Here is a 144,179-nt window from a genome sequence, read left to right as displayed (position 1 = left end):
CTCACTGAGACTCAATGGACTATGGAAAGTTGAAAGTAAGTCCTCTGATAGGAGTCTTCTCTTGGTAGGGTGGTAGGGTTAAGCTAATTCCTAGTAAACCAAAAGCCCTGGCTTCAGCTGTCACAATCCTAGACAAACAGTCTAGATGCAGATGAAATCAATGAGGAACTACCTTCTCTTCTTTTCCAGTCCATTTCTAAATAAACTTATCTTCTGATTCAGTTCCGATCTCCCAGCCTCAATTACCTGGTTAGGAAAACATGATTTCTTTGGGCTAGAATTGTTACTAAATGCTACTGTGAGGATAGGATTAGTACCTTTGAGTGGAAAGGGTAATAAGCAAGAAAGATTTCTCTTCTCTCTAAAAAAATCTATTGCAAATCAGCACTAGATTAGAACATGACAAATTTTGTGATAATAAATTCCTCTTTTAAAAAATAGAAATGCATCTAGGAAATATTAAAGATTAATCAAGAAAATCAGTTATTCATACATTCATATGAATTATTATGATCAGGTGGCTTTTTGCCTAAAGTGAAACTAGTTGCTACTACAGGAATTGGAAGGATGATGGGATAAAGGAAAGATAGAGCCAATAATCTTAGGACATGAAATACTGAAAGTATTGGTGGGAAACTCCAGGAAGCAAGAGGATCATCAAGAGCTTGTGGACGGAAAATGGGAGGGTTTCAAAAATAAATTACTCGGTTTAGAGTTTTACCTTGGTCTATTTCTTCTGTAAGTCATTTGGTTAACAAGTATTTATTAGGTGTTCTATTATGTGTCAGGTACTATGAAAAGTGGTTGGGAAACAAAGAAGGGCAAAGATTGTCCTTAGTTTCTAATGGGAAGATTGAATGGGGTTATCTAGTAAATAACCAGCTAATACACAATTTATACAGACTAGATGAAAGGAAAACTCAGAGAAGAATGTTAACAAACATGAGGAAGTATTGAGGAGTTGGTTGTAAGCATTCAAAAAAAGAATGCTTCAGAAAAAAATGGACTACATAAATGAACCATTGCACTAACCTGGAAGAGGCTCAAATAGTCTCGTGTTGAAGCCTCTGATGAAATTGAGCACTATTTCAAATATCATGGATGAGGAGGATATATTTGGGGGTAGGAGCTTCCCTTCTCAAAGTATTGCATTTAAAATTATATATTTTTAAGCTTCCCCATTATTTTAGAGGGTACCACCATATTCTCAGTCACCAAGGTTTCAAATTTCAGTATTATTATCATTGACTCCTCCTATCTCTTACAATCCACTTTTAATTTATTGCCAAGTCCTATCAATCTTACCTTCAAAACATGTCATATATGATACTTTCTCTCCTCTGATACTGGCACCACCCTGGTGCAGGACCTCATCACCTCCTCCCTGGACAGTTGTATCACACTGCTGGTTAGTCTCCCTACCATATATCTCTCCCCATTCAAGTCCATTCTCTGCTCAACCACCAAAATTATCTTTCTGAAATGCAGATCTGATCATGTTATATTCCTATTAAGGAAACTCTAGTAGCTTCCTAATATATCTCCATGATCAAATAGGAAATTCCCATAACCTGGTTTTCCTTTACCTTTCCAATCTTCTTGTTCCCCCTATGTACTTTGTGATCCAGTGACATTGGCCTCTTTGCTATTTCTTGAATAAGACACACCATATCCTTGACAAGACATTTTCACCAGCTGGCCAGTGAGTATTCCTCCTCCTCATCTCTGCCTTCTGGCTCTTCTGGTTTGCTTTGAGTCCCAGCTAAAGAGTCCCACTTAACATGGGAAACAATTTATTCTTTCTTTGTCTCCTCTCCCCTTCTCTCTCTCTCTCTCTCTCTCTCTCTCTCTCTCTCTCTCTCTCTCTCTCTCTCTCTGAATATATATATGTATATACATATATATAGGGTATTTTACATTTTCTTCTATTTTTTTTTCATTTTTTTGATTTTGTTTGACTGATTCTTGAAATCTCATCAATACATTAATTTCCCTTTGTTCAATTCTAATTTTTAGTGAATTATTTTCTTCAGTTAGCTTTTTTGTCCCTTTTTGAATTTGGCCACTTGAACTTTTATATGAAGTGTTTTGTTCATTGCATTTTTTTTTCCTTTCACAGATTTTGTTTTTAATGAATTGGTTTCTTTTTCATATCTATTTTGTAAGGAGTTATATTCTTTTCCCATTTCATCAGGTCTAATTTTTTTAAGGGAGTTTTCTTCAGATAATTTCTGGCTTTCCTTTTCCATACCCTCTTATAAAGATCTCATTTCCTTTCCCCATTTTCCTTCTAACTCTCTTTTAAGATCATTTTTTAATTCTTCCAAGAAAGCTTTGTGAGATGGGGACCAACTCACATCACCCTTTGGGGTTTCATCTGATGTTGATTTGCCTTTAGGATCCTCAGGGTTTGAGATCTGTTGTTTTTCTCCATAAAAGATGTCTATGGTGGCAGCTAGGTGGCATAGTGGATATAGATTCAGTCCTGAAGTCAGGAGGACCTGAGTTCAAATCTGGCCTCAGACACTTAATACTTCTTGTGCTGTGTGACCTTGGGCAAGTCACTTGACCCCAATTGCCTCAGGCAAAAAAGAAATGTCTATGGTCAGAGCTTTTTTGCTCATTTTTTAAGGATTAAGGTCTGCTCTTAAGGCAAAGGGGTGACAGACTCTTTAGTTTGCCCCGAGGCAGGTCTGCTGACTTAATTCTAGGACTGGGTAAGCCAGATTCTGGAATTCAGTGGCTTACAATTAGCCTTTTGTATTTGCTTTTGGGTGTCTTACAGGTAATCTGCTTAACCACTAGCTTGCAACCAGGACAGAGTAGTTTAAGAGCTTCACAGTAGACCTGGTGTGTGGATGCAGCACCTCCCTGGCTCACTATCCTGGCTCCCATTTCTGGTTCCCGATGTTTCTGTCTAGGCTTGGCAGCCTCTCCCCCTGCTGGATAGAAATAGACATTTTCTGAAGTTCTTTCACAGTATCTTCTTCTAGAAATTTGTTGTACTCCAAATATTTGTGATTTCTGTCACTCCAAAACCAGTCTAGAGGCTTAATCTGCTGTTAATTTGAGGGAAGCTCAGATGAGGTCACATAGACACTGCTCTCCACCATCTTGCCTTTGCCCCTCAATAATATTTGTTAAAAGGAAAAAAGCATTTAAATGCTTTGTATGTGTTAGGTGCTCTGCTAAGTGCTTTATAAATGCCTCATTTTTATTTTTTTTTACCACTACCTGATAAATTAGGTGCTTTTATTATCCTTATGTTATAGTTAAATAGATTGAGATAGACAACTATATATCTAGCTAGAAAGTAGCTAAAGCTATGTTTTAGCTCTTGACTTCTTTCAGGATACTTCTCTATTTAGAGGGGCACCTCATTTTATCTTGAGATTGTGGGTATCTTACTTCATCCCTCTGATTGGCTAAGATGACAGGAAAAGATAATGATAAATGTTATTGGGGATGTGTTAAAACTGGGACATGAATGCATTGCTAGTAGAGTTGTGAAATGATCCAAATATTCTGGAGAACATTCTGGAACTACATCCAAAGGGATATCACACTATGCATACCCGTATCCAGCAGGGTCTCTACTGAACCTGTATCCCAAAAAGATCATAAAGGAGGGAAAGCAACCTACATGTCCAAAAATGTTTGTAGCAGCCCTTTTTGTAGTGGCAAGAAATTGGAAACTGAGTGGGTGCCCATCAATTGGAGAATGGCTGAATAAATTGTGGCATATGGATGTTATATAATATTATTGTTTTATAAGAAATAATCAGTAGTGATTTCAGAAGGGCCTGGAGAGACTTACATGAACTGATGCTGAAGTGAATAGAACCAAGAGAACATGATACACAGCAACAAAATTATGTGATGATCAACTGTGATGGACTTGGCTCTTTTCTGCACTGTGATGATTCAAGATAATTCTAATAGACTGGATATGGAAAATGCCATTCAGAGAGATAACTATGGAGATTGAATGTGGATTGGGGCGCAGTATTTTTACCTTTTTTGTTCATTTTTTTTGCTTTTTCTTTCTCATTTTTAAAAAAAATAAAACATGACAAATATGGAAATATGTTTAAAAGGTACCTTATATAAAAGATATATATTTTATATATATATATGTTTACCTTTATCAGATGATTTGCTGTCTTCAGGAGAAGGGCGATAATGGAGGAAGAAGAAAATTTGAAACATAAAATCTTACAAAAATGAATGTTGAAAAGTATATGTGCATTTGGAAAAATAAAATACTATTGGAAGACAAAAAAGAAAAGAAAGAATCATTATAACTATATGTTTTAATCTTAAAAAAATTTTTTTTGTTGAGCTCTAAAAAAAAGGCAGATTGCTTGATTAATTGACTGACTGTAAGTGACTTTATTTTTTTTTTTTTTTCATTGCTAGAAAATTATATCATTCACTTTGAGCTTAGGGATAAACATTTTTATCTTTAAACTTATATGGTCTCAGGACTTTAATTTTCTCTGGCTTCTATAATTGTTACCAATCCTATCACTGGATCAAAGGTATGGACTATGACCTGTATCAAAAGGTATGAACTTTTAAGTGACTTATGGGGCTGTGATAAGTGAGTTTTTGTATTGTCTTGTTGGATCAATCTTCTTGTGGCTTCCATGCCACTTGCTGGCCCGTCTTTCCATCAGTGCCTCTCTCTGTTCTGACTTTGGTACCATATCTCACCCCACCCCTCTTCCATTATCTCTTAATTTGTTGTCTTCTCCACTAGAATATAAGATTCTTGAGAGCAGGAAGTGTCTTCTTTACTTGTATTTGTCTCCTAGGTATTTTAGCACAAAGAACTGGGAAAAGATAAAATTGCAATTTATGATGAGGTAAAATAGGCACCAGGAGCAGTAAATGTTAAATGGTTTCAGGGGAGCAATTGATTGTAGAAAGAATATTATATAAAAATGGCATAATAGAAATTCAGTTCATAACATGGAACAACTATGACATGTATTACAGGTACAAAGAAGTGCAATTTATTAACACAGAGAAATTAGCAAAGAAATGGGTTTTAACAATTAATAAAAAGAAAAACGTTATGAGACGATGGGGTAAGGGAGGGAGAAGAGGAGAGGAGAAGATACCTTGGAGCTGGGAGCTATGGCAAGCTAATCCTGAAAAAGGTCTAATGAAGAGTTAGAGCATGAGATGATCTTTTAGAGAGGAAATTAACCTCAGGGGTTTGAAGTGGCTTTCTAATTGAATGCAATAAGGCAGGGTTTCTAGAGACCTCCACCTGGGGTGGGATTGTATAGAAAGTCTACTTGAACAAAAAACCTATTTAAGAATAAAAGGCTCACTGAAAGATTCCCTCCCCTGCTTGCCCCAGAGAATATTGTAATCCTAACAGTGTCCCTAGATTTTTCTTCCTAAACCCAGGACCTATCTAAGCTAGCCAGGAACACATCACTGGTATAGCTTTTCTGAGTGTATGTGTGTGTGTGTGTGTGTGTGTGTGTGTGTGTGTGTGTGTGTGTGTGTTTCTCTTTTCTTTCTCTCTTCCTTTCTCAAGGTAACAAATACTTCTATGCTTTATTTTTCAAAGTAGAACAGAAAAAGTGGATTATCCATCAATTAATTGTGCTTAGGATGTTCAATAGGATTCATTTATGTGTTCTGGACCTGTTTTTTTTTTTTTTTTTTTTTTTTTTTTCTTTATGTGAGAAATTATTCCATTGGACTTTGGAGGGGTGGAGTCAAAATTCTTATACAACTGCAGAAATAGGTATCCTATGAAATAGGAACCTTTGAAGTCATTATTTGTCTCTTTTTGTACCTGAAACGCAAGTCCCTTATTTGGAAGTAGTTTAGTCCTTCCCCTGATTCCCTATTGACTGAGTACTATTCTCTGTGAAGAGTCTAATTCTCCCACATGAGTCTAAGTCTCCTACTCATTTTCTTTACATCTGCCCCACCACTTGTAAGTGGTTCTCCACCTCTAATTACATTACTACAGTGTTTCTTATTCTAAATCTCCTCCTCTGATCACATTCTCTTTCCTTTTCAAGTCTGAATCTCCAGCCCTTGATTACATTCTCTTTTTATTTTTTTTATTTCCTTATTTCATGTCCTAGCCGCCATTTCTTAGGTTTCAATTTTATCTTTAGTTTAATTTCTTTATATTTCTATAATTCAGTTTTCATAACTCTGTGGAAAGTAAACTCCATCCACTTACATTTATGTGTTCATTTATGCCTTGTTCAATTTCTTTTTCTGATTTTGAAGTTAAATAACACATTACTTGTTCTGCTAATGTATTTTATATTTTTGAAAATATTCATATATTCCATTTAAGTCATTAGTATTGTTGGCACCTAATCAGAAAATAGTTTCTGATAGTTTTCTTTATTTAATCTTTAATTGTCATGAATTATCCTTTTTTGATAGTTTGGGTTTTTTCTTTAAATCAAACTAGAAGTTTTTCTAAAAAAATCAAATCTTACGTTTGTTTAAATTTTTAAAAACTTTAATCTCCTTAATAGTTATTTGTTTTAGTATTATTAGTAATTATTTTAATAAATAAGTAATCTTTAACTTAATCTCTTTGATTTTATCTTTTTATTTTTAGTTTCTTATTTAATTGGGTTTTTTGATTTGTTTAAAAAAAACTTTTTTTAATGTTTCATGCCTAATTCATTAATCTTTTTTTTTTTTTTTTTTTTTTTTTTTTTTTTTGCTGTGGCAATTAGGGTTAATTGACTTGCCCAGGGTCACACAGCCAGGACACATTAAGTGTGTGAGGCTGGATTTGAACTTAAGACCTCCTGATTTCAGGAATAGTGCTCTATTTACTTTGCCACCTTGCTGCCCATCATTAATCTATTTTCTATCTTTTCTTGAAACAAGTGTTGACAGAGAAATTTTTTATGACATCTTTTGTTTTATATATTTAGATTTACCATTATATTACTTCTTTCCCTTCCAAAAAACTATTATTTAAAATAATAATTTTTTTTAAAAAAGGAAAAAGGGAGGGGAAGTTGCACAGCACTAACTTTAGAAATAGATTAAAATAATAGTTCTCATTCATGGTTCTTCACTTTTGCTATAAAATGGAGGGAGCTATCTTTTTCTATTTCTATGTGAAACCAGGTTTGTTTAATATAATTTCATCAAGCTAAGTGAAGTGAATAGACCAGAAGATGATTGTACAGCAAGATTATATGATGATCAATTCTGATGGACATAGCTCTTTTCAAGATAATTCAAACAAGTCCCAGTGGTCTTGGGTTGGAGAGAGCTATCTGCACCTAGAGAGAGTATTTTCACTCTTGTTGTTGTTGTTTGCTTGCATTTTGTTTTCTTTCTCATTTTTCCCATTTTGATTTGATTTTTCTTGTGCAGCATGATAATTATAGAGATATGTATAGAAGAATTGCATATGTTTAACATATTGGATTACTTGCTGTCTAGGGGAGGAGGTGGGGGAAAGGAGGGGAAAAATGTAGAAGACAAGATTTTGTAAGGGTGAATGTTGAAAATTATGCATGTTTTGAAAATAAAAAACTTTAATAATAAAAAGGTCAAATCCAAAAAAAAAAAAGAGAGAAAAACATATAATTTAATCAATTCAGTTTTGATTGTTTTGTTGTTCTTTGCTTTTATATTGTTGTAGTTATTGTCTGTGTTCTATTCTGGTTTTGTTTATTCTGTTTTTCATCAATTGTTATACAAACATTCCCATGCTTCTCGCTATTCCTTCATATTAATTATTTCTTGCAGCAGAGCAATATTCTGTTACATTTATGTGTCAAAGATTGTTATCTATTTCTGAACTGATATCTGATGCATCTACTTCATTTACAATTTTCTTATACTACAAAAATGCTACAAGTATTTTGTTTTATATGAAACTTTTCTTTTTGCTATTTATATGTCTAGTTGTACAATTTTGGTGTCAGAGAGTCAACGTTTTAATCACTCTCTTCACATCATTTAGAATTGATTTCTAGAATGCTTGCACCAATTCACAATTCTACCAGTAATGCATCAGCATGCCTAAATTTCCATAACCCCACTAACATTGACTATTTTCATCTTTTATCATTTCTGCCAATTTAGTAATTGTGAGGTGAATCTTCAGTGTTGTTTTAATTTTAATTTTTCTTATTCTTAGTAACTTAGAACATTCTTTCATATGATGGTTAATAGTTTGAAATTGAGAGAAATAATTATTAAATAACCAAATATTGAGGAGCTCCAGGATTTTTTCCATTCTTCATTTGGAGATTAGGTCAAAGTTTAGTTCTCTAAAGGTCAGGGTAGATGATGAAGGGAATCTTGGAATTGTTACTCAACTGAACCAGAGAACCTTAAAAAGAATTTAAAGTGAGTTCCTGCCTATTGTGTTCCATTTATTCAGGTCTAAGCAAAAGGGGACTCCCTTTTGTCTAGAGTACCTGGGTAGGGGTAGTCTGGATAAGAAATAAGTATCTTTGCCCAAGTTTTCAGAGATGATCATTATACCAAGGAGGTAACACCATCACCTGCAAGTGAATTGGATTTAAGTGAGGGTAGGCTATGAAAAGTTATTAGCTGCAAACAAGATTAGAAGGGAAGTAACAAATTGGGAAAATATTTTTACAGTTAAAGGTTCTGATAAAGGCCTCATTTCCAAAATATATAGAGAATTGACTCTAATTTATAAGAAATCAAGCCATTCTCCAATTGATAAATAGTCAAAGGATATGAACAGACAATTTTCAACTATTTCCACTCATATGAAAGAGTGTTCCAAATCACTATAGATCAGAGAAATGCAAATTAAGACAACTCTGAAATACTACTACACACCTGTCAGATTGGCTAAGATGACAGGAAAAAATAATGATGAATGTTGGAGGGGATGTGGGAAAACTGGGACACTGATGGTGTTGGGACACAGTTGGTGGAGTTGTGAAAGAATCCACATTTTTGTAACTATGCCCCAAAAGTTATCAAACTGTGCATACCTTTTGATCCAGCAGTGCTACTACTAGGCTTATATCCCAAAGAAATACTAAAGAAGGGAAAGGGATCTGTATGTGCCAAAATGTTTGTGGCAGCCCTTTTTGTAGTGGCTAGAAACTGGAAACGGAGTGGATGCCCATCAGTTGGAGAATGGTCAGGTAAATTATGGTATATGAATGTTATGGAACATTATTACTCTGTAAGAAATGACCAGCAAGAGGAATGCCGAGAGTCTTGGAGAGACTTACATGAACTGATGCTGAGTGAAATGAGCAGAACCAGGAGATCATTATACATGGAAACAATGATACTGTATGAAGATGTATTCTGATTGAAGTGGATATCTTCAACATAGAGAAGATCTAATTCAGTTCCAGTTGATCAATGATGGACAGAATCAGCTACACCCAGAGAAGGAACACTGGGAATTGAGTGTAAACTGTTTGCACTATTGTCTTTCTATCCAGGTTACTTTTACCTTCTGAATCCAATTCTTACTGTGCAACAAGAAATTCGGTTTTACACACAGATATTGTATCTAGGATATATTGTAACACATTTATTATATATGGGATTGCCTGTCATCTAGGGGATGGGATAGAGAGAGGGAGGGGAAAATTCAGAAAAGAAATGAGTACGAGGGCTAATGTTGTAAAAAAATTTATGTACTGTCAAAAAAATTATAATTATAAAATTAATAATAATAAAAAAAAGAAAAGTTATTAGCCTTACTTTCTCCTCCAATGCAGTCTTAAGTCCAATGGCACAATATAGGTCAAGAATACTGGAGATGGTCCCGAATGAAGTGGGACACCTTTGCCTTTTTTTTTTTTTTTAACACTTTTTTATGATATAATTTCCTTTCCACCTCTAGTTTCTAAAAGAAATTGTATATATGTTCTTTACATATTTTTTTTTGGCAGAAGTATAGTTCTCAAGATTTCTTTTACCTTTTTAGAAATCTCTTGAGTTCTGTATTTGAAGATCAAACATTTTATGTAGGTCTGGTTTTTTCATCAAGAATAGATGGAATTCATTTATTTCGTTAAATGTCCATCTTCTTCCCTGGAAAAGGATGCTCATTTTTGCTGGGTATGGCTGAATACCAAGTTCCTTTGCCTTTTGGAATATCATGTTCCAGGCCCTTCGTTCTTTTAATGTGGACGTTGCTAGATCCTGGGTTATCCTTATTGTGGCTCCTCCATATATGAATTGCTTTTTTCTAGCAGCTTCCAATATTTTTTCCTTTGTCTGATAGTTCTTGAACTTGGCCAACATATTTCTTGGCGTTTTGATTTTAGGGTCCCTTTCAGTAGGTGATCGATGAATTTTTTCAATGTCTATTTTACCCTCTGTTTCCAAAATGTCTAGGCAGTTCTCTTTGATAATTTCCTCGAAAATAGTGTTCAAGCTCTTTTTTTCCTCACATTTTTCAGGGAGTCTGATTATTCTCAAATTGTCTCTTCTGGATCTGTTTTCCAGGTCTGTTGTCTTTCTAATAAGGTACTTGACATTCTTTTCAATTGTTTCATTTCTCTGGTTTTGCTTGACTCCCTCTTGGTTTCTCCTTGAGTCATTCATTTCTATTTGTTCGAGTCTAATTTTCAATGATGTATTTTCTTCACTCACTTTTTTTATATCTTTTTGTAATTGTCCAATTGTGTTTTTAAGTGAGTTTTTTTCTTCTATGGAATATTTTTCCATTTTATCCATTTTATTTTTTAGAGAGCTGATTTCTTTATCCAGCTCACTAATCCTGTTTTCCTTGGAGTTGTTTACCTTTTCTAATTCACTAATCCTGTTTTCCTTGGAGTTGTTTACCTTTTCTAATTCACTAATTTTGTTTCTCAATGATTTGATCTCTTTATCCACTCTGGATAACTTCTCCAGGCTCTCTTTCCAAGTTTCCCTTTCCTTTTCCCATTTCTCTTCTAGCTCTCTTGTGAGAGCCTTTTTGATTTCCTCTATGAGATTCTTTTGTATTGAGGAGCAGCTCATATCCCCCTTAGGGGATTCCTCTGGGGACAGTCTGTTTTTAGTCTCCTCAGTATTTGAAGTCTGCTCTCTCTCCATACAGAAGCTGTCAATGGTTAGAGCCCTTTTGAATTTTTTGTTCATTTTGTCAAGAGCGGAATTGAAGAAAATAAATTGACAAGAGAAACAATAGGTCTGTTTTGGGGGGGATGGGGCTGGATGGTGTTAATGGGCTTCCTCTACAGACTGGGGGTAGGGAGCAGAGAGCCACTAACAGGACATCGATGGCTGCACTGAGTCTACGCTCTGAGGCTCTGAGAACTCGGAGTCACTCCAGGTGGGGGTTGGGGGTGGCCGGGTTCTGAGAGACGCTAGCTTTCCAGGGTTTTAATCTTCACCTCCAGTGTTTACACCCTCTTGCTGCTCCTGGCTTGCTGCCAAGACAGAGTATCTGCACTGGGGTAAAAGTCTTTTTGCAGGAACGGCAGAGATCGTACCCCTCCCCCCTCCGGTCTGAGCTGTGTGAGCTGCCTGTCTCACTCTTGCTGCCTGCCCTCAGTCTGCGCCCAGTCTGTTCGACCCTCCCCAAGCAAACACAGACCTTCTCTGGCGAATTTCAAGGATGTCTTCTGTTGGTGATTATTTGTGGGTTTCTTTTCTGGTCAAGCATTAACTCTGAGGCTTGTCATGAAGTAAGTCCTGAGAGAAAACACAGAGCTCAAGCAGCTGTCTGCCTCCACACCGCCATCTTGGCCGGAAGTCCACCTTTGCCTTTTTAAACTAAAATTTTTAACAGATTTGACTGAGATAGTGTCTGAACAAGTGATTAAGATTAGGTAAGAAATTGAGGCAGAGATATCTTTTACCTAGTCAAAAGACTTTATTTATGTGTGTATACACACACACACACACACACACACACACACACATATATATATATATATATATATATATATATATATATATATATATATATGCACACATATGTATCTCCCAATCTGGGAGGGGAAGATTCACAATTTCTGGCCAAAATAGAAACAATTGCTATTTATCTTCACAGTGACTCAATGAGGGCCCTATGATCAAGTGGGGCTGGCTTGGTCTGGGACCTATGGTTGGTCAGTCAGTGACAGCAGAGAGATTTGGCTTTGAGGCATGATCCTGTTGGAAAACTTCAAGATTTTTTGTGAAGTTTTAATGATCAAAATTTGCATTCTTTTGGGCAGAGCACCTACAGATATGGGTATGATAATTTATGTGGATATAGGGAAGAGAAGGGCAGGAAGAAAGAAATGAAAAGAAAACAAGGAGTTTGGGCTTTTTTATTAATTATCTGTTAACATGATTAATAATAGGATTATCCAGAAATTATGTCTCTTGGACTTTTTATGTCACAAAATTCTTTTGAGAATTATTTGTTCATATTCTTTAGCTAGTTCTCTATTGGGAAATGGCTTTTGTTCTATGTTTTATTTAGTTGTCTCTGTATCTGGGATTTCATACCTTTTTCAGAAATATTAGATTTTTTTCTAGTTAATATCTTTTGTCATGGTTGCATTAGTTTTGTTCGTGTTAAAGCTTTTTAATTTCATGTATCAAAATTATATTTTAAAAAAATATTTTGTGATTTATTTGGCTAAGACTTCCCCTATTTCTCCCCTCTTCCTCAAACCATGCCTGTAAAGCTATATGACCTGCTTCTTCTGTACTTTTATAATGGTATGATCTTTGATATATGGGTCATATATCCATTTTTACTATTTTGTAGTAGATGGTATAAAATTTTGTTTTAAACCTTATTTCTGTTGGACTGTTCTCTAATTTAATAATGCTGGTTAAATTGGCATTTCTTTCCTAGATAATTTATATTTTCAAGTTTAGATTGTTTATATTATTCTTGAGTTTTCCTTTTTAAGTCTTTTTTAAAAATCTACTTGTTATTTTTTTAAACTACCAAATGGTTTGATTAATATATTCACTGTTTATAGTGTGAGAAAACACCCCTGTAAGGAATCACTAAATATAAGAATAAAAAGCAAGTATATTCCTTCTCCTCACAGATATTTTGACAGCTAAAAAAAAAAGCTAATAATTGTGATTATCAAAGAGAAAGAAATTAAAGGCACAATGAAAGGAAAGTATAAGACAAAGACCTCCCTATTTGTTGTTATGTGTCATTTATTTATTTAAAATAATATTTTATTTTTTCCTTACTTATATGTAAAGACAATTTTTAACATTCATTTAAAATTAATAAATTAAAATCTACATTTTCACTCTCCTTTCTTCCCCTCCACCCTTCTGGTCAGACATGTTCAATCATGGAAAACAATTCCTTATTAGTGTTAGGACAAAAGACACAGGACCAGAAGTCATGAAAACATACGGAAAGTGAAAAATAGTATGCTTTGATTTGCATTCAGATACTATGATTCTTTCTCTGGCAGGAGATAGCATTTTTCATCATAAGTCCTTTGGAATTGTCTTTTTTCATTATACTTCTGAGATTAAGTCATTCACAGTTAATCATCATACACTTGCTGTTACTGTGTACAATATCTTCTGGTTCTGCTCACTTCACTTTGCATCAGTTCATACAAGTCTTTTCAGATTTTTCTGAAGTCAGCCTGCTCGCTATTTCTTATGCATGGTAATAGTCTTTTACAATCATATACCACAGCTTACTCAGCCATTTCCCAATTGATGGGCATCCCCTTAGTTTCCAGTTCTTTGCCACTACAAAAAGCTGCTATAAATATTTTTATACAAATACATTTGTCTTCCTCCCTCCCTTCCTTCCTCCTTGCTTTCCTTTTCCCTTCCCTCCTCTGTTTCTTTCTTTCCTTCCTTTCTCCCTCCCTCCTTTCCATTCTTCCATTCTTCCTTCCTTCTTTCCTTCTTCCCTTCCTTCCTACTTCCTCCCACCATCTTTGGGATATGGACTTAGTAATAGTTATTGTTGTTTGTCCTTTTCTCAAAGAGTACCATGATATTAGTGAAGTGATGCCATGACATGCAAGTAAACTGGATTTAAGTGAGAGAGTAAAGGGCATGCATAGGTTTTATAGCCTTTTGAACATAGTTCCAAATCGCTCTCCAGAACCATGAAGAATGGTTGAATCAGTTCACATCTCCTCTATCAGTGTCCTAATTTTCCCACAATCCCTTCAGCATTTATTAATTTTCTTTTCTGTCATATTAACCAATCTGATAGGCTTGAGGTGGTACTTCAGAGTTGTTTCAATTTACATCTCATCAGTAGTGATTCAGTCTTTTTATATATTCAGTTTTAATTTCTGTTTTATCAGTTTATCAATTGGCAAATGATTTGTATTCTTATTAATTTGAATCAGTTCTCTTCAAATTTGAGAAATAAGGTCTTTTTTTCAGGAACACTTGCTATAAAAATTGTCATTTTTTAACTTTCCTTCAAGGTTGCATTGGTTTTATTTGTGCAACCCCTTTTTAATTTAATACAATCAAAATCATCCATTTTATATCTAGTAATACTTTATCTTTTGTTTAGTCTATTATAACTTATTTTATAAACTCTTAGGGAATCAGCAAAAAAACTACTTTATAGCTATAAGTTATAGGCCATAAAGTTAACCCACAAAAATCAATAGTGTTTTCTATATAGTAATAATAAAACCCAAGAAACAATTATAGAAATGAAATCCTATTAAAAATAACTATGAAATAAAAAAAGAAAAAAATAACTATGAAATGAATACACTATCTGGAAATCAACCTACTAAAACATAATTGCCAAATGAAGAATACCATATAAGTGGAGGAATAATCAATTCTCATGACTATGCTCTACTAATATAATAAAAATTAAAATACTACCAAAGTTAATTTACAGATTTAGTACTATATCAGATTACCAAAGGGATACTTTATAGAAACATATGCAACAATAAATTTTATTTGGAGAAACAAAAAATGTAGAATTTGAAGGAAATTACAAAAGGAGAAACAACACAGCCAGACCTCAGATTATATAAAGCATCAATTTTGAAAACCATTTGGTTGGTACTACTTTAAAAATTAGTCACTTTTTAAAAATTATTGTCTCTGGAATGTTTAAACAATTAACATCTTCACTGAGAGGATATCACAGTTTGATAATTTTCAAGTTTAAAAGTTCTTACAGAGTTCTATCTTGTGAATTCAGCTTTAGTAACTTCATCTCTAAACTTCCTTTGGTGTTTTCTTTAGGTTAGGGGTTGGTTTGTTTATTTTCAATTAACATACACATGTAGATTGTACTCTACAGATGGAGAACAGATGTTCTCTGAACTCCCAAAAAAAACATTCTCAGAAGAATAAAATTTACTGATTAAAATTATTTTAATTCTATAAAGAAAAGCTTTACATAACTTTGTTTTTTAGTATGTACATAGAATGGACAGCAAACACAAACATCTTGAGATAAGAAGAATAAAAAAGAGATTTACATCCAAATATGTGAACTTCTGTTGCATACTATTTTTAAAAAGTGTATATTATATTTAACAGGATAGTAATAAAACTATCTAGTTTGGTCTTCCATGTAAATTTTTTTTTGGTTTGCTTCAGTGTCTTTTTAATTTATTGATTTTTTTTCTTTCATTTTATTGAATGTCATGGATGCCCACTAATTTTGTTCTTCTATCCCCTTGAAATAAGTTAAGTATAATCAAGCAAAACAAATCAACATTTTGGTCATGACTGCAAATATATCATTCTTCACTTCTAAAATGTTGCCTGTCTCCCCAAGGGACTTCATGTAGTTCTATGTGTTCTATTTCATCAGTATTCTAGGGTCATGATTGATCACTGTATTTATCAGAGTTTTAAAGTCTTTCAAAAATGTTTTCCTTTATTTTAATGTAGTTACTGTTTTACCATTAGTTTATATCCAAGTTGTGTCCAAATCTGTCTTCAGAGTGTACCAATATTAAAAGATAATTGTGTAATGATAACAAAGACCATGTTTTTAAAATTAATCCATTTGCGATACATGTGTTCACATTTTATCTAAATGCAGTTTGTGGGGGAGGCAAATATAGCTATCTCTGTAAGCCTCCCTATCTCTCTAGGGGAGAGACTTTGATTTCTGCCTAGGGATGAGCAAAGAAGGTGATAAGTTGGAATACCCTGTTCTTTGAGAAGACGTACTAGATTAGAATATATTTATCAACTTCCTTAAATTTTGCTATAACAGAGGCTGATTTTTAAGTTCAAAAGCAACAATATTGCTAGTATCCCTTGTTGCCATCCTTTAAAGGGGAAAAATACATTACGTTTATACTTATAGGTTTTTTTGCCTTCTCACTAAATGCTGATGAATGACTAGTGATTAAACTCATTTATCCAAGTAGATGGAAAACAGAAAATTTCTGCAGATTAGAATATACACAAAAATGCACAAGAGCGATCAAGCTTTTTAGATGGCAGTGAGCTTTCATCTCAGCCAAGAAAGATGTCCTAATCTCACCAAAAGGGAAATTTCCTGAAGTCTCTCAGGAAACAAGCTAAAAATCAGGAATTTGTTGAAGCATTGACTCTCTTCTATGTGAGTGTAGAAGTCTTTCTATTATTGCTTTTCCTTAGATTTGGTCTAGAGGAGAGATGGAATGATGTATAGTTCTTTCTTGAAACAGAATTGAAGAATGTTTCTCTTCTCCAAAGTTCTCAAGCCCATATTTTTGAATCTTTATTTGAGATCTTATTTAAAATACTTCAGGCTTGCTTATCACCTGGTTACATAGATGCAATTATTCAGTAGCCATTAACATTCTTCACCCAAATTGCATATAAATAAATAGCATAGCTCTGACCATGTCACTTCCCTCTGGAGTAATGGTTCTTTATTTTTGTGTCATGGAGATACCTTTGGCCATCAGGTGAAGACCACGGACTCTTTCTTAGAATGTTTTTAAATGCATAAAATAAAATACAAAGGATTGCAAAGAAAACAAATCATATTGAAATGCAGTTATCCAAATGTATCTATGTGTGGCAGATTGTGTTAAATAACTTGCCCAGGATCACACAGACAACAATGTTAACTCACAGGGTCAACAAGTATTAACCATCTGAGATCACATTTGAGCTTGGCTCCTCCTGACTCCAGGGCCAGTGATCTGTGCAATGTCCCATCTAGCTGCCCTTCTCCAAACTGAGAAGAAAAAGATCCCTACCCAAATGACCAAGGTAATGGACTTGAGGTTAAGAGCCCTAAAATAGAGGAACTCCAGGGCTTCTAGTGCTCCTATGATGCAGTTATAAACCCCTGCCAGCAACTGAAGCTCCTTGCAGTTTAGTTCTACCTTTCTTTCCTGACTAATTTCTTATTACCCTGTCTCACACTGTCTAGCTTCAGTAAAGCTGGCTTATCTGCTGTGCCCCATACAGATAGATCATAACTTTGCAGTGGCTATCCCTAGTGTCTGAAATTGCACTTCACCTCTGCCTCTTGACATCCCAAACTCGAGTCTATAATCAGTTCATTCTTCCCCTACATGAGGCCTTTCCTATGTTTTCCTAATTTCTAGCCTGTTCCCTTTTTCACTTATCTAGTATAAAGTTACCTTGAGGACAGGAACTGTTTCCTTTATCTTTGTATCCCCAGTACCTCATAATGAGGCACTTAAATGCTTATCACATTGAATTGAAAATAAAATGACACTCACATGGAATATTTTTGAGGTAAAAGAAAAGACATGACTATGAGAGGTTATAATTAATCTCTCAACATGTGTAAATTTTGTTAAGAGAGTGTCAGTGTCAAAGAGAAGGTCTAACTCAGTTCCAGTTGATCAATGATGGACAGAAGCAGCTACACCCAGAAAAGGAACACTGGGAAATGAATGGAAACGTTAGTATTTTTTGTTTTTCTTCCCAGGTTGTTTTTATCTTCTGAATCCAATTCTTCCTGTGCAACAAGAAATTAGGTTCTACACACATATATTGTATCAAGGATATACTATAACATATTTAACATGTATAAGAATGCTTGCTATCTAGGGGAAGGGGCGGAGGAAGGGAAGGGAAAAAAAATGAAACAGAAGTGAGTGCAAGGAATAATGTTGTAAAAAATTACCCAGGCATATGTTCTGTTAATAAAAAAGTTATAATTTAAAAAAGAGAGAGAAATTGTCAGTGTTAGAATTAAAAATTCACCCTGGAGAATTTTTCCCTCTGAATATTGTCTTAAGTATTGAGAATGTAAACAGGTTCTTCCAGATGGGGCTTATGTAGATAGTAATGAAGAAATTTTCAGGGATCATCTTCTGACCCAAATGGTCAGTCAATAATCTACCCTACATAGCAGATTTAATGAAGAAAGTACTTCTAGTTTTTGGTCTTTGGGGCAGCAATTGCTAGGGCTTGAATATAACAGGAACTCTGAACTGTACCTTGTTTGGTAGGAAAAAAAGAAATTATTTGGAATTATTTTGCCTTTGACTAGCTGACTTGCTCCTAACACAAGAGCAGAAAAGCAAAACAAAATATTTTAAAACTCTATTAATGTAAGCCTAGAGTTACCATAGGTAAGATGCATTACCTATTTAAGTTTCTCAGTTTCCTCAATTAGAATGTTAGACTAATATTAGATTTCTAAAGACCCTTTCTAAACATTCACATGCTATCTTTCTTAAAATATTTGAAGACTTAAGCACATTTTTAAAGGTTATACATCCCAATTTCTTTTATATAGGTTTTCTTTTCTAATACTTTTAATATCTTAATATCACTTGCTTGGATACTTTCCAACTTCTCCACACCCTTAGGATTTCAAAGCTCAACAACAGCTGTTCTAGAAAATATTTATCATAAAGCACTGCTAGTTGAATCAGTTTGCTTCTTGTGATTTCCATTATGTTATTCAAATAGAGATGAACTAGAAAGTTATCTCAAGGATCTTTGCCTCAATTATTCATTTTATCAACTTTTTACCAGTACTTCAGATGTAATTCCAACCATAGGAGATTCCATTTTAAAATAAAGTGAAATTAATATTGTACATTGTATAAATTCATTTGAGACACAACTGTACTGTAAACATATGACAATAACTCCTTTACCATTTATTTGAGAAATTTTTTATTTATGACAGAATGTAGTCTTAGGAACACCTCAAAGGAGGCTGTCCCTAGATGATTTGATACTGTTGGGGGAATTTTCCTTTGCTTCTATTTGAAGGGTTTAAGGAAATTTTTTTTTTAAAGGTAAGAGGATCCAGGGATCATGACTTTTCCACTTCACTCTTATGTATTACCCTACTCCACATTATTTTTCCTAGTATAACACTTTCAGCCTATTTAATCTTTTATTTCATTATGGAAGAATCTGAGAGCACATAATAGAGAGGTAGAGAGAAGGGAATTGATCAAGATGCTCCTGAGCAATTTATAGCTCAACCTAATTGACCTAATTTTTTAAAAAGCCAAATAAAAATTTCATGTGGGGGTGTGGGCTGCTAACCATGGATTCCAAAGGATTGGCTCTGTTGGAGCTTTAAAAAAATCTCAAAATACACTATCTAAGGGTCAGCAGCTTTGAGTAGAGTTGACATTTGTAAATCAGTCTAGAAGACTAATCACCTGTGGAGGAAGAACAGCTCTTGGGAAGGAAGGGTTTGCTTTTTGCTTTTCCCCTTGGATCTTTATGTGAAGCTAAAAAAGCAAACTTTTTCTTTTCTACTTGATCTTCTTCTTTCAGCCATTACACTTGACATTTGAGCTTCTTACCCATTAGGGGACAGACCCAGGAGAAAGATGAGTCAGATAACAGTTTTGAGTAAGACTCCTGGCAGTAGAGAAGAGAGAAAGCTATGGACTCAAGAAAACTAAACTCTGGTAATTGGGGCTCAAGCTGAAGACAGAAGTAGGCCCAGAGAACCCAACACAAATACCATATTCAGCCAGGCCAGAGAGTATGAAGATGTCAGGAAAAGAAACATAAAAGACTTTGAAGTACTGTAGATGTGAGTTGCCTTATATACATATTCCCTACATGTGTATCAGTATACTCAAATTCAACTCATTTGTATGGCATGATATCATCTGATATTATGGTTCTCATCAAGAATGAAAAACCAACAATAATAACAGTATAATAATTTATGCAATGGATTTTTTGGATTGTCAGGTTCATTCTTTTTGTGCATCAGTCAGGCCAAATGTCTGAATGATCACTAAATTCCTGAGGATTACTAAAAAAGAACCCCCCCCCCCAAAAAAAAAAACCCAAAACAAAAAACAACCTTCTCCTATGAGGTTTTGTAATGATAGTCAATGGCTTGATGTAAACAATTCAATGTCTTCTACAAATATGAAAGTCTGGCGGGACTTCACCATTCATAGATATTCCTTTTTCACCATAAACTTTGTGCTATCTCTTCTCTATCACAGTGACAAACACCTTCAGGGAACATACATCAGCTTGTTTTATGATTCATCTGATGCTTATTACAGGTAGTGTCATTTCTGTTCAATATTTTAAGGAATTTTGAATGGAAGACATCTTGTTGAAAGAGAGCTTCTAATAAGTTGGCATTGTTCCACTGGATCAAGTACTTTTTTATGATCAACAAAACTATAAGCTCAATGGGATTTTTTATATAGTTCTCAATTTTGAAGCGGTTAAGATATGGTCCATTGTTGAATACCATTTTGGGGGGGTGTAGATTTTTTTTTACTTTATTTTTAAAAATTAATTTTATAACTTTTTTTGACAGTACATATGCAGGGGTAATTTTTTACAACATTATCCCTTGTACTCCCTTCTGTTCTGAATTTTCTCCTCCTTCCCTCCACCCCCTCCCCCAGATGGCAGGCAGTCCCATACATGTTATAGTATATCCTAAATATAGTATATGTGTGCAGAACTGATTTTTTTTCTTGTTGTTGCAAAGGAAGAATTGATTCAGAAGGTAAAAATAACCTGGTAAGAAAAACAAAAATGCAAACAGTTTACACTCATTTCCCAGTGTTTCTTCTCTGGGTGTAGCTGTGAATACCATTTTTTAAAGTTGCTTCTTTCCTCCTAATATTTTTAGTGAGCATGCTTTGATTTGTATATAAATGTCTCTCACAGATTTTTTATAGGTGGAATGGGCTTATGGGTTAGTAACTTTTGATTTTCTTTTGGCTACTTAAAAAATCCAACCTATGTCTTTTTTTTTTTTTTTTTTTTTTCTCCATTGTACTTGAGTTGCTGCCCAGTTCCCCAGTTCTTTTGGAATGTAAAAGACTTGCCTATGTCATCCTAAGGACTAGAATATTTTCCTGAATGCCAGGTCCTGGAACTTGATCCCAGCTAACTAGTCCTGAAATTTTTTGATGTTGACTGCTTCTCCCCAACTTTGCTCTTATTCCAGTACCATTCTTTTTGGCTGTTTCTGACCAAGCCCTGATTCATCACAGGCTCTGACCTGTTTTTATTACCCATCTACTTTTTGGTGAGAGAAGGTTTTGTGGCAACAATGCAGGTTTTAAGTAATTTTTCTGATTGAATTGACTCATTGAATTTTAGAGTTGCAAGATACTTTTAATTCAAGTCTGGCACTTTTAATTTTAGTCATGGCGGAAGGTAGGCCTAAGTAGGGTAAAAACTTGTCCAGTGCCTCTTGGTGATAAAAGGTAGAACTGGGATTAGAACCCTGGCATCCCAGAAGGTTCAGTATTTCATTAGCTTTTCTCATCAAGAGTAGGTATAGAGTAGAAGGAGGAAAAATATATAAATTTGAGAGTGATTTAAATAGGAACATGTAAGAGCTAGTTTCTCTTTTAAAGCTTCTTACTCTGCATGAACTTTTTTTTATTACTGTCATTATTCAGTAGTCTCTAGGGAATAGTCTCTTCAAGATATTGTCATTGGGAGCACACTTCTCTTCTTTCTTCCACCCCTTCTTTCCTATCAGTGCATATCAATTAGTTTCAGAGTTAAATTATATTAGTTTTTTTTGTTATTTTTATTTTTAAATTTTCAACAATACTTTATTTTTAAAATATGTAAAGATAGTTTTCAACATTCATTTTTGTAAGAATTTGTATTTCAAATTTTTCTCCTCCTCTCTCTTTTCTCCTCCCACCCCAAGACAGCAAATAATTTGATATAGGTTAAATATGTACTATAAAATTATAATATGTTGTTGAGGGCTTCAGATATAAGAATTTAGAAATTAACATCAATTCCCCTTCTTAGATTTTCAAACACCATACATGATGTCTGATTGTAATTCAAGGTAGATTTTGAAGTACATCAAGGTAGATGTTTTGAAGTTCAAGTGAGGAAGACAATATTGGTGTTGTCTGAAGTGACCAAAAATATTTCTTTTAGGATGTAGGCTTTGAACTATCCCCTAAAAGATAGATAGCATCTTTTAATAATGAAAAGACATTAAAAATACAAGAATTGAACATACAATTGTTTGTCTTTTGGGAATATGTGAGAAGCTTTTATGGGCAGGTAGGTGGTATAGTGGATAAAAGCTCCATCCAAGCCTGAATCAAGGAAGAACTGAGTTTAAATATGGCCTCAGACACTTACTAGATATGTGATTTTAGTACTTAGTACTGTTTGTCTCAGTTTCCTCATCTATAAAATGAGCTGGAGAAGGAGATGGCAAACCATTTCAGTATCTTCACCAAGAAAACTCCAAATATAGTTCTGAAGAGTCTGCCATTATTGAGTAGTGACAAAGAGAAACTTTTATGAGGTTCCACACTTGTTTCCTGGAACCATTGTGTTTTAGGCCACTATTTTAGAGAAGCAGTATAGTATAGTAATGGAAAGAACTTTTAGATTTGGATTCAGGAAAAAATGTAGGTTTAATTCCCACCTTCAAGGATGAGTAGCTTTATGACTAGGGAATAAGTTCTAACCTCTGACTGACCCTTCATTTCTTCAAGTCTAAAACAAAGATAATAACATAGTACCATCCTTAGAGAATTGTTGAGAGAATCCAATGAGAGAATGTATTTAAGGTGTCATAAGCTTTTTCAAACCTGTCTGCTATTATTCTCTTATTTGTTGGGCCTGCTGCCTTCTGCCCCCGAGGTTTTGCCTCCCTTCTGGAGAAGCATTCTGCTCCTTAGAGCTTTCTTTGCCCTAACTTTGTTTCTCTTTCAATTGACAAAGTCCTCTGGAGGTTTATCAGCCACACCTGGGTCCTTAGAGAAACATCATACCTTTTTTCCCACCATGCAATTTTTCATCCTCTCAGGTGCAACTCATCTTCACCCTTTGTTGCCCATTAGCTTCCACAACTTAAAAGCAATTGTTCTATTTAGAAGCATAGACTCACAGAATCTTAGAGCTTTAAGAGCTCTTATATCATCTCCTTTTGGAAGCCAAAATTCCTGCAATCATATCCCAAGCAAGCTATTATATTGTTGCAGCATAAAGACTTCTAATGATAGACTTGTCTTCCCATTATGTTTTGTGGCAATTCTAATTAAGAAGTTCTTCTTTTTTTTATTATTAAGTCTATCTCATTGTAATTTCCATTTATTGTTCTAAGATCTTAGATATGTGGACTATATTCTGTCCTTGCCTCCTAGTCCTACTTTTGGATGTAGGACTAGAGATATGGATATACTGGGAATCTTGCAATATACTAGAGAGAGCTCTTGGCATTGTGTTGTCTTGTAATCCATAAGGGATAGTAAGGGGACTTATGTCAATCAGATTGAATTTCTAGAGATGTTTAGAATGGAGAAGAAAAGATTTGGTGACAATTGTTAAACACTTGAAGAATTGCCTGTCTCCTGTAAGGACTTACTACCTAGTTTGTTTTTGTTTTTTTTTTCCCAAGGATGCATGATTTGGCTTCTAGATAAGGAAAGGGGACATTTTTTGATACCATCTTAGTTTGCTTAATTTTTTTTTTTGCAATTAAAAACAACAAATAAAATGACTACTGAATACCAATTAGAATAGAAAGAGGATTGTACACAAATTGTAGAAAATACTGCAAAAATACTTAAGTATGTATTAAGTTCAATATGTTATTTTCTTTTTTTATTATAGCTTTTTATTTACAAGATATATGAATGGGTATTTTTTCAGCATTGACCCTTGCCAAACCTTCTATTCCAACTTTTTCCCTCCTTCCCCCACTGCCTCCCCGAAATGGCAGGTAGACCAATACATATTAAATATTCAATGTGTTATTTTCAAAGTCTTCTTGGATGTTAGTTTTCTACTGACTTTCTTTCTGTTCTCTTTTCCACATTAAGAAATATGTCAATAATCTTTTTTCCTTTTTTTTTGTCTTCTATTTTTGGTAACTGTAAAGGGGTAGAACTGAGCAATGCACTTGGATGATGAAGCACGTGAGACTAATTGCCAATTGGACGGTTCCCTATTAACTTGTTTAAGGTTGACCCTCCCCAGCTGTTCTGTGCTGACTTGATTGGTGAGACAAAGAGAGGGAAGTGACTTGTGTGGGAGGAGTAAGAAAAACTTGGGTTGTGGAACTCACGCTCACTTGCACTCGTGACCTGGCGTTGGAGGCGACGGTAAAGATCTAGAATAAAGACGTTTAGTGATCCTGACTCCTGCTGATTTCTGGAAAGATAGAGTTCCAGCAGGTAACCATGTTTTTGACTCTTTACTTTTTAATCCCTTTTAAATAGAAAGAAAAACAAAACACTTATATCAAATATACTTATTCAATCAAAATAAATCTGTATGTTGACCATGTCCAAAATTGTATGTTTCATTCTGAGCCTAGAATTCATCAACAGTCTGTGGAGAGGAAAGGAGCTTGCATAATTCATCATTGACACTCCAAAGTATAGCTGATCATTGCATTGATCAGAGTTCTTAAGTCTTAATTATTTTGTTTTTACCAATGTTATTGTCATTGTATATATTTCCTTCCATTTCTATTCATTTTACTTTGCATCAGTTAATATAAGCATTCCCAAATTTGTCTGAAAACATTCAAAATTTCACAAGAAATTTCTACTTTCACTAAAATGTATACTCCTTGACTCAAGTAATATTTCTTCTCCTTCCTTCCTTCCTTCCTTCCTTCCTTCCTTCCTTCCTTCCTTCCTTCCTTCCTTCCTTCCTTCCTTCCTTCCTTCCTTCCTTCCTTCCTTCCTTCCTTCCTTCCTTCCTTCCTTCCTTCCTTCCTTCCTTCCATCCTTCCTTCCATCCTTCCATCCTTCCTTCCATCCTTCCATCCTTCCATCCTTCCATCCTTCTTTCCTCCCTCCCTCCCTCCCTCCCTTCCTCCCTTTCTCATTCTTATATCAAAATTCACTATTATTATGAAGTTAAAGTTATCTTTGATCCAAAAAGGATTTTTTTAAATGATAGTTCTTGGTTTAGAAATATGCAGCATAGCATAATAGAGAGCCTGACTTAGAGCCCCTAAGTCCTGTCTCTGACACATTGTTGTTGTCCTTCTCGAAGAGGACCAAAATGATATCACTATGTTAAAGTTGAGTTACAGTGTGTCCATCTATGGCTGATCAATACAGGCTTGGAATGCTCTGCCACAGGTCAAACACAAATAGTCCACATGAACATTTGGGATGGCTTCTTTCAGATCTAGTGTTTCTTCTGGGCTAATTCAATTCTGCTTTGCTTATAAAGCACAGCATCTTCTCTGATGAGGGTATGACATGCTGAAGGTCCTGTGCCAGTGTCTTCCATGTCATACAATTAATTCTAAAGTTCTTAACACCTTGAGAATGTCCTTGTCTCACTTTTTCCTGACTATCTTGTGAGTGCTTGCCCTGTGTGAGTTCTCCATAAAATAGTCTTTTTGGCAAGCATATATTTGGCATTTGAACAATGTGGCCAGCCCACATTGCAGAATTGTACACTCTGAAATAGAATTCGAGTACTTAGTAGTTTAGCCCAAAAAAGGACCTCAGTATTTAGTATGTTATTCTTCCAGGTGGTCTTCAGAATCTTCCTAAGACAAACCAAATGGAAGCAATTCAGTTTTATGCCATGGCACTAGCATACTGCCTAGGTTTCACAGTCATATAATAATGATGTCAGCACAAAAGCTCTGTAAACCTTCAGTTTGGTAGTCAGTCTAATACCTCTTCACTCCCACACTTTCCTTTGGAGCCTCCCAAACACTGAGCTACCTCTGACAATGTATGTATCAATCTCATGATCCATGTGTACATCACTGGAAAGTATGCTCCCAAGGTAAGAGAACTTATTCACAGCTTTCAGAACTTCACCATTTATTGTAGCTGATGGTTCCACTTATGGATGTTGTCATACTGACTGATGGAGAACCTGTTTTCTTGGTGTTAATTGTTCGGCCAAAATTAGCATGAGCAGCAGGGAATTGATCCATTCTTTGTTGCATCTCAGTTATGGAGATTGCATTGAGTGCACAATCATTTGCAAACAAAAAAACCATGCATCAACACTCCCTCCACTTTAGTTTTGGCTTGTAACCTTTTCAAGTTGAAGAGTTTATCGTTGGTGTGATAATTGACTTGATGTCATGTTTGTTCTCATTGAAGGTATTTAACATCAAGGCTGAAAATGTCATGCTTGAAAGCATAGGAGCAAGCACATACCCTTGTTCCACTCCATCAGTGATTGAGAAAGCTTGTCCATTGTCCAGAACCAAGTCAAGCATGCCATCATGAAATTGAAGTACTATAGTGATGAACTTCTCTGGGTAATCGAATTTTAACATAATTTCCCCTAAACCCTCATGGCTGACAGTATCAAAGCCCATGGTCAGATTTACAAATGTTGTTATACAGACCTCTGTTCTGCTCTTGGTATTTTTCCTGGAATTGTTGGGCAATTAGCACCCATATTGACTGTTCCTCAGTCCATTCTGACTCCACACTGGCTCTCACATAGATGACTTTTTTTTTTCCAGAGGTAGGGTTATTGAGGATTCCAGCAAAAATCTTGCAGAGACTAAGAGAAAGCCCCCCTCTCTCCCCGCCAAGTGATTGTTAAAGGACAATCTATTCTCTTTATTTTTATAAAGATGGACATTGCATTCTTGGATATGCCTCTTGCCATATAATCTGAAAATTTTCAGCCTGCTTTAGTATGAGCAATGGACCCCCCTCCCTTGTAGTTCTCACTAGTATAGAATTAGTATCCAGTGCTTTACTACATGAAAGTAGTCTAATGACATACAAAATCTCTTCTTCAGTTGGAATTTCAACTTGAGGTAAGTGGTCAGTAATTTCAGCTCTGATTGATGATGGTCTGTTGAGAATACTATGGAAGCCCATCTCTCTAGAATCATGTCCTTATCTCTAATCAGTGTGGCACTATCAGCGCTGAATAGTTGAAATGCATCATAAGTCTTTGGACCATACATAGCCTTCAGTACATCATAAAATACTTTGGATTGTTACTATCAGCATAAAATTGGATTTCATCTGCCTTCTGACTGAGCCAAGAATATCTCATCTTTCTCTTTCTATTGTACTTTACTTTTGATGGAATTGAATGCTACCTTTTTAAAGATGGATGAACTATCCTGCTAGTATACCCTGTGGAGTTCTTGTTTTTTTATTTAACAGCTTCTGAATTTCCCCATCATTTTCATTAAACTAGTGTAAAGGGCTGAAAATCTTGAGTTAATGTACTGAGGTTGAACAATTGAGCACTAAAGGCTAATTACTGATTGGACAATACTCTATAAGAATATGCTTGGAAAATGACTCTTCCCACTATCCTGTGCTGGCTCAATCATTTGGTGTATACAGAGAATTGTAGGAGGGACTAGGGGGTGGAGTGAGACTAGCCAGGGTCACTTCTGGGCAGGAGGCGAGGAGGTGAGGTCGCAGAGATCCCTTCACTTCTACTGCTAAAGACCGAGAATAAAGACTTTTGCTTATCCTGAGTCCGGCTGATTCTCAGGTATCCAGGGTCCTAACGTGGTCATCACAAACCAGTGTTGATGTTTGCAAGTGTTCTGACCTAGATAGGCAAATGCAGTGCTGAATATTAAGTCTCTGAAAGCTGTCCACTCCTTTTCTGTTCCATTGTTGCCAACTGTGTTGGCTCAATTTATCCTCCAAGACAGCAATGCATTGTTGCCTCTTAGAGAAGCACTCTAATCTGTTGACATTAATTCTTCTAATTCTCTTTTTGCCCTGAGATCACTGCTTTTGTTGAATATGAGCATTCAGTTTAGAGAGGATAAGGCTAACTCTGCCATTGTCACTCTCACATTTGTTTTTTCTCCTTTCAATCACTTAGACTGTTAAATGCCAATATTTGCTGCAAGGGTACCTCCACAAAATTTTATTACTTAGGTAAACTGAATATAGTGTTGGTGATGAGAAGGTCATGAGATGCACAAGTCTTCAATAGTAAATGATCATTGCTATTGCTGTTTGCAACTCCATTCCTCCCAAGAGCTCACTGCCATGTCTCATAGGTATTACAGTTACCCAGAATTTATTTTCTTTTGGCCTGCTGATGATCAGAGTCTCCAGGTCTTCATAAAATTTTTCTTTGATCTCATCAGGGTTTGTTGTGGTGACAGCATAGGCACTGATGATGTTGGAATGGCATTTCCCACAAGTGACAATTGCATGGCCATGAGCCTGTTATTCATTCCATTTGGAAGGTATTTGAACTTGTTTACTAGATTAGCTTTGATTGCAAAATCTTCACCAGTTTCACAGCATTCCCTTTCACTGTGGGCACTCCAGAAAAACATGTATACAACTCCTACTTCAGTAAGCCAGCCTTCTTTCATTCAGAGCTGCTCTTTGAATGGAATACCTGTGGAATTCTCTCACAACAAGAGCTGTTCTTCTTTCAGGACTTTGTGTTGTCTGTAAGTGTGCACACATTCCATGTATTGATGGTGAGCAGAATCAACTTTTTCAGAAGTTGTTGCACATTATTTTTTAGTGTCTCGGTTGCAGAGAGGGATCCCTGCCTACCATGGTAATCAGGGCAGGGTTGGGTAAGCAGACACTTTTTAGGACATCTTTCTTAGCCTCTTTCTCATACTTGGAGGTGAGCAGTGTGATCACTAACAAGCTGCTGAGATACCGGGGGGCTGCTGAATCCCACTGCTGCTTCCTGTGAGAAGATGTGGCCCCACCATCTGTGGACAGTTGTCTTGACAGGACAATGGTGGCTCTGGAAAAGAGAATAAAGCCATCAATTTTGAGCAGCTTTGCCTCAGTTAAATCCAATTTAAGCACTAATCAAAAGCCATCACCACACCATTTTACCCTTTCTATCCCCAAAACCCTGTGGTGAAAGGGCAGGTAACTAAGCAGCATGTGACAACTGGTGAAGACCTGAGATGCAGTGGATGAGCCTGGTGTCTTCCAGGCCTGACCAAACTCCAATCACTCCACACACCTGCTTCACCTGCCTTCAGGACTCTTGGAACAAATTGTTCTCATCCACTCATTCCACCAGGGAAGTCTTTACATGCTTGAGGTGGACAACCTATCCCACTCTCTAACTCACCATAGGATTTGAGACCCTTGGAAAAGTATAAAATTTTTCTCTGTCCAAAATCAGCAAGAGATGTGTCCAAGGCTGAAGGTGATGTGAGACCTCTTTTTCCCACTGCTCCCTCTCATAATGACTCTTTCTTAGGGGGTCTGTTAGAAAGCAACATTTGTTTCTAAAGTAATTCCCTTCTCAATTAATTTAATAATTTTTAGATAATCTCAAGGGAATTTTATAGGTAACACCAAGTTTCTTTGACCAGTTAGAACTGACTTTCTAAATGATTTCGTCAAATGGCTTTCAGAGACTCATCACATTTAGCCTCAAGCCTGTGAATGATTGACTGAGATGTGTAGAAAAAGAACAGGACAAATCAGAAGGCCTGATTTCCATCTCAAGCTTTGGTACTTAATGGCTGTGTTACCATGGTCAAGTTACATGATTTCTCTGAACTTCCATTTCTTCATTTGTAAAGTGTGCTACTGTCTGTCTCCTTTACTTCTGTACCTTATGAACCATCAGACCTTTCCATATGACTTGCAGCTTAAACCTTCATGTTTAAGGCATAGTCTTAGAACATGAACTCCTTGAGAACCTGTCTTGCTTACCATTTGCATCCTCAGTACTTTCAGTTAAAAAATAGTTTCTTTCCTCCTTCCCTCCCTCCCTCTCTTCTTTCCTTCCTCCCTTCCTCCCTTCTTCCCTTTCTTCCTCTCTCTCTTTCCTTGCTTCTTTCCTTTCCTTGTTTCTTTTCTTCCTACCCATCTACCTTATATGGTTATGGGAAAGAAATACTTTATTAACTCTTCATTACTATAGAAAGTGAGGTGCTATAAGGAGAATGAAATTACAAAATATTGTGTTGTATGAGATAAAATAGGATAGCAAGATTTTTTTTATAAGCCTACAAAGAAATCCATTGTAATAATACATTTTGCTTCAACAAAATACTTTAAGAAATGCAGAAAAACTCGTTGTAAAAAACATTTTCTAGGATAAACAGAATTTTCTTCTATTTTAAGAGAAGTTAGCATTGATCTTTTCATTGTATTAGCTTCAACATGAGCCAGTTGCATTAATCCACTAAATTTGACTGATTGTTTAAAACAAATCGGGAAACAATTATATTTTCTTGATGTTTCATATGCTTCTACTGACTATAGGATATGGAGACAATGTATCTGTATTGAATCTTAGTTCTGCTGTTTGATGTGACTGTGAGCAGCTATGTGAACTGTTGGTTCATCTATTAAGTGGACATAGCAATTGTAGGACCTCACCCTCAGAATTCTTTTAAGGATTAAATGAGATAATAAAAATTTTAAAATGCTTTCCAAACATTAAAGTGCTTTAAAAGATAAATGTTATTATATTGCTTATTAAAACATTAAAGTACAAATGTCAGTTACTATTATTGTCATTTTACTTTTCTAATTCTCAGTTTTCTCATATGTATAATAATGAGAGTTGTTTTAGATGAGAGGTTCTTAATTGTGTGTGTGTGTGTGATGTAACCCTTTAGTAATCTGGTAAAGTCTATAGACCCCTTCTCAGAATAATAATCTTACATGAATGAGGTAGAATACATTGTTTATAAAGGATATCATATTAAATATAGTAATGAGAATATATAAACTATACTTATATATTATATACATAAGTATATAAAAAACAAGTATAAGACCCCTAGTTAAGAAGTACTGTTCTAGATGAGCACTAAATTCCTTGCATTTTCAAGTACTATGATCTGATTTCCAGAGCAACCATAGCTAGTGATATGTAGTGTGTTCTAGTATAACAGAATGTATAACAGAATGATTATCTTAAGGTACAAAACTTACCACAAGTGTGGTACCCATAACTACACCTTAAATAAAAGTAATACGCAACAGGAATTCTATCCTAAGGACAAACTTGCTTGGAATCAGGGACTCAATAGTTGTTAATTAATTGTAATAATCTATGGAGGGGGTAGGCAGCTAGGTTGTCTAGTAGATAGAGTGCCTGAATCAGAAAAACTCATCTTCCAGAATTCAAATCTAGACTGAGACACTCACTAGTTGTGTGACCTAGGCAAACTATTTATCCTTGTCTGCCTCGGTTTCCTCATCTGTAAAATAAGCTGAAGTAAACTATTTCAGTTTTGCCAAGAAAACTCCAAATGGAGTCACAAAGTTGGACACAATTGAAATGAACAACAACAACAGGGAGGTGATAGAAAAGATAAATATTTATTAACTAACAAAAAGAAAGATTACATACCAACTACTCAATGCCTAGGAATTTAGAAGATTTATTTCAGAGATAAATGAGGACTTACTTAATTTATTGACATTCAATTTTTTTTTAAAGTTTAAGAAAAGGGTATAAAAATTTTTATTTAAGAGTGTATTTTAAATATTTGATTTTACTGTATAATTGGAAAATTATACTTGCACAGAAATAGTATTTTAGAATACAAGTGAGATATTTAAGAGTAGATGATCTATATTTTTATACAGGTCAAGGCTCATTTTTGTCTTAAAAAATAAATATAAAAGGACAGCTAAATGACGCAGTAGATTGAACACTGACTTGAGTAGTCAGGAGAACCTGAGTTCAAATGTGACTTTAGACACTTAATACTTCCTAACTGTGTAACCCTCGGTAAGTCATTTAACCCCAATTACCTCACCAAAAATAAATATACACACAACTGGTAAGAAAAACTTAATTATTTTGAGCAATATTTTGTTTGATTGTGTTTAATGTTTTTTTTTCTGTATTTTTAGAGTTAAGGAGGCAAAATACAAGCAATTTATATATAGTCAGATTATGGACAGGCATTCTGAGCCATGCCTAGTACAAAACCACCAGGTTATCAGAGTGAATCAGATTTTTGCCAGATTTGCTTAGTTTCAACTCATGTAGATAAAAGGTATCTCTGCCATGATGAATAGTTTCTTCTCTGTAATAGGGGTTTTTACTGTCTCAGCCCCAGTTTACTTTGCTCCCACCTTAAGTGGACAGAATGGCAGCTATATTATGGCAATGGCTTGGCGTTCATCAGCAAATTTGTGGGTATAGAGAATGGAAATCAATGAAGAATTCAGCTCTATGGCATTGGATTTGATCTTTAACCTCGGACCCATAATGAATTTCTGGGATTACATTCTCTTTTGCTAGTGGTAGTAAGAGGGAGTTCAGGCATAATATTGACAAGTTCTTTAACTTTTATAATTTTAAGCTCATTCTAGCCACTGAGGCTGTAGTGGGATATGTGCTACAATTATGCTCCTTCCATATTCCTCTTGTTATCTAAAATGACTTTCTGACCATTGAACATTTCTCAAAGGAGAGGGCACAACTTTGTAATTCAACCTAATGCACAGATGACCTCCAAAGGTTGCAAGTGATAATCCCTTTCCTAGAGGGCCAAAACTCCAGTTCTTGTTAGTTAGATGTTAATGATATAATCCAGTGTTCTCTTTCATGAGTATGGGATATTTAAAAAATTATTTAGCATTTATGTAAGACTTTCAGGTTTGCACAGCACCTAAATTATCACATTTGATCCTCCTAACAACCCTGTGAGATAGGTGCTATTGTTATTATTCTCATTTTTCAGATAAGGAAATCAGAGTCACAGGGTTGTTAAGTGATTTATTTGCTCAGGAATACACAACTCAGTGTCTGGGTCAGAATTTAAATTCTTTCACCAGTTTTCCATCTGTTGTACTGTCTAGCTGACTTCAGGGGCCACTTAAGAGACTGAAGATGCTGTAACTAATAACTATCTGGCCCTAAATTTGCATAATCTCTCTTGCCCCTTTCATTTTAAGTCATAGGGGAAAAAAGATTATGAAGACGGTTTTAGTAATTTCTTTGAGAATTAGAAATTCGCCAATTGAGGGGATGCCCATCAATTGGAGAATGAACAAGTTATGGTATATAAATATAATGTAATAGTATTGTGCTATGAGAAATGATGAACAGGTGGATTTCAGAAAACCTGGAAAGACTACATGAATTGATGCTGAGTGATATGAGCAGAACCAGGAGAATACTATATACAGCAATAGAAACATTATGATGATGATCAACTATGATAGACTTAGCTCTTCTTAGCAATATAATGACCCAACATAATTTTAAAAGACTCTTGATAGAAAATGCTATACATATCCAGAGAAAGAACTGTGGAGTCTGAATGCAGACCAAAGCATACTACTTTCACATTTTTCCCCTTGTGCTTTTTCCCTTTTGTTCTGATTCTTCTTTCACAACATGACCAATGTGAAAATGTGATTAATATGATTACACATGTATAACATAAAAAGAATTTTCTTTGAAATTTTAAACATTACTTGAAATTGTCAGCTGTTAAGGAGAAATATCTAATTCTTAGTGACTCCTATGTTGGGTTTTCGTAGCAATAATACTGGAGTTGTTTGCCATTTCCTTCTCCAACTCATTTTACTTTTTTTTTTTTTTGATGCAATTGGGTTTGAGTGACTTGTCCAGAGTCATACAGCTAATAAGTATTAAGTGTCTGAGGTCACATTTGAATTCAGATCCTCCTGAAGCCAAGGCAGGTACTCTATCCATTCATTATACCATTTAATTGTCCCATCCAGCTCATTTTAAAAATGAGGAAACTGAAGCAGATAGGATTAAGTAAACTACCCAGGGTCACACTCTCTAATATGTGTCTGCGATCAGATTTGAACTGAGGAAGATGACAGATTCATTACTCTATTCACTGAGCCACCTATCTGCCACAATTGACCCTTAATTATAATACTTTTCTTTTGAATAGAATTTATTATGCTCAGAGTCTCTTCCAGTCTATATACAAAACCAAAGGACCTTGTAGTAAGCTAATTTTTACCTTCAGGATGGCCTCATGGCACAAAATGAAAAATCCAATCTTTTGTTATTTACTTTGCTATGAAATTTATGCTCTTCAAAAAAAAGTTTTATAAACTTTGACTTTTATAGTGGTGAGATTTCTTTTTGATGAAATATATAACTACTCAGCCTTTCAGAAGGAAGATGAAAACAATGAAAAAGATGAAACAGAAAGAAAAGATATTTCCCTTCAGGTCTTTTTCTAATCTCCAATAATTCCTACCATTTTTGTTAGTTTCCTAAAATAGTTTCTTTCTGTTAGTAAGTCTTGCTCTCAAACGACAGCCCGAGGGCCCCTGCTGAGGATGTTTATGGCAAATGGGCTGAGGGGCAGAGACAGAGTGTGAGTTTTTGTTTTTTACTATAGTCCCGGGCCTCCAACAGTCTGAGGGACAGTGAACTGGCCCCCTATTTTAAAAGTTTGAAGATCACTGTAAGGTTTCCTCACTCATAAATGGAGATCCTCAATTTTATCTTTTGAAGAATAACAGGTAATAAAGTTAGTGACTTAAAGTTTGATCTTCATCCAAAGTTAGCATGAAAAATGCTTATTGTTCATATTGTTTGATAAGATTTTTAAATTGAATTCATGTTCATCTCAGCCTATACATTTAATTTAGTATATGTTTTAAAACAGTATGTAGTCTTTATGATTCATAACATATATTTCCAGATATGTTAATGTTTTAGAAAATTGATTAATTTATAGAACTGAATTCAATATATACTGTTTTTTCAAACAAATTTTATTTTCCAGTGCTCAATTTTCTCCTTTTCCTCTACCTCCTTCTCCATTCATTTATACATATGAAATCATACAAATTGATTTTCCATATTAGACATGTTGCAAAAGGAAAAAAGGAAGAAAAATGAAATGAAAGAAAAGTATGCAGTTGGATATGAGTTATACACATGCAATCAGGAAAAATAGATTTTTATATTAATCATGTAGTGAAAGGAGGCAGAAATTTAAAAAAAAAAAAAGAAAAGGAAAAATAGCATGATTCGATCTGCATTCAAACTCCCATCAATTTTTTTTTGGGGGGGGTCAGTAGCATTTTTCATTACAAGTCCTTTGGGATTATTTTGGATCATTGTATTGCTAAAAAGCGCTAAATCTAACAGAACATCACACTATATTGCCATTATTGTGTATACTATTTTCTTGTTTCTGCTCACCTCATTTTATATCAGTTCCTCTAAATCTATGTTTTGTTGAAATCATTTTGCACAATTGTCATTGATTTTCTGAAATCAGTCTGCTCATTACTTCTTATGGAACAATAGTATTCCATTACATTCATATACCACAACCTATCCAGCCATTCCCCAACTGATAGGCATCCACTCCAGTTTCTTACCACTATTAAAAAAAAAAAAAAAAAAAAAAAAAAGCTGCTACAAACATTTTTGCACATGTGAGTCCTTTTTTTATGATCTCTTTGGGATACAGACCTAGTAATAGCACAGCTGGATCAAAGGGTATATACAGTTTTAGAGTCCTTTGAGGATAGTCTCAACTTGATCTCCAGATTGATTGAATCAATTCACAACTTTATCAATATTTTATTAGTACCTCAGTTTTCCCAGTCTTCTCCAACATTTATCATTTTCTTTTCCTATCACCTTAGCCAAGCTCATAGGTATGAAATAACATCTCAGTTGTTTTAATTAGCATTTCTTTAATCAGAAATGATTTAGTGCATTTTTCCCCCACAGGAACTATAATAGGTGACTTTAATTTCTTCTTCTGAAACTATCTGTTCCTTTACTTTGACCATTTATCAATTGAAGAATGACTTTTATTCTTATAATTTGACTCAATTCTCTTTATATGTTACAAATGGGGCTTTTTTCAGAAACATTGGCTGTAAAATTTGTTTCTGCTTTCCTTCTAATCTTGGCTGTCTTGATTTTGTTTGTGCAACACCTTTTTAAGTTAATATATTAAAATTATCCATTTTAAAATTTCATAATATTATCTTGTTCTTCTTTGACCACAAATCCCTCCCTTCTCCAAATATCTGGCAAGTAAACTATTTCTTGCTCTCCTAATTTGCTTATAGTATCATCCTTTATGTCTAAATCATGAATCCCTCTGACCTTATGTTGGTATAGAGTGTGAGATGTTGGTCTATGCCTGGTTTCTGTCATACTGTTTTCCAGTTTTCCCAGAATTTTTTGTCAAATAATGAGTTTTTATCCTAGTAGCTGGGGTCTTTGGGTTTACCAAACACTAGATTACCATAATCATTGAATATCGTGCCTTGTGTAGCTAATCTATTCCATTGATCCACCACTGTGTTTCTTAGCCAGTACCAAATGTTTTTGATGACTCTCACTCCATAATACAGTTTTTGGTCTGGTGAGGCTAGGCTACTTTTCTTTGCCTTTTTTTTTTTTTTTTCAAATTTTTTCAATTTTTTTTTCAGTTGACCATTTATTCTTCCAGATGAATTTTTTATTACCTTTTCTAGTTCTATAAATGAATGAAATTTATAAAAATACAAGCTCTGAAGTCAGGAGTATCTGAGTTCAAATCTGGCCTCAGACATTTAACACGTCCTGGTGTTTGACCCTGGGCAAGTCATTTAATCCCAATTGCCTCAGCAAAAAAACAAAAAACACAAAAAACCCCTAAGCCATTCTGCAATTGATAAATGGTCAAAGAATATGAACACTTTTCAAATGAAGACATTAAAACTATTTCTAGTTACATGAAAAAAAAAATTTCTCTAAATCACTGTTGACCAGAGAAATACAAATTAAGACAACTCTAAGGTACCACTACATACCTCTCAGATTGGCTAAAATGACAGGAAAAGATAATGATAAATGTTGGAGGGGATGTGGGAAAACTGGGACACTAATACATTGTTGGTGGAGTTGTGAACTGATTCAAACATTCTGGAGAACAATTTGGAACTATGCCCAAAGGGCTATCAAACTGTGTTTATCCTTTGATCCAGCCCTGTCACTATGGGCCTATACCCAAAGAGATCATAAAGAAGTGAAAGGGAGCCACATGTGCAAAAATGTTTGTAGTAGCTCTTTTGGTAGTGGCAAGGAACTGGAAACAGTGGATGCCCATCAGTTGGGGAATGGTTGAATTAAGTTATGAATGTTTGGAGTATTATTATTTTATAAGAAATAATCAGCAGGATGATTTTAGAAAGTTCTGGAGAGACTTCTATGAACTGATGCTAAGTGAAGTGAGTAGAACCAAGAGAACATTATATACAACAACAAGATTATGTGATGATCAACTGTGATGTATGTGGCTCTTTTCAACAATTAGGTGATTCAGGCCAATTCCAATAAACTTATGATGGAGAGAGTCATCTGCATCCAGAGAGAGGACTATGGGGAGTGAATGTGGATCACAACATAGTTTTTTTACCTTTTTGTTGTTATTTGCTTGCTTCTTGTTTTCTTTCTCTTTTTTTTTTTTTTTTTCTTTTTTGATCTGACTTTTCTTGTGCAGCATGCATGATAAATGTGGAAATATTTATAGAAGAATTGTACATATTTAACATATTTGGAATTATTTGCTATCTAGAGGAGTGGATGGGGGAAGGGAGAGAGAAAAATTTGGAACACAAGGTTTTTCAAAGGTGAGTGTTGAAAACTATCTTTGTATGTATTTTGAAAATAAAAATATTTTAAAATGTTCTTTTAAAAACAAATAAAATAGTTTTTCGTTAGTTTGCTTGGTAGGCACTGAATAAATAGGTTAATTTAGGTAGAATTTTCATTTTTATTATATTAGTTCAATCTATCCATGTTGCTTATCATTTCTTACAGAAGAATAGAATTCCATCACAATCATATACCAGGACTTGTTCAGCCATTCCCCAATTGCTGTCCTTCTCCACATTTTCCAATTATTGGCCATCACAAAAAAGAGCTGCTATAAATATTTTTGTAGAAATAGATTCTCTCCATTTAAAAAAAAATCTTTTTGGGATATAGACCTATTAGTGGTAGTGCTGGATCAAAGGGCATGCATAATTTTTTATAGCCCTTTGGATACAGCTTTGAATTCTTCTCCAAAATGTTTGGATCCATTGACAACTCTATTACTAGTACTTACTAGTGTCCCAGTTTTTCCACATGTCCTCTAAAATTTATTGCTTTTCTTTTCTGTCATGTTACCCAATCTGATAAGTGTAAAGTGGTGCCTCAAACTTATTTAAATTTTCATTTCTCTAACGCTTAGTGATTTTAGGATTTTTTTTTATATGACTACAGGTAGGTTTGATTTCTTCATCTCAAAATTGTGTGTTCATATCTTTTGAACATTTATCAATTGGAATATAACTTATATTCTTACAAATTTGAACTCAGAAATGCTCTAAAATTTCTTGCCTAACCTTAATCAGACTAAGACCTGTTAAAGTCTATAACCTAAAAAGGCCAACTTCTCCCATTGCGTTTAGGACCATCTCTGCTTGTCCTCATGTGTATCTGGCTACTGGACTTAGATGACTCTGGAGGACAAAGTGAGACAGGTTACCTTGCACAGCCCTCCTTCAGTAAATCCAACTAGCTTGCATTTATGGCATCCCCTCCCTGAAGTCTTGGTCCTCTGAGAATGAAGGACAAACAACAACCTCTATTAATAGTAGTAGGAGCTACCCCATTGAGGATTCAACAGAGACTCAACAATTGGGCAACACAGCTTCTTCCTTTTCTCCCTTTCCTCCCTGCCCCTTCCTTCCCTTCCTCATTCCCTCTCTTCCTCTTCCTTTTCTTCCCCTTTTGTTCCCTCCTTTCTCCTTCCTTCCCCTCCCTTCCCCTTCCTTTTCTTTTCATTCTTTCTCTTCCCTCTATCCATATAGGCTACCATGCACTTATATATGGGTGCTTTGCGCAAAGAAATATCAATTTTATAGGTAGCACATAAAGAGCAAGAAGAGTAGGAGGCATTAAAAATCTAAAGATATGATAAATGGATGTCTTGGTGGCGTAGTGGTTAGGGTGCTGGGTCTGGTGTCAAGAAGACTCATTTTCTAAGTTCAAATCTGGCCTGACACTTATTAGTTCTGTGACCCTTGGCAAATTGCTAAACCCTGATTGCCTCAGTTTCTACATTTCTAAAATGAACTGGGGAAAGAAATGGCGAACTACTCCAGTATCTTTGCCAAGAAAACTTCAAAAATAAGATTATAAAATATTGGACATGATGGAAATGATTGGACAACAATGAAAAGTGGAAATAATTGATGAAATAAAGCTTTGATCATAGGAATTAGGAATTTTAAGTATATTCTGGCTCATTGTCTTTAGCCAGACCCATTATATCTACTCTTTAGGCAGAGATATTTATTTCAAATATGTAGCAAGAACAAAATATAAACATTTCCCTCAATACCCAGGGCCATACTCTTCCCTTGGAATGGGCTCTAGTAGGGCCTCTGTAGTTAAGGTCAGGGGCCAGAAAAACAAGTTGTTGCCCACCAGGACAGGTGTAGAGGGCTTGGGTCCTGATAAACAGGATGTGGGGAAGTGTGTGTCCTGCTACATATTTCTAGTCCTTGTTTTTCACAAAATCTGGTCAAGAAGATCTAACCAATGGGCAAAGATTAACATCCTCCCCAGTCCTGCCTTTTCTTATAAGTATCCATCTTGAATTTCCCCCTCAAACCAACCAATCCCCTGATGCTGTCCAGTCTTATACAACAACAAAGGTTTTTTCTTTGAGAAATCAGTCCAGTCTCCAGGTAATTCTTAGCTATTGAGCCTGCTCTCCCACTCATATCTCAGTTTAGCTCCCTTTGTATATAGAGTGGTCTCAAAAAGTTCATATCTAAATCAGCCTTCCTTGCACGGTGAGATCTTGTTTTGGGTTAGGGTCATCAGGCTGTTGGATGCTGGGCTGATTGTAACCCTGAATCCTTGAAGGCCAGGATGTTGAGGGAGGCACCATTCCCTTCATGTCTTGGGAGCCTTGGTTGTACCATCTGCAGATTCAGGCCAGAATGTTGGAATGTTGGGAAGCCTTTAGAGCTTTTGAATTCATGCGGTGATAAGGTCCGGAGTCCCTTCACTGCTCACTGTGAGCTCTTCAAGAACCTTGAGGAAAAGAACAGAAATTCAGAAGGGCAGGGCTGAGGCTGAGAGGCTGTTTTGCATGCTTCCAGTGCCAATCAGAGAGCCTCATCTTCAGGAATGGTCAGACCGGCAGAACTAGTTACAGACATGCTCTCTGAGCCATCTCTCTAAATTATTTCCATTTCACCTCCTCCTGATTTTCAGAGAAGTTAAATCTTTAGCTTCCTCCATATTGAAAGATAATATCGAGGCTCTCTGCTCCTATGCTGTATTCTCATTGTAGCATAAATATGGTATTTAGTCTTGGCAGATCATCTTCTGAGACTAGAGCTAAGGACTCTCTAGTCCTTCTCTCTATAAGGTTTTGAGGAGTGCAGAAAGGAGCTCTTGATTTATGCCTCAATATGAGCACTGTCATCATTATAGTGAAAAGATGGCTGGCTCTGGAGTCAAGAGGACCTGGGTTTAAATTCTGCTGTGTGGTATTAGGCATGCCTTATCCTTTCCAGGCTTTAGGGTCTTTATTTGTAAAATGGGGGACTGTGCTGATTCTTTTTGTTTTGTTCTGGTTTTTTGATCCTTCTGATTCTTGAAGTTGGTTATTTTGTACCTTCTCTCTTCCATGTTAAACCTTCCCAGTTTTAATCTTCTGATGTGATTTCAAATCTTTAATGCCAGTTAGTGTGACATTGGGTAAGTTCTCTTACTTCTCTGTGCCTCTCTGCAGCTTAGTTACCTCATCTGAAAAATAGAGGGTCGAGAGTCAAGGGTCTTTAAGGTTCTTTTCACTTTTGAATCTGTTATTTTAGGATTATCAGTAAAGTATGAGTTAAAGTCACTTACTGAGTATTGTGGTGATTGTTGTGTAACTGAGGACTTGAGCAGAAAGGAGGTTGGAGGGGCAGCGAGGCAGTGCAGTGGATATGGCAGGGGCCCTGGAGTCAGGAGTCCAAATTCAGGCTCAAATACTTGATACTTACTAGGTATATGATCTGGACAAGTCACTTAACCCCAATTGTTTCACACACACGCGCGCACACACACACACACACGAAAAGAGAAGAAAATAAAAAAAGAAAGAAAAAAAATAAGAATTGAGGTTAGAATAGCTGCTTAGGAAGTCAATCACAAATAACTGTTCTAGAATTATAAGTCCAAATCACACTCATGCTGTTGGTATAAGCCATGATCCCGTAGTGAGCTGGTTTTTGTGTCTCCCTTTAGGGTTGGAGAGATTTGACATTGGTAATTGGTAATTGACATTGGTAATTTTCTAGTATATTCATCTACTGGTGTACTTCTTGCCATATTCTAGATTATCAATTAACCAGACCTAATTATCTTTTAGAAAGGGGTATTTTACTATGGTAGTATATTTGATACAACACATCCCCCCCACCGAGAGTCTGTGATAGAGTGTTAACATGAGTACATACTAGAGTAAGAAGAAAATGGCCTTAAATTTAACTAGCACATCTAGCAAGCGGTAACAGTTCCTGGAAGTCTTTTTGCTGTAGTCTTTAAGAGGCTTCCTTTAAATATGAGGCAACCTCTTTCTCAGGTTCTTGATAGAACCTTGAATCTGCATCTTCTGTCTTTATTTCTTAATTCAAAAATTGTTGGAAATCGATCCAAAAACTCAGAAGATGCAGAAATTCATGAGATCCCCTTCTTATCAAGGTAGATAAAGACTTGGAAAATGAGCCCGGAGCCTATGACTCAGTCCTGACTCCCCCCCACAATATTCTTTCTCTAGAGTTCTCTAGAGTCCCCTAGTTTGTTCCCGTTTCTCCTGGACTCTGAAATAGCTCCTGCTTTTATTCAGGTCTCATACAGCATTATTGAGTTTCCTCATCAATTAGAAACATTTTACACTTAGTCTAGAGCTTATAGTTGATGTTCACCTGGCAAAGATATGCCAGCACAATGTTTATTTATTTGACCCACAGTCTTATATTAAAATTTGGAAAGCACCTTAAAGCTGGCTAGTCCCATTTTCCCATTGTGCTTCAGCTGCTGTTTTATCCTGAAACATCTCTTGCCAAGCCCCTCCTCTTCTCCCAATCTTAATTCTCCTTTTATTCTGTTTCTGATTTTCTGGAACTTTAACACTATGCTTCACTGGCACTTTGATACTTTCCCCCTTGATTCCCTCCTATTCTGCCTTTCTGCACTGCCTGTCCCCATGAGAATGTAAGCTCTTTGAGGGAGACTTGTGTTTTTGCTCTGTTTGGCATATAGTAAGCACTTCATAAATTTAAGTACTTTCAACTAATACCTGACCAACAATTCAGTATACATTGTTACTGATAAGTAGCAAGTCATCATTTGTTTTCAGATCTCCTGTAAGGAGAACCTACTACCCCTAGAGCAGAAATTCTCAATTTTTTTCAATTCATAGATAGATTTCAGAGAAATATACCCAAAGAGTGGATGTTAAGAACATGTTAAGAACCTCTGCTATAGAGGATTCCTGTTCACTTTGGAATAGATCTCTTAGGAAATTTTTCTTCACCTCCCACCACCCCCCTGCAACTTCTACCCATTTCTTTTAATCATTCTGTTTTGAGTCAGGGAGGATATTTACTTACAAATTATTTAAAAATATTTAAAGGTAGCTATTATGTATCTCCTGTACTTTTCTGTACCTAGAATCTTCTCCATGTTACACCTCCCATGTTTTTCTATTAATTCTAATATATGATTTTTACTCCTGTCCTCATTCTGTTTCCTGTTTTCCTGTCATGCTCTTGCTTGTCTATCTCCTTCCTGAAACAGAATTCCCAGAACCCAAAACAATATTCCAGATGTGGTCTGACAATTTCTTAGACCTCTTCATTTAGAAATAAAATACCCTGGTTTTCCATTGTTTTTGCTTAGTGGATCACCAGACAGTGTTCTCTTCATTGTAGCATTTGCTATTATAATTTTTATGGAATTTGTGGAAAATTTTTGTTCTGTTGCATCAATTAATAAAAATCTTCAAATAGTCACAGATGGATCTTGTATGAAGTCTTTCAAAAGTTTTAGTATTAGTTTAAGTGTTAAAGCTTGGGCACAGTTTGTATTCTATCTGAAGATATCTATCTATGAAGATATTGTTGGCTGTAGAAAATTGTCCACAAAAGCCTTCTTGCTTTATTGTTTTTGTTAAGAATATTTTTAGTATACATAAACCTCATAATATCTTTAAGATGAGAAAGAAGATAAAAGGGTTGTTAGACTTTTTTTCTGTACTGTTTTTCATATATGAAAATAAAATATCAAGTAAAATTTGAAGAATTGAAAGAGATCTTAATTTGATTTCATCCCATTTGTCTCTATATTTTTCTATAGGCACTCCATAGACACATATGTTTTGGGCCTTTTGTTTTTCTATAGTAATAGTGAATGAAAGTGTAGTGGAGAAAGGGCAAACTCAAGCCACAGAAGTCCTGATGTTTAGGACCCTGTGGATGCTTGTATTACCTAGGGCAAATCACTTGCCCTCTGAATTGTGTAGGGCTCTTAAGTTTTGTAGTTGATCCAGTTCTGCATGTTTCAGATGGGAGTTTGAATGAGTTTTTCAAAATGAGGATACTTTTTGATTGCTATTTTCTAGTGTTGTCATTGTAAATTCATTCAATTTGACTATCCTACTTCAGACCTTTATTTAATTCCTTATTTAGACCCTCCAAAATACACTGTTTTGTGAAAGCTAGGTTCTAGGATACTATAGTGAGAAAGGGAGAAAAGAAATTTGTGGTTTCTCTCTTTTGACTCCCCTTAACTTATAAGTATAATTAAGCAAAATAAATCTAAACCTGAAAAGGAGTGCTTTATTTTATCTATTTAGCCCCCCCTCCCCTGCTCCCTCTCTGAGAGAGAGAAGCGATCATTCATCATCATTTTGCTGAAGTCATTATTGATTGGATTTCTGAAGTTTAAAGAAAACCATTTTTTTCCATTTCAATTAAGCATTTATTTTCTCTCCCACTTTCTTTCCTCTTCCCCCAAGTCTTTTGATACTGTTTTACTTTGCATTGTTATGGTCATCATGAAAATTGTTTTCATGGTTTTATGTATTTCTTCTTAAATAGGTCATACAGATTCTTCTCATTTTCATTGAATTGTTCATATTTGTCAATTTTTTTTACTATGTAAGAGATTTCACATGCAATAATTTATGTATCCATTTTGCAAATTGATGAACACTTGCTTTATTTTTAGTTATTGTTATATCAACATACTGCTATTAATAATTCTACATATATAATACCATCTGTCTTTGACCTCTTTGGGTACATGCCTTGTCTTGCTGTCTCTGGGTCAAGGGCTATGTACAATTTAGTGATACTTTTGGTATAATTCCAAATGATTTTCTGGAATAGGTCAATTCACAGCTCAATCTACAGGACTTTAATGTGCCTATCGTTTGACAGCTTTTTCAACATTTACTATTTTTGTCTTTTGTCATCATTACTAATCAAAAGAGAATGAAGTAAAATTTTAGATTTGTTTTATTTTTGCATTTTTATATTAGTAAACTGAAACATTCTTACACATATTTGTACCTTGCTCATAATACAAAATTTTAAAAATGAATATTAAATTTTTTAAACATATGTTTGGGACATATTTAACAAAATATAAATATTTTTTAAAACCATTCATATGTTTTGGCTTCTTATAAATTGAGATTGACTTGTTCATACATATTATTTCAATTCCCCATATGCCTTGGAATCAGGGGTTCTCAAACTATGGCCAGTGGGCCAGATGTGGCCTGCTGCCAGGTTATGGCAAATGGGCTGAGAGGCGATTCAGAGTGTGAGTTTTTGTTTTTACTATAGTCGAGCCCTCCAACAGTCTGAGGGACAGTGAACTGGCCCCCTATTTAAAAAGTTTGAGGACTACTGCTAGATATTGAATGTTTATGAAATGTATATGTCGTAAAGTTTTTTTCCTCAATTAATTGTTTCTCTTTTAATTTTAACTTTTTAATTTCTTATAATCAGTACTGCCCATTTTGATTTCTGTGATTACTTCTCTCCATTTAATTAACTCCCTATAGCCTTAGTGGAACCAAAGTACTTTACTTCCAGTTTTCTCTAATTTTTTTGTAATGTAACTTTTCTTACTTTGATCATCTATTAATTTGGAGCTTATTGTGGAATGTAGATGTTGGTCTAAACCTAATTGCTGTAAGAGTGCTTTTTCTAGTAGTTTTTGAGAAGGTTTGTTTAAAATAAAATGTGACAGAGAAATAATTCAGATTTTCTACCTATTTTGTGGTAGCTGTGTCTTTTTTTTAAACTAGATATATGGAAATATGGCTCCATCTCTATTCCCCTTTAATTAATCTTTCATCTGCCAAGAATTCTTTATGCATGGATCTAATCATGTTTGTCTGGGAGGAAATAAGGATACATTGGAAAGCTTTTTAGCAATGGCCACATTGTTCGAATGCCAATTTTACGCTTGCCAAAAAGATTATTTTATGGAGAACTTACACAGTGCAAGCATTCACAGGGTGGTCAGAAAAAGTGATACAAGGATACTCTCAATGTCTCTCTTAAGAACTTTAGAATCAATTGTAGGACATGGGAGACACTGGTACAGGCCCTTCCATCATGGCATGTCCTCATCAGAGAAGATGCCGTGCTCTATGAGCAAAACAGAATTGAATTAGCTAAAAAGAGTCAAGATGTACAAAGTTAGAATCCACACCAAATGTTCATAGGGACTATTTGTGTCTGACCTGAGGCAGAGCATTCTGAGCTTGTATTGATTAGAGTAGCCACGTTTGGATACACTGTAACTGACTTTAACATAGTGATGATATTTTGGTCTTCTTTGAAAACAAAAGCCACAATCATCAATTTTAAGGTCAGACCAGGCTGTACAATATGACAGTCTGTTATCTTTTCATCTTATTTCATACTATTTCATGGCTCTCATTTTTCTAGTCCTTTACTCTCCTGTTTTTTTGCCTTCTTCCAATATTTTGTTTATTTTAATCCCAACAATTAATGTTACTTCTTCTATGAAAGAAAGTCTTACTGATTATCACCCGTTGTGTTAGATGAAAGTGATGTCTCCTTCCAAATCCTTCCTTGCAATTTGCTTAGACCTCTTGTTTATATTTACCTTATTGTTTCTTATGTAATACAAGGCCTACCTTCCCCCATTTTAAACTCATGTAGACTTAATTCAATCTCTGGATCTGCCTATGTGCTTTCACCTGGTATCTCCCCTGACAACTTTAGAATTTGGTTCATTTTGTTTCCATTGAGCATGTCTCTCTAGGGAACTGCAGATACAACTCCATAAGGTATGTGCCCATATGTCTAGATATGGCTTACCAGGAGTCCTGAGTGGATATCTTTAGTCTCCTCTGCCTACTTTTCCCCAATGGAGACAATTTCCTGCCAGGCTAGTAGTGAGATTGAGATCTTGAGGCTAGTCATTTTGGCTCTTTTTAGAAAGGAATTACTAGCCTAGAATTATATCTTTCTGTTCCCATAAATATTATTAATCCTGGGAAAGTAATTAATAACTTTAAATCCCTCTCCAAATTTGTTCTTTAAACAGGAAAGGAGTGTCTTATGCTAAATTCAAAAGTTTGACTCAGTTCCCATCAAATACAAGTTACACAAAAACCATCACACATAATGAATAGAGAATAAAAATAGGTATTCAAGCTGATAGTAAATAGAAATCAGAGAAGCTATAAAGATAAACTAGATAATATACAGTGGATGAGCTTTCCCATTGGGAGCAAGATACCTCAACCAAAATAGTGTTCCCTATCTTATCCATGGGGAAATTCCCCAAAATCTCTGGTGTAGCAAAATGGATATGATGACACTGATAGTTATTTCCTCAAGTCTCTTTATGTCTCCAGGGACCTCTTAGTTATCAATCAATAAATATTTATTAAATGCTAATTATGTGCCCACCACTGGGCATTTAGATGGTCCAGTGGATAAAAGGCTTGGAATCTGGAAGACTTATTTTCCTGAGTTCAAATCTGATCTTAGACTTATTAGCTGTGTAACCCTGGACAAGATATTGAACCCTTTTTGCCTAGTTTCCTTACCTGTAAAATGATCTGGAAAAGGAAATGGCAAACTACTCCAATATCAATAAGAAAACACTAGATGGGTTCAGTCATGTCCAATTCTTTGTGTGGTCAATCCATACTTCATTAGAGATGTATGGAGTTCTCTAGATTGATTGAGTACATAAAACTTTTCACATCTGCTGTTTTTCATTTCAAGAAGTCCCTACATTTAGTGTTGTTAATGTCAACTCTCATTTCCATTTTACCTGTAGATTGTGCAAAGTTCTTGATTATAAGTGCAGGCCATGATTCATGTATCTAGTAGGTACTTAATAAATAAATACTTGTTGATTGAGTCTTTTATGTTTGAGGCTCTTGATGCTCTCTGAAGCTATGCTCTTTCTCCTCTTCACTTTGGGATAGTTAGAACTTTTATATTGTCCAGGATATTCTTTCTCCTCTCTTTGGATGGTCCAGGAACTCTCACCATTCCATTGGTGCTTTAGGGTGCTTCTATCTCTCAGGCCACATGGCTCCTCATAGGTCCAGAAACTTCTTGGCTATTTTTTCCAGTGTTCTCCATGACCACTCTCTTTTGAGCTGAGGAATTCCCTGGGGAGCTTCAAAGTTTAGGAACAGCACACACTATGTGGATGTTACTGTATGCTTTCCTCCTTTCTTTGGTTCGCTGATCTCTGGCAAACTTGTTTGGCTTCCTTTCATAGATCCAAGTCCAAGGATTTCCCTCACATCGTCTGTATCTGAAATATGTATCATAACTCAGTCAATGACAGAGGAAATCAGGGGATTTCTTCAAAGGCAGAAGAATAAAGTCACTACCCTTCACCTTTGTCAGATGGATCAAACTTCATCAAGATGCTCTCAGTCATATATATATATATATATATATATATATATATATATATATATATATATATATATATATATATATATATAAAAATAATGTATATATGAGAAGTTCTCAGTCACATTGCCTCTCTATATCTCATACTGTGAATTATGAGTCTTAGGACTTATCCCTAATTATACCACACACACACACATATATATCATAGTTATTAGTATATATGTTAGTTAGCATATATATATATATATATGTCCTCTATTAGATTGTATATTGTTTCATAGTAGAGTGTTAGTCAATCAATGTCTTTATTAAATATCTACTATATACCAGGTATTGTGCTAAATACTGTGTATATAAATTCAAAAAATGAAATCCCTGTTTAGAGCTATCTAGAACTAGGTGATACAGTAGATAGAGTGAGGGATCTAGAGTCAGGAAGATCTGAATTCAAATCCTGCTTTGGATGGTTATTGTATGAATTTGATCAAGTTAGCCTCTATCTTATTTAGTTTCCTCATCTCTAAATTGGGAATAATAACAGAGTTGTTGTGAGGATAAAATGAGATAATATTTGTAAAGTGCTTTGCAAGCCTTAACATGCTATGTAAATGCTCGTAGCAATCAGGTATTACTTTAATAAGTTTATATTCTAATGGAGGAGATAAGTACATATTTTACATATATATGTTTGGATGGATGTATCAGATAAAATTTATAAATATATACACACACACAAAGTTAAAAATAAAGTATAGTGGGAGAAAGGGCACTAGTCACTGGAAGTGATTTTTTTTAATTTACAATTCAGGCACTTCTTGCATAAAAAGGGGCCTGAATTGTAAATTAAAAGAAATGAGAGACTCTGAGGAAGAAAGAAGAGGAGAGTACAACTCCAGTTATAGAAGGCTAGCAGGGCAGAGATAGAGAGATAGGAGAAAGGGTTTTGTGAAAGAGGAATAGAGGGAAAAAAAAAACCAAAACCCCCATTTTACTACATTTTAGCGCAGAGGAAGGAGAAACAATCATTACTGAGGTTAGAAAAATATATTAGGGTAGGTTTTGTAGGATTTTAAATGCTAAACAGAAAAGTTTACATATTTGATCCTGGAGAAATAGGAAGCCAATTGAAGTTGGTTGAAAAGCACATGGTTAGATCTGGATTTAAGGAAAATTACTTTTTGTATCTATTTTTGTATCCCTAATCCATAGCCCAGTGCTTTGCTTATTGTTTGGTAAATGCTTAATGTTTTTTGGCAGAATGTGATTAATTTTAATGATTGATAAATTTTATGTGGTTTCTTCTTTTCATCCTAGATATGGTGAATTTCCTTCTTTATTGGGTCCAGGTCCCTATATTGGTTTTCTAGTGATACATTCTAAGGGAATTAGGAGGAATGTTATTTTCAATTACTTATGAATCACAGTATATTCACTTATGAATTAAAAGTGTGATATATGCTGCTGCAGAGCCCACTTCTACCTTTTGACTTTGAAAGTTAAATATGGTTTAGGTTCTATCTGTAATATTTTAGAAACTGTTTCTTTCAAACATACCATCAAAGGAATTATGAAAAGCAAGTGAGCTCTTGGTTTCCAAAAGGTTAAGTGTTTGAATATTATTAGTATAGTTGGAAGACAGTTCCTTTAAACACATGTTTTAAGGATATACTTTGGTGCATGTTGCAAAATTTCCTTGTGGTATTGAGTATTTCATTTTTCTTTTCATGTAAATAGTATTTTATTTTTTCCAATTGCAAGTAAAAATAATTTTCAACATTCATTTTTATAAGAATTTGAATTCTAAATTGTTTTCCTTCCCCCTTTCCAAGATGGTAAGCAATAGATTATATATGTGCAATCACGTTAAATACACTCCCACATTACTTATGTTGTGAAGGAAACAGCATAAAAGGGGAAAAAAAAATCAAAGAAAGTGAAAATAGTTTCTATCTGCATTCATACAACATCAGTTCTTTCTTGATGTGTATAGCATTTTCTGTCATGTCTTTTGGAATTCTTTTATCATTTTATCGCTGAGAATAGCTAGGTCATTTATAGTGATCATCTACTATACAATCTTCTGGTTCTGCTCACTTCACTCAGCATCAGTTTATGTAAGTCCATTTTTTTTCTGAAATCTGCAGCATTTCATTTTCAGATGATATATAGTATATATATGAACATATATATGTACATGTAAGGTATACACAGGTTTATTTTAATGGGAAAATATGGAATAAAGATTTTTGAAAAACATAAGTATTACTTTTTGATTATTATAGTTTTTTATTTACAAGGTATATGCATGGGTAATTTTTCAGGAATGACAGTTGCAAAACCTTTTGTTCCAATTTTTCCCTTCCTTTCCCCACCCCTTCCCCCAGATGGCAGGTTGACCAATACATGTTAAATATGTTAAAGTATAATACATAAGCATTACTAACTTCATGTTTTCTGGATTATAGGTATAGTACTATAGGACTTAGTATGTTTTTGTAAATATTCCTTCAGTGATAGGCTCATATAAAATTTAAAGTAATTAAATTACATTATACATTATATTAAAATATTCCTCTTTCATATTTTTTAGGCTTCCTGTTGTCATGTCTGCTTTTAGAATTATAATAAAAGGTATTCATAGGCAAATAGAACTGGACCTTATGATCTTTATCCATTTCAGGTTAAATACTCTATTTTCCTTTTACTATTCCAGTCTTAGACTGTAGTAAGGAAGCCTTTGAGGGAGAGAAGTAGAAGAGAGATTTAAATTGCATGCTTATAATCCAGTAATATATAGTACCTGACTCTAAGACAACCTTTTCAGATCTTTGAGAAATCCAATTCCAAATGTTTTCTCATCAGACCCTCTTACTCTAAATTCAGCAGATTGCTAGCTATTACCAATTTAGGATGGTGTTATTTGCTTACACATCATAATCTTAGTTCAACTTTTGCTTATTTTATTTATTTACTTCAAGTAAGTAAGCCTGGGAATGGGAAAGAGAACTGGTTACTTGGTGATACTAGGCTTAAAACAGAAGTATAGCAATATGTATCAGTTTCAATATCAAGGTGTTGAAAGAATTTTAGGCTTGAATGCTACTATGGAATAAAAACAACTTTAAAAAGAATCCTACTGAGAATGTTGGCATGAACTATTAGTAAGGTCTATTTTGATCATTCAGTCTATTTTGATCATTTGATCATATTAAGCGCTTACTATATGCCAGGTGTGCTGGGGATGAACAAAGAGACAAAAGACATCCTTGTCTTCAAGAAGCTTACAATCTAACGGTAGCTGGTGATGGGGGAGAAACAGGCTAACAAATATATGCAAAGCAAGCTATAAATGGGATAAATAAAAAATAAACAAGGATTGGGGAAGGCTTCACTGTGGGGAAAGGCATTTTAGTTGAGTCTTAAAGGAAGCTAAGGTGGTCAGTAGTTAGAGCAGAGGAGGAAAAGCATTCCAGACTTGGGGGGAGGGGTAAGGGGGAGTAGGGGCAGCCTTACAGATACCCATAGCCAAGAGATGGAATCTTATGGGTGGAACAGCCAGGAAGTAAGTGTCCCTGGATTGAAGAGGGAAGTAAGGTGTAATAAGATTGGAAAGGGAGGAGGAGACTAAGTTATGAAGGTCTCAGATAATAACTAATAATAATATTAGCTAAAATTTATATAGGCTTAGGCTTTGCAAAGTTTTTACATGTTAGCTCATTTGATCCTTGTAAAGTGGGTGTAGGTATTATGCACATGCTTTTACCGGTGGGGAAATGGAGCTTGGGAGAAATGACTTTCCCAGGATCACACACCTGCTGTTTATTTTATTAAAAAAAAAAAATTCACACTCAAGACCTTAAATCCCAGGTAAAAGGACACGCCTAGTTGCTCTTTTTTTCCTCCCGAAACATGACTAACCAATCCAATCCAATCCAATTTGATTCAAATCTTCAACTACCAAACTACTCTTTTCTAAATTGGATCTATTAGGAAGGCTTGTGTATCATTCTTGCAGCGCCCTTCATGGATGATTATTCATTAAAAACTTCGTGCTCGCCCGGCCTCGAGTCCGGGCGTTCAGTTGGTGGGGAGCTCCGGCACCCGGAATTTAGACAGACAATGCTGAGCTTGCAGGCGGACGGACGGGCGGCTTTTCTTTGCCCGCTCAGCTCACTTCCAGCCCTCCGACTTCTCTAGTCGGGCTGCGGCGTCCTCGCGGGCGCTCCTCCCTTCGAGCACGCTGGAGCTTCGGAAATGGAGCGCCACCTTTCCGCCGGCCTCAGACGGACACTGAGATCAGAGCTATTGGGCCTCCGACTCCCAGAGGCCCGGGGACAGGGTGGGAGGGACTGAGAGGACCCCCAGGTTCGGGAAGCGCTCAGGGGGCCTGGTGGCCGCCCCGCCCCCCCGGCTATGGAGGAGTCTGGAGGCTGGAGCTTTAGCCAACCTTGGACGACCAGAGATGGTGCAAGGCTGTTGAGACGGCCGCCTAAGGATAAGGGAGGAGGCGAAGGCGAGGAGGCTGCAGGGACGGAGGCGGGGTGGCACCGTCTTGTGACGGACTGAGGGAAAAGCTCCAGTCCCTCCAACTAGCGGGAGTCCAGGCTCCTGGGGAGTCCGCAGTTTCCTCCATTTTGGTTGATGGAGGCGGGGAGGAGCGCCTTGATCTCTCACCTCTCTATCCAGTCCCTGTTGCCTCCTTTTGCCCCTCACCTCTACATGCACGAGACACCGGATGTTCCCACAGTCAAACGACAGATCCGGGCTGGGGCTTAGCAGGGGGAAAGGGGTTTTAGCCCCACTGGGTTTGGTTTTGAATTGGTCCCAAGTTCCCACAGCAGCTTCCGACAAAATGGAGGACGCGTCTCCTCCTCCTGCAGCCATTACATGGGGGGAGGGAGGGGAGTATTTCCCCTTGGAGGAGGGGAAGAGTTAGAAAGAGTGAAGCTCCCCTTCCCTCAAGAGGCTTTAAGAGTTTTTCCCTATCCTTGGCCCTTAGCCTGGTATCTCGCTGTCAGCTCCAGTCCACTTCTAGTCCCTTCTTCGGGGGGGGAGGGGAGGGACACTGGAGTGGGGGTGGGGAAGGTTTGGGGGCATCTGGGCTATTGGTGTCTTTCCCCAGTTATTCCTGCAGGGAGAGTTCTTTAGCTGCAGCAGTTGCTACACAAGACTGAGTGCCCAGGCCTGGGTGAAGAGAGAGTGGCCCCTTATCCCCATTCCCATTTGCTGTAGCTTCTGTTTTCACCCGCCTGTTATCCCAGGTAGCAATCATTGGCTGGTGGTAGTGGGCTACCAAATTCACATTTGCCCAAACCAGAAAGATCCAGCGGGGGTTGAGTTGGGGAGGGAAAGAGGAAGGGGGAGGAGGCTTGGGGGAGAGGGGGGGGAAAAGTGGTAGGGGGAGATTGTGGGTGTGGCCAAGATTTGACGGACAACATTTTAGACTACCCTACGAAGGCGGGACAGTGAAAGATAATCCTGCTAGCCAATCGACGCGTTCTAAACACCCCCGCCCGTGTCTCCCGGCAGCCAGTCCGCGTCCGAGTAGGCGGAGCCTCGTGGGGCTCGGTTGGGCCGCCTCCTCCTCCTCCTCGCCTGCGCTTAGCCCGGGACTGGACCGAGTGGAGTTGTGCGTGTTACCGAAGGGGGGGAGGGGCGGGGGAGGGGAGGTTCGTTCTGTGGAGCCGCAGCCAGAACCGGGTGAGGATTATCCCCCGTCTTTCCCCAGCTCGGTCCGCTGATGGTGGGGGTGGCTGAGGGCAGCACTGCCTCCGGAGGAGGCGACTGGGGAGGCGGAGACGGGTGAACCTCCGAAGGAGCCTCCCACCTCCTCGGGCTTGTTACCCCGTAGTGCGGCGCAGCGGCCGCGCAGGGCCTCGGGGGCTGCCCCGGGCTCCCTCCCTCCCCTCGGGTCCGAGGCCCTTTTCGGCGCATTACCGCCCGGCTCGGCGGGCAGTGAAACGCAGCGAGGGACAAGGCCGGGGCACCGGCGAAGAGACGAGGCCGCGAAGGGGGCAGCCCCGCGGGCTTGGCAGTCGGGGCGTTCGGAGGCCGGGGTATTTTTCCTTTCCGTCTCTGTTTCTGAGAGGGGAGTAGCCGCTGAGGGAGCTGGAGGGGGGCGGCGGCGGCGAGGACCGGAGCACCCCCCCTCCCCCGCTTCGGACAGGCTACCGCCTCCGCTGTTTTTTTCCGAGTTGTTGGGGAACTGCCCTCTCTCCCCGGAGAGCTCGGTCGTCGGCCCCCCGTCGTCCCAGGAGCTGCCCTGCGACGCTTCTGCGTCTCCCGTATTGTTTGCCTGGGTCTCTAATGGCGGACGGGGAGGCAGTGCTGCCGGCCGCCGACTGCAGGGGGGGCCAACCCCGGGCCTGGGGCAACTGCTGGGGGCAGATGGAGAGATCGCGGCCCGGCGGTGACGTGATCTCTACGGGAGTATGGTGCGGACGTCGGGATTTGTGGTAGAGGAGGCGGGCTGGACCTCTTCTGGCGTCGAGGCTCTCGCTTTCCCCTCCCAGAGGAGAGGGCGCGGATGCGTGCTGGCCGATGTCGCCTCTCGCCCTTTTCTGCTTCGGCTCTAGACACGGTTCGAGTGCAGGGATGGGGGGCGGCCCTCGGGGCTGTGTGGGGAGGAAATAAGGCCCGACCTCCTCCACTCCCTCTCCTGGGGCTGGGGGGACGCGGGCTTGGGACGCGGCCTTCTTGGGTCCACTAGATTATGGTTCAAATCTCTTCTCTATTTTCTTAGGACCAAGAATTGTTTCCAGCCCCATCTGGTGCAGCTTTGGCCGAAACTACGGAGGAGAGCCCCCCATTGTGAGTCCTTTTCTCTTTATTTGTCTCTTTTTGAGGGCCTAGCCCCGGGGTGAGGGGGGTGTTAAACCTCTGGGATTCGCCGCGGGCCTCTGTTGTGTAGAGGAGGAGGAGCCATTGCTCGGGTGGCAGCTGCCCCCAGGGCGAAGACCCAGGACTGGCTGAGAAACGACGGGGGTGGGCGCTGTGCTGCTCCTGCGGCCGCAATCCCAGCCCGAACTCCCCGACGACGGTCTGCAGCTGCAGCTGCTCAGGTTCCCGGGGCGGGGGCACTGGGAGGGCATTTTTCTGGTGCCCCCTAGAGTCTACGGGCGGGAACCCGCCGACCCAAGATACTATGCGGATCTGTCCCTAGGCATCCTCTCCCACCCTCTCCTGATGGAGAATACACAGAAGGGATTGGAAAAATGAGAACTAATTTTTTCTTTGGTATTTATTTTAGAAAGGATGACTTTTCGTCGAATGGGTATTAAGATGCTTCTTAAAGCATTGAAACTGGGTACCTCGAGTTTGTGTTGTTTCAATCCTATTGAATTTAATTGCTGAGCAGACCAATGACCCTTATTTGCCTTGATTACCAAAGTTTACAAATTTGATGCTAGACATATTTTTATATACTGAATACTAGTTAAATGAAAATTGGAACTTAATGATTGTAATTTGCTTCATATGAAACTTTCTTGTCTTTAATATTTTTGGATTATAAGGTAATTTAGTGACAAATGTTAATACTGTACCTCTTGTATTTTGGGAACCCTTGGAATTTGGTTTAATCTGGATTTTTAGGACTTTCGCTAGGGGCGCTGCATCAAGTTTCACAGGTTATTGCATAAATGTGCAGTAAACACCAAATGCTCGAGAAAAGTTAATCACATCCAATCCAAAGCCACAGAATTTTATATGTTAGAGAGTAGTGTTTCTGAGAATGGAGGGATGTATGATTGCATTTAAAATGGAAAAATGTTATGCCTGTGGAAAACAGCTTCCAAATTCATCTAGCAATTTTTAAAGGTAAGGCTAATTAATCTTATTTTATTTGAATTTAAAAGACATATATAGATACCTTTTAAAATATTAGATTAAAAATAAACTCTTAATAGGTGAATCTTTTAACAAAAATTATAGATACAAAACTGCTTCACACCTTGTTCCATTTCAGCACCTTTTTTTGATGTGACATTGGATTTTAACTACTTCAAGGTGGTTAGTGTTCAAATATTTCTTATGTGTTTTTCATCTTTTCGTTACTCAACATAGGGGAAAGAAAGGACAAGATGTACATTATTTCACTATGATAATAAACACAAATGAAAAGTTCTGTAATCTAGTATAGAGAGATGACAATTTATTTTTCTTTCAGTGCCTTTGCATATTAGATTTATCTTATTAATAGTGGTGGTGGCTTAGATTTATAAAAACATTATAATAACAAATTTAAGGATTGTGAAGTGCTTTATATATAGTGTACCATTTGATTTTTCACAAGAATCCTGTGAGCTATATGAGTGCTTTTGATATTACTGTTTTACAATTGAAGAAATTGAGCTTCAGAGGTTGTGATTTACTTATCTAGTAAGGCACAGCTACTTTCTGAAGTAAGATTTAAAAACCAGGTCTTTTTGACTCCGAAGTCTGTCTGTTTTTCACTATACCATCTAATTTAAAACAATATAAAAATTTACTTAACCTGAAATTTTGAAATGGTTAACTGCCTTGAATAATCAAAATAACTAATTGTCTTTTTTATAAAATAGGAATAATCTAATAAATGGTTCCTTCTCCCCCCCCCCCCCTTTTTTTTTTTTGGCTGAGGCAATTGGGACTAAAGGTGCCCAGGCTTACTTACCAAGGAAGTGTTAAGTCTCTTGAAGGCAAATTTGTCTAATTGGACATGGGTTTAGCTTTCTCTTCATTGGATTGTCTTTGTTCATCTTTATAGGCTGCATTAGATTGCCTTTCTTGTCCCTTCTTATAGAAATTTTCCCTGATAGACATGCGTGGCAGTCATTTCTATTTACCTCATTTGATAGTCTAGCTTTTTGTACTTTTATTAATTAGGTACTTCTAAACATTCAAATTGGTGTTCATTTTTCTTAAGAGTCCCTACTAGTCAGCACCTTCACAGAATGTCTTTTTGTAGTTGCCTCAAATTATAATTAGATATTGTACTATTAGTAATGTTGAATGTAGATAATAGAAAATCAGATGATTCAAACTAATGTTCTAATGTAAAATATTTCAGTTTAGATGAGAATTACTTTCTGTGTAATTCTTTTCTTTAATCTTTGCGTTTTCTTACTCAGGTTGTATTTTCTTAGAGTTCTTTGAGGACATGGAATCCTAGGAGTTTAGAGCTGCAAGAGACTTTAAGACTTAGGGTAACCCCCTTTATTTTCAGAGAAGGAAACAGACTCAGGTCAGTGAAATTGTACTCATGGGCAATTAATGGCAGAGTTGAGACTAACCTAGATAATCCTGATGGTCAAGCAAAACTTATTCTACTATATACTAGGCTGTTTACTATACTATAAAATGTCCTATTCAAAATCAAAACCAAAACCAAAACAAACCAGAACTTTTAGTTGTCCTCATGAAATGACCATTCACTGAGAATTGAAAGTATACCTTACAAGAAGTTAGATTTGAATTTAAATTTCAGTTAATGAAAGGTACAAAAAAGAAATTTTCTGGATTAATTCTTGAGACGGGATTGGCTTTTCCAAGACTGGATTCATTACTAACAATAGTGAAAGTTGAGATTGTTGGGGAACTGTTTATATTTTGTATTGAATGTTTTTGAAAGCAATTTTAAATTATTTAAGCTGTTGGGAAGATATGGTATATGTTAACTTACCATCTTACTGCTGGTGGTAGGTTTACTGAGGTCCCCCCCCCCCCCAGAAGATTTGTTAAGGTTTACCAAAATTTTAAGGAATTTAGTTCTTTTCCATTTTAGATATTAACTGAAATGATTTTCTTCAGAGCAAAGGGTTTTTGTGTCATTGACATCTTTGGCAGATTAGTGAAGCCTATAAGTAGTGTTTTAAATGCATAAAATAAATACAATATATAGGACTACAAAGGAAATGAATTATATTGAAATGTAGTTATCAAAATATTTTTTGAAAAGCTAATGGCCCACAGATTAAAAATTACCCTTCTTTAGAAGGTTTATTTTGTTCTTGCTTTTCTTAATCAATTCCAGGTATAAGTTGTTGAAATTTAAATTTGTGCTAATTTTAAAAAAATTATGCTTGAAATTTTTGTATTCCATAAAAATAAGCAATTGTAAAACTATTTCAAGTAAGTTCTTCAAAAGTGACTGAATTTAAGTGAATGCCAATCATATAACTAGTCTTACTGGATAATTTAGTTCTTTTGTTAGCAGATAGAAGAAATATTAGTGTGTTCATAAATCCCAATGGTTAATTATTCTCTTATCATATTTGGATTAAGAAAAAATATTTTTAAAGTATCTGGATCAGGTACTAGGTATTTTGATTAGAGATCATAGAACTATTCATCTAAGATAGGTTTTTTTCCCTCCCTTTGTGTGAGCTAGTGAGAAAAGTTTTGAGGTTGAGGAAATTGTTTTCATTATTTAATATCCTCGTGTTGACTGTAGTCTGCCAGGACTCCTGTTGTCCTGGTCCATGAGCTTATTATCTTCCTTGAAATATATTTTACAAGTTGTAGTTTCTCTATTTTATTTCTCTCCATTGATAAAATGTATACATTTGTGATATTCCTTAGCAGAATGGTATAGTAGAATAGTCTTATGTTAAAAGTAAATCAGACTTTCAGAGATGGAAGAGGCAGTTAAATCTAATCTGACCATCCGTTAGCTAATGTATGAATCCCCTTCAGCAATCATAAGTGGTTGTTTTATTTCTAGCTTGAATATATTTAGAAATAAAGAACTTCTTCCTTAAAGGCTATCTATGTTTTCAGATACTTATTTTATTTGTTAGGAAGGTAGGGAATTGAGCCCACATATGCTGGTCCTCTTAGGCAATTTGAATTCTTTCTTAGACTGTATCAGAAATATTGTGCCTAATTTGGAACTTACATTTTTTAAGAGAGACTACTAATAAAGTACCTGCAGAGAAGGGTACCTTTAGAATAATTAGGAAAGAAGTTAACAGATTTGGACCTTATAGTGCGGCATTGGAGGTGTTAAAAGCAAAGACTGTGTACCTAACCACTTGGTGGTGATGAAAGAAGGGCCATGGACATATGTATTTCAAAGTGGGCCAGATGGCCTGCAAGGTCACTTTAACTCTAGGAGTTTGACCTTTGTAAGGGCTGATCAGTTTTTAACTATTTTTCTGAACTTATGTCCTTAGGCAGACATTTCATAAATACATTACTTTTCTCTCATTTGGGGATTTGGGCAAGTGTCTTGGTTCAACTGGACACTTTTATGCAAAACAACTTGCTGTATTTTTTGCTTTTATAAAGTCATTTACTCCAAAATAGCATTTGTATATTGACTAGATCTCTAGTTTTCTTACATTTATTATACTTTAGCATTTTAAATAAACTTTCTAACTTAGTGGTACAGGGATAGGATATAAGATTTAAAACATTAAAAGTTTCTTTAAAAATAAAATTTTATTTGTATCTTTTTTACATTGCTCAAATTTCTCCTAGTATACTTCCCTTCCCCCTCCTAGAGAGAGCTAACATCTCATATAACAAAGAATTTTTTTTTTTTAAATAAAAGGAGGAGAAATAAATCAGCAAAACTTATATTGACATTGAAAAAAAATCTGAAAACATGTAATATACCACAGCTATGGATCTTTCACTTCTTCAGAGGAATAGGGTAGGGATATTTATTTTCTCATATCTTTTCTTTGGGGCCATATTTTGTAATTTTGAAATATTTAACACTTTAAAAATTTTTATTATTTTTTAGCATTCATTTAAAAAAAAGATTTGAATTTGGAATTCTTTCCCTCCTACCCTTCCTCCACCCATTGTAAAGATAAGAAATGTGATATTAATTATAACTGCAGTGTTCATTTTTGATTTTGTGATAGTTTCTCCTGTTTACATTGACAGTCATTAAATATACTTGATTCTGCTTATTTCAGTTTGTATTAGTTCTTTCCATTTCATGCTTGTCTGTATTCTTTGTTTGCCTTACTTCATATAGGAATCATTACTTTCATGTGCTATAAATTATTTAGCTATTCCTCAGTCAGTTGGTATCTGCTTTGCTTTCAATTCTTCGCTAACACAAAGTACTGCTTTAAATTTTTTTTTTTTTTTTTTTTTTTAGGATGGCTTTGTTACCAATGATCCCTGTTGGTGTTTAAACTAAATAGTGGAATCTCAATCTGTCAGTAAGCATACGTTTAGCTCCTACTATATCCCTGTCTCTTGTGCTAAAGTCTGGGAATATAAAGATAGCTAAAAAAACAAATCTTTTATCAAGAAGTTCAAACAATGTGATGGGGGAGGCAACAATCATACAAATACGTAAAAACAAGCTGTATATAGGATAAATTGGAAATAACCAACTAAGGAAAGGCATTAGAATTAAATAAACCAACTAAGGAAAGGCATTAGAATTAAATATGGATTAAAAATGGTATCCTGTAAGAAATGGGATATTTATTTATATATTCATTCATTCATTTATTTTGTCAAGGCGAACTTTTTTGCATAATTCCAAATTGCTATCTAACAACCGATTCCTAGTTCCAGCAACAGTGGACTAGTATATTTTCCTACAGTCTTACCAACACTGATGATTTTAGTATTTTGACATCTTGATTGGTTTTCTGGGGTTGAGATAAAACCTCAACATACTGATTTACATTTCTTCCTTGAATGATTTGGAGCCTGGTCATTCATTTGAAAATCTTGTGAAAAATGTTCATATTCTTGGTTTGATTTGATTCTGATACCTAGTAATAACCAAGAATTGGATATATTCATTTTTGATTCTCAAAATGTATATTGTCTTAATATATTATTTCAGACAAGACCTATCTTTAACAAAATTTTTTACTATTTTATCATCAATTGATCCCGCTTCCTACTGTGGTGGAAGAGATTGAAGTCATTAGATATGAGTTCCTTCATTTCTTTTTTTTTTTTTTTTTTTTTTTTGGCTGAGACAATTGAGGTTGAGTTGCCCAGAGTCACACAACCAGGAAGTGTTAAGTGTCTGAGGTCAGATTTGAACTCAGATCTTTCTGACTTCCATTATACCAACTAGCTGCCCCTCCATCATTTCTTAAACTTTTGAAAATACTCAACCAATCTTTTTCCTTCAGACTTAAAAATAAAATGGGAGATTTTTGCTCCATTGGGGACCTAATTCCATTAGTCATCTGTATTCTTAAATTCACTTTCATATCTCATTTTCCCCCAATTCCTTGGAAACTTGTACGTGTCTGTCTTATTTTAAAAAATAACATAATTTCCTTTGACACTGTTATAATCCATAATCATCTCATATCCCCTATTCCTTTTATTAATAAACTGATAGATAAGAGTTTTTCTTACTGGTCATCAAATTAATGATCAGGTCATCCATATATTCTGGCATTTGACTTTTAGAAAGTGCTTTTATTAAGTCACCAATAACCTAACGACCAAAACCCATGTCTTCTTGTCCATGTCCTTAAGCTTTTTCTACCACTTTAATGTCCTTCCCATCTTACCTTTCTAACTGTTTTCTTTTTGGTTTCTTAGAGAATGTGCCTCCCTATGTGACCTGGTTTTAACATTGTCTTTTATCCACTTAATTATTCCATTTAAAAGAGGCTCTCTTAATGAAGTTTGGCAAAGGTGTGTTAACAGACCCCTGGTTATTTGGGCAAAATGTTGGCCTGGGGTTGGGAGCTGTCTGGGCTAGTCAATAAAGGACCATTGGACAGAGATTGAATAAAATTGAATTGAATAAAATCACTTAACTGGGAATTTGAAGGATTTTTCCCAGAGTTTGGGAATTCCCTGAAGGGGCTCCTGGCCACCCCCCAAAGATATCAGTTCCAATGGAGGGTGATTTTTTTCCAAGATCTCAGATTGAAATGAAGCCATTTAACTTGGGAAGGGCTTGTCTGGGAAAGGAATGTTTTTCCCAGGGTTTGGGAGTATCCGACCCCTTTCCCCCACAGGGTTACATCATTATTCTCAAAAAGATCTCAGTTTGCATCATTTTTATCCCCAACTGCACCTCCTGAATAGTTGTTTCCCTGAATGTTCCAAATTTAGAAGATGCAAATTCAAATCTGGGCTTTATCCACTGCCTTTTTGACCCTGGGCAAGTCTTGTAACGTAGTCTGTGAACCTCAATTTCCCTGTTTCTGAAATGAAGTTTGGCATTGGATGCACTTTAAATTCTCTTCTAGCTTTAAATTTATGCTCTTGTAATTTATGAATATGAAATAATTAGAACATATAAATATCATTATTCTTAAAAATTAGGTAATGACTGCTAGGTGTTATACAGTAAATGGGAATGTTTTGCTTGAAGTCAGGAAGACCTTAGTTCATATTCAGCCTCAGATACTTTCTAGCTTTGAGACCTTGGGCAGGTCGTTTGTCCTACATCTGCTTTAAATTTACTTCCCTATAAAATGTTAATAATAATAGCACTCTGTAAGCTTAGCATATTATCTGATATATAGTAGATGCTTAAAAATACTTATTTCCTTTGTATTCTTATTTTTCGGGTACCCTAAGTTTAAATCTCTAAATGTTGTCTTTAATTTTCCTTTCCTCCTCTAAACAGTTTTCCTTCCTATTAGTCAATTCCTCAAACATTAAATGTTTAATTCTGCCCAAAAGGCAGAACTAAGAGCAATGAGTAGTTGAAAGTCGAACATAGGTAGCAAATTTAGGCTTGATTTAAGCAAGAGCTTTCTACAAACTAAAGCCAACAGAAAGGTGGATGGGTTGCTTGATGTAATAGTGGGTTCTTTCTCACTAGAGGTCTTAAAGAAAATTTGGATAGTAGGGGGCTTTGTGTGGTGAGTGTTACCTTTTAGAGGATTCTAGATTTATGATCTAGACTAGTAGGTAGCTTCATATATAAATTACTGGACCTCGAGTCAGGAAGACTCGAGTTTAGATCTGCTCTCAACCACTGTGCGGGCCACAGTAGAGTCAGTAGAACAATTCTGACAGAATTTCCTCTTCTGTAAAATGGAGTAATGATAGTACCACCTCTCAAGGTTGTTAGAAGGATCAACTGACAGTATTTGTAAAGTGCTTTGAAAACTTTTTATAAGTACTATGTAAATGCTAACTATTAAAGTTATTTTTATTATTTAGACAGAAAATGCACTCAGAGATTGAAGATCCAGGAAGTAAAGTAATAGATGTTCTAGAGTAAACGTGCTTTGCCCTAACTAATGTCTCATAGTAATTTTGAGGTTAGTCATGAGAAGCAAGGACATAAATGTCAGGATGGGGTGGAGAGAACAACTTCAAGGAATATACAGTGGTAATTGGTGGTAAATGGCAGTGATAGAAGCATATTTTTAACAACTTTTTTTGCCTTATTTGAAATATGAGGAGTAGATTATTGTTATTACTGATTTGTGTGTAATTTGGAATGGCTGTAGTGGAAGCCTGACAAATGTTGTAGTATAAAATTGAGACTTGTAGAAATGTGATGAAATGAGAGGTTAAGTCAAGTGAGAATTTTAGGTATATGCAAAATTGGGTGATATTTCTACCTAAAGTTAAAAATTACTTAAATAAATTCTGTTTAAAAGTATGTTTATACTGATTGTGATATTTGAACTATTTATTATTAAACTTTATATTTGTGCATTAGAGATTTTCTTGATGTGTTTATGAGGATGGCATTTTCATTAGTCTTATGTTGAAAAAATTCAGAAAGATTTCATAGTTACCGTTTTACAAAGCAAACAGTCTAGTCTCCTAGTTTGGCCATTTTAAATGTTTCTAGATTTTAGTTTCCATTTAAGTTTTTCAGGGACAAAAAGACATAACTATTCTTATCATTAAGCATATGTTAAATCTTCAAATCAATATATTTCACCTTTTGGAATCTTTGGGATTCCTTAATTAATAAAAGTTTGTTATTAATACTGATCAAATGTGTATGAAACTGAACTAATGTAGTTTATTATTTTAAATTAACTTGAACATTTTAGAAACAAATTGTCCTGTATCACCTTCTGAATTTTGTCTGTAACGGCATGTACTTTTAAATATTTTATTGACAACTTCAACCTCTCTTTTCACAGACAAGTGTAGTTAAGTGTATGAGTCTGAAAATGATTAGTCTGATATCTCTTTAATACATGGACAATGTGCTTCACTATTAGTCTTCTGAGGTGATGATTAGTCAGTTCCTTTGATAAGTTTGCAGTCTTTCAAAGTTGCATTTCTTTTATCTTATTTGTGATCCTATATTCTACATTTGAACATTTCTCTCTGCATCAGTTCATATAAATCTTCCCAAATTCCCCCAAATCTTATGTTCAGCATTCTCAATTGATGGCAAGTTCATTCTCTGTTGCTGTGACAAATAGTGCAACTGTCTACATTTTTGTGAACTTTAAAGTTGCTATGATTTGCAATTCAATTATTATTAGTGTTTTGAAGCATTTTTCTCCTGTAGTTAAACCTTTGATCATTTATCTACTCAGGAATGGCTCTTGTTCTTATATATTTGTCAATTCCATATTTAGGTACCATCTCTTTATAAGAGAAACTAGCTGTAAAAGTTTTTTTTTTCTCAATTATTTGTGTGCTTGATCTATTCTATTGCTTCACGTTTCTATTTTTTTAGCCAGTTCTGATGATATTGATTTTTGTAGTACAGTGTGAGAGCCTAGAACTTGAAATTTTAAGTGTAAATCTGATCATATGACTATTCCTTAACCAACATAAGTGGTTTCTTAATTCCTTTAGAATAAAATATAAACTCTTTTAAGCTTCCTATCCTTTCAATGTTCACAGGTCATTACTTCCCCTCCTGAACTTTTCAGTTCATACCAATTGGCCTTGAAAATTTATTTTAAAGTTATCATCTTCTTTATGAATCCTTTCCTAATCTTTCCACCTGTTGGTTTCAGTTCTATCTAGACAAATTAGTATTTAATTTTTGTGTATATAGGATATATATATATATATATATATATATCTCAAAAATACTAAGTTTTATATATATATATATATATATATATATATATATATATATATATATACATATATATATACACACACACACACACACATATATATGCTTTGAATAAAAGCTTATTTTAAGAAGAATTTACTCTTTTATTTGTACATTAGTGTCTAGTCCTGTGCCTGAAAAAGAAGTAGCTTATGTACTTTTCATTGATTATTTGAAAATAGAACATCCTTGCTTTATTTATTTTTATATATATATATATATATATATATATATATATATATATGTGTGTGTGTGTGTGTGTGTGTGTGTATATATCTATATATCTTTATTTTATATATGTTATTTCTGGAGATAGAACAAAGTTAGATGGTGACTTAAGACAGACAACTAAGAAAAATGGCAATGACAGTGTTTGCATTGAGCTTTTGGAAATCTATATTAAACATGTTCTAAACTATTAAAAAGCACTTTTTAAAACTTACATTCTATCAGGGGATTGTATATAGTATGTATTTGGGTATTTGTGGATGCACAGCAACAATAATTTAAATGAACAAAATAAAAAGCTTGGAAGTAGGTTGCTGAATAATAATAATGACCAATTTTGGAGATAAATGTTGCTTTCATATTTCATGTAAAAAAATGGGGGGAAGAGAGAAGGGGCCTAAAGGTGAACAGACTTGCATCAGATATTGTCAGATTTTGTCAGTATATCCATTAATTTTTCAGGGAACAAGCATAGTAAAATAGAAAGAATATTTGACTATTTAATTTTATTTCTGGAATTATTTTTAGTATTTCAGTAATACTTTTTAATGGTTGCTTCTTTTTTTTTTTTTTATTGATTTGACCTTTTGTTTATTTATTCATTGTTGAGAGGTAGCTGTGGCAGAAAGCTATTAGCCTCAGAATCAGGAAGATTTGGGTTCAAGTTACACTGCTGTTAATTGTTATTATTGGTTGCTTCTATTTTTAATACTTATTCTTTTGAGTAGGAAATCTTGTGTTGGTCAAGTTTTGCTTGTTTTGTAGGTGATCAGTTAACAATGAATAAATAAATTTTTAGGTGTTAATTTTATATTAGGGTAAAACACATTTGTCCTAGATATTTCTTAAATTTAGATAATAGAATGTGTCTTGTAAAGGTTTGTTTGAATATCAAAGTGTCAAATAATTTGTCCAAATAAAATATTGCTATGTTTTATATATTTTTTTAATACCCAATTTAAATCTAAGGGGAATTCTGTTCTTCACAACAAAGATGATTCACATTTTTGTATATATGAAATTAGAGGTTTAGTTTTTTGCTTCTGTTCAAAAAGTAATATATTACTATGAACTAATTTGAGGAAATGAACTAGTATTTGGTTAGAATAAACAAACTCTTTACTTTTAGATATTATTTGAAACTTAAAAGTTTCTCCTAAACATTATGGTTTCCTGCTTGAATTTTCTTTTATAGAAATGATAGCCTAAACAAGTTTTGGCCAATTTATACTTTTTTACTAGTGGAAAAAGTAATACACTGATTTTGATGTAGACTGTTCAGATGATACTTAAAAAGATGTCGTTTCCTTGCTTTGGGGTTGCAGTGCAGATTGGAACCAATATCCAGCATGTTTTTATAATTAATTTTTTTTCTGGGGGCGAGGGGAAGATATTAGATGTTGTATAGGGAGAGGGAAATGTAATTAAGGTAGTAGTAGTTTGTAGGGAATTTTAGTTTGGCTTTGGGCCGTGTAAAGTTGTGATTCTTCAGACATCATGATGTTATATGATTTGTTGATTTAAAAACTTTTAACTGGTAGAATATTTGTTAAGGGGAGCTTTAGTAATTTAAGCAGCATTTTTCCAAATATGAAGGGGCCTCACCCATACTGCTCTTTTAGTTATTTCCTTGCCCTATGCTATCCATTTAGAATGACTATCCAAGATACTTGAGGTAATATGTGGAGTGCTTTGCACATCGTAAAGCACAATATAAAATGCTTTCTATTATTGTTGTATTGATTGGCAGTTTTAGCAGTATGCTTTTCAAAAACGTCTCAACTTTGGATGTCTTAGAATAGCGTCTTTCAAATAACATAATTAATTGAGGCTTTTTAGTGTGCTCAATTTTGATGATCAGTTAATATTTTGTAAATGGGGGCATTTGGAGCATCTCTGTATCCTTAGGGAATCTTGTTTTTTGAATTCTTGAGTAAACCATGATATCATGGGTAAGACACTTTGTGGTGATGACTCTTGAAGGCCACATTTTTAAAAAATCACTGCTTAATGAATACAACCAGATTTTTTTTTTTTAAATTTAAATTTTGGATAGTTCATACAACTATGAACATGTGAGTCATGCTAGAAGATTGCAAAAATTGATTTTTCTCTTATGTCCTAATGTATGTAAGGTCACTTAAAAAATACTAGTCATGAAAGAAAATAATTTTTCAAGTTTTTCATCAAGTGCAATTTTAATCATTTTCATTCTTTTGTAACTTTGCCTTCTTTATTTTCAGCTTAGATTCCATATGAATATATATGGTCAGGTCTTCTAAACTTCATCTTAAGGTTTATTCTTAGAAGTGCATTGTACTCCGATTTTCTTGACTCTCCCCCCCCCCCCTGGGGTTAAGTGACTTGCCCAGGGTCACACAGCTAGGAAGTGTTAAGTGTCTGAGATCACATTTGAACTCAGGTCCTCCTGAATTCAGGGCTGGTGCTCTATCCATTTCACCACCTAGCTAGCTGCCCCTTGACTATTTCTTATGAGAATATACATCTACAGAGAAATGCCCTGTTTTACATTTGCTTGTTTTTTCCAGATGTACTTGGCTTTTGCCTCCATTTGACTGAGCGAGGTCTCCAACCAATCTTTCCTGCCGATATAATTTTTCCTATTTTCCCTCCCTGTTTGAAGTAGCATTGCTTTAAAATCTTCTGATCTATCTTTTCATGATTAAAAAAAAATGAGATTCCTATTGGAGAAAAGTGTTATTACCCCCTGACTTCTTTCAGAGGAAGTTATTTTTAGTCTCATCAACTTAATTTGCATTGTTCAGACTTCAATGCAACTTGTTTACTCTGATCTAAAAAGGTTGAGTTACATTTCTTTAGACTTCTAATGTTAATTTTGATCTACAGTTAATTTGACTATAGAGGCAGCTGATTCTGAAGTAGCTATTATCTTAGTAATTGGTTTTCTGTTATCAAGTCTTGGCCATTTCCAGTGTGTTTTGAGGCTTTTCTGTAAAGAGCAGGCTGAAGCTTTTGAGAAGTCTAAGGCTTTGGTCTTTTTTCATTTCTTGATCATAAACCAAATATCTGTAATTGTTTATTGTGAACAGATTGTAAAGTGAGATAAAGTATGTGATGATATGATATAATATTAATATCTATCTGTGAACTATGCTATTCATCCTCTTTAAAGGTAAAGTAAGAACTGGTATTCTTTTAACTAAAATTCCAATTTTGATTTTGATCTCTTGAGTGTTACTTTAGATCTTCTACTAATTATCAGTTTTGAAGGTTAGACAAAGATGATACATTGTGTTTTCTAACAGTAAAGTGTGCTTATTTTGAATGTATTTTTCTTTTTTGGCTTATTATTGTAACTAAAGAAACTGAAGGTACACATTGGAATGATAGCTATTTCATATTATCAGTTTAATGAAATGCTTTTGCACTTATTGGCCAACCTTTGCTGGTGAATCTAACTGTATTTAGGTAAGCTAAAAAGTCTGTCAGGCTGTCTTGAAAATTTTCATGTTGGGTAGATAACTTGAAACATTTGTTGTTCTGCTTATGTAGCTTTTGAAAGATCCAGGGTCGTTTTCATGCCATCTAGAGACAGCAGAATAAGACTATTGTGAAGAATCATCATAATAATTATTATTGTAGTTGACAAATATGCAGCAGTTAAATCAGCAGACTGCTAGGTTAGTACCACTGTGTCAGTAGGAGATGTGATTAAACCTTTTGATCGATACTGGATTCAAAAAGTATTTGAGTTCTGGCTTTAATATTTGTTAACCTAGAGATCTTGGAAATCTTATTAGAAAATTCTCTGAGACTCATTTCTCTCTTCAAAAAAAATTTTTTTTTTTATTATATCTTTTTATTTACAAAGATATATGCATGGGTAATTTTTCAGCATTGACAATTGCAAAACCTTTTGTTCCAACTTTTCCCCTCTTTCCCCTTACCCTTTCTCCTGCTGGCAGGTTGACCAATACATATTGAATGTGTTAAAAGTATAAGTTAAATACAATATATGTATACTTGTCCATACAGTTATTTTGCTGTACAAAAAGAATCGGACTTTGAATGCAGGCAGACAAAAGTAGAGGGATTGTGAATTCTATGTTCATAGTCATCTCCCAGAGTTCTTTCACTGGGTGTAGCTGGTTCAGTTCGTTACTGCTCTATTGGAACTGATTTGGTTCATCTCATTTTTGAAGAGGGCTAAGTCCATCAGAATTGATCATATAGCATTGTTGTTGAAGTATATAATGATCTCCTGGTCCTGCTAATTTCACTCAGTATCAGTTCATGTAAGTCTCTCCAGGCCTTTCTGAAATCATCCTGTTGGTCATTTCTTACAGAAGAATCATTAATATTCATATACCACAATTTATTCAGCTATTCTCCAATTGATGGGCATCCACTCAGTTTCCAGTTTCTGGCCACTCCAAAGAGGGCTGCCACAAACATTCTTGCACATATAGGTCCCTTTCCCTTCTTTAAAATCTCTTTGGGATATAAGCCCAGTAGTAACACTGCTGGATCAAAGGGTATGCACAGTTTGATAACTTTTTGAGCATAGTCCAAATCATTTTCAGAATGGCTGGATGTATTTACAATTCCACCAACAATGTATTAGTGAGACTCATTTTTCTTAATTATTTCCAAAGTGGGGAACTTGTCCTATTTACTTCACATAAAGAGTTATATAAATTTTATTGTGCGAGAATATACAAAACAGGTAAAAAAATTTCAAAACTCAGTGCATTGTGACTGATGAGTCAGTAGGTGGCAAACTTGTTTTCTTGATATTGTCTGAGCATATGATAGGGGGGAACTAAAATATATAATTTGTGAAAACCTAAATTTGCAATGGAGTAATACCTTTTGTTTTCATGAACAGATTAATGTCTTGTTTTGTCATTTTCACTTATTGAACAATTTGCATTACTGCCATCAAATAATCTAGAACTAATGCCAAATGATAGCTTTTTATTTCTAATAGTGAAACCTGAGTATAGTAATTGATTCACAGTAGGTTGATCATGACTTTTAAGTAATTGTAGTTTTCTAAAAAACCAATGAGGAAAATGCAAGGTGTTTGTACAGCTAAACATTGCCCAAGATGATCAGGTGAAGCATGTTGGAAATTTGAATTTTAGTTTTGTAAATTTTAGTTTGAATTTCTGCTTTTATAGAATTTAAAGTAAAGCTGATTTCTCAAATCTTTTTTTTTTTTTTTTTTTTTTTGTGGGACTGAAATTTTTTTTTTTTATTATATATATATATATTTTATAATATTATCCCTTGTATTCATTTTTCCAAATTACCCCCCCTCCCTCTATTCCCTCCCCCCGACAACAGGCAATACCATACATTTTACATGTGTTACAATATAGTCTAGGTACAATACATGTGTGTGAATATCATTTTCTTGTTGCACAATAAACATTAGAATCCGAAGGTACATGCAACCTGGGCAGACAGATATTAGTGCTAACAATTTACATTCCCCTCCCAGTGTTTCTTCTCTGGGTGTAGCTACCTCTGTCCATCATTGATCAACTGGAAGTGAGTTGGATCTTCTTTATGTTGAAGATTTCCACTTCCATCAGAATACATCCTCATACAGTATTGTTGTTGAAGTGTACAGTGATCTTCTGGTTCTGCTCATTTCACTCAGCATCAGTTGATTTAAGTCTCTCCAGGCCTCTCTATATTCCTCCTGCTGGTCATTTCTTACCGAGCAATAATATTCCATAACCTTCATATACCACAATTTACCCAACCATTCTCCAACTGATGGACATCCATTCATCTTCCAGTTTCTAGCTACAACAAAAAGAGCTGCCACAAACATTTTGGCACATATATGTCTCTTTCCGCTCTTTAGTATTTCTTTGGGATATAATCCCAGTAGTAGCGCTGCTGGGTCAAAGGGTATGCACAGTTTGATAACTTTTTGGGCATAATTCCAGATTGCTCTCCAGAATGGCCGGACTCCTTCACAACTCCACCAGCAATGTATTAGTGTCCCAATTTCCCCACATCCCCTCCAACATTTGTCATTATTTGTTCCTGTCATCTTAGCCAATCTGACAGGTGTGTAGTGGTATCTCAGAGTGGTCTTAATTTGCATTTCTCTGATCAGTAGTGATTTGGAACACTCATGTGAGTGGATATAGTTTCAATTTCTTCCTCTGAGAATTGTCTGTTCATATCCTTTGACCATTTATCAATTGGAGAATGGTTCGGTTTCTTATCAATTATGGTCAGTTCTCTATATATTTTGGAAATGAGACCTTTGTCAGAACCTTTGTTTTTAAAAATATTTTCCCAATTTGTTACTTCCCTTCTAATCTTGTTTGCATTAGTATTATTTGTACAGAAACTTTTTAGTTTGATGTAATCAAAATCTTCTATTTTGTGATCAATAATGATCTCTAGTTCTCCTCTGGTCATAAATTCCTTCCTCCTCCACAAGTCTGAGAGGTAGATTATCCTCTGTTCCTCTAATCTATTTATTATCTCCCTCTTTATGCCTAAATCATGGACCCATTTTGATCTTATCTTGGTATTTGGTGTTAAGTGTGGATCCATATCTAATTTCTGCCATACTAATTTCCAGTTTTCCCAACAGTTTTTTCCGAATAATGAATTTTTATCCCTAATGTTGGAATCTTTGGGTTTGTCAAAGATTAGATTGCTATAGATGTACCCTTTTTTGTCCTTTGTATCTAATCTGTTCCACTGATCTACCGGTCTATTTCTTAGCCAATACCAAATGGTTTTGGTGACTGCTGCTATATAATATAGCTTTAGATCAGGTACACTTAGACCACCTTCCTCTGATTTCTCAAATCTTTTGTAAAAAATTAATATAAGTAGTGAGTATGGAATCAAACAATCTAAAACACTACATTATTTTTATTCTAAACTTGAACACCAAGTAGAATGGACATTTGCATTATATAGTAAAATAGAAAGAAATCAGAATTCTACATGAAACTGCCAGTCTCTTTACAATATTTAAGTATCTATTTACAGTCTCTAATTTCCAGTTCTCTCAGCCCTTAAATACCTCTCAGCAGTAAGTTACATCATTACATCACACTAAGTAGAGTGATTGCATCGTTATATCATACTGAGTATGTGTGAACTAGAGAACCATTATCTCATCAATCACACTGATTAAATGCTAACTATAAGCACCCTGCTGCAAGTATCCTTGGCTTCCAGAAGAATACAAGTGGTAATGCAGTCTCTGACTTCTCAGGAAGAGAGGTGAAAAATTCCAAAGGGAAAAATGGGGAGCCAAACCAGATATTTTTAGCAGGTTTCCTCTGAGTTAAAGGGTCATATATCTCACTCAGAGTTTCCCCACTATCTGCAGCCCTCTACAACTTTCCTAATAAAAAATTATTTATCTGTTTGAAGAAAGTGATATTTTTAAAAGCAGGAAATACATTTTTTCTTTTTAAAAAATTCTCTGAACTTGACAAATAAAATAAAATGTGTTTCTATAAATGTTAGAGGGAAAAAAAAGTTTCGAACCTGAAACTGTTTAAATAAAGGATAAATAAAACATATAATTCTCAGAATAGCCCTACTTAGCTGTCAGTCTTTCTGGACTTCTGTTTTTTCTTTGCATTTTCAAAACATGATTTTCATTGTCTTTTATTTATTTTTAGCTACACAATTGTGAAAATTAAAACAATGAATATACAAGTATTATGTGTATGCCTGTGTGTATAAGTGTACATATGTATGTGTATACATATATCTGATGGAGTTTGATGAGTTTACTAAGAAAATATATATATATGGAGAGAAGGGCACAGAACTTTGTACTCTCAAAGTATACCCCTATACTGGGCAGGATATAATGTGAATAATGAGAAAGGAAAGGAGAGTGAAAAGGATTAATTTGATAGAACTAGGACACTATTATGTCAGAAAAATCCAGAAAAGAGAAAATCCAGGAGAAGAAGGTAATCTATAGTACAGTAGATAAGTTGGGAAAGGTTGGGACTGAGAAAAGACATTAGATTTGGCAACTAAGATCATTCATAACTTGTTATCATTCATAACTAAGAGGTATTTTCAGTTACTTGATAAAAGGTAGAAAGCCAGATTGTAAAGGATTTTGGTGATGAGTGAGAGGAGAGGAAGTGGAGGAAGTAAGTTACAAGCAACTTTTTCAAAAAATCTGACTGAATTGGAAAGTGAATGGTTGTCTCCAAGAGGTGGAATGACAGAAGAAGGAAGGAAGAGTAGAATATGGCCATGATATAATGATAGAAATGTTATGTTTAGATAGAAGAATATCAGTTTATCATTAAGAGAAGTGTTATACTTCTGAGTAATGATCACATGTAATGGGGTAGAGTGAAGGAATAAGTCATGAAACTTAAAGAGATTAAAGAACTAGGAAAATAGAGTTTAGTCAGATAACTATATGGATAGTAAAGGGTCCCATTTGTAAGGGTAGGAGTTGGGGACCAGAAAATAATGGGGAGCTTAGTGCTGAACTCTTGAGAAAAGAGAAAATGAATTATTGACTCAATATACTCCTAAATATTAATTGGGTAGAAAATTTTAATTAGATGAACAAAGGATTAAAGGTTACAGAGTGAAGGAAGGTAAAAGGAGAGTCTGGAAGTGAGAGCAAGGCTGAATTTTGAGATGCTAACTTCCTGATAGCCTAACAAATTCTAACATTATTGTAGACTGATTTATTTGGCCATCTTCAGTAATGAACTATATCCTTTCTCTCCCCTTTCAACTCTTCATACCTTTAGTAGTTTTATATTCTCTATATCATGCCCCTATTGGAGTTAGATCCCTATATCCCACTAAGTCTGAGGAAGGAGATGGCAGTTTTATAGTTTTATAGCTTTTTGGACACAGTTCTAAATTGCTTTCCAGAATGATATCCTGAAGTTAAATATTATTAAATTTAAGGAGCAAAATCTGCAACTCTTTCCCCAAAGTTATTGAGCAACTTTGTAACAAATGGAGAAGGGCATTTGGGCTTTGGAAAACCCAGTTTGTTCTCAGGCATTTTGTCAAGATAGTCTGATACTATTCTCACCTGGGGAGCTGTGCAGCTGGTCTTAGCAGGTCTTGTGAGCTTATGGATTTTCATCTTTCATAGCCTATTCATTTTCTATCAGAAAAAATACACTTAAAACTTATTTAAAACCTAAAAACAAAGTAGAAAAAGAAAAAATCAAAAGAAAAAAAATGATCACTGTGCACATCATAACAGAAGAGAGGATTCAAAATGAGAGAAATTTCCATTTCAAGAAAGTATATATAATGAGTAGTACTGTTCACATTGTGTTCAGAGCTATCCATCTTTGCTTTCATGTATGCTCTCTTTTGTTCACTGCTGTGTACTTTTTATTTAATTCATTTTTCCCCCTTTCCTTGTCCCCCACTTCACCCAAGAAAGCTACAATTTTGCATGGATATATATACTTAGATATCTATAATCATACACATAAATTTCCATATACATTCATATGCTTCCGTGTAAGGTTGTACTATGCTTCTTTGTCTCCTTTTTCTCTGAAGTTGGATAGCATCTTTTATAAGGATCCACCAACTCCTCATTTCCTACACATAGCAACATTTCAATCATTTACCATCTACTTATTTTAAATAGTTTAAAAGCAATATTAATATGGCTGACATAGTATATATAGTTTCCCTATTTTCTCTTTTGATGAGGTCTATTTTAGCTTTAATTTTATCTGAAATAGATGATTACTACCTACCCCTAATTTTTCTTCTAATAAATTCTACTTTTCATCGTTATCATTGTTTATATGTATCTATTATTTCCTATCCCTGCTGACTCTTGCTTTTTACTTCTTTCCCCTGCCTTGCCATTACTTAATCAAATCCCCTTCAAAGTTTCTCTCTCCCCTTTTCCCTGTCTTTATAGCATTCTATTAATTGCATACTTTATCCCATTCCTGTTAATCTCTACCCCTTTCTATATACTCTACCCCTCTTACTTAAGAATTTAGAAGATACCTTTGTAGTCAAACTCTTCTCTCCCCCTCCATTCCCCATGTGAGTAGGGGGAGGAAATGTTGTGGAATCTGTCTCATTTCTCTGTCAGTTCTTGTCCTCACACCTCATTTGTATAATATAATTATTATTCTTTTTCCTACATAGGTTTGCTTTTTAGAATCACATCATACTCGACTCTACCCAAATGTTTCTTTTGAACTACCAAATTACTAACGACAATTTTAGACATATGGTTTACATTTCCATGTATAAAACAGTTTGTCCTTATTGAATCCCTTGTAATTAGTTTTTGATGTTTACCTTATATTTTTCTTGGATCTTTTATGTGAAATTTTATATTTAAGTTCAGGTCTTTTTGTAATAAAATCTGGCAATTCATTGAATATCCTTTTTTTTCTTTCCCCATTCGGGATTATGTTTACCTTTGTTTGCTTTGATATTTTTGGCCACAACTTCATTTCCTTTTCCTTTTCCTTTTCCATATATAGTGTTTGGTTTTTTTAGTTGTTGCTACTGCTTGAGTGATTTGTGGCTGTGCCATGATCTTGTTTTTATTTTTTATCTCAATCTCATTTGGTTTTTAATATCTTTTTTGAGTTCTGTAAATTCTCTTTGGGCAGATGGCCATTTAATGTTACTCTTTTTAGATAAGAGATTTTTTTTTTTTTTTTTTTTTTTTTACTTCCGTATCCTCTGAACATGAATCCTGGTCTTCCCTAATCTTTTAGTAACTTTCTCTTCGGGTGGGTTCTTTCTCCTTTCCCCCTTTTTATAATTTGCATAAAATTGTTGATATAATCACCTTTAATCCTGGAGTTTGGGTGTGGGTGCCTCTAGTCTCAGACTCTTCTTCACTTCTCTCCTTTGAATTGTAATCGGAAATTGAGAACTCTGCCTTCTTCTAGATGCTTACAAGCCAGCAGCATTACTGCTCCACTGCTTTTGCACTTACCACGAATGTGCTGCTTCCTTTTCACCCAAGGCCTTGTTTCAGCAGTACTGCTGGGCCTGGTGTCCCTTATAGACATAGATACCTTCAACTTGCTCTGACTAAAAATGCCTGATTCCTTACACAGTCTAGGGGTAAAAATTCCTGTGATGGAGGCTGAGGGTGCCATCAAACCCACCTAGCCCCAGGGCTTACCTGCTCTAGCCTGGAGGCTTTTACACTTAAGTAGGACCAAACCTTCATTCTGGTATCTTTTATTAGGATCATCTCTGATTGTCAGTGGAGGACTACTGTTCTGAGAACACTATTATTTACAGGTCTAAATTTGCCCTGTGGTACAGTTTTGTGTACGAGAGAGAGAGAGAGAGAGAGAGAGAGAGAGAGAGAGAGAGAGAGAGAGAGAGAGAGAGAGAATGAGAATTAGAATTTTCTGACTTTACTCCACCATATTCCCAAAATCCTCCCCACAAAAATAATCCTACAGAAAACCCATTTATCTCTTTATTTAAGTTTTCAACATTTACTTTTATAAGATTTTGATTTTGATTTTTTTTTCTCTTCCCTTTTTCCCAAGCTAGCAAGCAATCTCACATAGGTTATGCATGTATAAAACATATTAAACACATTTTCACATTAGTCATGTTGTGAAAGAATAATTTTAAGAAAAGAGGAAACGTCATGGGAAAAAAAGATGAAAATTGTATGCTTTGTTCTGCATTCAGACTCCATAGTTCTTTCTCTGGATATGGATAGCATTTACTGTCATGAGTCAAACACTTTTGTCAAATTAATTTCATTTAAAATTTTGCATCATGGCATCAAAAAATGAGTATCATGATTTAGTAAATTTAGCCAGCTATGCATTTTTTCATTTTGTGTTTATGTAACTTTGGGAATTCTCTTATTCAGCACTGCCAACCATTAATACCCAGCATTGAGTTTTTATTTAAAAAATTTTCCCATTGGAGTATATGATCAAAGAAGTTTATAGATTATTTGTTTATAGTACTGGCTTTCTAATTCAAGGAATTTGGGTTTAAATTAATGGTATTTAAGAAATTAATTTTGAATCAGTATTTGTCCAGTTATGTTTCAGATGTTTTTCCTTTGTGATGGTAAAGCTTTGTGCATGTTTGAAGTTTTATTGAAGTAAAATTTAATCTGGACCTTTTTGAAGGCAAAAATTATTGTGTAGGCATTATAAGTACTTAATAAATCTAAAAGAATATTCGGAGTAGCATGTTAAATTGGGTGAGGGGATTGTGGGTGAAGGTGGGAAGTTATCAAAACATATGTTGTTGATGTTGAAAGTAGTCTATGGAGCAAAAAATGTTGGCTTACATCCGATCCTGCCCCTGACTTGCATAGACTCTGGAACCCTGGGCACAGGTCCCAGGGGTCCCTTAGTTCCAAAACATTCTAGAACAGTTGCTTATTTACATTCATAGATTATTCACACTCTTTCCTGTACCAAGGAAATCATAGGCCCAAGATTTTCATTGTTAAGTGAAATCTTGATTTTATTTTCAAAAATGTAATATCTTAGACTATTTACTAGAATGACTTCATTTTTAAAAAACCCTTTTGTTATGCTTTATGATTTCCTAAAATTAATTTATCTTGATTATTTTTGTCAAATCTTATTTTGTAGAAAGTTACATATAATCAGTCATTAACAGTGAATTAGTTGAATTCATAGTAAATGTCTATCTTTTGGAATCATTGTTTTTTAAGAATATAGCCATAATTTTAATTTATGAAATAATTATGGTAATTATTAATTAGCCTATAAATTAAAATTATAATATATGAAGGAATGTTTAGAATTTGAATATTGGAGATACAAATTCAGTTGATCAAAAATTGGTGGAAATTGATAAGGAAAAAGTATATCAGATAAGTGTGGGGGAAAAGCAGAAAATCTTTAAAAGTATTTGATGAAGTACCACAAAAGTTGGGTGGTTAGGAAGAAGATTGGCTAATTGGCTAATCTCTTGACTTTGGATCTTTTTTCAGATTATTTCTTAGCTATTTTCCATTTCTAAGATTTTAAAAACAACAAACCTGCTTTCCTTTTACTTGCATTTTCTGGCAAATGCTGTGTTTTATGTTTCTACAAATCCACTATTGATTCTTAGTATAATCAATCACCAATATAGTTCAACATGATGGGTGTCTGGATATTATTCAATTTTGTAGTATATCAAGAAGTGAAACAGGTGGATTAAAAATATAATTTCTTTAATATATTTTTTCTTTTTTATATTATAGCTTTTTAGTAACAAAACATATGCATGGGTAATTTTTCAGCATTGACCCTTGCAAAACCTGTTCCAAATTTTCCTCTTGCTTTCCCCCCACCTCCTCCCCTAGATGGCAAGTAGACCAATACATGTTAAATATGTTACAATATATGTTAAATCCAGTATACATATTTATACAGTTAACTTGCTGCACAAGAAAAATGAGATCTGGCAAGAAAAAAAAACCTGAAAAGGAAAAAAAAAATGCAAGCAAAATAACAAAGAGTGAAAATGCTATGTCGTGGTCCACACTCAGTTCCCATAGTCCTTTGTATGGGTGTAGATGACTCTCAGATGTTGAACAATTGGAACTGGTTTGAATCATCTCATTGTTGGAGAGAGCCATGTCCATCAAAATTGATCATCATATTGTTGCTGTGTGTATAATGATCTCCTAGTCCTTCTTATTTCACTTAGCATCAATTGATATAAGTTTCTCACCAGGCCTTTCTGAAATCATCCTGTTGGTCATTTCTTACAGAACAATAATATTCCATAACATTTATATACCACAATTTATTCAGCCATTCTCCAACTGATGGGCATCCATTCAGTTTCCAGTTTCTTGCCACTACAAAAAGGGCTGCCACAAACATTTTTGCACATACTTTCCCTCCTTTAATATCTCTTTAGGATATAAGCCCAGCAGCAATACTGCTGGGTCAAAGGGTATGCACATTTTGACAACTTTTTGAGCATATTTCCAAATTGCTCTCCAGAATGGTTGGATTCATTCACAGTTCCACCAACAATGTATCAGTGGCTCAGTTTTCCCACATTCCCTCCAACATTCTTCATTATCTTTTCCTGTCATCTTTGCCAATCAGAGTTGGGTAGTGGTATCTCAGAGTTGTCTTAATTTGCATTTCTCTAATAGTGATTTGGAGCACTTTTTCATAGGACTACAAATAGTTTCAATTTGTTCATCTGAAAATTGTTCATATCCTTTGACCATTTATCAATTGGAGAATGGCTTGAGAAACAGGTAGATTTTACAAAGAAGAATCAAAAGAATATTATATACAGGATTTCTGCAAAATAATGTAATTTTTTCCTTTGGGTCAACATAATTTGGAAAAACTCGGTTTAATTCTTGGTCTTTTATTACGTTTCTTTAAAAAGAAAACCATTGTTTTATTGAACTGAAGTGTATTATCTTTTTCTCCTTCTTCACTCTTCCCAACAGGTCATCTGGAATGGACTCAAGTTCAGTGGGAGGATTAGAATTGACGGAACAGACACCTGTTTTATTAGGGACTACAGCCATGGCAACTAGTCTCACAAATGTAGGAAATTCATTTGGAGGTCCAACTAATTCTTTAGTTTCTAGATCTAATAAGTTTCAAAACACATCAATAGAAGATGATGATGATGTTGTTTTTATTGAACCAATACAACCCCCAACAACTGCTGCCCCAGTGGTATCTGATCAAAGAAACATCACATTTCCATCATCAAAAAATGAAGAGCAACAAGGAAGTGATTCTAAACTTTCTTCTTCAAAAGATTTGACTTCTCAAAAAGGAAGTATAAGTGAGACAATTATCATTGATGATGAAGAGGACATTGAAACAAATCAAGGGCAAGAGAAAAATGCTTCCAGTTTTATTGAACGGAGACTTCCTGAGACTAAAAACAGAACCAATGATTTGGATTTCTCAGCTTCCAGTTTTTCAAGAAGTAAGGTAAATTCAGGAATGGGTAATAGTGGTATCACCACAGAACCAGACTCTGAAATTCAGATTGCTAATGTTACTACATTAGAAACAGGTGTAAGCTCAGTGAATGATGGCCAATTAGAAAATACTGATGGGCGTGATATGAACTTAATGATTACACATGTAACATCACTGCAGAATACCAACTTGGGAGATGTCTCTAACGGACTGCAGTCAAGTAATTTTGGTGTTAATATACAAACATACACCCCATCTTTAACTTCACAGACCAAGACTGGAGTAGGACCTTTTAATCCTGGTAGAATGAATGTGGCAGGAGACGTTTTTCAGAATGGGGAATCTGCAACTCATCATAATCCTGGTAAGCATAAATTTTAATGGCATGCATTTGTAGTTTCTCATCTGTAATTATTTGATTTGGATTTCTTTTAGTTTTGTAGGTTCTTTACTTTTAGATTAACATTGATTTTACATTTACCAAAATTAGTGCTTTTTCTTTCTTTTCAGAGTAAGAGATTTGAGCTTTTCAGTAATTTATTTAAAATTCAGCTTTAGTCAATGAGAATAAATGCAATACTGCTTATCTCCAAAAACTTTATCAATTGTGTGTATCAGAAAACATTTATGTCTAAAGTGTTTCGCTTTAGAAATCATATCTTCGACTCAGCATAATAGTTTGTCAGTACTTTTGCTTTCATGTCCAAATAAGATGATCTTTGGATAGAAATCTTGAAGGAAAAAGTGCTTATTTTTGGCTATTGTATTTATATTTGATTTTTTGTTTTTTACTCTTAGACTGAAAATTTTTCCTTAATGTTATATTGTTACTACATTTTGAAAGAAGGCAAATACTTTTTTGAAAGTTTGCTTCCAAATCAAGCAGCTCCAAGTTTACATCAGAGGAAAATAGGAGAAAAAAAAAAGGACAGTCTTTCTCTTTTGGACAGTCTTTGTATCTGTTTTCCCTACTAATGATCATCTCTTCAGATTTTAGGAATAAGAAAAGAAAAGGCAGTACTAACTAAAGTCAGTGTTGATGTTTTATGAATATTAATATAATGATGATTATCAGCAGGGACAACAATATTTTATTTAGAATGGTTGATTAGTTTTTTGTTTGTTTTGCTTTCCTTTGCTTTGAGTCTAAATCAGAGGAAAGGAATTCAATTATTTTTACCTAGGAAGAGTTTAAAGAAATGCTTGCTTAAATTGGACATTTGTTGTCACCTGAGAAATGGAGTGGCCTCCCCTGGCTATTGAATATAAATCATCCAAATAAAATAGAGGTGAAATAAGAAATAAGTTGTGTGTTGAAGTCTGGATGAAAAATTTTAATTCCCTATCTTTATGAGTTGTTAAACTATGTAAATAATTCATATTAACATTAGGACAAAAAACAGTCCTTATATTAAATATAAGTCACATAACTGTCCCCTCATTAATATGATAATTGAAGGGGGAAAGTGATATTTTATAAAAAATGATCTTGTTCTTTTTGAGTCTTTAAAGATTATTTCATATTACTTTAAATATATTACATCTTTCCAACTATACAAAAAAAAAGAAACAACTTAAGAAAGCATTCTTTGTTAAATGGGAAGAGATTTTACTAACAGCTCAATTCATGTGTGTGTGTGTGTGTGTGTGTACACACATACAGACACACACTTTTTTTTTTTTTTTTTTTTTTTGCTGAGCAATTGGTTAAATGACTTGCCCAGGATCATATACCTAGGAAGTGTTATTCTGAGACCAAATTTACATAATTTACATAAATATACAAAAAAAAAACACAACAACTTAAGAAAGCATTCTTTGTTAAATGGGAAGAGATTTTACTAACCGCTCAATTCATGTGTGTGTGTGTGTGTGTGTGTGTGTGTGTATGTACACATATATATACACACACACACACACACTTTTTTTTTTTTTTTTTTTTTTTTTTTTTTTTGCTGAGCAATTGGGGTTAAGTGACTTGCTCAGGATCATGTACCTAGGAAGTGTCATTCTGAGACCAAATTTGTCCTCCTGGCTTCAGGGCTGGTGCTCTATCCACTGTGCCACCTACCTGCCCCAGTTCAGTTATATTTGTAAATTCTTTTTTAGCCCTTATTTTGGGTATGTGAGTCTTACTGTTTTATAGTTACACCCAATAATTATTGTTATGCATAAAATTGATTTTCCCTCCCATTTGGTCAATTAATTATGTAGTGTAATAACTAACTAGCTTGCCCTCTACTTTTTGATGAAATAGAAAGTGCAGACTTAATAATTTTTTTCTCTTTTTTTATGTTGCCTATATTTCCTATTATTTCCAGAAGCTCTGAACATATATATTGGAGAATTTAAAAAGAAGAAAAAAAGTTCTTAAAAATTGCCAACTCATCAGCCAAGTCTCATATGTAGTATTCCTCTCCCATAAACAAACAGGGAATTGGATTCTGATGTTTCATTTCTAAGTCACACTTGGTCAAACTATATTCACAGTATTCAGTTTTGACTTGGTTGCTCTTTCCATTTTCATTGTAGTATTTTTTTCCTGGTTCTCTTTATTTTTGTATCATTTCATAAAATAAATGATGAATATGTTGAATAATTAAAGTACGAATTTTTTAAAATGTTCTTTAAAGTGATATCCTCTTTATGGTGGAATTGTAGAGAACTCAACTCAATTTTCAAGTAAAGCAAAATTTTCCAGTATAGTATGAAGCTGGATTTATTTGTTCAGGCATCTATAGAATCAATTTCCTAAAAAGGAAGACAAGGGTTCAAGTAATTCCTCTGTCACAAATTGTACATGTGACCCTGGGCTTTCTAATTTTCAGTACTCTAAGCAACCCTCAAGAATAGATATTACAGAGAGGTGCTAATCTTTGTTGGTAGAGGGGCCTTCTTATTTGAAAATTTAATGATTTGATAGAATCACAGGAAGACAATCATCCTCAAGAAAAGAATAATCTTTTTGAGTTTAAGGAGCAGCAAAATTTTTATATATTTTAACATTTAACCAGAAAAGTTATGACTTTATGAGTTGTTACTATTATGTGTTAGTAACATTTTTTAATATATTGCGTTTGAAAATAAAATAATATTAGTGGGACCTTCAAGTAATCACTTCTGTAGTGATTGCATGCTATTGCCATGAATCTTTTTTTGTGTGCTATAATGCAAAGGTTATCTGAGACATTACTGGTGAAGAAAGTTTTAACAAGTTCATTTTAGATGTCAAGGTATGTTAACATAGGTAGCACTCAGTATATTGAAATTTTTTGTCTTGAATTGTTCTATGGTATACAAAAAAGAATCTATTACGTCCTATTACTTTATGCACAGAGGATAGTTTATGGAATCCTAGGTTTTAGAATAAGACCATGAGTTTCTCTTTAGTCTTTTCCTTGCCCTTATAGGTGGTATTACAATTAAATCACACTGCTATTCCTTTCTCTAGAAAATATAACTAAAGAATCCATCTCTTAAAAAGTCGTTGCATTGTAGAAAATTCTGATTTTTCTGAATCAGTAACATAGTGGAATGAGTAACTGGACTCAGCCAGGAGACCTGAGTGTATTCTTAATTTAGTAACTTTATACTTAGTTTTCTGGCTCAGTTTCCTCAGCTAAAAGCTTAAGGACCTATTCCAAATGATTTCCAAGTACCCTTCCAGTACCTAATCCATCCTGAGTTTATAAATATAAAGATTTGTTTAATCATTTAGTTTTTTAGAGAATAAAATTTTCTTTTGGTCATTCAGACTTTAAACTCAGTTACTCAAAATAGGATATGTAGAGAGAATGAGCTGCTGAATTTAATTGAAAACAATGAGAATACTTTTGTTCATTGTCAATTATTTTTATGAATTTCTACAAAATAACACCTTAAGAAAAATAGATTCTTTGTAGCTTTTAAATCTTTGTAAAATATTACAACTTTTTTTGAAAGGCTCATCCTCCCTCCCCTCTACCTCCTAATAAAACTATGATAGTACATTTATTCATTCATACTTTTTTATTTTTCAAAATACAGGCAAAGGTAGTTTTCAACTTTGACTGTTGCAAAACTTGTGTTCCAAATTTGCCCCCTCCCTTAGCAAGTAATCCAACATCAGTAAAACACTTGTTATTCTTCTAAATGTATTTCCACATTTGTCATGCTACACAAGAAAAATCAGATCAAAAGGAGAAAAAAATGAGAAAGAAAAAACTAGCAAGCAAATGATGACAAAAAAGGTGAAAAGGATGGAAATGGCACTCTCCATCATAAGTCTATTGTAATTGGCTTGAATCACCTCATTGGTGAAAAGAGCCAAATCCATCAAAGTTGATCATATGATAGTACTTTTTTTTTTTTAGGTAAAATATAAAAGCTATCTTTATTTGAAAGGCCTTATATAGAAGGATTAGTCAATCAACAATGACTTTTTTAAACATCTATTATATTTCAGAGAGATACAATCATACACTTAAGATACAAAAACTAAAGGGAAATACACGGAAAATTATAAAGTTCTAATGCAAATATTCAATGCAACAAATATTGTTAGCTTTTACTTGCCTTAGTTACTTCATTTTATAGATGAAGATGATACTTGTTATACTTAACTCTTAGGGTTATTATAGGGATCTTTATAAGATTAAAAACTCACACAAAGAACAAAATTGTATGTGTGTACGTATGAGTCACACACATACACAGCATATTTTGTAAACCTGAATGCACTATATAACTATTAGCAATTATTATTAGTCATATAAAATATCTACTGAGTTCAAGAGACTTAATTGAACACTTGAAGAAACACAAAATTGAAAAATGATTGAATCTTTGTTTTCAAGTAAAATCTAATTGGTGTGTGGATACATGTGCTCAAATAAGTATAATGTTAGGGGAAACTGAAAAGCATCATGATAAATTCACTTTGCTTCTGACATTTCTATTTAAACCCTGGTTCTGTGTGTGCACCAAATCACCTGGTTCCTCTAAGACTAGGTTTATTTATTTATTTATTTTGATTTATTATTAAAATTTTTTAAATTATGCTTTTATTTTCAAAGCATATACATGGATAATTTTTGACACCCCTACAAAATCCTTTGTTTAATTTTTTCCACTTTCCTTCCCTTCTGACCCAGTTGGCAACTAATCCAATATATGTTAAACATAAGTAATTCCTCTCTATTTGCACAAATATATTATAGCACTTTTAATAGCTTTTTTGTTGTTAAATAAAAACAAATTTTGATAAATAAAAAATTGGGAATATGGGAAGAATTTAATTATAATCCTAGCGTATAAACTGTTTTTTACGTTATAAAGAGTATTTATAATTTATGTTATGAAAATGCCAGTAAAAATTTGCCACTGATGAGTCAGCTATCTAGCGTTCTTGGACCTCCAGTATGTCCCAGAACTCAGAATTTACTTACCTTTTCTCTCTTTTTATCCTATTTGGAGTCTTCCTTTACTCCTCAATCCCTCAACCACAGGCATGCATGCATGCGTGTGTATGTGTAAAACAAAGAAGCAACATTTGAGCACCCATCAATGATACAACCAAGAAGATGAGAAGATTGCACCTAAGAAGCTGTGGTCAGTTTGTCTGTTAGAAAGAAGTCTTTTTGTTGAATGGTGATATCTGTAAAAAGATAGCCATTAAAAAAAAAAAGTCCTCAGGTAGATGTGCTAGAGAAGCTTTAAGAGAAAGAAGTGTGAACAGAGAAGTATGAAGAAGAGGAAGAACATAATAAGCTGCAGTAGTGTTGATTGGCAGATAGATCTTGGATGCGTTGGCAGTAACGGTGGCCAATAGATTTAAAGAGGGATGAAGGAAGTAAGCTGCCAGAAAGTTTTACCATTTTTGAGTGAGGCAAAAATAACAATTTTACACTTTATGAATAGCCAATGGAGGGAGAACAACCATTGATAACCAAATTCCATAATCTTGGTCAGTGTTCTAAGTTGAAAGTACTTTAGTACAGTTAAAATGTTTTTTGGTTGGGGAGTAGTAGAAGGAGTATTTATTGACATACCAGTATATAATAAAGTAAGTGATTTAATACTATGTTTCACATTATATACTTTGTTGATAGCACAGAATAACTTTAGAAGTCAGAAAAGTGTATTTCTAAAGATTTTCATGGGGGAAAAAACTAAAAGTTCTTTCTAGGCCTTAATTTTCTAAATTATAAAATGAGGGGTTTGGATTAGAAGATTCCTGAGATCCTTGTCAATTTTACTTTCTGTGATTATTATCTGGTTGTAGTGTGAATTCTCCTTTGAAACAACCTAAATCTTGTTTTTGTTTGTTTGTTTGTTTGTTTTTTCTTGCAAGGTACTTGGGATTAAGTGACTTGCCCAGGGTCACACAGCTAGAAAGTGTTAAGTATCTGAGACTGAATTTGAACCCAGGTCCTCCTGACTTCAGGGCTGATGCTCTATCCATTACCTCATCTAGCTGTCCCTCTAAATCTTGATTATTCATAGAAAGCATTGTTTTTAGAATTGCAGATATCTTTTTTTTTTTTTTTTAATTAACATGCATATTCCCAGTTTGTCATTCAGAATAAAAATGATTTTATGAAGTAGAATTTTAATTTAAATATTGCAGTTTGGTGAGCACTTACAAATATTATGGTATTCAAATTAGATTGAAAATTATTTTAGTTATTCTTGTATATGTATTATGTCTTTAAGATTCCTGGATTTCCCAGTCAGCTTCATTTCCTCGAAATCAGAAGCAACCTGGAGTGGATTCTTTGTCACCAGTGGCCTCACTTCCTAAGCAGATTTTCCAGCCTCCTTCACAACAGCAACCTACTAAACCAGTTAAAGTTACTTGTGCAAACTGCAAAAAACCTTTGCAAAAAGGACAAACTGCCTATCAGCGAAAAGGATCTGCTCACCTGTTTTGTTCTACTTCTTGTCTTTCCTCATTTTCACACAAGCCTGCTCCAAAGAAACTCTGCGTCATGTGCAAAAAGTAAGGGATATCTTTAACTTTATTTTTTTACTGAACATATAGGTGAGTAGGACATTTTAGGGGGGAAGACAACAAAGTTTACTATTGTACTTGTGTTTTTATTGCTCATCAATTTCTGCTTGTTCATGTCCTTTTTAAAAATTTTTTTCTGTTACATTTTAAGTTTCAAACTGTCTTCCTTCCTCTTGCTGTCATTTGACATAGGTAGAAAGATGGATATAATATGCATACTTAAATTTATCTGTTCTTTCTCTGAAAGTAGATAGTGTTTTCTTTCACAGATCTTTTGTAGTTGACTTGAATATTTATAATACTCATAGCTTACTTCAATTCTTTGAATAATGTTACTGTATTTGATGTTCTCTTGATTCTGTTTATTTCACTCTTTATTATTTCATGCAGGTCTTTCCATGTCTTTCTATTCTAAAGTCAATTTGTTATTCTAAAGGCAATCATTTCTTCTAGTACAGTATTCCATCACAATCATCACAGCTTGTTTTAGGCATTTCCTAATTGATGGACATCCCCTTGATTTCCAATTTTTTTGCTGTTACAAAAAGAGCTTCTGTGTGAATGTTAGAACCTAGAAGTTATTTTTCTTTTCTTTTGATCAACTTAATTTTTTTGATAATACCTTTTTATTTTTCAAAATACATGCAAAGATAGTTTTCAACATTCACCCTTGCAAAACCTTGTGTTCCATATTTTTCTCCTTCCTTCTCTCCCTCACCCCTCCCCTAGACAGCAAGAAATCCAATATAGGTTAAACATGTGCAATTCTTCTAAATATATTGCCACATTTATCATGCTGCACAAGAAAAATCAGATCAAAAAGGAAAAAAAGAGGAAAAAAAAACCAAGCAAGCAAACAACAACCAAAAAAGGTGAAAATACTATGTTGCGATCCACATTCAGTCTCCATAGTTCTGGATGCAGATGGTTCTCTCCATCACAAGTATGTTGGAAAGTGGCCTGAATCACCTCATTGTTGAAAACAGCCAAGTCCATTACAGTTGCTGATCACCTTTAGAAATAGATCTAATATTGGTATTGCTGGGTCTACACATTTTTATAACTGTGCCTTATTTCAGTTTGCTCTCTAAAATGGTTGGATCAGTTCACAGTCCCACCAACAATATATTCTTAGTGTCCCATTTTTTTCTGACATCCCTTCCAATATTTGTCATTTTAGCTAACCAGATTGATTGGTGTAAGTTTATAAGTTGTTTTAACTTCATTTTTCTTTTCAGTCATGATTTAGAGCATTTTTTCTCATGGTACATCTAGTTTTGGCTTCATCAAAAATCTGTTCATATGACCATTCATCAATTGGGGAATGATTCATTATTATAAATTTGACAAGTTCTCAATATGGTTGAGATATGAGTTCTTTATCTGGGAAAATATATAAAAAACCCTAAATTTCTGCTTTCTTTCTAATTTGGCTACATTATTTGTACAAAACCTTTTTCACTTAATGTAATTGAAACTATTCATTTTTATGTCTTCCAATGCTCTCTTATCTTGTTGTTTCCTAAAGTTTATCACAGGGTGATATTTGGAGAGTTACACTGTCAGAAGGGCTTCTGGGGGAGTTTGATCCTTTAAACTGCTTTAGGCAGAAGGCTTTAGAATTTGGTAGGATGGTAGTCTGGGTAGTTCTTTTCTAATAGTTGGCAGTATCTGTGTTCCTAGTTGAGTAAAGTAAATTCTTGATGTCAAATGAAATTTTATAGCTATTTAGGATTATATTTTTATTAATGACAAAATTTTTATTTAGTGTATTTCAAAAAGTATATTGGGGGAATGTACTTGGATTTTTATTTATTTTAAAACATTGAACAAACCATTAAAATAATTTGGTTTTGTTTTGAGAATAGTTTGCTTTAAGTGATGTTCACTTTCTATTTATATAAGTTTTTTTTCTGAATTGGGATCTATCTTGCCTTGCCACTTAATAGCTTTGGTGAAAAAGACTATGTAATATTCATTCAAGTAAAGGGGAGGATCTTCCTGTCTGTAGTTGAATAAAGTTATTTTTAAATTCTGTATAGTTTAGAAGACATTTAGTTGTTGATTTCTCTAAGCATCTATTGATTTTCAAATTGTATTTGAAAAAAAGAATCTGTTGGAAAATCTGTTATCTTTGTGGCCTAAGGCAAATCATCTAATCTGGAGGTTCAATTCCTCACCTTAAAATGAGGGAGTTTGGGTTCAAAGTTGATCTCAAATTTCCCTTCTGACTATAAATCTTACCACTTTTTGTTTTTTATCACAACATGAGGTAGTGCTCTCCTACAGTAGATAGAATTCCAGGCGTACACTATTTGACCTCCAACACTTATTATTTATATATCCCTGGATGCTATATTCTCTGCATGCTTCAGTTTCTTCACGTGTAAAATGGGGATAATACTTACACCTACCTCCCAAGATTTTGGATCAAATGGGATAATAATTTAGCATTTAGCTAAATTATTTAGCATTAAACATGGTACCTGACAACATACAAATGCTTGTTATTTTTTCCAACTTTAATGCTATAATGCACTATATCATACCTACTATTGAGGTAAAACCTTAAAATGAATGTATTTTTGGACCTATTCTTATATAATTTTCTGATTCTAGTCTGAAGTTTATTCATTTGCTGTTTGCTTAGTGGAATTTTTACAGACTGGAATGTATTCTATTACCTTGAATCATATTGTCTTACAGGACTAGATTGTAGCTTGGCATGTGTTCACATATATTTGTAATTGACTCTAATATCTTTTCTTAGTATCATAAACATCTTAAAGTGGTCTTTTTACTGCATCCTTCCACTTAGCCTCCTACTGGGACTTCCATTCTTTAGAATTTGGTTGAGTCTGTATAAATATACATTTGAAGGTAGTAAGGATTTAATAATTTTTTTAAAAAATGCTTTATTAAAATGTGATTTTTCCCACCTTTTTTTTTTTTCTTCTTTTAGAGACATAACAACAATGAAAGGTACCATTGTTGCCCAAGTGGATTCAAGTGAATCCTTCCAGGAATTCTGTAGTACTTCATGCTTGTCACTCTATGAAGACAAACAGAATCCTTCAAAAGGAGTCTTAAATAAATCAAGATGCACAATTTGTGGCAAACTAACAGAGGTTTGTATTCTATATGTTTATTAATGATTGTTTAAGCTTTATTTTTCTATATTAGTGTATACTAGGTTGTTTTTTTTGTTGTTGTTTTTTAATTCGGTTGGCAAGATACCCTTGATGGCATTTGAAGAAAGAATTAAAGAAAATAGATTTCAACTGTACTGTATACTTATCTACTTGGTTGAAATGGGTTTTACTTTTTCTAGTAAAAATATATAGATTTTACATTTTTCATTTGGGTAATTTTTGAGTAGGAGTGAGTTTATTAAAGTCTGTAGTCTTCTTCCTCATGTCTCTACACATTTCTTTTCTCCCTTCCTCATTTGTAAAAGTAAATTGAGAATAGGTTGGCAACAAGGTGATTGGTGGGAAATTAAGTAATGATATTATTCAGAATTGAGGTGGGGGGTGATCAAGCATTTTAATAAATATGTTTTCATTCCTTTTAAATCTTCATACGCAACAGTTCACTTTGTTAGTTTAGTATTTGTTTTTAAATCTTTGAATTTTTTTTTTTTTTTTTTTTTTTTTTTTTAAATAATTCTTGATCCATTGCTCTTCTTGGGCAAAATCATTATCCTTCAAAGCTAGTTGGTTGTCAGTTTTCTATTTTTTGAAAATGAAAGTCACCTAGTCTTGTCTTTATAGCCACATTAGCTTTATTTTGAGGAAGGCTCATTTTTTTAATCTCTAAAATGGGATTGAGTTAAATTTTTAAAAAAATTACTTCAAAAAATCTAGATCGAATCTACTTTCACTTCCCCTTCTTCAGGGGAGTTAAATCTTTTGTCTTTTCATAATGATAACTAGTTTTTTTTTTATTGTAGTGTCATCTTTAATCCTGTATTTCATTTTTCTTTTTAGATTCGCCATGAAGTAAGCTTTAAAAACATGACTCATAAGCTCTGTAGTGACCACTGCTTTAATAGGTATAGAATGGCAAATGGCTTAATAATGAATTGCTGTGAACAGTGTGGAGAGTACTTGCCTAGCAAAGGGGCTGGCAACAATGTCCTTATTATCGATGGCCAGCAGAAAAGATTTTGTTGCCAAAGCTGTGTCAGTGAATACAAACAGGTAATTGTTTTAATAAAAATAGTTTTAATTTTAAAAAATGTGTGTGAAATGAAGTGACATCTTTTATCTCTATTCATAAGGCTTATTTTGGAAACTGAGACCTTATTTTCAATTTAGTATTATTTTCATAATTTGGTAATTATCCAAAGTGAGTTCTTTACATAAAGTTTTGAAAAATTTTTTTTCCTTTTAAAAAGTTAGGCTTAACAAAACTAAAAGATCACAAATTTCAATGTCAGGAGGAATCTCAGTGACTCTTCCCAACTAGAATTGTCTACATAATAGAGTTAATTATAATACATAAAAGTGGATATCTAGGTTTTGATTAAAGACCTCTAATGACCTTGGAGGCCCTTCTAAGATCTGGATGAAGAAAAACGCCATGTATTTAAAAAGTAAAAAAAAACCTGGATTCTGTTTACTAGTGTTTTAATTGCCAATGGTTTAGACAGTTATCTGTGGAAGAAGATAGTTCTGTTATTTACATTTTTTAATTTGGTTGGAAGTCACTTTTAGATCATGAAGGATTTGTAGATAAAATTACTTTAGGAGTAGCATTAAGAATCCTTATAGCCTAATGAAGAAAAATTAAGGGACAATCTAATTGGGAATAGTAGGGAAAAATGACTATAAAGAGTTTTAGGTTATTTCGTAGATGAGTTTTTAAGGATAATATTTGAGCTGTGTTATTGAGATAGTTTTTATTGAAGGAAAAATAATTGTTATCTCCTTATGTCCTTTGCCATAGTTTTTATTGAAGGAAAAATAATTATCTCCTTATTATGTCCTTTGCCTTTTCTGTAGCTTTCCATTATATAGATCATCAAATAATCTATTCTATCAGATAGTTTACCTGTGGTGTGATAGGGTAAGTAAATTGGGGTTTATAATTATGGAAAGCTGAATTAAATTGCCGTTTTTTTCAAGAGCAAAGACTTCTATATAATACTGTAATTTTATGAAATGAAAGTATAGAAACAGGAAAGTTGAAGTGACTTAGAGATTAAAATTGTGGCTACAAATAATAAGCAAAAATTAATATATTTTTTACCCAGTGCTGTATTTTTTAGCTAACTTTAGGTAAAGTCTCATAGATAAATTCCTATCTTTTATGGCAGATAATTGAGACACATGTAGCATAGTTGAAATTTTAAAAAAGAGCTTTAATACTAAGCTTTAACCTTTTTGATTTTACTTACCTAGGTTAGCTTTCCACTTTTTTTTCATCTTTCCTTTCCCTCAACACTCTTGTTTTTTAGTTGCTAGTGGATTCTACCTGCACAAATGTATGTGGGGATCTCTCTTTTTGTCACTTGCTTTCTCAGAGTATATACATAGTTTTAGAATCTTTGGATCAAAGCATATGGGCTTATTCATATCATAACAAAAAATTTTTTTTCAGATTAATTTTCAACATTCATTTTTATAAGACTTTGTGTTCCAAATTTTTCTCCTTCACCTTCCCCCTCCCCAAGAAAGCAAGCAATCTGATAATAGGGTAAATAAATACAATTTCCCTAAACATATTGCCAATATGTAAGAAAAAATCAGACCAAAAAAGGAAAAATGACTAAAAAGGTGAAAATGCTATGTGTAAAAATCTACATTTAGACTCCATGGTTCTCTATGGATGTTTTTTGGCATTTTCCATTCCAAGTTTATCATAATTGCTTTCAATCACTGCATTGTTGAAGAGCCAAATCCATCACAGTTGATGATTTCATAATCTTATTGCTATCTACAGTGTTCTCTTGATGCTAATCATCTCAGCATCAATTTAACAGTTCACTCTTTTCAGGGTTTTCTGAGATCACCCTACTCATTGCGTCTTGTAGAAGAATATTTTATTATGTTCACAATTTATTTAGTCATTCCCCACCTGATGAGCATCCATTCAATTTCCACTTCCTTGTCATTACAAAAAGTACTGCTACAAATACTTTTTCACATGTGGGTTCTTTTCCCTTTTTTATGATCAGACCCAGTAAAGACAATGCTGGATCAAAGGGTATGCACATTTTGATGTCCATTTGGGCAGAATTCCAAAGTGTTCTAAAGAATAATTGGATCTTTTCATAACTTTTCCTGTCATCTTAGCCAATCTCAGAGGTATGAAGTGTGGTACCTCAGAGCTGTCTTAATTTGCATTCTCTTGATAATCTTGTTGATGTGTACAGTATTCTCTTGACTCTATTCAAATTCACTTAACATCCATTCATGTAAATCCTTCACGAAATCAGCCTGCTCATCATTCTTATAAAACAGTATCATTCCATCATATTCATATACCATAATTTACTCAACTATTCCCTAACTGATGGGAATCCACTTAATTTCCTTGTCACTACAAAAAGGGCTGCTACAAATATTTTTGCATATATTGGTCTTTTCCCCTTTTTTTATAATCTTTTTGGAATACAGATCTAGTAGAGACAATGCTGAATTAAAGGGTATTCACAGTTTGATGGCTCTTTAGACATAGTTTCAAATTGCTGTTCAAAGTGGTTGGATCATTTCACAACTCCTCCAATAAAGCATTAGTACCCCAGTTTTTCCACATCCCCTTTAACATGTAACATTGTCTTTTCCTTTCTTCTTGGCCAATCTAAGAGATATTAAGTGGCACTTCATTTTTTCTTCACGCTAATAATTAAAGTTGGAATTTTCCAAATATAAGCTAACTGGGTAATGACTGAGAGTGAGAGACATGTTAAAGCAAATTTAGAGTATAATTTGAGTATAATAATATATTATTAGAGTATAAATTGAGATAGAGTATAATCTATCTTTCACCTCTGTTTCTTTCCAACTTAATTTCTTTCATTCTGGATTTATTTCTTCATCTGGTAAGGGAGAATTATTCAAATTTTAGTGGTTCAATTTTTTGCCAAATGTAATATCTTAATCTAAAAGTATTCTTTCCAATCCCATGTAAAGTTAGTTTTCAGTATTTACATTTGTGAGATTTTGAGTTCAAAATGTTTTTTCTTTTTTTTCCCTTTCTCTTCTCCTTTCCCTTCCCCAAGACCTCAAGCAATCTGATATGTTTTATATGAACAGTTACTTTAAATGCGTTTTAAGCTTTGATATGTATTCACTCTACATAGTTCTTTTCTCTGGTTGTGGATGGCATTTTCCATTCCAAGTCTATTGGAATTGTTTTGGATAGCTGTATTACTGAAGAGGGCTAAGTATATCACAGTTTATCATTGTACAATCTTGGTATTATTATGTGTAATGTTCTCATAGTATTTAAGTTCACCTCAATCAGCATCAGTTCTTATAAGTCCAGGCTTTTCTGAAATCATTCTGCTCATTTTTTATAAAATAGTAGTAATCCCTTATATTCAAATACTACAACTTATTCATCTTTTCCTCAATTGTTGGGCAGTCACTCACTTTCCAGTTTCTTTGACCATTAAAAGAGCTGCTACAAACATATTTGCATATATGATCCCTTTTCCCTCTTTGATAAAACCTTTGGGATACAGACCAAGTAGTGATATGACACTGCTGGATCAAAGGGTATGAACAGTTTTATAATCCTTTGGGCATAATTCCTAAATGCTCTTAGATTATTTCACAACTCCACCAGCAATGCATTAGTGTCTCAATTTTCCCACATCCCTTCCAACATTTATCATTATCTTTTCTACTTATCTTAGCTAATCTAAGGTGTGAGGTGATTCCCCAGTGTTTTAATTTGCATTTCTCTAATCAATAGTGCAAATATAATTTTTTGATCTTTTTCCAGGTAGGTAGTCATCCCAGCTTCCTGAAGGAGGTTAGAGACCACATGCAGGATTCCTTCCTTATGCAGTCAGAGGTAAGAATTCTGTTATTGCCTTTTCAGTATGATCTTATCAGAATCTGTTTTAAAATGGTTTTAGCTTTACTTTTATTCTTATCTCTTGGTTTTATACAATTTTTTTTTGGTTAAATCTTTCCTGTTTCTCTAGTAAGCCATCCTTTTTTTTTTTTTTTTTTTTAATTATAGCTTTTTATATACAAAACATATGCATGAGTAATTTTTCAACATTGACCCTTGCAAAACTTTCTGTTCCAACTTTTCCTCTCCTTCCCTCCACCCCCTCCGCTATATTAAGCCATCCATTTTAACAAAAGATTTTAAAAGGGTGAAACAAAGCAGCTTAACAAAAATAACCCAACACGGAACCTTGTCTTATAATAGTTGCAGTGTCCCATCTTCAGTAAATGAAATATAGTTTCTCAGCTATTTTAACCTCAAACTACGTATGACTAAAACTTCAATTTTTTGCTTGAAATTGCTTTACATTCTATTTTAATTAAATATAAACTTTAAGTGTCTGTGCTGTACAGAACTTTCCCTTTTTCTTTTTTTTATTTTTTGTTTTAAATAACTTGTCCAGGGTCACACAGCTACTAAATGTTAAGTGTCTAGGGTTGGATTTGAACTCAGATCTATCCACTGTGCCATCTAGCCTGACTTTTTGTCAGCCCTAGGCAGCAATTAAAAACTTTAAATAGTTACTTATTTTTGGTGCTTACACATGTTAAATCAGAAAAACCTGCATTTATATTTTGCAGAAAATTAACTGCGATAATAATTGAAAGGAGTTCATTGTGGGCTGACTGATAAAAATCTTATTTATAAAGAATCTGTGGGGCTGCTTATCTTAGAAATAGTATGGGCACTATAGCTAGATTTTTAAAAGACCTTGACTAAAAAGCAAAGGCATTTAAATGGGTATGCCTTATGGTGTCATTGAGGAAACCCTTGTAGAATGATGTTATCTTTATATAAAAAATATTATATTGTTAACATTATAAGACATTGAGAGAGAATAGTAGAACATGTTAAGACTTTAGGTAGGCTTTATAAATGTAATAAATAATATAAAAAATAATACTACAAAAGACTTTACCTTTATGTGTTCTACATGGCCTTCTTTTTTTTTTTTTTTTAACAGTATTTTATATTTCAATAATTTGTGATTTCTTTATGTGCTGTTTTACCTTCAGATAGTTTACTACATATGATTTATCTGTGTATAGGAAATCCTTTCAACTTAAGTTTGCCTAATATGTGTGTTTTTCAGCTAAAGCATTGCAATCACAATTCCATTTCAGTTTTCATATACAAGATTTTTGTTACATATGCAGTGGAAGAAATTAAGAATAAATAATTACAAGTTTTTTCCTTAAATCTGGCATCCTACTTCATTTTTTTGGGGGGGGAGGCAATAATACCTTATTTTCAAAACATATGCAAAAACTTTTCAATATTCATCCCTGCTAAACCTTGTATTCCAAATTCCTCTCCCTCTCCTACTCCTACTCTAGACAGCAAGCAAACCAATATGTGTAAAATATGTTCTTTTACACACATTTTCACATTCATCATACTGTAAAAGAAAAATCAGATCAAAAAGGAGAAAAAAAATGAGAAAGATAACAAAATGCAAGCAAACAACAAGAAAAAAAAGATGAAAACACTATGCTGTGATCCACACTTAGTCCTGACAATCTTTTTCCTGGATGCAGACGGCTCTCCCCATCACAAGTCCACTTGAGTTGGCCTGTTGATTTCTGTTGTTAATGTTATTGTGAATGGCTACACATTTGTTCTGCTGTACATATCTTCCCCAGCATTGAACATTAAATATTATTGTAATAATTAAAAGATAATAGGAAATAGATTGTGTGTGTGTGTGTGTGTGTGTGTGTGTGTGTGTGTGTGTGTGTGTGTAGTATATGGTGTGGTTTCCATAGAGGTTTATAATGAGTGTAAAGTTCCTTTCTGAATTTGGTCATATATCATTTCCATTTTTTATTTTGCTAGCAAAATGACTAAACTTTTAAATTTCTTTTTTTTTTTTTTTTAAATTTAATAGAATAAAAATTTCCTGACCATCATTCAAAAGGGTCTGTTGATTTTCTTTGTACCATGTACTTGTATATGTTTTTTATTTTAAAATAAAATTTTTTTATTAAATTATAAAAATATTGCATATTTGTAATTTATTTAAATTTAATATTAAATCAATCAACTTTTATTTAAATATTTAGATTTTAGAGTAATTAGATTAATTAGATTTTTTTTCCTCCACTCACTGGAAATCTCCTTTTCTCCCCAATCTTGATTAAGAAAGGGTGAGGAACCTTAAATCTGCTATAAAGATGTATAGTGAACAAAAATTCCCACGTTGTCACCCTATCCAAAATATGTGTTAAGCTATAGTTTTGTTTTCATTACCTCTTTTTTATGAATTGGGTAGCATGCTTCATCACATTGATGAGAATTCCTACATTTTTCAAAGTTGTTTGTTTTTACAACATTATTGTTGTATTTTGCTCATGCATCTTTTCCTAATTTTCTTTAATTGGAATTTCATGATTTCTTAGAGCACAGTAGTATTATATCATATATGTTAGCTAAGGTGTAAGATCAGGAAGACTTGATTTTTCTTTTAGACACTGTTTATCCTGGGCAAGTCATTTAATCATTATGCGCCTTAATTTCACGAATGACAAAGTGGGGATAATAGTAGGGTCTAATTCTATTGTTTTTTTTGTTTTTGTTTTTTTTTTTGAGTGTCAAATAAGATGTTATTTGTAAAGCAGTTAGAATAATGCTTGGCACATAATAGACACTGAATAAATGCTTATTCCCTTCACATATCATAACATATAGCTATTCTCCATTTCATCAGCAGTTGTCAGTCCAATAGGTAGGATGGGATATAAAAATTAATTTTCATTTAAAATCATTTATAGAAAGCATAAACCATTTGGGAATCAACATGCCAAATCCCCGACAGGAACTCTCTATGTAGATAGATCCATAAGTCTCTTTATACAGATAAATGCAGATCTAAGTCATGAATCAGTATAAAAACAATGACCTTACTACTTCAATTGACTTATTCATTGCTATGTCAATTACAGTATTACTTTAAAAGAGCTAGAAGAACGAAACTCATCTGAAAGAATAAAAGGTCCAATAGTTAAAGGAAATTGTGTGTGGGGGTGTGTGTAAAGGAAAGGGGCCTACCATTATTACCAAATTTTCAGATTGTCAAAAAGTAGTAAACATCAAGATAATTTAGTAGTGATTAAGAAACAGTTCTATCGAACAGATTGGGTGCTCACTAGAGAAAAGCAAATGAATATAGGACCAGTGTTTGGGTATATCCAAACTTAAGACTCCACATTCAATAAAACTATTGGGAATTTACTTGGCAGAGTTGTAGTTTTGTATTTTGTATTCTATAAGAACACAAACTTCAATTGGGTACACACATTGGGCATAAAAGGAGACATTACAAAGTAGGACAAGGAAGAAGTTTTCAGTTTGATAGGATTGATAAGTTCATAATTAAATATGGGATAGAAAATTTTATAGGTGAAATGGACAGTTCCTTATGTATTAGGAAGGTATTGTAGGAATAGTTAAAAACACTCAGTATTTCAGGAAAATTTACCTGCCTTTTAAATTACTCTATTAATTGTATCCATATAGAATGTTCTTTTCAGTCAAGTAATCATAATCATATTTTAGTACCTATCTCATAGGATATATTTTGTGAGAATCATATGAGATATGAGATAAAGGGTATAAAGGAAATGGCCAATTTTAAAGTTCTATATAAATTCACTTCTTGAAAATCAGTGATCCTGATAAATACTTAACACTCATAGCATTTCCTTTGATTATTTTTTGCCTTGGAAGGGAGGCAAGTAGTTTATATTAATTTACATTAATTAATTTCAAAGTTTTCATTTATTTGGTAAATCATTTACAACCATAAAATAGGCTTTTGTCAAGTTATGTACAGATAGGTTGTACTCAGTAACATAAATACAAAGGAATAACTGTGAAGATATCTTTTGCTTAAAAATGGGATATGGTGTTTGCAAATAAGTCCCTATTAAACCAGAGATGGATCTTACCTCTGTCGACTATATTATTCCCCAATAGAAATTCAGTTAATTAGCATAAAGGGGACAGGAGATAACCTTTTGTGTTTATATGTGTGTTTCTCTGTCACTAGTTATCTAGAATCATCTTTCTTTGAGGTGTCATACAAGTATACTTTGTAGAGTGGATGGCTTTACTTTAGTTTTAAATGTATTTTTCCACTTGTATTTAATACCATTAAAGTATGCAAGTTATTGTTCCAAGAGAAGTACTGGAGTCAATATGAAGACTACCTCAGTAGTCTGTAGGAGAGTTAGTTGATTAAAACCAGAATGAAAAATGAAGGGAAAAAATGTGAGAGGTGAGGATGTAGATATCTCCAACTAGTTGTCTTGCCAAAATCAAAAACTAATGTGTCATATCCTGTTTCTCCAAACATATAGGTGGAAATATCATACTAAGTTAGAGGTGAAGAATAAGAGTTAGGATTGATGTGTATTATTCATAAAAGTGAGAAATGAACTTGGGTGAGAGCACAGATAGGGTAGGGAGACTTTGAGTTGAGAATGGGGTGGCAGGCAAGTAATCTAGTTATGAAGAAATAAGGTGACATTTTGGTCTGAGAACTGTAAGAGATGACTAGTCAAAAAAGTTTTAAGGTAAAGGACAGGAGAGTTATGTCTTGAAAGATATGTAATCTAATTTTCTTCTAAAATTGAGTTTCAGTTTAAGTGGGTTTGTGTGGACAGTAAAGGAATTTAGCAGAGAAAGGAATATCCAAAATAGGACAGTAGTTTGGGTCATGTTTTTGGTTTAGTTTTTGTTTCATTTGATAGGCAATGGGGAAGGAATCATTTGCTAAGGAAAGATAAAAAGATAAAACTTGAGTGTGATAAAAGTATCCTAGTTTTAAACTTTTGGATCTAGGTTATATCTCATACTGTACTGAACTTTTATGAATTTTTAAGATGATGTGTTTCACTTTCTTTCACTTTCTTTTATCTTTGCAACCACTTAGTTTGGTTCAGTTCAGAAAGTAATTCTATTTGGTCCTATCTTCAATGGAATAATCAATCCAATCAGCAAGTATCAAGTACTTAATATGGGCCAGGCTCTGGGCATAAAAAAAAAAAAGTGTTTGAAGAGGTTGGAGGAGAGTGTATAATAGAGAAGGAGCTTGGCTAGTGAAAGGCCTTGAAAGATGGTATAGAATTTTGTACATGATAAATAGAGAGATTGGTTGGTTGGTTTGACTGGATCATATATATGTTCAGTGTAGGAGAGCTGGTGTTACTCAATAAAGCCAGAAAGATACATTGAGGATATGCTGTGTATCCTCACACAATTTTTAGGGTGTGCATTATTGGCATTAGAAATAGTTCAAAGACTAGTTTGGTTCACTCAAAGTTTGAAAGGGAGAATAACATACAGTGAGGTTGAAAATGAAAGATGCAGCTAGATTATTTAGGGATTTTTAAAACTAAGCAGAGAAATTTATAATTAATTTGGGAACAAGTGAAAATCTTTATCTGCCTATTTTTCTTCTGGACTGCTTCATTGTACTTAATTTCATTAAATGTTCATTTTTCCCCTGAGGGGTTATATTCATTTTTGCTGGGTAGTGCTTTTTGATTGTAATTTTAGCTCCTTTACTTTCTGGAATAGCATTCTAAGCCCTCTTGATTCTTAATGTTGAAGGTGCTAACTTTTGTACTATATTTGAATTGTTTTTTTCTGACTTTTTGGATTATTTTCTCCTTTACCCTGAGACCTCTGGAATTTGGTATAATATTCTTGGGAGTTTTCATTGGTGATTGGAAGCTTCTTTCAATGTCTATTACCTTTTGGTTCTAGGATGTGGGGCAATTTTTCTTTGTAATTTCTTAAAATATGTCTAGGCCTTTTTTTAGGGAGGGAGTAATGGCTTTTAGGTGGTCCATTAATTCTTAAATTATCTGTCTTTAACCTATTTTCCAGTCAGTTGTTTTTCCAATGAGATTCTTTTGATTTTATTGTATTTTTGTTGTTTTATGTATTTGGTAATTTCCACTTGTCCCTTTCTGATTTTTGAGGAATTATTTTCTTCAGTAACCTTTTGTATCTCCTTTTTTCTTTGACCAATTCTACTTTTTAAGGAATTTTCTTCAGTGAATTTTTTTATCTTTTTCTATTTTGCCAATTTTCTTTTTTAAGGTGTTACCTTCTTTAGTTTAAACTTGGTCTCTGCTCCTGGGATGGAGTCATCATTCTCTCAAAGTTCGGGTTTTTCATGCTGTTGTTTTCAGCTAATTCTGGCAATATATAAGTTTTCAATTCTTTCAAGATGGTATGTCTTGTTACTTTTCTCCTGGCCTGTATTCTGGTTCTGAATGACCATCAGCTTTAATGTACTTTTCATTTTGTTCTTTTTCATTTTGGAACTGTTTCTGGTAACAGAAATCTCTGTCCTCCACCCTGACCCTAGTGTACAGTTAGCAAATATGAGGCCCAGGTATAAAGCAAACTTAGACTTGGTTTAATTCGCATTTTTCTTTGACTGATTTTCAACATTTTTTCCGCATCATGTCTTATTGATAAGTTGGATTTTTTAAATTGAGAACCACCTTTCACTGTCCTTTGAACATATATTAGTTTGAATGCCTTTTGTTCTTGTAAAATGGAATTAATTCCTTTTACATCTTGGAAACACTGCAGCTCTTTTATTGTTTTAGTCATCACAGATTGCATTGCAATCTTTTCAGTATGCCCAAAAGTGACAAAAATCTTTATTCAAAAATTATTTGGAGTTCAATCTAGGGATTCATTTTTAAATTTACATTTAAATTATTATTATTTTCTGGGAATTTACCTTGTTTGCAATTATGTTTCATATTTTCTGAATTCAAACCTTTGCAAACTTGTTAGCCACAAAGAAATGTGTGCCGTTCTTCCTAAATAATCACATAGTTGAGTGCTTTGAATTCTTGTTTAGTTTATCTGTAATCCAAAGTTGCATGTGATGTGAATTTGGTAGAGAAGAAAACTATTTAAAAGATAGATAATATATTTGGAAGTTAGTATCTTTGTTTAAAATAACTGTAAACTGTTGAGGTTTTGGTAATCTGTACCCATAATTATGAGGAAGCTATTTTTTTAAAATTTCATACCCAAATGTTTCCATAATTATGGACTATGTTTTCTTGTCAGCTGAATTCCTGACAGTCTTGACTTTTATTTTAAAGTAATAATAGTTTTTTATTTTTCCAAAATACATGCAAAACTTTGTGTTTTTTAATTTTTCTCCCCCCTCTTCTCTCCTCCCCTGGAAAGCAAGTAATCCAATACAGATTAAACATGTGTATTTCTTCTAAACGTATTTCCATATTTATCATTCCACTCAAGAAAAATCTGTTTCAAAGGGGGGGAAAATGAGAGAAAAAAAAATAAGCAAACAACAAAAAAGGTGAAAATACTGTGCTGTGATCCACTTCCATTCTCCATAATGGTCTCTTTGGATGCTGATGGCTGTTTCCATCACAGTTGGTTATCACATAATCTTGTTGCTATGTACAATGGTCTCTTGGTTCTTCACTTGTCACTTTTGTTTTGTATACATTATATTTAAACTCTTACTAAAAGCCAGTCAAAAAAAGTAAAACAGATTAATTTGATTGAATTTATTAGCTTTTTGATTTATATGGTTTTTTGATTTGTCAAAGTAATATTTGCTTACTTTTATAAATGTTTCCAATCAAAATACCATAATACAAATACAGATTAACTTTTTAAAATAAATTTTCTTTGATTTTATTTTAATATCTTAAATAATGCATATTGTTTTATATTTTAGAAATATGGCAAATTGACAGCTTGTACTGGTTGTAGAACACAGTGCCGGTTTTTTGATATGACTCAGTGCATAGGTCCTAATGGGTATATGGAGCCATACTGTTCAACAGCTTGCATGAACACACACAAGACAAAATATGCAAAATCACCAAGTAAGTTTTTAAGTTTTTTTTAAAAATTACCTCTATATATCTACCTACCTGCCTACTTCTGCTTCCTTTGGATATTTTTTCTTTAGCTTTTGATATTTTAAAAACTAGTTTATTGTTATTATTATTGTTGTTGTTAATTTGTTAATTTAGTAAGAAAATACTAATTTCATACTTCCCCCCAAAAAATTTTTCTAAAATGTTCTTGTTGAAGTCTCCATGGACAAGGAGAACTAATATTCAGAGCCCACTCAGCTTAATAGTACCCATCAGAGTTTTTACTCTGGACCTAATCTTTGAGAATTCCCCAGAAGTAAATAAGGTTCTTCATTGTGTTGAACTGCATGTGATTAAAGCAAATTATCTCCTAAATATAGGGAGCTCTCAGTCTGTTTGAATGTTGGAGGATTCAGAGTAACCATACCAATGTAGTTGTAAAACCTTAATATCAGTTATATTTTTCCTGGTTCTAACTAATTCCATGTTATTAAAATATTGGTAAAATTTTATTCCCTCTTTATCTTTACGGCTAAAAATTTTATTCCACAAATACAGGAGAGACTGAAATATTTATATCTTCCCTTGTACTTTCTTAAGTGAAAAATAGGACGCTAACCTTACAATTAATTGACAGTGTGGTACTGTATTAAGCATTGACAGCAGAGGGTTGCATTTAAATTCTAAGTAGCTTCATGACCATGAGAAAATCATCCTTTTTCATTTTCCTCATCCATATAAAATGAGGGACTTGATTGAAATAGGTAGATTCTTTTAAGTATCCCTCTAGCTTCATAGTTTCTTATCTCGCAATCCTGTAAAGAGTATGCCATAGAGTAGTAATTATTTTCTTCTTATTAAATCATTTCCAGACTGAATAGTCTCCAAAATTGTTGATGCTTTAGATTTTATTTTCTGAGAACTGTGTGGAGACATGCTTGGGAAAAGTGGAATCCCGAAACCTAGGTTTCCACCCCCAGATACTTGATAGCTACACATCCCTTAAGGTGTTTGATTTTCAGTTTCTTCATTTTTAAATGAATAATGTTTGTTGTATCATGTACCTCTAAATTGATGAGTTAAAAAATAACTTCTAAAACTTCTTAAAAATTTTTCATTACTTAGTTTGCAAAGAAATCATATGTGGATCTTTTCTTTCTCAGGTGTGGGAATCATTTGTCACTTTTGTAAGCGAAATTCTTTACCTCAGTACCAAGCCACAATGCCTGATGGAAAATTATACAACTTTTGCAATTCCAGTTGTGTGGCTAAATTTCAGGTTTGATATTTGATTTATATAATATTTATGTATTTACGTGGTACAGGTTACTTTTGTTTGTGCCATTAACTCTTAAGCTCTCCAATTCAGCTTTCCTAAAAAGGCAATCAATTATGTGACAACTCCAATACTGTTTTTATTGAGCTTTAGAACACTAACCTGAAAGTTCAGTTTAAAACTGTGTCCAGTTTTTGAGAGGACATATACCAGACAGTTTTGTCTGTTTTACACTTTTTATTCACATTCCCTTGATTAGAGTAGGTAATAAACATTTTACTTTTTTCGCTAGTGTATTGAAAGATTTAATATAGTGAATAAAATCTGAGCCAGAGAATTCATAATGCATTTATACTATTTTTTCAACCCTTTGATGTTTAAGAGATGAAATATAACAACTACTTGCATACAAATGATATATAAATGCAGTTGATAAATTATTCTGTCAAAAAGAATAAATTTCTTCTGGTAATGACAATCATATTTTAACCCACCATAAAGTTCTGATGTTATTATGGCATGATTTATTTTTGCCTTTACTCTAGTATTTGCTTCCTAATTTGATTGGCATTCCATTCACATATGCATCTTGGGATGACATTTATTTGTTGCTTTTAATTTCTTGAGATATAGTTAAAAACCAAAGTTCATGGCTCGATGAGTTCTTCGTTGAGGTGTCACAAATTTGTGTTCTTTTTAGATTCAAAAATGTATGTTGGTCTTGTGCCAAGACTCAGGTTTCCATTTTTACATTTTTTTTAGTCTGGGGATAATAATGGTGAATCATAAAATAAATTCTTTACATTTGACTCATTCATTTCAAGTTATTAAAATTAAAATAGCTTTTTAAAGAAATAGTCACTTTTAGTTCTACCTGGTGTAGTAATTCAAAAACGTTATATAATTGTTCTATTTTTTAGTTTCTAAATTTCTATCTTCGGGGAATTATAGAAGTTTAAGTTACCTTAGCAATGAATTACTATGGTTTCTGAATTTAAATATGGCAAAACTCTTTTCAATGTATAAATGTTTCTTTGTTTTTTCTCTCTGATCAATTGGAGTTCAGTGACTTGCCCAGGATCACACAATCAGGACTTGTTAAATGTCTGAGGTCAAATTTGAACTCTGATCCTCCTGACTTCAGGGCTGGTGCTCTTAACTATTGCACCACCTAACTGCTCCCCACATCAGTGGTTTTAAAAAATAAAATTTCAAGTTTATATTTTTTAAAGTGTAAATTTCACATAATTTTATTAATTCTTATTAATTTAATTAAAAAATAAAATTATTTTTATTATGTTTGTGTTTCAGGCTCTAAGCATGCAGTCATCACCAAACGGTCAGTTTGCAGCACCAAGTGATATTCAGTTGAAATGCAGTTACTGTAAAAATTCCTTTTGTTCCAAACCTGAGATACTGGAATGGGAGGCAAGTTGTTGTTATTTTAAAGTTAGCCTTATTTAGAATGAGTAATTTTGTAGATGGTGGAATTAATTTTCTTTGTCAAAATTACCTGCATGTTTGACTCAGTAATTAAATATAGATATGTTATCTTCCTTTTTGTTTTCTCAGGTCTTACTCTAGTACTTAAAACATAATAATAACAACAACTAGTACTTAGCATTAATATAGCATTTCCAGTGCAATAATTTGTTGAAATGCTGAATTTTTTCCCTATTGTGGAACAGTTCATTCAGTGAAGTAGGATTTGCCTTGGGGACCAAGAGTCTGGTCTACTAGAAGATTTAATATTATTTTAGTCATGGTACCCTATTGATTATTTTAGTAGAAGGAAGAGAAATGTAAATTTCTCAAGTGAGTTAAGTGCTTGAAATTTTCTTAGATGGGTGCTTTGTTACAGCCATGAATGCTTAACACATTTAAAGCTCTGTCAGATTTAATTATAAGATTACCATTGTATACTAGTATCTTCTTGCTTTTGCATCATACATTTGCATGTGTTTGGTACATAACTCATTTCAGTTTTGGCATCCTATTTCATTCACTACTTTAATTGTCAAGTTCAAGTGCTTTTGTCTTTTAAAAACAATTTTTTCTTCCCATTATGAGGCAAGATTTTTTTCTCTCCAAATTCTCATTTTCATGAAGCTGTCAAGGCTATAATCTCAACTAGCTATTCTACTTAACTGTTGCACAGTATCATTTTAGGATACTAGTACTAGTTATTGCCTTGTTTTTTACAGGACTAATTCAGCATGTCCTTTTGTTGTTATAGTTTTTAGCTAATTTCACTCTTAGAGTTTCAATGCTAGAAGCTCTGCTATCATTGATTAGACTTAATTTTGGATTGGAAAGAGTATGACTGTCTTTATTTTGATTTTTAATATACAGTTATTGGGAGCCTGAGAGGCTTAAGTTAACATTCTGATTCAGCCTGGTCAGGAAGGCCAGAGTTTATATTCTGCTTCTGTTATGTATTTGCTTTAAAGACATGAGCTAATTAACTTTCATTTCTCAGTGTCCTAGGCAACTGTACAGATGAGATTCTGACATATAATCAGTAGACTTACTTGACACACTGGGAGTTTTTTGCATCAATGAAATTAAATAATGTGATCTCTTAAAATTCCAAAAGGCCTGTTCTGCAAACACAAAATGAAAAACTCATGATTGATGCTCTTAAGTAACTTAGGTTTCACTGGGGTAGACATAGGTAAACTAGAGAGTTATTTAATGTTGACAACTGGCTGGATGTGAAAGTTTTTATACAGCAATTGGTGCCTCAAGTGACTTAAATTGAAAGCAGAAAGTAAATATATCCCTTCTTATGAATTCTGTTCTTCTCAGAGAAGAAATTAAGGTTTTTGACATAGATGGAAAAAATGAAAATGGTCATCAGGAACACTGGAATTATTACCTCTCTGTTTCATTCCTATTTTCATCCCTTAACTAGCTTTGTGATATTGACCTAGTTTTGTATTCATTCTGAAGCTGCAAGTGATGGTTTGAATACTTGTATTATCTATTTCTCAGAACTGTGACTACTTGTAAATCTTACAGTATTACATAATTATAATTTTTTGTTTTGTTCCTACTACATGTTATTAGCAAAGCCAAATTTCTAGCTTGTTTTTCTACTTTTTAATTCAAAGGCAACAGGAGTGAGCATTTTGGAGAATAATACCTGATGTGTCAGTAGAGAGAACCAAATTAGGTGCTTGAAATTTATGATTCCATATATGTGACCTCATTGAGTCAGAACTTTTTTCCCTGAGGCAATTGGGATTAAGTGATTTGCCCAGGGTCACACAGCTAGGAGTGTCTGAGGTCATATTTGAACTCAGGTCCTCTTGACTTCAGAGCCAGTGCTCTAGCCATTTTACCATCTAGCTACCTCAGAACTTTTTTTTAAAAGGATTCTGGATCCCAACTTTTAGGTAAATTAACTAATATTGTAGCTATAATTTGGCCTTTAAGTTTGTTTTTGCTTTATTGTGTTTAGAACAAAGTATATCAGTTCTGCAGCAAAACATGTTCCGATGATTATAAAAAGTTGCATTGCATTGTTACATATTGTGAATACTGCCAAGAGGAGAAGACTCTGCATGAAACAGTAAATTTCTCTGGAGTTAAGAGACCGTTCTGTAGTGAAGGTAGGCATTCTAATAAACTTTCGTATTAATAGTTTGAGGAATTTTTATGCCAAACATTTTTTAAGCAGAGCAGTTAAAAAGTAATTTTTGTCCTTTGCACTGATTGCTTAGGTAGGTGGATAGATTTGGATCAGAGGTCTGTAAAATGGGAATTGCTACTTGATCTTTCTATCTTTTCAGGAAAATTACAAAAATTAAAATCAATTATAAATGCTGAAAAGGAGCTTTGGAAAGATAAATATAATATTGATTATTCCTTTTTTGACTTGGGAAGAAAGAATTAAAATATCTTTCAGATAACAAACTTTGATCAGTAGCATCCTTTGGGTAAAAATAGTCTATTCTGATTAATATTTCTATCTGTCATAAAATATCATTGTCTACTATTGTTTAAGGCAGTGTGAATAATATACAGATAAATATAAATCATGATCTTTGTCTTTAGAATATTATTGTCTAAAAACACAGTTAAAAAAGGAGTTGAAAAAAGCTTAATGAGAAAAATAGTTCTATCAGTAGAAGAAATTAGTAACTAAAAGAAAAATCTTTCTATAGCTGTGCTTCTTAATCTTTTTTTGTCACAGACCCTTTTGGCAGTCTGATGCCTAGGAATCCTTTCTCTGAATAATATTCCTAAATGCCTAATATATCTCATACCTAAGATTACAAAGTAAACCAACTATTTTGAAATATAGTTGAAAATTTTAAACCATGGACCCTGGTTTATGAATTCTCATTATTTTGGGAGTTTAGAAGAAAGAAAGAGAGAAATCATTTCACATTGGCTTGATATCACAGGCTCTGCCAGAATAGTCCAAACAAAATCTTAGAGGTAGGAAATGGAAAGGCTTCTTTAGGAGATGGTGAAGGAGTTCTTTTGTAGTACATCATTTATGAGCTAACAAAATAGGGGAAAGATTGTAAAGGGCAGGCAAATGATTCTGTGTTACCCTAACATCTTGTTTGACACAACCAAATTAATATTCACAGGCAATTTCATCAGTTTATTTTTCAGTCTTATTGTCACATTAGACTGCAAGTTTCTTAAATCCAACAGTTCACAGAAATATTTGTATCCATTTGTAGCTAATGTATTGTCTTGTGTTTTTGTGGGAATACTATAGATGACTCATCGCCCTTTTTTTTCTTCTCTCTTTTAAAGCAAAATACTTATAATGATTATTTCAATATTAAATATTGTTCTCTTTCAGGCTGCAAGCTACTTTATAAACAAGATTTTGCAAGACGTTTAGGGTTGAGATGTGTTACTTGCAACTATTGTTCCCAGCTTTGTAAAAAGGGAGCAACTAAAGAACTTGATGGCGTGGTGAGAGATTTCTGCAGTGAAGAATGCTGTAAAAAATTTCAAGATTGGTATTATAAGGCAAGTAACTCAGAATTTTAGATGGTTTCTACAGCTGCTTTAATTGATCATTAACAAAGAGCTACATTTGAGTGCCCCATTATAAATGTTAAAATTCATAGTTTTTTAAAATGTCCATAGAGTGAGTTTAGAATAGTTTCTGCCGTGAAGTCAGTAAAAATATGGTTTTGTCATTTCAGTTGTTATTTGTAACTTGAAGTAGTATTTTTCTTGTGAAATACTTGTTGTATAGTCCTAAATAATAGAATACATATTTGTTCACCAATTTAGTTTTATAAATCAAGTTTTTTTTATAATATTGTTTTAACTAATAAAAACTTTTTAATGCTATTTACAAATATTCAATATTATTAGCAGACAATTATTTCTTTGAACAGTTGAGATGTATTTTAGATGGGTGTGTGGGGGGGTGCGGGATGGTGGTGGTGGTGGTGATGGTGTTTTGCCACCTCAGCCTACTCCTAAATTTAATTGTGAATTTTGGAGACTGTTGTTTTTTTTTTTCAGTGTTTTCAAGGTAAAAGGACTCTCAATGGAAAAACGAAACCAAAGGCATATCTTTTGAAGGTTTAATACAGTTATTTTACTTTTTAATACTCAGGAAGGTTTAATAATTTTGGTCCATTTTGCATAGCATTGGTTATCTTGTAAGTGGGAGAGAGTGTAAATTTGGACTGAGGTAGTCAAATATTACCCTGGAGAAAGTATTTACTAGTTCCTGTGCCAGCAACATGGAAAAGCATCTCAATAACTAAAGCTACATTATGGATCAATTCTAAAGCATAAGAAGACAGAATTCATCACCACCTTAACAAAATTATGAGCTACCTCTGAGGAAATAAACTTAATAAGAGTTTGAAATGTTGGCGAATATTATACATTTCATTTGTGAAATTGATTGGCCATTGAAATGGAACTAACTTTTGACGACTTGAACGATATCTTGGAATGACTTCAGAAGATCTGCACTTAATTATATAGTTACTAATTTTTCTAGGCTTAAAAGCATCAATTAAAATTTTGAATATATGCTATTCTAGAACATTAATAAGGAAGAGATAATTTCTGAATTGTCAGGTGTGCAAAATTGAGGTTAAAGGATTCATTTTGTTTAAAAGTTATTTTAAAAATTACTGCCTTTTTTGATGATATTAATCTAAACCTTTGAAATTCAGGTCTAAATTGAAAAGCCCAGGCAGAGGGAGAAAGAAAATATCCTCTAATTTTCAGGTTGATGCATGCATTTTATAGTATGTCAAAGGTTTTGAGTTTTGTTTTTGTTTTTTAATCTGTTCTTTGTATTGTATTCAATTTTAAGCTTTTGCTTCTTTTGAGAATTTGCTTTTATTAGTTTCAGATAACCGCTAAAAGAATTTAGTTCTGATTTAAAATTTTTTAAAGGTATTTTTGCATTCAGGATTTTTTTTTTCTTTTTGTAGAGGGTGGGGCAGGAGAAATTAACATTGGCTCAGCTTAGTACTGAAAAAATCATAACTTCAAGAAAATTGATCCTTCCAGTAATTCAGTTTTTCTTACATTTTAAGACTGGAGAAAGAAATTGTTAACCTGTGATGATTCATAGTTATTGTGCAATTTGATGCCTTTTGGCATGTTGTGAACTTAAGCCTTCTATATTTTAAGATGGTAAAGATTATTTTGCAGAACTTTGTAATGTGTTCACAACTTTACGAATGTGCTGTCTCTAGTTTATTGCTTTCTTTGAGGGTCTTACCTTGTGTTTATTTTCATACCATAGCCTAAATAGAGAAATCTGTTGATTTTTTTTTTTTTTCTTGAGAAACAAATATTAATGATCTGTCATTAAATATGCAGACTAATTCCACAAGTTGTAATGTGTTCATTTTACCACTTGTTTTAAAGGATAATTGTATTTAATGTTCTTTTTCATGCAATGTCCAATGTTGGAAATTCAATAAAACAATATTTCAAAATATTAAACAATTAGTGAAATAGCCAGTTAATTATCTAGTTATGTTTAATGCCAGTATTCTATCCATTAAACAAATTTGTATTATGTATTCTTTGTCTTATTTTAAACCTAGAATATTTTTGTATATTTGAAAGTATTTTTCTTTCAAGATAGTAATATTCTTATTTTAGGCAAAAACATTTGTATTTATTGATCACTGAGGTAAAAGATTAAAGTAGTAAGTCATCTGACAAGGGTCAGCAAAATAAATCAAAAGAATAAATGGTACAACAGTCAGCTACGTGCTGACTGATTTAAAAGAGCTAAAGATGATTTATCTTAGCCCTCTCAGATGAGGTTGCCAATAGGCAGTGTAGAAAGAGGGGTTTTTTGTTGTTGCTCTGTGTGCTTTTTTGTTTTTATTTTTTGCTGAGCCATTATTTTTGAGTGAAAAAATACATTTATTTCTATCTCTTTAATGCAGTTTCTTTCAAGGATCTTTTTTTTTTTTTAAATTGACAAAATATTATTGTTATTTTACTCCAGCTTCTTAAGGTTTCCACAAAAATTTCTTAATGAACTCTTAAGTAACCATACCTATAATGTTATCTTAATTTATTTGGGAGTTAACCTTAATCATATAAATCAATCCAGGCTACATCAGCCATAAACTATACTAATCTGTACCCAAATTTTAATAATAGATATGGTATAGCCTTATCTTATACTGTATGGCACAAATGGCAACACTTACTTAAAATTTTCACATGCGTGGTCTCTATGCCCTTGATCATATTGTATTTTTTAAATAATCGGGTTTCTCTGGCTTATTAAAACTTAACAGAGTTAAAACTGAGGCAGCTTGCCTTCAGTTTTTTCACAGTATATTTGTGAAAAGTACATTGTGATTAGAATCTAACTGACATTCAATTAGCCAGATATTGAAACAGATTTAATGACCTTTTGCTTACATGTATGCCTGGACAGGCAATATACTCCAACTCTTTTTCAAAATAAATATTTCTTGGTGTCTTGGCACACATTTACTTGTGGATGATCATTTTGCCTTTATCTAGAATATTTTTTCAATTGTCATCTTCCAATTTCCCTCTCACTTTTTCCCCTACACCTCCTTCTCTACATTTAGCAGTTCAAACAATTGGTATAGATTGCTATAGAGGTATCCATTCTTAAAAAGTCTACTGTTTCTATGAGCTGTCCCTAATCTTTTTTTTTTTCTTTAGACTAGTCTGAAAAGTTTTTATGGAAACCAGATATATTTTTACTTTGCCACTGCAGTTTTTCAGTTTTAAAAAGCATGTATGATCTTTGACCATATTAAATATTTGTTTAAAGTAAGGCCCTTTAAAAAAAAAAAATTAAGCTGCCTTCTTAGAAAATCTAACATGGCAAGGTTTGGTTTTTTTTTTTTTTTTTGGTATCTATTTGATTATCTCTCCAAACCTGTTATGTGTAAGATTTTATATATTTATTTTTGAAAGCCATCTTATAAATACAGTCACTCAGATGCAAAATATTCTATTTTATTATCAGTACTTGACAGTGCAAAGTTAGATACTCATCTGGTAGTCTCATTTTTCAGTCAAAAGAATAATTAGAAATTAATAAAAGCTTCCTAGCAAAAGATTTGTGAAAATCTCTTTACATTTAAAATTTTTTAACACATTCCTCCTCTCTCATTCCCTGTGTTAATTTTAAGTTGAGATTTGATTACTGCTATAGAATTCAGACCAGGAACCAGTTTAGAATTCAACATCTTGAAGTAAGGAAAAAGTTAATAAGAATTTAGTTAGTATTGTCCAGGTTCGGAATGAACTACCTCCTGGAGTGGGATGTTTCCTGTTATTGGCTATATTCAAGCAGAAACTGGATCAACATCAATCCAGAAATGTACCTGAAAGGATTCCTGCAGTGAATGGAAAGATGGTTTTAAAAATTATTATTTTGTCTATCATTTCTATTCTGTCCATGCCTAATAACAAGGCAGGCAAGATTTATCTAATAACTGAGGACAAATACATTTTTTTACTACAGAAAATAACAAATTATTATTCTGTTAGAATGGTCAAAGTCAGGCCCAGGAATCAAGGCAAGTAGTCAGAATTTTAAAGTAACTATATTGCCCAATGAATATTCAGTTGTATTGTGGTCGAATTTAAGTAGTGATTTTCAAACTCTGTTCTTTGGAATGTTAGGGATCCCTGCGTTTTTTTTCCCCCTGCGGCAATTGGAGGTTAAGTGATTTGCCCAGGGTTACACAGCTATAAAGTATCAAGTGGCTGAAGGCAGATTCGAAGTCAGTTCTGACTTCAGGGCCCGTGCACTTCGCACTGCCATCTAGCTGCCTCAGACATCCCCTAAATCTTAAATACCTTGAAAAATGGAATTATATAGTAGGTAATTTATTTTTAATTCTTGAAAAAAAAAAATCGGTGACAATTATTCTAAACAGCTTTTGGGGTATATGAGACACACTAAGTTTTTAAGTATCTGCTAATTCAGAAAACACTTTGGAATACAACTGAACTTTTAAGTTCTGAGCTTTGTTTTTTTGTTATATACATTCATCATTGAGTAAATTATCTCTACCCCATGGTGTGGGGTAGGGATAGGAGAATGTTTGAAAAGAAAGGATTGCAATGATAATTGTTCTTTGGAGTGCTCTGAAAATGCATGTCTCTGTGATTGGGTATTTGGGGGGGTTTAACATATTTTTCTTATTGATTATTCAATTCTCAGTGCAAATTATGGAAATCAGTAATTATAAAATGAAGGATTATGATTTTTCAGTGTTCACATATAATTAGAACTAGTCAGGCCTTCCGCAATACCCTCCCCTCCCTTTAATACCCTTCCTCTAGAGTACTAATTTAAATTATATACTCAGAGCCAGATAGTCACATACTGTCTTAATAGTTTTCTAGTATTGCTGCGCATATTGAATGATTTAAGGCTTGGAGAGAATAAAACAGGTGTGGAAATAAGCCTTTTAAGAGAAATCATTGAAATAATCAGATCATTAATAATAATGTAGAAAAGAATTTCCTCTATTTTTATGATGTTCTGACCCATTGTAGATTAGATGAAGTTATTTTTCTGTATTTAGGTGTTAATTCTTTAGTGTAAGATAGGGCACTTGAAATTAGTTTTTTGCCAGCTTAATTTCTAGTTAAATATTCAGAAAATATCTAATCTATGGTTAGTATTAAAATATCTGCATTAATATGTCTAAATATTAAATGTTATTCTTTGAATTTTAAATATGGCTAATGACTTCTAGGTAGCAGTATAATTCTGGTCTCAGAAATTTGCTGATGAGAAGTGACATTACCATCACTGGTATTCATAATTGATACTGAGAATCATTTATTCAACCTTTATTTAGCAGGGGAAAAACCTGTCCTGGAGAAAAAAAAGATCCTGTGTTCTAATCTTTGGGTATGTCTGTTACATAAGACTTTAAGAACATAACAGTCAACATTCTTGAACAGGAATTTAAAGTTGTAGCTTTTCTAAGATCTCTCTAGCCATAAATTAAGCAAATAAAAACTATATACTAATTCTTTGATTGTTTGGGGGTCATGAGGGATAATCAGCCAGGATATACCTTTAGCTACAGAAAAATCTTTTAAGTATATGAGCACAGATGTGTTGACAGTTATTCAATCTTTCCTGCAGTTAGGTGGATGATTTTTTAAAAATTATATAGCATTTTATATTTGCAAGAAGTTACCTTAGAAACATTTAATAGGAACTGAACTTGAAATTCAACCTTTCTTCTATGTCTACCCTCTTGTAGAAACCTTAAGGGATAGTGAAAATGGACAAAGGGTGGAGAAAACAGGCATGAATAGGCTAAAAACTAAAAAAGGAAAAATCCTTGAATAGTTTTCACATTAATGAACTACTGTTTGTATATTTTTCTAATAGCACTATAATTTCCTTGTTTTCATCATGAATTACCCTTTTTTCTTTCTGGAAATGTTTAGAATAGCACCTAGCTACATCTTGATTTGAGGGATATAGGTTGACCTTTTTCCAAACAGTTTGATACTTTAAAAATTTTAATCTCAAAGCATTAATATATCCTATTCTGTTTAAGACAAATAGTTGTCTTAGCATTGGTGTGTTTTAAGTCAAAGCCTTTTGCAGTGACTTTTTTTTTTTTTTAATGATTGCTAAAATCCTTATATATACTGTTTTTACTTGAGTTTTGCAAAGAAAATCTTTTATGTAATCAAATTTCATTTTGTTATTAGACTTTTAATGGTTTTTGACTGGTATATTTACATGTGACTTTTCAGTTTTGCCCTTGGCTGCAACTTAAGCATATCCAGTTGGGCCTAAAACTTTATCCACAAAACTTGATATTGACTTTATAATTTGGGTTAACAAAACACATTAAAATTTGATCAAAATTTATGTTTTGGTCTTTCTGACCATTGGTAAGTAATAAAAGATTATTGAAAATTTAATGAACCAGTCTTTTTTTTGCTTAAGGGGAAAAAAAATTTTTAGACTGTTAAGTTGCATATGTGCACAGAATAATTTGGGGCATAATTTTTTATTTTTTATTTATTTTTTTTTTTAGCAAAGATTTTATTTGTAAAAATATCATTTGGATTTGAATTTCATTGTTGATGAGAAAAGTTAATTTAAGAGTCTTTTAATTTGGCTATACTATTGAATTTTTTCTTTGAGAGACCTCTTATTTAAAATATCTGAAACTTTCCTTTTATATTAAGGCTGCAAGGTGTGACTGTTGTAAATCTCAAGGAACTCTTAAAGAACGTGTGCAGTGGCGTGGGGAAATGAAGCATTTCTGTGATCAGCACTGCTTACTGCGTTTTTACTGTCAGCAGAATGAACCTAACATGGCAACCCAAAAAGGACCTGAAAACTTACATTATGGTATGTAGTGCTTCAGGTAGTAAGTTGGAAACTCTATCTACCAAGTTTTCAAATTTCTCCATTTTAAAACCAAGCAGTATTTAATTTCTTGTAATTTTGAGAACAAAGTTAAATATAGTTTCGAATCAGTGAATTTGAGGTTGGAAGGATCTATTTTTGTCTACAGGCTATTTCCTTTTCTACTTCAAATGGACTTTGGCAGGGTTCAAGATGCTTTACATTTTAAAAAAGCTTTGTTAAAAATCTAAAATTAGGCATATCATTGAATGGCACTGGTATTTCTTGAAAATAGTATAAAATAGCTTAACACTTAAAACTATTTCCAGCTGTTATTGGCTATGCATATTTTTATTTCCAGTTTTAAATGAGAATGTTGTTTTGCTGAACTTTTAATATGTCTTGTAGTATCTCTGAATTTGTGTGTGGTTAGGTGGTACCTAGTTTATAGATTCTGAAGAATTAAATACATATCTCCAAAGCCATGTTAATATCTAGTTATAAATATCAGTTTAATTTAAATTTATTATTTGCCAATAAAATAATTAGCACGTATGTAGTGGCTTAAGTCTTTACAAAGCATTTTATGAATATGTCATTTGATTCTCAGAGCTCTGGGAGGTAGGTGAACTTTTCCCAATTTTACAGATGAGAAAACTGAGGCTAGTCCAGGATAACACAGTTAATAAATGTCTATGACTAGATTTGAACTCAGATTTTCCTGACTCACTTTACCACTTGACTAGCTGCTTCATTATCTGTTATCATGCCATGTTTCAAAATCTCAGGGCATGTGGAATTAGGGAATTACTACCTAAGAAAGAATTTGAGGTAAAAACTGTTTTGAAATTTTAACTTCATGAAAGAAGCTAATTTTTTATATTTGTTTTAAAATACATCTAAAAGCACCTTGGAACCATGTATTGTGTACAGAAGAGTCATAATTGCAGAAAGGAAATCCATTTTTGATGAGACAAGCTAAATTTTCCTTTTATAATTTATTCAACAAATCTATTTCGTTACCTATTTGCAGGGATATTATGCCAGAGAAGCTCTATTTTTATCATAAAACTTTGGGTAATTGATACCATTTCCATTTTAAGTATACCAGAACTTTAGAACTTTATCTTGAAATGACTTTTTAAATCCACTAAAACTTCATAGAAATAATTCAGAGGAATATTGGGTTGAATATTCAGAGGGATAGTGGGTTGAATAGCGAGTAAGATCTGGGTTCCAATCCCTTTTCAGATATTTAATGTTTTGTGTAAGAATGTAAAACTACTTGAGAGTAGTGATTTTTGTGTTTTCATTTTTATTTCCTCAATACTGAGCATTATGCCTGGCACATTATCAATTTAATAATTTGTTGATTGAGAAGTGGTATCATGATAGTACTTTATCTCTGATTCTCTGGATCCTATGAATTTCAGGAGAGTTGAGTTAGTTTAATGTTCTGGGAGGCAGTTCTCATACCAACAGCAATACAGCTCTTATTGATAATAATATTAATTTGAAGGATTTATGGAATGAAATGAAGTTGTCTTATTTTCATTCTGTTTATATTTAGACCAGGGTTGTCAGACTCCTCGGACAAAAGTGACGGTAAGTCTGTTAAATATATGCTACTCTTCACTTTATTCTCATTTATTTTTCTTCTTGTTCTAAATATAACATACACCAAATAGAATGGGAAATTGCATATACAAAGAACAGAAATAGGATTATACAAGAAACTTAAGGTATCTATTCTGTATGGCTTATTCTTGAGAGAGACAGAATGTGCATGTGTGAGATACACACAAGATCAACCTGCCACTTTGAAATTTATCCCATTTAGCTTTTTTCCTATTTTCTCTCTCTCTCTCTCTCTCTTTTTTCTTTTCTTTCTTTCTTTTTTTTTTTTTTGGCTGAGACAACTGGGGTTAAGTGACTTGCCCAGGATCACACAGCTAGGAAGTATCTGAGGTTGGATTTAAACTTGGGTCCCCCTGACTTCAGGGCTGATGCTCTATCCATTTATTTATTTCAGAGATTTATCATAATGCTACAAGAGAATTTAAATTATTGCTTTATGTGAGGCAGACAGGGCAGGAAAAGGGTAGTTTTGTAAGAGGCAATAAGTCTTTCAAGCCTCCTTTTGTTATTCTGTTGGTTGTGAAATGTTTCTAGTCTCTTAGCTTCCCTTATCCCTTGTTTCTTGAAATTGTACTCATAACATTGAAGTAATTTTTTTATTTAAAATTTCTTAATTTTGTAAATTAATGCTTTGCAGTTAATCCGGTAGAAGGAGCTAGTATATCATATTCACATTTTAGCTGTTGAGAAAGAAGTATTTTTCTTCCAAAAGTATTTTTTGAATTCAAAGATTTTTGTACAATTAAGATATAAACATTTGCTCAACTCTTAAAATTATCAAAAAACAATATTCTTATATTCACATGTTCTGACAAAATAGTCTTTTTTTTTCCCCCCAAAGATTTTGCATGTATCTTACATTCCAGGGCATGTTTTGTTTTTCTAAAATATACTGATGTACATATTCATAAAATTTGCATGTAGTATTATTTGGTTGCATTTGTTACATGCTAGACAAAACAAACATTAATAATATCATAACTTCAAAATATAAAACTGACTTAAAACTTTTGAATATGCAAAGTTGATAGCTTAAGAAATCAACTCTTCTGTGTTTTTATCTTAGAGTTCAGCACCACCTCCTTCCCCAACACCTAACAAAGAGATGAAGAACAAAGCAGTGCTTTGTAAACCTTTGACAATGACAAAAGCCACATATTGTAAACCTCACATGCAGACAAAATCTTGTCAGACAGGTAAGTTTTTGAAAATATTTAACTCTACATTTCATTAATGATAGACTTTAAGTGGAAGAGATCTATTTCTAAAACTGCTAGTTGAGTTCGTGTTGTCAGTTCTTGGGAAGTGTATGCTTTAGTGTAACAAACTTCAGTGTAACAAACATTTTAAATAATGGAAATGAAAATTTGAAATTTTCTGGAAAACTATACATGGTCATGAGTCATAGAAATGGAAAAAAATACTGGTAACTGCTTTCTTGTTAGAATTGTGCAAGAGTGATCATTTCCTTTTGTTATTTTAGAAACAAAGTTTGTGATTGTATATATTTTATTTTTTAAGTCTATTAAAATTTCAATTTTCCCATTCCTTAAAATGAATTCAATAAACAGAAGAAAAAAATTTCTTATTAATCTGTTGATCATTGCACTGTTTTATTTTCATTCAATCAGACATTTTGTTTAGGATATTAAATATTTTAATAAGTTCCTTTCTTTGTGTTTCTGTTTCCGGGAAGAGAGTGTTATGAATGCCTAAACTTTATTTTTGCATATATCAGAAGTATAACTTTTTCTACATTAGGAATATCAAAGCTTCAACATGATATAATTCTTAATTATTTTTGTAAGCCTTGGTTTTCCCATAGTAGAGTATCTAATTAGTGTTTACTCATATTTGAGTGTCATTGTTATTTGAATTCATTTGGCTCTTACCAGTTAACATAAGTAATATTTAATATCATTGCCTATTTGTTTATATTGGCTTTTAGAAGACAATTGGAAGACAGAATATGTTCCAGTTCCTGTACCTGTACCTGTGTATATTCCGGTACCCATGCATATGTATAGTCAGAACATTCCTGTTCCTACTGCTATTCCTGTTCCAGTAAGTTGTCTTTGAAATCCATCAGATTTTTGTAAATATGACACTGATTTGATTAAGTTAGGCTGTTGAAGTAGGCAGAAGAATGTTCCATTTTTAAAATGTGATGTATGTCTTTCATAATTTGATATCAATGATATGTTTTGAGCATTTAATTATTAATGAAAGTAGTCTTAATTTCATAAATCATAAATATTAGTTCTCTGATTTTATTTCCAGACTTAGAGTAGAATTTTTTTGTGTGTGCTTAACTTTTAATTCATTACTTTGATGCATATTATGCCTCTAGTTTGACCTATGTTTTTCTTGCAGCTTTTTATCTTCTACCTTAGTGTATCCCTCCACCTTCTAGAGAACCATCTCTTGCATTCTTTTTTTTTTTTTGCTGAGGACAAAGTAACTTGCCCAGGGTCACACAGCAACTAGGAAGTGTTAAGTGTCTGAGACTAGATTTGAACTCATGTCTTCCTGACTTAAGGGCTGGTGCTCTCTCTACTGCGCCACCTAATTGCCCCAAGAACTATCTCTTATAAGAGGGAAAAATTACTTAGGTAGTGTAATTATATAGTGTTTTCACATTTGTCTCCTCAATATACAAAGAAGGGGTATGTGGCATGGTGCCACTTCATGTTTTACTTTAATCCAAGTTTTTTCATTATAATTTGGCAACAGTTTTAAAATTAATTTTTAAAACTATATTGTTAATGTGAGTAGTCATCTGATTCCACTTAACTTTGCAGTTCAAAAATAAAGTAAACAAAGCTGATCCTTTATCTATAGACTTCTACACAAGTTGAATGTTAGTACTATAGAATGAAAATTAGCTTATAGTTTCTTTAAACATATTTGCAGAATTTTCCAGTGTTTTTGATCAGTATTGCTAAATTTTTAAAAATCTCTTTCTTTGGTCTCTTTTTTAAAAAATAACTTTTATTATTTGGGAAGGCTTTGGGAGACAGGAAGAAGCATATTGGGGAAAATGTTGATGTTTTTTAAAAAAGACATCAATAAATTTTTAAAAAGACCCAATATGATGAATAAAGAGAGAAGCATGGGAAATATCTCAGTATTTAAACTCTTGCTTTTTTCTAGATATTTATTGAATAAATCATTTCTAATTTCAAACCATGCCATTCCATCTTTTTTTTTTTTTTTTTTTTTTTTTTTTTTTCAAATTTTAAACAAGTATTTTAATGCTTGTTATGTTTGGAATTCTGTTTGTGTTATGTGATATGGATCTAAGCTCTTTGGGCTTTGTCTTTCCTCTTTACCCATATTTTTTAGTTTTCCCAACAGTTTTTAAATTTAATTCACTTCCCCTAATGTTCTAATATTTAGATTTTTATCTTATTGTCTGCCATAGGTTTTAATTCTGAATGAGTTAAAAATATTTTAAACTTAATTATTTCTTTGTAAATTACTTTTAATTGTTGCTCATTATATTGTTGTCAGTGTTCTGCTGCTGTCACTAAGCATCTGAATAATTCAGTTCCCCCAAACCCTCTTTTTTTCTAATTTTTTCTAGATGCTTGAAAAGCATTTTTATATTTACCTGGAAAAGACTAGCAAATAAAAAAAAGATGTTCTTTTCAAAGTTATGTACATTATAATGTGCATAACATAATAATATAATAAAAGTGAATTAGGTATTAAAATCATTTGTAATGTAATTATAAATGGCATCTACTAGCAGTTGTTAGTTTTTGGTAACAGTAGATACTTTGGTTTATTAGGTGCCAGTACCTATATTTTTGCCTACTCCACCGGAGAATAATGAAAAAATTCCTGTAGTATCTGAAGAATTAAAGAATAAAGTATGTTCTGATCCCCTTGATGGTGAGCTTCTTACAATGACAACAGATATAATAGCTGAAGAAGAAGAAAAAACAGAAGCTACTGACATTAACAGTGAGTACAATAGTAAAAAGTGTGTGTATTGTATAAGCCATTTTATCCAAACTTGGTTTTTAGTTGCATTTACCATTTGTAACCCCATTTAGGATTTTCTTGGAGGTAATGGAGTGGTTTGCCATATCCTTCTCCTGCTTATTTTACAGATGAAAAACTCAGGAAAACAGGGTTAAGTGACTTGCCCAGGGTCATATAGCTAGTATATGTTTTCCTAACTTCAGGCCTGTCATTTGTTCATTGCTTTACCTAATTGCCCTTACTGAAACATAGATGCTTCAAAATAATCCTCATAATTTAAATGTTGTTATTCTCTCCATCCCCTATCCTCCCATCCCATCACACAAACATTTTTTTCTTCATCACAGATTTTTATTTTTCTTCACATATTTACTAGTATTCCCTGTTGTTGGTAATAGCTTTCCTCTTCCAATAATGTTCATGATAATGAAATTGTGTTACAAGATTTAGCATTTTTATTTTAACAGAATTTGTTCTGTGGAGGTGTACATCTGCATTATTAATGATAGTAGAAGGAAAGCAGTGACATCCATAATTCAGTAGGTGATTGCCAGCATAATATTATATATAATTAAATATTAAGTTAATAAAGGTAGCACAAATTAATTTGAAACATTTCCCTTAAATCTTTTACCAGTTCCTCATTGTCTTTTCTTAAAGGTCTATTACTTAGGAAGATTTGGAGTGCCAGCTCAGCATTTGTTGTCTTAAATTACATTCTAACTAAATTAGGAGATGCTCATGATCAAAAAACGGGCCACTAGATGCTAATATTTTGATCATGGCAACTCATAAATGCTATTCATCAAGGTTCATAAAGACTGTTGTGTGTTAATAAGGGACTGCAATGTTAGTGGAACCAAGAATCTTTGAAAGTTGCTAGCTCTTAAAGCAGGGAAAAGAGATAATGACTGCAGCAATAGTGTTTTTTAGGCTTACCAGTGTATGGACATTAATTTCGTACATGAAGCATTCATTCTACTTCACCATACTGCCTCTTAATCATAACTGATTAAGACTTAAAATCCTCATTAAAACTTTCTGAGCTTTCAAGAGTTTTGTGTTGGTTTTGCAGTAAATAATTTTGGTGCCATAATTCAAGAAGAATGTAAAGATTTCATGTCGTCTGTAGGTATACTTGAATTTGTGGCTTTCCTAAAGCTTTTTTAAAAACTTGTATATAAAAGATGATTGTGTGGTGTCTTCATGAAATGATTAAGTAGCATATACCAACTGAAATTCAAATTCATTGTTGGATTTATGTACATTAGAGTTTTTCTTTCAGAGTGGTCTGTTTGATGTTGAATAACTTATACAATTTCTTATTATTCGTGTGTTGTACATAAGTGCTTTCTAAGGACTTTTGACCATATTGTTAGGGATGCATATCTGGTGGATAAGAAATAAACACTACATGCGTTATTAAGAAACCTTTAAAGTAGTGGAAAATATATATTCTATGGTCATCGTGTACATCTGAATTCCACTGCATGTAGAGTAGAGCAGAGGATCAAAAATATGTTTATTGTTATAGTGGATTTACAGAGGGATTATGGTAGACAGGCTTCAAATAGTGTTATTATCCATAGTTCTTCATATATTGAGTAGAAGCTTGAAGTTTGTATTGAGTTTGTGTGGAATGAAGAATGTACTAAATTATTATTCCATTGTAAAAATAAGGGGACACTAAAGAAAAGAAATATAAAGCTGTATTGGACATAGTTTTAAGTACAATGGGCTGATTACATGCCAGTAGTAATAGACAAAAGATGGCTCATATATAGTTGATTTGTAGCCTCTGGATTCAGTGATTTAATTTGGCTATTTAGATAACTATTAATAATGAGTATAAGATAATTTATTCTGCTATTCATTGAGATCATTTATACTTACACTAACTGCAACATGAATTAACATGTTTTAATTTAACATGTTTTTGAATAAATATTAGTATTTTTAGAATTCTCTGAACGTTAAGGCTATATTATTATTTCATCATTAATTGTTGTGAAAAATTAGTTAGATTGAAGTTAAAAACTTTAGATTTAACTGTTAGTATGATTTTTGTTTATGAAAATGTAAGTTTTATATTTTTAGACAATTGACTATTTTCATTCTTTCTGGAATTTTCCATTAGAATTTGGCAGATTTATTCTTTTTTCTTTTAATGTGTAGTGTGGTTTGTTAAATGCCTTCCCTCAATTTTATGTTTTCCAAAATTGAATAGAATTGGGGTTTCTTAATGATGTGTTTTGTGTCAGTATTTTTCCATGTATAATATTTCTAAACTTATTTCAGGTGTAATTATTGAAACAGATGTAATAGTAGATACAGATGCCATGAAGAATTCTGACACAGAAACACAAGCAAATATGCCTGACGTTCCATATGAACCAGACCTCGACATTGAAATTGATTTTCCTAGAGGTACTGAACTATCATTATATACTTTCATTAAGAATTTTATTTTTGTTTTTGTAATTTTTCATTCACATAAAACTGTAGCATCACTCCCTTTGTTGCCTTGTTCCCTTATTACCTGGGATGGCACAAAACTAGCAAAAAGGCCACATAGAATATTAGTTTGCTAACAGTAACAATTAGTTAACCTGAGTATGAATATCTAGGAGACACATAAGTAAGTTGTCACCACAATCATAGCAGAGTAGTTGTAAATTAGTGGCACTTGAACAGGTAGTTTCTTGCAAGCTTTTTGGTAAGTCAAGATGCTATTTATATTCAAGAAGAAAAGATTAATACTTAAGAAGTCCTAGAATACCTAGAAGTAATCAATTCATAGGTATTATCCAGTTAAAATAAAAAATGAAATGAAATTACAAAATATTCATATTGTTAATTCTTTGTCAGAAGTTTTGACTTTTGACTTTAAAGCATAGAGGGAATGTTATAGTTTTGATCAATAGTTTTATTTTGAGCTGTGTTGTAAATGTCTTATCTTTCAGAACTCATGACTGTTTTCCTTTATTCATTATAAATAATTTTCTAAAATTTCTTTTATTTTCTATGTATTTCATGCTGGAATTTTCTCTAATTCTAGTTTTTTCATTTGGTTATAAAAGAGCAGATCATAGTGCTTTTTTTAGACCTTTCTCCTAGACAATGTAAAATGAAAATACATCCTTAACAGTCATTGGATTTTTAGTCTTCCTTAATCCCATTCCATTCTGGAATTTTTAAGACCCTTTTGAGTGTTTATACGAAAATAATTTAGTCTGCTTTTTTAGCTGCAGAAGAGCTTGACATGGAAAATGAATTTCTGTTACCACCTGTCTTTGGAGAAGAATATGAGGAGCAGCCACGACCTCGGTCTAAAAAGAAGGTATAAAATCCCTCCTTTCTGCTTCATTGTCATTTTTTGGCCCTTGAGAATCATTATTAAGAATGGTCTTAATATATTCTTCAGCTAAGGAGAAAAACAATCTTTTACATTTTCTTCCCTTAAGTTTTTGAAAATCTCCCTCTCCTCCGTCCTCCCCGCTCTTGAGGCAATTGGAGTTAAGTGACTTGCCCAGGGTCACACAGCTAGGAAGTATTATGTGTCTGAGGCAGGATTTGCATTCAGGTCCTCCTGACTTAGGGCTGGTGCTCTATCCACTGTACCATCTAGTTGCCCCTTGAAAATCTTTTTTTAAGAGGTGTTATATCTAGGTTATTTTGAAATTACAAGGAACCTTTTTACCTAGTTCTGTGACTTTTTGAAAAGTAAATTATTTTGCTTATTATCATAATATACTGAAATTAAGTAGTAGTTTTAAAAAAAACCCATTTCTTTGAACAAAGTAGTTTATGAATGTAATGTCTATCTTTTTGTCCCATTTCCCCACCAGGAATTGTGGTTATACAGACTTAAGTTAGGCAGTCCAGTAGTGTCACTGAAAAATGTTACTGTCAATTTTCTAGATTTATATTTTTTGAGGTTTATTATATCCATTATAAGTCATTGAAACTCTAATTTTGCTAATTTCAAAAATATTAATCATTGTTTAGAGGGAGCCTAGTTACACATACTTACGATCTCAACAGTAGCTTTTTCAATTTCCTTTCTTTTTTGGTGCACAATTATTTTTAGGTCATGGGTTCATTTAAAGATTCTTGTGAAAAAAAAATCCCATCCTACATTAACTTCCTTATTGGGGGCAAACCTACCTAAATTCATGTTAAATTTTCTCAAAGAAGTTTTAGAAAGGTGGTATTGCTGATGTAATATATTGGTGATATTTTAATATATCTCTCCTCATGAGATAATTCCATATGAGAAAGAAAAGAGAGAAGGGAAAATAGTTCCCAAAACTAATGAAAATGCCATTTCTTATTTTTTTATAGCATTTCATAGTTACATACTTTAGTGGATGGGTGGGGAGTGTGTCTTATAATAAATATATCTTCTTTGGGACAAAACCTGATCATCATTTCACTGTATTCAGCAAAATGTGAATGCTTTACTTAACAATTTGAAGATTTTAAGAGTGGTGATTTATATTACATGCAAAAGAATTCAGATTTTGGAAAAAGTTTTAAAAAAAAAAAGATTTTACAATGATGGATTATTAACAGGGAGCAAAAAGAAAAGCTGTATCAGGATACCAGTCTCATGATGATAGTTCTGATAATTCGGAATGCAGCTTTCCTTTCAAATATACATACGGTGTGAATGCATGGAAACACTGGGTCAAAACTCGACAACTTGATGAAGATCTACTGGTATCAGATGAACTAAAATCCAGTAAGTATTTTGATTGTTTCCTTAGAATTTTGTCTTTTGAGCTGAATGCTTAATAGCTATTTGTATACTTGGGGGTAGAGAAGAAAGACACCCAATTAAAAAGAAGTTTTTATGAATTAGATTGAATCTTTTTTCTTTTTTTCTTTTCTTTCTTTCTTTCTTTCTTTTTTTTTTTTTTTTTTTTTTTTTTTTTTTTTGAGGCTGGGGTTAAAGTGACTTGCCCAGGGTCACACAGCTAGGAAGTGTTAAATGTCTGACAGCAGATTTGAACTCGGGTCCTCCTGAATTCAGGGCTGGTGCTCTATCCATTGCGCCACCTAGCTGCCCCAATTAGATTGAATCCTAATGGATTTGATTATGGTCTTCAATAGTACTCATAAATTATTATTATTATTATTATTTTTTTTTTTTTTAGCTAAGTCAGTAAAGTTAAAAGAGGATCTGCTATCTCACACTACAGCTGAACTTAATTATGGGTTGGCCCATTTTGTCAATGAAATTCGAAGGCCAAATGGAGAGAATTATGCACCTGACAGCATCTATTACCTTTGCCTTGGCATTCAAGAGGTTAGTAATTTGGTAGCCTCAACATAGAACACCTGAAAGCTAACTTTGTTAAGCTCTATGAAGATTACTGGTGTAGTTTTGTTAACTAAGCTAAGAAAATATCCTTCCTTCCTTCCTTCCTTCCCTTCTTCCTTTCCTCCTTCCTTCTTTCCCTCTCTCTTTCCCTCCTTCTTTTGTGTTTTTATAGCAAGAGTGGAGAAGTGGGGGTGAAAGGTATAATTTGGACTTCTATAATCAGGGAATCATTTCCAAGTAGAAGGCTAATCCATGATTCACTTAATTCTTTGCGCTATTCAAATGAAGGAATTCATAAACTATTAGTCTGGGCTCATGATTGGGGCTTTTCATAGCTTTTACAACTTTCACTCTTAGAAGTTACTGTGTTACATTTCTCAACAAAATACAAACTTTGTATGCTGCTATGCTGTAAAATTTAAATAATGGATTAGGCTTAAGAAGGGAAAAGAGACTGATCTCTCAGTTAATGACATCCTAGATGTATTTTTCATATCTTTAATCAATACCACATATTTTCTTTTAACCTTTTCCTGAATCCATTTCTAATAATCTGAAATTTAAAACTGGTATCTTGCTAGTGGGAAGATTATTTTGCAGTTTTCTGTGATTCAACTTTTTCACTTCATTGGTTATTTCATGATTTATTTGGAGTCATTAAGTACTTGTCATTTTCTGCCAAAATCATTCAAAGGTTTTCCTTTTTTATATAGGGTAGGGGGAGAATGGAGGAACAAGTATTTATACTATTCTTGAATACAGTAGGTATTTAATATCTCAGATATGTCATTTGATTTATGTCAGGTAGTGAATAAAATGATTTCCCCCCCCCCCCCCTTTGGCTTATTTTGTTAGAGAAGTAAAAGCTCTGTTAATTTCTTGATGCTCCTAATAAACTGTTTTGATTCCAGTAAAATTAATTCTTTTTTTTTTTTTTCTTTTTTTCTTTTTTTAAAATTTGTAGTACTTGTGTGGTAGTAATCGAAAAGACAACATATTTATTGATCCAGGTTACCAGACATTTGAACAAGAATTAAGTAAAATTCTTAGAAGTTGGCAACCAAGTATACTTCCAGATGGTAATATTCTTTATGTTACAGATATTTTCCCTAATATCTCGTATGTTAATTTAAAATAATAGGTATTAAGTGTTTAATTGTATGTAGTTCAAAGATATTATAAATAAAGCTATGATAGATGAAGGTGTTGGTAATTTTTCTTAAGAGAAAATCCATAAATTATTTCTAATCATACAGTAGAAATGTTTTTCATATTTTAAAAAGTGATTATTCTGCTGATCCTTTCCTAAATTGGATATTGAATATTATCTTTATGGTTCAAGGAATGAAACCCATATTTTGATTCTGTTTTTTTTTTTTTTTTTTTTTTTTTAATTTTATTTTAATGATGCTGTCATTACCCCATAACTAGCTTTTTTTGCATATAGATTCCTTTGGTGTAACACAAATAATTAAGATTACCAAACAACACATAGTCTAAGGCTGTTACTTGTATGCTGTATTCCTTCACCTGTACTACTAGCTCTCTGCTGAGAGAGGGGCATTATTTCACATCAGTGTTCAGAGAATGAGATTGATATTGTTCATTGTCTTCTAGTGTCTTTTCTCTTCATTTCTGCTTTTCTCTGCATCAGTTTTTTATGCTTCTTCCTAGGTTTTTCTTTCTATTCATATTTATCACTTTATAGTTCATTAATTATATCACATAAACCCCACTTTGTTTGTCCATTTTGTAATTAATGGAAAATGTCCAATTCCCCACCACTTTTTCATTCTGTTTTAATGAAACTGGGAATGTAGTAAGAGGGTATTGGACAGAGCATAAAAATGGCCATCTTTTGTTTATTTGTGCAATTTTAAGTTAACCTGACATTTTAGATAGGAATTTTTTTGGTCAGTTTAATGAACATCCCTGGAATCTCTTGGTATTTATTTCATGATTGATACATCTTAGAAACATGATATGGGGTTGGGAAAGAAGGATAGAAGATTGATTTATATTTCTTAAGATCATACCTATATCTTTTCTATGTAGTCTCTATCTCTATTGTCTACTGCCTTTAATACTTATTCTTTTTTAAGGATCAATTTTTTCTCGTGTTGAAGAAGATTATCTCTGGAGGATTAAACAGCTAGGATCACACTCTCCAGTAGCTCTTCTGAACACACTGTTCTACTTTAACACTAAATATTTTGGCCTTAAAACAGTGGAGCAACATTTAAGGCTGTCCTTTGGCACCGTATTTAGGCAGTGGAAAAAAAATTCTGTTACAATGGAAAACAAAGCATGTCTTCGATATCAAGTGTCTTCCTTGTGTGGAGCTGATAGTGAAGGTAGAGTAGCCAATTTTCATTTTGGAACTGTTTTCAGCAGGGTTGTCCCTACTTTGTCTGTCTGATAGACCCCATTCATAATATGCCAAGAAAACTTAAGTAATTCATAGTCCTCTTTTCTTTAAAAATAATGTTTCTAGCATGGTGGCTATCAGTTTCAGCCATGTGGTGGTTTTTATTTTGAAAACCCATGAGTTTCCATAGACTATAATTTTAGTTATTTTTAATCTTTGTTGTAGTTTAGAATGACAAAATAACCATTACTTTATGTTAATGAGCTTAAGAAGTTTTTTTTTCTACTGGTTTTTTTTTTTAAGATAAAATTACTACTGGAAAAAGAAAACATGAAGATGATGAGCCAGTATTTGAACAAATTGAAAACACAGCCAATCCTTCTAGATGTCCTGTAAAAATGTTTGAATGCTACCTATCAAAAAGGTAAATAGTTGTGCATAATAATATATATTTGGTGTATATGTAATGTGCTGTCTTAAATAGTGAGATTTATCATTACAACTCCAGTAGCTTCCATATTTTTTCTTATTTTTAATTAGTTTTGCTCCATTTTACTCTTTTCTCCTTAGGTTCTTAATTCATTCATATTTCTTAAGACCCTTTAATTAGATCACAATCCAAATGATAATTTTGGAATCCAAGTAAAACCTTAAGAAAATTCTATAAATTATTACAATATTTATTAATATCTATCATCCTTTCCATATTTGAACTTCTGTGATACCAGTCTTTCCAAAACTATTTTGAAAAGACCAAAGTGGGAGTTAAGCATTATGATTTTAAGTAGTATAATTTGGAAAAAAGAGTGATGCATATAGTGGCTTGTTATACCTACTTTTCTTTAATGACCTGGATTTTCTCCATTATCAGGCCAAAGAAATACTGTCTTTTATTCCCTTTTTTTATAGTGGGTAATTCCCTGTTTTACAAACATTTTATCCTAGAAGTTCACTTTATAGTTTGAAAGTAAGCTTCCATTTTAATTTTTTTGTAGGAATAATACTAGAGATGGTGATTAGGTAACCAGGCCAACCCCTAAATGGACAATTGAAAATGTTAGTCAAACCATATTAATAAGTTGTGATATTTATGATAAGTATAGTGGCAGGAAGAGTTCCTGACAACCAAAGCAATAACAGTTGTTTTCCAGTAGCTGTTTATTTATATATATATATATATATATTTTTTTTTAAATATTTCTATTGTTTCATGGTTTTAATGTAAACTATATGCTTGTCTCATGTACTTTTCAAAACAATGCTAGAATAGTAATTTCTTCATCACAGAACTTTAAAAAGCTATTGCAAATGTTCTGAGATTAATGAGTCTTAAGGTCTTTACTAGGAAAAGAAAATATTGTAGAGAAATAAATGTTTATTACATGAGAATGATCTATCTCTCTCTCTCTCTCTCCTCTCTGTCTATTTTCCCCTTCCCCCTCCCCCCACCTTAATAGTCCACAGAATCTTAATCAAAGAACGGATGTTTTTTATTTGCAACCAGAGTGTTCAAGTTCAACAGATAGTCCTGTCTGGTATTCTTCTACTTCACTGGACCGAAGTACATTGGAAAATATGCTTGTACGGGTTCTTTTAGTAAAAGATATTTATGATAAAGACAATTATGAACTGGATGAAGACACGGATTAAAATAAACTTTTCAGAAGCAGTTGGGATAAAAACAGCATTAGATAGTTGTGCTGCTAGATCTTTATTATGGAAAACATTTCAAGTTTACTCCTTCGGTTTTGAGTTTTGTAGCAGTGTACCCACACTGGGTATTACCATGTAAATAATATGTGAGTGAAAGTTGCCATTATTCTATGTAGTGGTTTTAGAATACTTAACAAACACATTCAAATTCATTTTTTTTTATTATTTATTTGATTAGGTATGTTTGTAACTTTTTACATTACAAAATATGAATGAGAATGTGCCATGTGTAATTTCTTTTCTTGTAGTAAGAAATATCCATATTGCACAACTCCACTGTCACCAAGCTTCCTTTGAAGGGGGGCTCTTTTACTGGGTTCTTAACCCAATGGCTGTGTATGGGTTAGCACTACTAAAGTTTAGAACTTGCAGTGTCTTTCAGAATTTTTAAATAAAACTGTAAACTAATAGGTTTTTTTTTTTTTTTTAACTTTTTAGTTTCTGAAGCCTTACAAGGTTATGTAGAGAGATTCCATCTTATGTACCAAAAATAGACAAAAGAATGCTGTCAATATTGGTGTACTGTAATGTGAATCTATACTGGTGAAAACAACTCTTGTTCCCCTCATTAAAACCTTAGTGTCCTTTCCTCATTTGTGACTTTCTGCATCGCCCCAATAAATAAAATAAATATAAAGAATGACTATAAGTTTAAAGCACATACTCATCAAGACATTTACTTTGTAAAAATGTCTGATGAAATTGCTATAATTGTCTTCTGTTTTCACTAGCCAGCCATAAGTACCCGAATATCCTTAGCATTCTATTGTAGGGTTATCTTTTTTGCCCATAGTAAATGGACCACACAATGCAGTATTACCTGAAACAGTCTGAAACTTGATCCATTTTTCTCTTGAGTTCATTTGTCTACATCCAAAAATAACTGATGAAATGTTATAATGGATAGAGTTAATTTTAGCAGTACAACTCCAGAAACAGTAGTTATTGAAAGTTGAATTCATGTAAATAAGATGGTCTCACATTTTTACTGCAAAAATTTCCAGTGTGTTAATTCTGATATTTTGGTTTCTTGTTAGTATGACTCATTAATGACTAGTGTTCAAATATTAGAGAACAAGGAAAGAAAAGAATAAGGTTTATCTCAGTGGGAATCGTATCTGCTGTTAGATTGTTTTAAAATTCAAATTACTTCTTATAGAAGATTGCATTAAAAGGCTTTGTACTTCTGCTTAGCAATTTATACTTTTAAGACTCTTTCTTTGAAAAGAAAGAAGTTCATTTTAAATTGTACTTTTCCAGGATACAAAGAAAAATGCTAGCCACAGATCATCAGTAAGAACATAATAGCTAACTTTGTAGCATGTGTATAGTAATCTTTTCTTTATAATTATTGAAACATCATGATAACTATTATGGTGATTGCTGGGAAAATCAAGCTTACTCTCCTCAGTGCCCAAGAAATTGCTACATATTCCTAGGACATTCTGTCCTTTTTTGTCAAAAAAAATAATATATATATATTTAGTATACCTTAAAAAAATATTCATCATTTAGAAAAAGTTCACAGGTACAATGATAATATGCTCAGGCAATAATTATTTAAATTGTTTTAGGTATATGATTTATAATATTCCATGTCCTTAAAATTTTTAGTAAGTCTCAATAACTTTTCTATTCCTTAATATATTTTATATTTGTTGATTAAAAAAAAAAATCAGGTTGCTAGTAGCAACTTTTGATACTGCTTATCTAAAATAAAATCGATTGCTACTTTTCCATTTACCTGAGTAAGCAGTTATAATGTAAAAAAAAAAGATTGTTTCAATCTTTTCCCATTTTTTCTGAACACTAATCATAATCAGGCTCTTTCTAAAACTTATGCTTTAGCTACATATTGATGACATTAAAAATAGTTGATATAAATACTCTTATTCCACATAATGGTGCTAATAATAATCTATCAAGGGCAATAATGTTTTTTCCAAATGTCATCTAATATGTAGTTACCAATATATAAATAATTGGCATAACAGTGAATAAGAAGGCTCTGCCTTATTGCTATTTACATTAATCTTCTTTGTTACACATTTTTAATAATGATCCAAAATATCTGTTTTCTGAAAGGAACTGGCAATAGTAATTCAGACCTTGACACAATTCAGGATTTAAAATCTAAACTTCATTTTAGCTCAGCAATTCAGTTTATTTTCTAAAATTAGTTAATTGTAATATGTAATTTTTATAATCTGAAGTTCTTCCCAATCACATTTCCATTCCTTCCTGGATTGTTGTTTATGTAATTACAGATGCCAGTGAGGACATGGAAGTTCTCTATTGTTCCTTGGTGATTTCTGAATCTAGTATCTGGTAAACATGATTTTACATTATCTTAACTATGCTGGACTGTGAGAGCTGCTGGGTTTTCTTTTGAGGGTGGGTGGGTGGGTGGGATGCTTAGCTTGTACACAGAGTATATTTTGCCCGCATTGAACACGTTATTATTTCCACATTAAGTAAAATGGTTTCCATAGATAATTGAGTCTCTATAACTCATTCTTTTAGGGCTTTTTTTTTTTTTTTTTTCTTTTTAAAAGAAAAAAAAAACTTTTTAGAAAGCAGGTAAAGATACTAAAGGGATTTGGTTAGGTAAGAAGTTTAATATCTTACTAATAATACTCAGAATTTTAAAAGTTTTTTTGTGTAAGTTGCAAAAACCCATTTGTTTTTTTTTTTTTTTTTTTTTTTTAATTAAAGTCGTTGCTAATTTATATGGTGTTTTACATGATGAAATTCTGGAATGGGAAGAAGGTGCATATTGTACTATACATTTGGATGTTGTCATTATTTTCCTGGCAGTTACTGGGATTTGATTTTTTTTAAAGTTTATTTATAACATTTTAAAAATAAATAGAAGAGTTATCCCCAAAGTAAGAAATTTTAGGTCATTTTATTGTACTGGGCCTAATTTATTTCAAGATTTTTTTTTAGTTGTCTAAAACTATTGTAAGCATTTATTAATAATTTTTTTTTAATCTATTGTACAAATATGTCAGTTAGTCATGGTTCCAGTAAGTCAGCATTTCCCATAAGGCTTTCCTATTGTCCTTCAAATATATACAAATATTTTGAAAACTTAAATGATTTTTTTTTCAATACTTAAGTATTAATTTCCCTCCCTTATTGACAATTTCCTCTTCTATTTCCTGATTACTATTTCTATTTTCCCTCTTCCCCTTTGACTGTGTTCTCTTGCTTTCAATGAAAACCTATCTGTAGGAGGGAGAAGTGAAATTTTACTAGTATTAAACTTCTCATTTTTCTTCTTTAGCTTCTCTTAATGATTTTTTTCCTTAAGTTCTGTTTGTTCTTTCCATCTTTATAAATCACCAGTACACAGAGAAATTACAATGTTTTCTATATTTCCTCAGCTTCATACACATACATACACATAAATATTCTAATGTTGACCACAGCTTTACACATATTAAAATCTACCTCTCAAATTCAGAAACACACTTATATTGGCTGATTGTAATATCTTAAAATTGGGGGGTAGGGATGTAGTAATGGAAAAGACCTACCTTCTGTTTCCTTTACCTGGACAATTGAGTAGCCCAACTCTTATTCCTTATATTATTTAGCAGTCATAAAAAGTCCAGGAAACAAATCGTTCTGGCCATATAAATTGTGTCCTGAAGATCTCAGTATAAGAACATTCATAGTCTTAACTTATATTCTAAAGTGATTCATGAAATCAGTCTGTGAGGATAAACTGACCAAAGAAAATGTTTTAAAATGCAGATGATAAGATAAAGATAGGCCCAAGGGAAGCATCAATATGTTATAATAATATTTAACAGATTTTTGTCCTGAAAAAATATCCTTGGATTTATATTCAAGCAAACTTCAATTTCTTCTCATTATAGACGATGGAAAGTGTTTAAAAGTGTTAAATCTTAGACATAGAGCTGATTGACTTTTTTTTTTTTTTTTGGTTGGGTTAAATCAAGTTGATTCGTGACATTTTTATTTATGGTCACTTCCACTGGAAGGTATCCAATATTTGACTTAATGCTTTTGATGTGATTTGTGAACCTGTATTTATGATTTTGTTCCTTCATAAAAAATAACTTTAATCCTTAAGATTTCTACATAAATTTAGTTTTCTTGGAAGACTAGAAGTATGTTTTCTAAAATAGCACAAACATTTTCATTCTCTCAAATATATGTATAGGATCTAATTTTGAAGGACCTATACAGGTACCCTTAAAATACAAATAAATTTAATACATGAAAACTCATTAGCAGTTATTATGTCAATAAGTGTTTATTAAACCTAATTTGTCCCTAGCATCTTGCTAGTGTTTTGTGTATTAAAAGAAGCAAAAGATGTAGCTCTTATATGTTATCACGTGTTAATCTTGTCTGTCAAAGAGGAGTGATAGAGAAAGTGAAGTGAAATGTTATTGTAGAGTAGATAAGGAAAAAAAATGGAACCTGGGAACTATTTTGCACATTAGAATTTAGTAAGTTTAAAGCCACATCACCCCCATAGCTGCTGTTAAAAATGGTATTATGGTCTTAATTACAGCCTCACAACAGATAGTCTGGTTCTAATAGTGGTGCTAATTGGATTTGGTCCAATAGGTCCTGGAAGGGGACACAGCATTTCTGATTCCACAAGTCAGGCTAAAAGGTCTATAACCTAAACTGGTGGTTCTTGAGGTCATAGGAATGCTGTTTTGTTGAAATGTCCCAAAGTGAATATGGTAGAACAAGTTCTTAGTACTGTGTTGGTAAAATGCAAGCCTGGCATAGGCACTTAGTTTAAACATTATCACACAGCTGGGCCCCCCCTCCTTTTTTCTAACGCAATTAATTCCATAAGAGAAATTATTTCTGTTGGAAATATTTCATTTTGCAAATGGGAGATCGTAGGGGTGAATGGGAGGATATTTTCAGTGTAAAAGCTTTGGATAACTTTTCAGGGGCCCTTTGTAAATAAAGGAATAGCTGATACTTTCAAGTATGAATGTTCAGTTCTCATCAGATTGTACCTCTATATTTGTAGTTCTACATGGAAGCCACCAGGTGGCAATAGAATCTAACATGCTATATAGTTTGAAAATTGTGGGATCACAGGATAATGTATTTGAATTTGGAATGATTTCAAACAGCTTGTAATTTGCTCCCATTCTTTCACAGGAAATGGGTGTATAGGGGGAGGTGATTTGCCTAATTTCATACAATGTGAAGAAGCAGAATTTGAACCTACATTTTCAGGAACCTGTGCCTTTTCTACCACACCCTCAATGCTCTCATTTCCATTATGTTAAAATGGGCAAACATTATATATGCTTTCCATTCTAGTTACAGATATTTAGAAGTGTTAATAAATTGTCATTGCTGATGTTTGCCTTCCAAAAAAACAAGACTTATTCACAATTTATGTTAAAAACTTCACTAGGTTACTGAGGACCCTTGAATAATGTACATGATAGCAAAGCTGCAAAGGCCAATTGTATTAACATAATAGAAAATAATGCTTTTTCTTTGTTATGGGCAATAATTGTATAGATGATATACATGGTTTTAGAGTCCTCAGTAACCTGAATCATTGATGCTTTCTTCTTTCTTTTCTCTAATTGTTAAGGAACCTTTTGTCTAGAAATTCCAACAAATAGAAAATGATTAATGAAAGTTTGTTCATTATTTCAGTGGTGTCCCCAAACATACAAAAAAACAAAAGCTCTTTAGAAAATTTAAAATCCAAAAGAAACAATTTATAAGCATGGTAATTGTTGCTTGTAACATGCTTGTTACATGATGCTTGGATGTCTCCAGTCCTTTTCTGGGTATATGAGGAAATGTTTGTTAGTTTTTAGCAAGAATATGACCAGTACACTTCATTTTCCTGTCAGTACTGTTTAGCATTTCTCTATCCTTCCAGACTTCCCTTTGTGAAGTGTTAGAAGATTGTAGACTTAAGATTCAGTGCTCATGGACTAGGAATTCACTGATGCAGGACTGTATTCTATAGAACCTTTGTCAGAACAAAATAACCTGGTACAAATGTGTACATGCATCTATTTTTGAATTTTTTGTTTTTTAAATATGCTACACTTGGAACTTTATTATATCACAGATGGAGAACAATTCCACGTGGCACAGCTTCCATTCACATTTTTCAATTCTATTTTCACTAAGAGGGAGAGGAAAAAAAGAGAAAATCTTGTTGATCCTGAATTAAAGATGCTGTAATTTTATTTATTCTTCTCTACTCCTGACTCTCCATGTGGCTGTTCAAACAACTGTGCAAAGTTGTGTGATAAAAATTTTATGGCAGAATGGATGCAAAACTGAGGTAGGTATGGCACTATCCTTTGGTGTTTGTGTGTGATTCAGTTCCTAATTTATGACAATTGCAAACATAATAGGGGAAAAAGCTAAGTACTTAAAACTACTTAGTTTGAAAGTCTGTTTAAAAAAAAAAAAAAGGCAGTCTGATATTTTCCTGGGACAGCATACCAATGATTAAAATTAATTCTAAAAGGCCCATGATAATGTTAAAATAGCTAGCATTTGTCTTCAAGTTCTTATTTAATTCTTATTGTATAAAATTACGAAAATATGAAAAATTTCTCTGAAGGTTGAATAATTTTTGTAATTTAAGGTTAGTCAATGCCCATAATAATTAAAGAGGTAGTATTTTTAATCTCTGTTAGGAACTCCCCTAGTTGATTGATGAATGTGATCATATGTGTGCAATATAACAAGCTTTGTGAATAAGAGACTGAGAGTTGATTATTATGGATGAAGAATTCTCTGTTTTAAATAGTTAACACTTTGTTCCAGATTGACGCATCTAACTCGTCTCTGGTCTTGAATCCTATAGCCAAATGTTTTCTCCCTTTACATAGCAAGGCAGATTTCGCCTCGACTTGTCTAAGCAGTGGTACCGTTTACACAATAATAAAGGTTTTAAACTAAAACAGCATTTTGCAAACAAAATTGTATGTGAGATCCAAATGGCAAAGGTAAGAATGAGATCAGGTTAAGGCTTTTTGGGGTAATGACTGTGTGTGTTGGGGTTTTTAAGGGTAGCCAAGAATATTGCAGTGAGAGTTTGTCTGGCACAGAGCAGTTTGAACAAAGGTATTGACCTGAGTATAAAGTTGAATTGCAAAGCTGATGCCCAAAGCCATCACTTCTCTTGACTCCAGACTCCAGCAGATGCTAGTCATTGTACAAATCATTGCTAACTTAAATTTAAAAAAACCCCACTGCTTTCATTATATTAAACCTCTTAAGATCTCCCATAGCTCCCTTATTGAGGACTATGGGACTATTGAGGGCTATGACTTTAAATCTAAACTCACCCTGACTTTCAAAGCTCTCACCCTATCTGTCCAGTGTTGTGTCCCACTATTCATGTACACATCCAATATTTTAGCCAAGACCATCTCCTTAGGTTCTCAGAAGTTTAGAATCTGTTCTTAAAGCTAGAAGAGACATTTTAATTTCAGAACAAGGATTTGGAAACTCTCTTATGCCTATAAGCTGAAAATGGCTTTAACATTTAAAAATTTGTCAGTTAAAAATTCTGAGTTTATGTCCTGGCAGACTAGATTTTTTTCTTGGGCCATAGTTTGCTAGCCTTTGTTTTAGAATATCCAGAGTAGCCACTCATAAGTAGAAATGCTAATAAGGCTTCATGTTACACATCTGCCGTATATCTGATTCATTTGTTTTGTCCCACTCTGATTTCCTCTGATTATTGGGGGAAAACAGTCTTGTGGCTCAGCAAATGACCTCTCTTGTCTCTTCTGGACCTCAAATTACCTCTTTTTTAAAAAAGCATTGATGTGATACAAATTAATGTATATTAGGAGAAGTTAGAAAAGACTAGGCTCCATGGTGGTGCACAAAACAATAGTCTTATATGAGTCTTATATGCTAGGAAATTAGAGTAATGAAATTACTTGGCAAAATGGCAAATTTGAGAAGCATTGATAATAAAGGATTAGAACCTGCATCTTACAGAGGAAGAACCACCCAAGAGAGGGAATCTTTGCCCTTTTGTGTTTTCTGAATTTAGCTGACATGCTCAGCTTAAGGTAAGTCTGCTTATTCCTTTAGATAGAAAAACAAAACCTATTTCATTTTGAGGTTGTAAATTCAAGTTCCTATAACGTTTTATGCTTTGTATGCATTTGTTGTACTTTTCTCTGGGTGAAAATGAGCATTGATTTCTTATTATGAAATGACCATCATTTTTGTATTCTCTACTTTCTGAAAAATTTTCATCTCAGTTCTTTTTGTGGATGTTTGAAATATACCCTGCTCTTAAATTTTACCTTTTATCTAGTTTATCATACATTTTATGAACATAATCTCTCACAGTAGTAAGTTCCTTCAATATAAGGACTAATTTGTTTTTGTCATATTCTTCTTCAGATTTAGGACATAAGATGAGTAAGAAGTGATTGATCATTATAGCTGGAATTATGTTCTAATGTAGGCTATGGCCAGTAAATTCACTATATTCCAAATTTCAGAAAGCTATCTGACTTTTTGGTCATGAATTTCTTCCTGTCAAATCTTGAAGATGCTTTTCAGCTTAAAATCTTATGATTTACAATTAGAAAAATAATTAGATTTATCATAGAGGAGAAACCAATTAAATTGTGACTTTTCTACATAGTAAAGGATACTTAAAAGCACTGGAGAACTTTAAAAAAAAATTTTTTTTTCAGTTAAGCAATGAAGATCCACTAGTTTAAAAAGTTTTTCTGTAACAAAGGAATCCTACAATGAGAGGCAATTGTATACAACCTCTCTCCCTCCCCAAATCTGGTGATACTGACAAGAAGGCTGTTTATCCTGTTATAGTAAGTCTGAGACAGTCATATGACTTAGCTTCCAGTCAATACACAACAAAGACCTATAACAGAGAGGGGACAACACAATGAAATGTTGAGGTAATCACTTTTTTGTTAACAGTGAAAAATCAGGAACATCATCCGATACCAGTTTGAAAGAATTTCATATTGGAGAAAGTAAAATGTTATTGATTCTATCAGTTTGAAATATCCAAATACTTGATTTTTGTAAAATTTAGAGGGGGAAAAAACCTTTTCATTTATAAATGAATAATGCTGTTAGAACTTTTAAATCTTATACCATGTACATTAATGTTCTATCTCCAAACTTAAAAAAAAAATTGACAATTGCATTCTAAAATCATGGGAGATAGATTGTTTCTCTATTGTTTTCATGAAGCTTTGGTGCATGTTATGGATAGATAGTTAAATCATTGATTTAGAGCTGGAAGGGACCTCATAGATCATCTAATCCACCTCCTTAAATTTACAAAGAAGTATAGAAAGATTTACCTAAGTGGCTCCCTATTACCTTTTAGGGAGATATAATAGATATAGCTTGCTGTGTGTATATGTGTATTCAGCTGTGTCCAATTCTTTATGACCTCATATGGGATTTTCTTGTCAAAGATACTGGAGTGGTTTGTCATTCAAACCAGTTTTTCCACTTCATTTTGCAGATGAGAAAAACTGAGGCAAACAAGGTTAAGTGACTTGTTCATGTTCATACGAGTATCTGAGACTGGATTTGAACTCAGGTCTTCCTGAAATTTTAGGCCCACACTTTATTCATGGAGCCAGTGTGTCTTCAGAAAGAGCTGAGAGATAGTTGTTGACATCATGTGTCTGCCTGACAATTCTAGGAAAAATGCCAAGAGCAGAACTGAACTGTATATTTATTGACCTGACCAAGGACTTTTGATACTGTCACAAATGCGGGCTTATGGAAAATTATATTATATCAAATTATATCAAAATTTGGTTTCCCAGAGAAGTTCATTGGTATCGTATGTCAATTTCATGATAGCATGCTTGCCTGGGTTATGGATAATGGATAATGCTCTTGTGTTCTCTCACTCACTAATGGAATGAAACAAGGCCATGTTCCTATGATTGTGCTAATTTTGGCCTAATACCATCTGTATATGGAACCACTCATTACTGCAAGTAGAGAACTTTTGAATACTTGGGGATAAATTCTCTTTGCTAGTATATGTTCCTCATTGATGATGAGGTGGTTATTTGTATGTCAGAGCTAACTTAGTGTTTGGAAGGCTCTGAAGGAAAGTGGGAGAGGAGGTTTTAGACTACCAAACTGAAGTGTCATTGCACTGGCTCAGGGTATGTCTCTGAAACCTAGACTGAATACCATTGCCATGCCAGGAAACTGAACTGCTTCTGTTTTGACGATCACTTGACAGGATAAGATGTCATACATTGAGGTCACTAAACTGCTAAGCATTCAAATTGCTGCAGAGAGCACAACTGCAGTGGGCTGGCCACATTGTTCAAATGCCAAATGTATTGCCAAAAAATCAACAAAAAAACCCAAATTTATGGAGAACTCACACAAGGAAAATACATGGTCAGAAAAAAGTAATACAAGGACATGTAAGTCAACTTTGAAATTCATTGTGTGACATGGGGAACATGGTTAGGACCTCCTAGCATGGTGTGCTGTGCTTTTATGGGCAAAGCAGAACTGAAGTAGCTCAAAAGAAAAGGCTAGATGCCTTTTATTATTTTGCTGAGGGAATTGGGGTTAAATGACTTGACCAGGGTCACACAGTAGATGCACAAATTTAGAGACTTCTTCCAGAAAGGTTGCTTGGACTATTTGTACCCGATCTATGGTTGAGCATTCTGATGTTCTTCCTTCAAAGGAGAATTTTGCAGTGAGCTTCAGGGAGTAGTAATATTTAGTAGTAGTCTGGTACTAAAGGGCTCCTTTGTTAATGCAAAAATCTCCCTACGGAAGAAAAGGAGAATTTAGGCTGAAGAAATACATCTCTACTCTTCAGGTAACTTGGGTGAATGAAGTATTTCTTGATGAAATCGATAAAAAGGAAGTGAGGAAATAAAAGGAATCTTACTCAGTGCCATGCAGTGGAGATTGGGATGGTAGAATAAGACATGGAAGAAAGGGAAACAGAGCTAAATTTATCTTTTGTCTTTAGGGTTGAAATTTGCTGTTTGACTACTCATCAAATAATAGGTCCAATGTCTTCCCAGGCTGAAATTCAGGGATTTGTAGTAGCCAGCTCATATCACTGAGAGCATGTAGAAGTGAAGAGACTGGAAATAAGAAAATAAGTCCTTCTTTATATAACTCATAACTAAGGAAATGAAACATGGGTATCTGTAGTATACCCTAGATTATGGAATAACATTTCAAATGGGTTCAAAAACAGGATAGTTAAGATGCTCTTAAAGATATGTTAAGTCTGATGCCCACTTGCAGTGATTTGTATGGGGAATAATAGTTTCAGAACCTAAAAAAATAGTACTAAGGATAAAGAAATCCTGAATGAAAATCTTAAATCATTTAAGTGTACAAGTGGTATTTCCATTACTCTTCTCTGATGAAAGTAGAAAATTCAGAAGAGATTAGTATGTGTAGAAAGTGAAATGTTATTAAGAAAGTATTGTTGTGGAGTAAAAATAAAATGATGAACCCTTGATCAGGGAGAGAGGAGGCTATGTCAACATCAAGGCTGATTTTTTTTTTTTTTTTCCTGGAGCCTAGCAAATATCAAGAGAACCTTAAATTGTGGGGGGAGGAGGGAAAGGGAAAGTAGAAAATGCTTGTTGTCAAGCCTGCTACCACAAACTGCTTTTATGAACTTTTTTTCATTTTTTTTTTTTTTTTTTATGTAGCCCTATTGGACAATCATCAAGCATTTATATAAGCATTTATCACATTATTAAAGCACTGAGGATAAAAGAAAAATAATTTTTAAAATTTCCTCAAATAATATGTATTCAAATGAAATAACATGTATAAATCTGAATATAAACTATTATATCAAATAGCAACTTTTGGGGGATGACACTTTAATATAGAAATTTTTGAGCATGTGCCCTTAATAGATGTATATTTGCTTAGTTATAAAACATACCTATGGAACTATACTAATAACTATCATAAAATAAAGTGGACATTTACAAAGGAAGTAAGATTTGATTCCAAAGTCAAAAGGGAGATCTTGAAATAAAAGAGGAGCTATGTGATCAGATTTGTGCGTAGTTATAGAGACCAAGACTGGTCAGGGAGACCAGTTAGGAGGCTATTGCAGCAATTAAGGCAAAAGGTGAAGACTCATTGGAGTCAGCTGTGTTGGTAGAGAAAAGGGAATCATCAAAAATGATAGGAAAGTAACATTGACAAAATTTGGTAAGTGGGTTGAAATCAAATGGCAACTCAAGGAAAATCTAATGATGCTTTTAAGAGAAACGGAAATTTAGAAAAGGGGGTGATTTGGGAGCAAAGCATTATTCTGTTTGGGATATTAAATTTGAGATATAGAAGGATCATTATGGGCAGTTGGTGATGTAGGAATTAAGTTTAGGAGATAGACCAGGGATATATAGTTATCCCTTCTATGTCATGTGGATTAGCGATATGGCAAACCCACAATCTGGAAAATCCATGTAAAATTTTTTTGACTTTCTCTTCAAACCATAGAA

General features: G+C 33.6%; 1 protein-coding gene across 11 annotated transcripts; it reads left to right on the top strand.

Annotated features, from left to right (window-relative positions):
• Nucleotides 1-53,858: 53,858 nt before the first annotated feature.
• ZMYM2 (zinc finger MYM-type containing 2) lies at nucleotides 53,859-134,041 on the top strand. Of its 11 annotated transcripts, XM_074303711.1 has the most exons (29): nucleotides 53,905-53,960; nucleotides 55,003-55,070; nucleotides 57,371-57,483; nucleotides 59,794-59,895; nucleotides 60,355-60,418; nucleotides 79,922-80,420; nucleotides 80,682-80,775; nucleotides 87,105-87,390; nucleotides 90,365-90,530; nucleotides 91,392-91,604; nucleotides 95,359-95,430; nucleotides 103,337-103,487; nucleotides 104,645-104,760; nucleotides 106,069-106,185; nucleotides 108,221-108,371; nucleotides 109,583-109,755; nucleotides 116,452-116,617; nucleotides 118,185-118,219; nucleotides 119,319-119,448; nucleotides 120,201-120,316; nucleotides 122,047-122,221; nucleotides 124,541-124,669; nucleotides 125,488-125,582; nucleotides 126,818-126,986; nucleotides 127,402-127,553; nucleotides 128,533-128,647; nucleotides 129,671-129,922; nucleotides 130,240-130,360; nucleotides 131,394-132,238. In XM_074303711.1, the coding sequence occupies exons 6-29, from the start codon at nucleotides 79,932-79,934 to the stop codon at nucleotides 131,584-131,586; spliced, it is 3,876 nt and encodes a 1,291-aa protein (XP_074159812.1). In that variant the 5' UTR covers nucleotides 53,905-53,960; nucleotides 55,003-55,070; nucleotides 57,371-57,483; nucleotides 59,794-59,895; nucleotides 60,355-60,418; nucleotides 79,922-79,931; the 3' UTR covers nucleotides 131,587-132,238. The 11 variants fall into 11 exon arrangements, with proteins under 11 accessions (XP_074159807.1, XP_074159810.1, XP_074159812.1 ...); XM_074303712.1 differs by lacking the exons at nucleotides 53,905-53,960; nucleotides 60,355-60,418 and adding an exon at nucleotides 54,179-54,316; XM_074303710.1 differs by lacking the exons at nucleotides 53,905-53,960; nucleotides 55,003-55,070 and adding an exon at nucleotides 55,854-56,078.
• Nucleotides 134,042-144,179: the final 10,138 nt, after the last annotated feature.

The sequence above is a fragment of the Sminthopsis crassicaudata genome, chromosome 3 (assembly GCF_048593235.1).
Source record: "Sminthopsis crassicaudata isolate SCR6 chromosome 3, ASM4859323v1, whole genome shotgun sequence".
NCBI lineage: Eukaryota > Metazoa > Chordata > Mammalia > Dasyuromorphia > Dasyuridae > Sminthopsis > Sminthopsis crassicaudata.
The sequence above is the reverse complement of the archived record's forward strand: the minus strand, read 5'-3'. Positions and strand labels throughout refer to the sequence as shown.

Excerpts from the sequence above, each read along its gene's own strand:
- ZMYM2 (XM_074303704.1), top strand. The coding sequence starts at position 54,787 with ATGCGTGCTGGCCGATGTCGCCTCTCGCCCTTTTCTGCTTCGGCTCTA. Across the intron at positions 106,186-108,220 it reads CTGAGATACTGGAATGGGAG|AACAAAGTATATCAGTTCTG; the intron begins GCAAGTTGTTGT and ends TATTGTGTTTAG. Across the intron at positions 122,222-124,540 it reads AGAAGCTACTGACATTAACA|GTGTAATTATTGAAACAGAT; the intron begins GTGAGTACAATA and ends AACTTATTTCAG.